The 144,179-nt window shown below is 41.8% G+C and overlaps 1 protein-coding gene and 3 long non-coding RNA genes across 5 annotated transcripts; 1 reads left to right on the forward strand and 3 right to left on the reverse strand.

Annotated features, from left to right (window-relative positions):
* Positions 1 to 1,583: 1,583 nt before the first annotated feature.
* Positions 1,584 to 102,101, reverse strand: LOC116316372 (NACHT, LRR and PYD domains-containing protein 12-like; the record flags this gene model as incomplete). The annotated part of the gene is made up of 8 exons (XM_039603833.1): positions 1,584 to 2,111; positions 16,497 to 17,009; positions 19,621 to 19,807; positions 25,437 to 25,610; positions 28,159 to 28,332; positions 30,957 to 31,130; positions 96,751 to 96,924; positions 101,062 to 102,101. Coding segments are annotated over 8 exons (2,964 nt in total), but the record flags the coding sequence as incomplete, so codon positions are not given.
* On the forward strand, positions 84,915 to 87,040 carry LOC120437882. 2 transcript variants are annotated; one of them, XR_005611470.1, is made up of 5 exons: positions 84,915 to 85,228; positions 85,318 to 85,433; positions 85,813 to 86,279; positions 86,376 to 86,465; positions 86,851 to 87,040. It is a non-coding gene; the product is annotated as an uncharacterized LOC120437882 (long non-coding RNA). The 2 variants fall into 2 exon arrangements; XR_005611469.1 differs by having other exon boundaries at positions 85,344 to 85,433.
* A 761-nt stretch (positions 102,102 to 102,862) lies between the features above and the next one.
* LOC116309267 lies at positions 102,863 to 105,944 on the reverse strand. The gene is made up of 4 exons (XR_005611472.1): positions 105,890 to 105,944; positions 105,686 to 105,805; positions 103,002 to 103,237; positions 102,863 to 102,897 (listed from the first exon to the last, which is right to left on the reverse strand). It is a non-coding gene; the product is annotated as an uncharacterized LOC116309267 (long non-coding RNA).
* A 17,034-nt stretch (positions 105,945 to 122,978) lies between these two features.
* LOC120437884 lies at positions 122,979 to 129,427 on the reverse strand. The gene is made up of 4 exons (XR_005611473.1): positions 129,357 to 129,427; positions 127,557 to 127,589; positions 123,408 to 123,567; positions 122,979 to 123,190 (listed from the first exon to the last, which is right to left on the reverse strand). It is a non-coding gene; the product is annotated as an uncharacterized LOC120437884 (long non-coding RNA).
* Positions 129,428 to 144,179: the final 14,752 nt, after the last annotated feature.

The following is a 144,179-nucleotide window of genomic DNA, read 5'->3' on the forward strand; positions in this document are numbered from 1 at the left end:
CTTAATTAAGTGTCTCCCTCAAAATGATCCTCTGCGATCACCAGGGCTATATCTGAGGCCACAAAATCTCAGCGGGCCTCCCCCCCCCCAGTTTAATACCCAGGAAACATCTTTCCCGGGGGTGGAATCCTTCGGTTCCGTGACTTTTAGACACTTATAATCTCTTTATTCCTTAATCACAACTCAGTCTCTTTTCTCTCCATTTCCTTAAAACAACGTCTCTAGTTACTTTTAGCTCAGTACTGCTTCTTCCGAGCTGACAGTGAATGCAACACTACTCTTAAGTTTCACTTTTCGTTGCAAACAAAGATTTTCATTTCAAACAAAACTCAAAACAGAGATCAACAGATGACCACTTGACTACCTGTTTTAGAATTATAATCCACTACAGCACAATTTCTATTTAAGAGGTTTGTGCCTTACCTTTTTTGTGGGCCCAATAGTCAAGCCATCACCGTGACGTCTGCCGTTCGATCACCTGATCTGGCCTCGATCTCCGCCGACAACAAACACCTGTACTTCTTTCTGGACACTGGACACTCTCACCAGTGAAGCTTAAAACCCTCTTGGATAGAACATCAACTCTAAACAAGCACAGATATGCAATATGTATAAACTGATCATAACTACACCTGTAAATAGAAAGGTCGCCTGGTTTTTGGTTCCTCTGGTGCTGCGGTAGACGACTCGTTTCCTACTGACTCGGGCTTTGGGTCGACAAGATTTATTCTAATTACCCCTGTTGGATCTGTTCCTGACATATCTACCCCGATTACCAGGTAGAACACGCCTCCCGGACTATTTGTCCTAGGCAGAGTGTTCCAGGGACCCAGGGAGAGGGTGATGGGATTCTGAGAAGCTGAAAAATCCCTCTGAATTGCTATCCCTTGTAATCCCTCAGGCACTTGTGGCTGCCACCCTACTCCGGTCCATCCTACCACATTCCCCCAACCAGGAATGCACCACTGCCCTGCAGTATAAGACCCCAGCACAGCGTGACTGCCCCGGCTGGAGTGAGGGCTCCCTCCCCGTGTGCATATGTCAGGGTGGCTACAAATCCACACATCATATCCCCTCCAGCTGCTGTTTGCCCCTTCGCAATCAATCACTTCACACAAATCAAACGTGTATGCACTTGTGGACCCTTTAACGTAGTCCAACTCTAGCCCCTTATATCTGCTGAGACACCCATCCTTATTACCCTTGATATCACGCTTTGTTCTCACCCTCGGCCTCGTTTCGGTGACCAACTTCTCTTGTGGTGCTGGAGAGGGCTGGCCTCCGAGTCCGGACAGTTCTCTTTGGTTTTTCTGCAAGGCATAAACGAGCAAACATATGGCCATTATTAATATCATTACAGCCATCAAACTTACAATAACAAGCAACATTCTCATTTGTGTCCTCACTTCACGAGGTTCTAATTCACGAGAAAATTCTCGGCGTGGCATTTTTCAATGTTGATTTTGTACTTTTAGCGAAAGATTTCAAAGCTTTATTTATTTGTCTCTTATCTCTTTTCCTTCATTTATTTTTTTTTGTGTTTTTCTTTTCTTTTCTTTTTTTCTAGCAGCTTTTCTGACCACTCAGCTGGTGGTTGCTCCTTTCTGCAGACGCGGTGATTTCCTCCTCGGCGCCTCTTCTTTCTTCGACCTTCTGGGTAGACTACCGGTCGGCCCGTTGCACAGGGGAGAGGATTTATTCTGCCTCTTGGATTCGTTACCCCCCGTGTTCGGTGGAGCCGGGTCCTCGTCCACTAGCCTCTCGTCCGCTGCCGCACACTGCGTCCAATGGAACCAGGTGTCGCCTTTCCCTTTCAGCTGGACTGCTGTAGCCGTCCGGGCGGTCACCTCGTACGGACCGGTCCACCGGGGTTCCTTCCACTTGCGCTTGATGACCTTTAGCCACACCGCCTTGGCGTCGGGGACCTCTCCTTTCTCTCCGGGCTTCTCACACGTCACCTGTTTTGTGAAACTGGACACAAGAGCTTTCAACTCGTTAAAATATTCAGCATGAGACCTGTTCCTTTTCTGGGGCTGCTCCGCCGAGGCCACTGTCCAGGGTGCTGGAAACTGTCTCCCGGTCAGCAGCTCGTACGGGGTAAAGCCTGTTGACTGATTCACAGAACATCGTATGGTCATCAAAGCAATGGGGAGTGCAGCAACCCAATTTAACCCTGTTTGAGCGCATATCTTAGCTAGTTTATTTTTTAAGTTCAGATTCATTCTTTCTACTTTTCCTTGTGACTGGGGATGATACACTGTCCCAAATTTGTGCGGCACTCCCAACATTCTCTCTACCTCTTGCAGATCTTGGTTTTTAAAGTGTGTGCCATTATCTGATCTAATCCTTTGGGGGAACCCGTGTCGCGGAATGTAATGATTGATCAAACACTTTATTACACTTTTCGCGTCTTCCTTTCAAGTTGCCCAAGCCTCTGGCCAGCCTGTCAGGGCATCAACACACACCAACAAATACCTCACACCACCTGGGCCTGTCTCAATCATGTCAGTGAAATCAATGACAATCTCCTCTCCCGGTCTCTCGGGCATCAAAAACTTACCCGGCTCTGGTTTCACTGCTGGTTTGGGATTGTGTGCTCCACAGATTAAACATGTCATGCCCAAGAATGCAGTCATCCAGTTTAAGCTGTACCCAAATCAATTTAAACATCATATCATCAGATCATCAGCGCTTTCATCAAAAAACCTTTTTCACTTCACACCCTGCGTTCACGCACACACTTCAACAACATAATCCTCACACATCACCTTTATCAGTCATCCTTATATCGTCCAATCCTTTGTAAAACAACGGTTAAAAACTCCTTTGTGCGCTCACAACAGCAGCCACTTCATTTACATATACTGGTTGTCTAAAAATAACTCACAGAACTGCAGTATCCTGTCACTCAGTCAGACTCACACACCACACTATTTTACATAGACGTCATATAAATACAACTGCACAGATATTAGGCCTCTGAGTTCCTATCAAATTTTGACAAATTTAACATAACGGTCCAACCGATAAAGTCCCAGACTTTTTTGCGACCAATTTTAGCCAGTATCCCGTCCCTGACGGTGGCCCGATTGCTAATGCCCTAACTGAATTTATCGTAGCCAAAAAAGCGCAAATAGGGGACTCGAAGCCCTAGCAATTTTGAAGGTTCCCAAGTTCTTCCCGGCTGTCGACCGTACTATCCCTATTCGCCGATAGGTCAAGGGTCAGCGTCCTGCCCAGGAGCAACCGTTACCAAGGAGAAAAATGCGCTTCTTAAGGGTCCCAGACTCCTCGTCCTAACATTTTAGTCAAAGTTCTGAAAACACTACATAAAATCACAAGTAATCTTATTAATGTCCAAGCCCAGCTTTATACTCAATCAAAACTGCATAATCACACACAGACCAATTACCTATCATACTATATTCACTTAGCAGTCCAACTGCTTTCTCTTTTCATTCCTTTATTCTCTTTAACTCAGTACTGTCACTTATAAACTTCCATTTCATTATCATTACTTCAACCGGTAAACCTCATGAAGACTTCACCAAAACCAAAACAGACATTCACCAAAATGAAAACAGACATTCATCAGTAATTCCAGTGAGTAGACTTTAATTTTGTCATATCCAATTTGACACCTTTCGGAAATTCAGTTCAACAGGTAGTGTCTTACCTCTTTGATTCGCCGGCGAATGTCTCCTCACTTTCACCACTGATTACCGTCTGTCCGCTTGACCACCTCGGACCCTGTCCACCGCCTCCAACTGGTCTTCTCCTCCTCCAATCCTGGACGAGCCCCCAGAAATGTTAAGATTCAAAACTTGGAGAAAGGAGTACGGAGGTATCTCAATAGCAATAACAACACTGGTCCAGTAGGTAGGATCAAAGCGAAGATTTATTTGACAATACGCGCGGAGCCCAACACTGTGCAGATTCAGTGTTGAACTGAACTTACAATAATCAGACAAAGGTTTTATAGGGGTAAGACAACAAAGCCCCCTCTTTTGCAAAGCAGACACAATACAGCAGGCATGTCCAAAGTCCGGCCCGCGGGCCAATTGCGGCCCGCAGTCCAGTTTTAATTGGCCCGCAAGTAATTTTATAAATAGAATAGAAAATGGCCCGCACGTCAACTTTTGCTTGAGTTTATTGCACTTCTTAGTTTTAACACCAGGGGGAGCTGCTGTTGATCAAGGCAGTTGCTCTACCAAAAAGGACAATCACAGAAGAAATTTACCCCCAAGTTACCAAACATGGCAGAACCAAAGAAGCGAAAGGTCGAAAGTGAGTGCAGAAAATTTCAGACACGGTGGGAGAGTGAATATTTCTTCAAAGAATTCAAGGGGACGTGTGTCTGTTTGATCTGCACTGAAACTGTGGCAGTTATGAAAGAGTATAATGTACGACGTCATTATGAAACCAAACATCAGGCCTATGCATCCTACACTGGTGCTGAGCGAGAGCAGAAAGTAAAGCAAAGGGTAGCTCTCCTGCAGGGTCAGCAACAGTATTTTTTTCGTGCTCAAATTGTCCAGGAAAAGGCTCCAATAGCAGCTATGAGGTCGCCCAACTCATCACAAGACATGGCAAGCCTTTTTCAGATGGAGACCTCATAAAACGCTGCCTCGTTAAAGTCACCGAAATAATGTGCCCGGAAAAAGTGCAGGACTTCAACAACGTCAGCATGTCCAGAAATCCAGTTGTACGACGCATTGAAGACTGTCAGCCAACATTAAACTGCAACTGTCTGATAAAGCTGTGCTTTTGATTTTTACTCCATCGCATGCGATCCGAGCACCGTTGCCACAGACACTGCACAGCTGCTAATTGTTTTGCGGGGAGTGGACGAAAGCACGAGCGCTTTAGGTGAGTAAAAATATATTCCACAGTACCCGTGTGTTAATGTGCAGGTACACATGCTTCAAATATCAACAATCAATCAATTCTGTCACTACCCTGCTTTTGCGCACCACTTTCTTATATGCGTTTTTCTTGTTAACACACAGAGTACACACCGCTGTGCACAGCGCACGCACACGCAAAGTCAGCTGATCTCCTCTGATGCAGATCTGCTCCTTGATCAAGTGACATTTGTCTGGATTTTTGGCACGAGTGGCGTCGGATCAGCACCGCGGCTGGATGGCCCGATTTACATACCCAGCGCAGCTGATACTCACCAGAATAATTTACTAAAATTATATGGACTCCTGTTATTAAGTCCAGTTCAGTCTGTTAATGTTGATAATCATTTCAAACGAACGTTAATAGATGTTTTGCTAAGCCTAATAACGTAAATAACAAACTTGAAATGTACCCGTCCTATTTTCCCCTTTGTTTTTTTTTTCTCTGTGCTGTAAATCTTCTAAGAAGAAATCTGAGGCTGCTGTTCTGAGAATGAGCTACCAAAGCTTTTTCTGAATAAATCAATAAAGATCCATTTATGGAAAGCTGTGATGAAGGCAGTTTTGTCTTTAATTATATTCAACAATATAACACATTTAACCACTTTTAAGTGATTTTTAATACAGTAAAGTTAAGGTTATATACGTAATTTCTAGTAAGTGGCCCAGCCCCTCCTATATTTTTATGTATGTGGCCCTCAGCGAAAAAAGTTTGGACACCCCTGCAATACAGCCTACGTCAACCTAAACCACAAAATGTTCCGTTAACTTTAACATAGTTTAAAGAACATCACGGCTCGTCTCCATCCAGGTGTCGTACCACGAACTCGTTCTTATCTCCCGGAACATCTGGTGCACTTCCTGTAACAAACTGACAATACGCCGGCACAATTTGCAATTGTAGCAAAACACATCTTTAACTTTTATCTGCTAACTGAATCTACCAATGTGTATGTACGTGTATGTGTGGGTGTGTGTGTGTGTGCTAAACTTCGTGTCATGACCTCTCCTGTGCCCCGGCTCACCTCACACCTCTCATCCCCAGATACAAAGCCTGCGCACATACACAGCTGAAACTATAGGTGTTATTTCTAGACTAAATGTCACCCTCAAATGGTATTATTCAAACATTATGAGACGGTTCCAATCTTAAAACTTAGAACTTCAAACTTAACCCAAAAAGAATGTAAGGAAATAAAGGATAATAAAAATAACTCGATACATCTGTCATGTAAGCATGTGTGTTGCAATTCCTTTCACAGCTCCCATCATCCTCACCGTGTATTGGCTGATCATAACGCCTGCCAAGAGTTTCTGACCCTCACATGACCAGGAGCCACAGCTCTTTAAGAAGCTCAAATGTGATTGTGTATAAAAGATTAAAATCATAACAAAGGGGTTTTTCCCCCGATTGGCCAATATGTTTGCTCATATCAATTTACAGTTTAACAGTTGAAAATTGCAATGATCAGTATACTCTTTGGAAACTACAGATTACATAATGACAAGGGCATTTTGTCTGACCCCACAACACCTGAAGAGAAAAGAAAGGCTCCAAAAGCTCAAATCTACAAAGGATTCATGAAGTTTCATCCAACAATAACATGTTTGCCTTCCACAGTGTGCTGTTAGACACCACTGTACCTCTGCCATTTCAAAAAGAGCAGCTTGGGAACATTTTGGCTCCAAACACTTTGTGTTTAAGTTCCTAATCTTTGTTTTCTTTGTGAACAACATCTGGAGCTTTTTGACTCATAGAAACATCATTTTGTTCTTTAGATGACAGCAGATTGGGACTGAATAATCAATCACTATCAAACCAATAAAGATGCTGATTTTACAGGAACTTTGTTGGAGAAGCTGTAAAGACATGAAACTGGTGGAGATCCCAAACCAGTTGATAGTGCTGATTATTCCAAATAAAGCTGTTTTCCATTTGAGATGAAATGACTTTCTGTCCTGATATATAATAAAGATGTTAGTTGTTTTGAGCCCTGTATTAAAAGTAGGTCCAGTTTAAAGTCAGCTTGAGTTTGATGTCTTTATGTCAAAGCTGCTCATGATGTTGAGCTGCTGATGGAATAAAAACAGGTAAAAATCTGCCTCAATATAAAAGCATGTAGTCCAGACTTAAATGTAGCCTATTGTTAGCTGAGGTCCACACACAGTGTTTGACAGTGTAAACTGTGTGAAAGGGCTGCTGGTGGAGCTCACTAGGATGAGCAAGTGACCATGTGCCACCAGGTGGAGAGCAGCTGGCCTGGCTTTGATTCTGACCACGCCCCTTTCTCTCTCCCTCTGCTTTGCTGTCACTTATCTTCACTGCTCTGTCCAATAAAGCTGAAAAAGGCCCCAAATCAAAGAAATCTGCTGCAGCCTCTGAAATGTCTTCTGTTTCCTTCCCGACGGCTTTTTCACCGTCAGCCCATCAGACAGTCCAGCAGCATTTATGATGATGTCATGATGTTGAAGAGACTGCTATGGTGGCCTCCCATGACCCCCAGCCTCATCTACACTGAGATGCAGACATTTGAAAAGCAGACAACTGAATAATAGTCCAACACAACAGTCTGTGTACAGACACACACTGAGCTTTCATAGAGTCAAAGGAGTCAATCAAACACAGCTAGTTGAGTCATTTCTTGTGTGAGTCTAAAGTGAATCTAGTATTTGAAAGTCCACTTCCTGTATTTGTTGTTGAAGACTTCTTCAGCTTCTTCTCAAGGACATCAGCTGCTTGTTTGGCAGCAGAGGCAGTTAAGAAGCTTCCTGAAAAACACTGAACAGTGAGTTCACTGTGGCATATGACAAATTCAGCTTTCTATGTGCAAATGTGTCTGTGTCAACCTTTCAAATGCTGTTGAATCCAAAACATCAGCGGCTCCTTGGCTGCTCACTTCATGCACTTCTGTCTTTGTGACAGTCCAATGACATCACAGCTGTTTCCACCCCAGTGTCTCAGGACTGGACACCTTTAAACATGTGGAGGATCAAACAGCCGTCCAGCTAAACATACATGAAACTATCAAAGCTGACAATCATTCCAATAACATCTAATGGTACATATATATAGACACAGGACTACAAGGAAATGGCTCTCAGCATCTGGCTGTGGGAACAAATGAGTCCCTGTTTGTCTTCAAATTGTGTGCATGTTTTAGACGTGTGTCACATGCAGAAACACAAAAATCCCACAATGACACAAAGATGTGTTTGACACAACTGTGCAGCTGTAAGTTGTTTCTAATGATTCATTGAAGCTCTTCTAACATTCTGGAGACAATCAGTCCATGAATCTGTTCAACACCACAACAATTTGACTTCAATGTGAACGTTTGCCATTAAATAACCTTCTTCATCCAGCTGACAAGCATCCTTCATTCTATGATATGAACAGTTCCTCCTGTTGATGACAAACCTCTGACATGATCTGCTTGAGGAGCTTTTTCATGTGAAGCTCTCTGAGCTCAGGGCTAAGTTGCTGTGTTTCATCTTTAAGAGCTGCTGCCTCCTCGCCGGACTTGTTCTTCTTCTCCTAATGACACCATTTCTGCTTCAGATCTTTCACTGGGCCTAAAAACAGATGAAGAGTAGATCTACTGCTGTTCACTGTTTGTGTCAATATGGAGAAATATGAAAGACAAACACAGCACATACAGAGAAATGTAGACAGAATGTGCAGCCAGTGCAGTAAATGGTCTAAATATCAGCTCTTTAGAAAATGATCCTGATGAACATGAAACTAACATCCAATGAGAAACACAGCTTCCTTGTTTCATGTCCAATAACAATAAATGAAGAGCTAATAAAGAGCTATTCTATTGTAAAATGCTGAGATGATTATTAGACAGAAGCCAGCGGCTCACCAAAAGCCTGCATTGCAAATCTATATGAAAGTAATCTATGCTCATATATGGCAAAATCCTTTAAGTGTCACTGTGTTTTTCATCTGTGCTCTTGTTGGTTGGACAAGTTTGTAAATGACAAAGAGCTCAGTGGACTTTGCATCCATCAAATCCTGTTAGATGTTTGTTTTTCCTTCACAGCTTTGTGATGAAGGCTAAAGAACAGAGATATGAACTATTGCCAATATGAATCCTGATGCATGACGTGGGCACAGACCCACCAAAGCAACACTCAGCTCACCTCATTCCAGGCGCTTGTCTGCTGGAGACCATGAGCCTTGTTAGTCACACATTAGCACCGTGGTAGAAACAGCCTCCATCATTTCATTAGATCTGAATTTGGACTGTTTCCTCTGGATGAGAACCAAGTCTGTCAAATCTATTGATCCAACACAAACTATCAAACACATTGGCTCACAGTCAGATTGGCTTTGTATGGATGGTGTAACAGGGGCTGGGAAAGGATGCTGAAAGCTGAATATAATACAGAACAATAACAGGACATATAATCATGTAGAAACATGATCTTCAACAGGCACACTTCTATTATTCATGATCACAAAGAACTTGTGCAGCCCTGATATCAGCCCTAATATATGAGTGTGTTTGCCCAAAGATTGAAACAGCATCAACATGACAGCTGTAAGAAATCTTCTCTCAGCCTTGTTTGGCAGAAGATCCCTGCAACAAAGATTGTAGCTGAAAGATGACGTGTGTAAAGTTTGTCTTTGGGAGGGTTGAGGCTGTTTTAGACCTTTGATAGTTTCCAATCCAGTTCTGAAAGACAGAAATAAAAACAACATCATTAAGATCAGATCATGGAGCTGTTTCCTGCCTTGTTTCTAGCTTCACATTACAAGACTTTACTACAATAAAGATGCTAACATGTATCTGTAGGAACAACATCATTGAATCTAGAACAACTGGAGCCAAACCAGTGGCTCTGCTGGGATCACTGGTGAGCCAACACTTCCTTGTTGATGCAGATTTCAGGGCTTCCTGTTGCTCCTCCGTTATAACTGTTCTCTCTTCTCAACACATGATGACACAAAGGAATCAGCAGTGACGAAGATGATGCTGAAGAGAAGCACACATTTCACACATATAACAGAGCAGTCCAGTTACACACACCTCTGCTTGACATTAGGCCTCAAACAAAGACACAAAACACTAACTTGACTCTAAATAGAAGAAACTGGCAGCTTTTTCTGTTCTGTGCTTATTTATATTTGACACACATGCTTCTCTTTGTGCAAACACACATCGCACTATAAGGGTAACCTAGCACACAATGATTGGACAGCACAGTGATGATGCTGGGAGATCCTATACTGAAGCAACACACAAACACTGAGAACTTTAAACATTGATTATATTGAGATAAGCAGCCGACCCAGTCTAGATAAAGGCGAGCAGCTGGGACCGCTGCTGCACCAAAAACAGGTTTCAGTGTTTCCATGTGTGTGTGTGATGTCTTTACTTATACTGGTCAATAGACTTTAGTCAACACATTATTGAAAGGTGTTACACATGAAATAAAAACAGTGTTTCATCTTTATTCCTCTGAAGCAGCTGCATTATAACCAATCTGCTCCTTTGTGGCCTTTAAAACAGCTTAAATAACTGTTGTTATATTTGTTTCTGCTCCTCTTGGACAGACGACTCTTGAAAAGACATTTTTGAATTTCAATGTGACTTTAACTGGATAAATATGGGATATATAAACGTCCCTCTGCAACAAACTGATTCCAGCTTCTACCTCATGATAGGAATGTTTTTGTGGCTCAAGATGACCTGATATCTTTCATGATGGAGACATTTGACACATGTTTCACATATTATAGACCAACAAGTTATTCATAGCAGTTTAAATACGGGAGTCACTTTTGGGCCCAGCAGATAAAACAGAGCCAATATTTCCTTCTTTATTTAAGTGACGTGTGTCACAGATGTGACCTAGTAAAGTGTAGCTGAACATTAGTAACGTTATTAACACTCTCAGCTGGTCCTTGTTCCAGACCTGAAGATCCTCTTCTTTCATTCAGCAGCAGCTTCAGGTCTCTGATGGTCCAGGCTTGTTGTTGGGAAACAGCCCTGCTGGGATGATGGTGTCCTCACAGAAACAGTCAGTGATGCTGTTGATCTCCATCACAGAGCACGTCCCAGTCTGCAGTCTCAGTCCTGCAGGGCCTCGCTGGCTTCCTGACTCCACCCAGTCAACAACAGGAAGTGTTTGAAGTGCAGGAACAAACTGAGGCTGTGGTCAAACAGGAGTTTTTATCTCCTGGCTCTGACTCTCACTGCGGCCCCGCTGCTGTGTCAACATGTGTTTGTGCTAAACAATGATGGAAAGTGTTATAAATGACTTGTTGGCCTCTGATCTGTCACAAACAGCTGAAACGTGTCTCTCACGAGTCACATGAAGGTTTCTGACAGAAAGGACAAAAAGTAGCTGCAGTCAGTTTGTGTCATTTTTATATTTATTCATCTGGGAGAAAAATCTGAGGGACATTAAAATGTGTTTTCAACAGAGACAAGAACATAAATATAACAGAACAGGTAAATGAACATATTTCAAGTAAACAGCTGGACTGATCAGGTCCAAACACAGAGTGATCAACAAACAGCTGTCATATCTTTATATATAAGCTCTTTATAAATCCTGTTCACTGCAGTCTGTTTACTAATAATGTCAAACTGTTAGAAACACAGAAACATCAGAATCGTCTTTGTTGACATAAACCTGTCTGGGATCCTTTGTTGTTCTTTTGATGCAGAGTTACATTATAAATATAAAGAGTTATTTCAGAGTCTCATCAGTTTTCCTGCATGTCTTTATTGAACACATCAGCAGGGCTGAAGCTCTCATGTTAAACACACACTGATCTATGGACACGTTCATGTGTTTCTAACAGCATCATAACCAGGCTGTTATCAGCTGCACTAACATGATGTCACACACACTGAATGTAACAGTGACAGTTTACATCATCACACAATCAGCTGTGATTGTTTCACTGTCATCAAACTAGTCAACAGGAAGTAGAATCAATAGAAACCAATCATTTACTGACAGCATGTCTGATGGAAATAAGTGCAGATTATGTATGAAGTCTAACTGCACACAGTAACTGTGTTACAATAAGGACTTAACAGCGCCCTCTGCTGGAGTGTTTCAGTACTGCGTTAACTAGAATACACCACCTCCTCCTCCTCCTCACACCACCTGCTACAGCTCTACTCTTCTATGACTACAGTCATCCACAGCACTGATGTGAGGTCACATGGTTCATATGTAAGGAGCACAGAGACGTCCTAGCAGCTGACCTCAGGTCAGTTTAATGACTGTGAGCAGCAGCTGTGTTATTGTCACTGTGACAGGGAGACACTCTCAGACACAGCGCTCATGTCAGCTTGTTCTCATGCAGGAGGATCAGGAGCTCCATGTTTGTCTTTCTGTTTGAATCATGATGTGTTTGTGCCATCAGAGTCTGTCATGAGTACTCAGGGTTTCACAGCAGCTCTTCTGGATGCTGACGAGGACTCCAACCTCATGTTTCACACCTCTGAGCTTCTGATGTCTGTGAACACTCGTGTTTCTTCTCTGGGCTCATCTGGACAAAAACACCTTTCTGTGTTTGGCTCCAGCCTCATTGTGACTGACAGGAAGTGTGTTATCCATGAGCTGCACTTCTTTGTTTCCTGCTGTGTTTCCTGTCTGTGGACAAACACGAGTGTTTCAGCTGAGGACTTGGTTCCTTCCACCTGTCCATACAGGACATCACGCTGTCTTTTCTCTTTAAATGCAGCTCCAGGTCCTTCCACGTGCTGCTCTGTATTTGTGCAGTTTGTAGTGTGTCCTGGGAAACGTAGCACACATGGTGTTCTTCTGGTGTTTCCTCCTTTCACTGAGTGTGAAACACTGACGCTGTGCTGTTGTTCACAGAGGGGAGCTGATTCTAGCTGCAGCTGGACTCTGTCATCTAACTGAATGTGTTGGTGCTGATCACGGGGCTCTGAGGGGGGAGCAGCAGGAGGACTCTGGATACTGACGTCAGTGTATCTGTGGAAGCTCACACAGCGTCTCTGTCATTCAATATTGTGCTATATATTGTATCTATGCAAAGATGAACAGACTGTGTGTTCACTGGTCTCTGTGCTGCTGACTGCTTTGCTGCAGCTCTGATGTCATCATCACTCCCTCCTCCACCCTCAGCAGTCCCAGCATGCTGCTGTGGTGCACCCCACCCTCACTCTACACCTGAGCCATAGACCACACCTCCACCTCAATATACACCACAGTTTTCTCTGCTATGGAAATGAGATCAGGAGGAAATCATTATTATTATTATTTAATAAATGCTCACATTAATGTGGGCTTATTTGTTTCATATTAGAAACATTAGTTGAGTGTTTTAGTATAAAATGGTGAAAGTCCTCTTTTGCTCCTCCCTCACCTGTGGATGGACGGTGCTGTTACCGTGGTGACAGCTTGGATGTGTTTCAGTCCTGCCTGGTTATCACTGCAGGAATCTTTCACATTTATTACAGGTAATAACTCTGATTTTTGTGTATTATGAACTAAATGTATCCTGATACACACAGAGATGGATGAGCAGAGGTCACATGATGAAAGAACAAACATGGAGTCTTTGATTTATTTAGATATTTATTGATGAATGCAAACAAACCCTGACACTGAACCATCGTCCAGCTTTCACAGAACAAACCTGATCACATGACCTGCTGACCCAAACAGTGAAAAGCTCCATGGCAACAACAACAAACAGCCTCACATATGTTAACAGAGGCTGTTAGAAGCACAGAGTCTTTACAGTCTTTCTCCTGTTTGTACACAGATCTCTGCACATCTTCATCACAGTTACTCACAGACGTGCAGAGCGTGTGGATATCAAAGCTAAGTTTCCACCATGTTTGTAGTCTGTACTGGGACTCATGGAGCATCTCTCTATGAGCACTCAGTGCTTTAAACAGTGAGTCCCAGTTTAACCAGCAGCCTTCACACCACACATCACACAGACATGGAAACTTCAAACCCTCAGACTGAAGTCACTGGCAGTCTCTGGCACCAGCGACTGCGCTAACAAACACACAGCAAACAGTGAAGGTTTGGTAGAGAAAGCTGGTTGGGTAATACCAAGTATGCTGCGAAGGAGGCGGGGTTACATTACTAGATGATTAAACATGAAACTATTTTGCTGATAATAATTGAAACGATTAAAGAAAATCAAGATAATTCATAATTTTATGAACTGGAATGATGAAATTATATTGGCTGGATCTGATTATTGAGGGGTCATGACCCCCGTAACCCCCCCTGAAATGACGCCTGGTCCTGAGGTCAAATCCACCATCTTTGTTTCAGTGCTTCATGTTCTCCCGTGTTTGTGTGCGTCCTCTCCGGTACTCCGGCTTCCTCCCACAGTCCAAACACATGCAGTTAGTGGGGTCAGGTTAACTGTGAGTGGTTGTGTCTCTCTGTGTTATTCCACCTTAATAAATGACTTCCTGTTAGCATTAAGTGCTTCTGTAGGACTGATGTCATTTTCATGGTTGGATCATTTAAATGAAGCTGGACTCAGTAAATAAGTTGATTGATCATTAATGAATAAAACTGGTCAAATCCATCACGTGGACACATGTGATTGTGTAGTATTGATCCCAATGCTGGTATTAGTGCTGGATCAATAACACTGGATGGATGCGTTCAGCATGGAGCCCCTGAGCTGTGTTACAGACAAACATGAAACTGACAGGTCTGTGTCATTCACAGTCTGTAACACTTCTAAACAACAGAGGCTGACCCAAGTGCCTCAGAGCCAGGCACGCCACATCACAGCTCTCTAAAGAAGTTTCAAAATAAGAGCTGAAAGCTGTGTTTGCTTGTGTTAGCTTATTATTGTGGAGACTAACATTCAGTGATCATGTGTTCAGACTCATAATGATTACTCTCAGAAATCCTGATCTTTGTATTTACTGTGTGTTGGATCAATAACTGAGATTCATCGTATCACACAGCTGTGCTGCTGCTGCTGCTGGTGATGTCAGCACATCTGGAACAATACGAGGTATCTGCTACCAGACTGAGCAGGACGTGAGACCTGTGGACTGTTTAAAGCTGTCCCTCCACAGGTCACTCAGACCTGATCCACACCTCAGTGAGATTCTCTGACTTCCTCAGTAGAGACAGAAACCATTCAGATCTGGGACGATCAGCTGACTGATGATGTCACACAGACTGTGTTTTTCAGGAACAGTGATTCTGATGTGAGCCTGCTAGCTGACAGCAGACCTGATGAAACCACATGTTGACATCTGTGAGGACAGACTGGACTCTTTGACTGCACCTTGGTTCTCCTCAGAGGTCTGTACAGGAGCATGTCCACCCCACTGAAGATCTCAGTCACTGTGAAACATAGAAACCTGCTTGTGTGGCCTCTGCCTCACATGTAGATGCAGCTACAGGTTTCTCTGTCAGTCAGACTGAAACAGTGTCCTGATGCTGCATCATTCAGCTCTGTGCCCCAGTCAGCATCACTGTGTCTACCAGTGTCAGTGTTTCTTTTCCTGTAACACTCAGCACAGGCTCAGCTGGTATCCAGTGTTGGACTTTCAGCTGCTGTGATAGATCCTCTAACATAGATCAGCTCTGCTACATGTTGTTAGATCAGTGCAGCTGCCTGTCATGTCCTGATGTTTCTCTGGGTCAGCAGCTTCTCCATCAGAGGTTCACATGGAGCTGATCCAGTATCTCCAGTAACTGTGTTCTGTGCCTCACTGGTTCATCCTTCTGTCTGTGTGACGTCAGTCAGATGTTAAACTCTGTAATCTTCACTGTGTCACAGAGTTCAGTGAGTCCCGTTATTCACAGGATCAATCAGATCATCAGAGAACAGCTGATCAGCAATCAGTGGTGCCAACAGCGCCTCCTGTGGTGAGAGGATGCAATAATGCAATGTAGCATTTTACACTGAACACTTCCAGTCATGGAAACTGTCTGTTGGATCTGTGTGACGTTGCTTTCTTGTGTTGCTTTCTTGGTTAGAGTTCCTCACAAATGTCCAGATTATTCTTCTAATGAGGCGTCGACCATGTTTTCAGTTCTTTGGAAGAAACATCGCCTTTGCCATCCTTACTTTTCTTTGACTTCTTCAAATGCAGCTGAACTCCAGCTGGTATTTGATTGGACTCTGCAGCTGTTTCTGGTCATCAGTTCATTCCTGCAAACCTCTGAACCTGAACAACAATGATGCTGCATTGCTGGCTGATCCCAAAAGGTTGATTCTGTTCATCTGGACGTTTTCAGAAACGTTTGCTCACTGATCAGGTGACTTCTTCAGTCTCAGCTGACTGCAGCTTTACAACCTTACAAACAGCACATTTGCACAATGACTGAAACCAGCAGCACCTGATATATATGATACTAATATAATATATATACATATATAATCCATACTAATGATGAAGGAACTGAGCTCACAGTGTTCATTCAGTGAACTACTCAGTTTATTTTGGGCCTCAGAAATGCTCACTCTGTTTGTACATCACTGTCAGCAATAGACTCATTCTGCTGTGTGGACAGGAACACATGTGACATCACTTCCTGTTAGTCAGAGTGTTTCTCTAACAGGAGACACTCTTTACACTCCACTCAGCACAGGGACACTGAGGAACCAGGAGACCAGAACCTAAACCCAGGATAAAGAGTTTGAGTGAATGTGGTGTTGAAGGTGTGGAGGTGGATCAGAGTGTCAGAGGAGACTCTGTAGAAGGACAGAGTGCCAGCAGGACAGTCCACATACACTGCTGCTCTGTTAGAGACAGAGGAGGAAGAGGAGGAGGAGGAGGAGGAGATGGATGTTTCTCTGTTATTGTGCCAGACACAAACAGGACCATCATCAGAGCAGCTCAGACTCCAGGACTGATCATTCCATCCAAACCCACAGTCATAACTGTCTCCTTTCCTTCTGATGCTTCTGTAACTCACTGATATATAAACGTCTCCTCTCCACTCAACCTCCCAGTAACAGCGACCAGTCAGACCATTTCTACACAGCAGCTGATAACAAACATCAAATCTGTCTGGATGATCAGGATATGACTGAACCTCCTCCACATGTGTCACCTTCCTGTTGTTGTCAGACAGTTGGAGCTTTGTGTTCACTGTGTTTGTGTCGATTGTGAGTTGACAGGAATCTGATGGAGAGAACAAACACAATCCAGCTGCAGTTATTGATCCATCATCTGTTCATTGATTGACACTTTGATGATGACTCCTGACATGATGAAGATGGTTGAATGTGTGCTGCTTTGTTTCCATGAATCCCATTAAAAACACACTTACACTTCCTCAGACCTGGTCTCAACCATCGGACTCCAGCAGGCTCCACCCTGAAAGGAGGAGGGGTCAGAGCAGTCAGCATGCACACATGGACATTACATGGCTCTCATACACACACTGTTACACACTGAGCTCAAAGCTCGGCTCCACTGTTTGATTCAAAGAAATCTACATTTATTTATCAGCACATTTAAAAACAGCTTGAGCCAAAGTGCTGCACAGAGTAGAGATAAAATAGGAAACATACACAGTAATTACTATAAAGACTCGTCAGAATTGAAAGCTACAGAGTACAAATGTGTTTCCAACCGGGTTTTAAAAATGTTGAGTGTTGGTGACGACCTGATGTGAAGGGCGACTGTTCCAGAGTTTGGCTGCAGCCATCGATAAAGCTCACCTCTGTTTTTACGTCTAGTTCTGGTCAGAAGCTGCTTATCTGCAGACCTGAGGGCTCTGCTTGGATTATTTTAGTTAAAGAGAGATAAGATGGAGCTAATCCATTCAGAGATTTAAAGACAAACAAGATCTGGAAGTGGATTCTACGACGTACTGGTAACCAGTGGAAAAAGCTGGAAAAAGCTGGTGATGGGTCGTCTAGCACAGAGCCACCGCTGGAACATATTGGCATATGAGGTCTTACATGAGGTATACATGTGAACAAAGAGTACCAGTCTGTGTGTGTGTGTGTGTGTGTGTGTGTGTGTGTGTGTGTTCCAGATGTGACCCTGTGACCCCAAAGTTGGTGCTAAGAGTCCAGCGGTCCCCGTAACAAAGGGCTCTTATACTTAAGCAGACACAGAGTAGGTGTCCTCCTAAACCATAAATCAGTAAGAGAAGGTACGACCTCTCTCATGACCACAAGTTGTGTGTGCATGCCAGAGCACTCTGGAAGGCACACAATCTTTTTAACAATGTGAGTTTTGCTTTATAACAATGTGAGCAGCTACTGCTAACTCAGTTTAAATTAGCATTAGCTAATAACAGCAGTCTACTTAGCTTTATCCCATAAAGCTAACACACATTTGCATTATAACGATGTGAGGAGCTATGCTGCCATTAGCGGCTAATTCTAATTAGGGGTGAATAATTATTACCAGCTAATGCTAATATCGTTTTCCCTTCCCTTTTAACATTGTGTGAGGAGTTAATGCTAAGTAGACTGCCATTAGTGGCTAATGCTTATTTTAGGTGAATAGGAATTGGCAGCTAATGCTAATACCATATTTTCTTGCTTTATAACAATGTGACCAGCTAATGCTAAGTAGGTTGCCGTTATTAGCTAATACTAATTTGAGGTGAATTAGCTTTATCCGCTTATGCTAACAATGTTTTTTCTTACTTTTTAATAATATGAGTAGCTAATGTGAAAACTTTTCATTCAATTTTAATTTTTGCGATGTGAAGAGTTAATGCTAAATAGGACGCCATTTGTGGGCAATTCTAATTTTAGGTGAATAATCATTAGAAGCTAATGGCTTATATGGCCATATTTTCTTGCTTTATATCAGTACATAGCCATTATTAGCTAATGCTAATTTGAGGTGAGTTAGCATTATCTGCTACTGCTAACAATATTTTATCTTACTTTTTATTACATTTTAAAAATATCAGCAGCTAATGCTAACACTACTTTCATTTCAGTTAAGCCTATTTAACATTAATTAACTTTATTTAGCATTAAGAAGTTTATGCTAAATAGGCTAGTGGCTAATGCTAATTTTAGGTGAATAAGGATAGGCAACTAATGCTAATACCATATTCTCTTGATTTATAAAAATATGAGTAGCTAATGTTCATACTATTTTTCCTTCAATTTTAACAATGTGATGTGTGTTACCGTTATAAACTATTGCTAATTTGATATGAATTAGCATTATCAAATAATGCAAACTATTTTCCTTTGCATTATAACGATGAGAGCAGCTAATTCTAAGTATGCTGCTCAGCTAATGCTGTTTATGGGCCCTGTTAGAATCAATATTTCATTCTCATTCTGTTGTTTGAGAACAATAACAGAAAAATGTGCACTTGAGAACGAATTTATTGTCAATTCAGCTGTGAATGTAGAGTTTTAGTAGAGTCATTATTTAAGCTTCCATTTCCAAATGTTAGCTGCTCCTGTCTGCCTCTTTGTCACACACACAGACTGAAATGATTCACAGAATTGTTTCATCCTTCTGTCACTGTGACTGTGGACATACAGCATGGGAAACATACAGATGGCTGACACTTTATTAGGTACACAGTGGCATCTATCTCAGGTAGACCTGAGACCTAAATGTCCCTGCAAACAGACTCCTTGGAGACCTACATAAATATCCATGTACTATCCAGCTAGTGTGTCTGTCCCTGAAAATATTTCTGCATGTGTGATTGTTCATGTGTCATCTGCAGGAAACAAACAGGAAGTACACATGAAATGATTCCAGCTCTTCCTCCTCTATCAGACCTTCTCTTCATACCTGAGAGTGTCCAGTCTCCAGCCTGGATCCTTCAGTCCAGCCGACAGCAGCTTCATTCCTGAGTCTCCTGGATGATTGTAGCTCAGGTCCAGCTCTCTCAGATGGGAGGGGTTGGAGCTCAGAGCTGAGGCCAGAGAAGTACAGCCTTCCTCTGTGATCAGACAGCCTGACAGACTGCAGACACACAAAAGACACACTGTGCACGCTCACAGAACAAGGAGGCCTTTAAACATCATTTCACTAAATGGATGGACTGAGCTCAGCCTACAGATGAACTGGTGCTAGAGATCATAAAGAACATCAATCAGTCAAATTCAACACTTTAGATGGAAATATGAGATTAATGCTGCAGACAATCATGAACCTGCTGAATTCATGAACATCAAGAATTCAGCGAGTGGTAAAATAAAGATTTGACCTCAGTGTTTCTGTCTATTCCTAACATATTCCTAACATGTAGTGATGGGTCCAGCAACACTGACGCACCGACGCATGTATCAAGCTCACAGAGCGAAGCCTGTATCGGTGCGTGCGTCGCTTTAAGAAAAAGTCACGTGATCGATACAGCTACTGTATCGCTCATTGTCAACGCGCCAAACTGTGTTTAAAAGGTACTGCATCTGCCAACGGAATGAGGCCACCAAAAAACCCCACAAAATTACTCTCGCAAAGATAAAAAAAATATATATATATATATATATATACAAACAAAATGGAGCCCGAAAGAAAAACAAATGTTTCTGCTGTGTGGGATCATTTTGATCTTTTAACTGCAAATAGTTCGTCTGTCTTTGTTTCAGTGTAATCTATCAGAATAGGAAAAACAGAAATGTGACTTTCAGAGTAAATTATTTATTTCATTTTATCAGGTTAAATGTCGCAACTGTTCTGCGGAGCTTCCTTACACAAACAAAAGCACCTCCTCAGTGTTTAGGCATTACAGAGCCAAACATGAAATGAGGAGACAAACACACCGAGAATGAACACAGGTCGGCCTATATTGACACTGAACAGCTTTATCATCATTTTATATATATATATATATGTGTGTGTGTGTGTTTTATTATTTTCAAATCAAGCATCTAGGAAGACTGTTCTGGCAGTCCTGAATTTTATTATAAAGGACTGCCAACTCCTTAGTATTGTGGAGAGAAACATTCCAAGATCAGAGGATCCTTTAACGTACTGGGGGAATAGGAAGACATCTTATCAGAACCTTTTCCACCTGGCTTTACAGTTTTTGTGTACCCCAGCTTCATCTGTGCCTGTGAGTTTTCCAAAGCTGGGGAAATGGTGTCAAAAACCCCCCAAAAAACAACGCAGTAGACTGAATGCAAAAACATTGGATAAACGTATTTTTTGAATAGAAATTTATAATAAAGTCTGAGTCAATTACATTTAAATTGACTCAGATGACTAAAGATTTCTACAATATTTGCAATTTAAAACATATAAAATGATTCCATGGAAAGTACAATACCTTACAGTGTATACACGTATAAAAGTATAATATAACTAGGTCATTGAATCAGTGTCTGTTGTGAGTCTCAAGTAAGTTGCCTGCAATGATATTTAAGGTCCAGCAGGTGTCAGTATGGAGCAAAACAGCAACACTGTGTCGACACAGTATCAATACAGTTTGGGGAATGTGCTGAAACGCTTCACAAGGCCTCATCTACCCATCACTACTAACATGATAGCTGCACTTTAGAGCTCTAAAACTGGAACTGACACATATTTAAACTCTACATGTTACTCAGTACATTCAGTTCTGACACTCGCCCACAGTCCAACAAAGGAAACATGGAGATCACATCAGTTTGTCACCAAAGTCTAATTATTAGTGCAACTTAACCTGTTATTATCTCGTTAACTCATTAACTGATTAACACCAACAATTATTTTATCGCACATTAACACAGTTTTTAAAATCATGATTATTGTGAAAGTGCTCACTGGCTCTGATTGTAAAAGCCAAGGGTCACAGGAGGGATGTTGACCAGTGCTGGCTTGAAATGGGTGTCATTATGCGTCTCAGCCAATGAGAGCATTGAGGGTGGGCCTAATACTACTGCAGCGCTCACATGACCCAGGACAGAAAGAAAGGGGCGGGGACAGAAACATGGAGACAGGTACAGATCTTTAACATGGACATTTTAAACTGTTCCAGGAGGCAGTGTTGATACAACTAAAGTTACCTGGAAGCAAAGTTGAGTTTTTTTATCACAGGAGTACTTCATGTCTGAAGTATCACTTAAATGCATTACACGCTGTTGATGGCAGCAAATAAACCACCCAAACAAACAGAGGTGGGAGGCTTGGGCAGACTACGGTCGTGTTCAAATTCATGGGCTGCATCCTCCTGAGGCCGCACTTGTAGACCGATTACGTCACAGCGACGCGTCGAAGGCTGTCCAAATTCGTAGACTCCTCCGAATGCAGCCGACAAATGCGTCCTCCTTTTCCCCGAATTTGAAGGATGGGTCGGGTGTGTCCTTCGTGGCCCACCATATCCCAGAATTCATAGCGCGGCCCAGCCAATCTCCAGTTTCCAGCAATGGCGGCCGCTACTAAGTTTTAAAATTACTCTTATTAATCTTTCTGGGTCACAAAATAAACTTTTAACATATTTTCAGGTGAGAATGTAGCTGTGTAAACTTCAAATATCTGCTCGGTTTATCAAGATATCGCATATTTGCAAAAGTGCTTCAACGTTGTCGGAGACGTCTGTTACCCACTAGCTCGATAGCCAGCCGAGAGCTCGAGGGTGACTGAAGCCGCCGAAAACGGCACAACTCCCGGCACATCATTTTCAGATCACCGCGGACTTTCGCGACTCAGGTTAAACGTAGTATATAAGTCACTGAGACAACCTAAAAATGTTATTGTTGGGCTTTTTTCAGTGTTTTATTTGTTCGTGAGTAAATCGGTTTGGCTGAGATTAAAGTTATTAGATTAGATTAGACAAAATAAAACTTTATTAATCCCCCGGGTGGGTTCCTCCTTGGTTTTCACACAGCTGAATAAACGTCAAACAGAAAACCGATTAAACAGAAGTGTGAGACGGTCGAGAATTTACGCCAGTGTCCTGTTATATTTTAGATAGCAAGGAGCAGACCGCTGAGTTTATTAAACTCCACCGAGACAGCGGTGACGTGAATCAGAAGGCTAGACCGTCCAATTTCACAGCCGTTTACTTCCGGCCTACCCGATCTTCTGAGGACCCGGCCCACGTAGACCGCGAAGGCCGGGTCCTGAGGAGGATGCAGCCCATGAATTTCGACACGACCTACGTTTGATCAGCTTGTGGGAGGAGTCTAGATAAACCAAAGAAAGACAAGCTAACAAACGCCACAGTGAAGTGAGTAGCTACAAACTGCAGGCCGATTAGTGTTGTTGAAGAAGTTGGTCTGAGGAACGTTCTTAGGATCAACAAATGACGGCATGTATGAGCCTCAAGATGCAGCATCACAAGAAGAATACATGAGCTGTAGAAAAAGGAGAGACTACGAAAGCCACGGCGCTACAACGTGCACCAGCTGTTGGTCTCTCTGGAGACTACTGGATGTGGCTGGGTAGCCATGGTTACCTGGGAGTTACAGAAACGTGCAGAACATGTGATTCATGTTGCACAGCAGTGGGACATTTGAAATAAAGTCAGAACACTCAGTACAGATAGTGCATCAAATATGATGCCGCTGCCAGACGTCTGCCTTTGAACACGTCCCTGCATCACGCACAACACCAAGGTTGCCATGGCAATCACAGCTAACAGGGACAAAGTGCACAGCTGGAACCCTGCAGGTATATTTAACATGATGTATTTCTCAGTGTCCTGTCTGTGTGTGAGAGACAATCAGCCTCTGTATGTGTGTGTAAATACAGCATGAATATGTAGAGGACATGTTTGTGTATATAAGTAAATGAATGCTCTACGTCATTTGAATCTTTGATTCTTGTTTCTGTTGCAGGTCTGTGACTGAACTTCTGGGAGGAGAAAAGTTGGTTTCATGCTCTGTGATTCTGTGTTTTGTCATCTCTCTCAGATGATGGAGAGCTCAGATGATGACCCCGCCTACGTGGTCAAATTCAAGTCTACATTCAGATCAGACCTGGAGACACGCAAGCAAAATGCCAACATTGTATATGTGAAAACTGCTGCTGCACTGGAGCCAGATTCAAGGAGCTCAAGTGTTTGGGCTGATGGAGATGATGATGAGGAATCCAGGAGCAGTGGGTGGATGACAGCATCAGCATGAAGGATCAGTGTGAGAACACAGCATCATCCACAAAGGAAACCAGTCTGAGTGTCTGACGCTCTTGTTAGAAAGACGCAGTCCCAGCAGTTAGCTTGTCTGCTAGTTAGCTGAGAGCTAACTCACTTGTACATTGAATACCAAACTGTGTAAACCAGGGGTGTCAAACATATGGCCCGTGGGCCAAATCCAGCCCTTGAGATAACTTCATATGTCAAATATTGATGAATTTTCAGGCTTGCTGATAATCAATGTGAGCACGGCTGAGATTTTATTCTGATGAGCAAACCATGTGGCCAAACACTTTAAGAGACAGACTGGGATCATACCATTATGTGAAAGAAGACGGAAATGTCCCATAGACAGCAAGGGTAGTGGTAGAGACCAGGTACACAGAGAAACAGGGAGCTGTATTGAAATGCAAGCGTGTCAGGAAAGAGTGAAAAGGCAAAATGAGCAGCATCTGGCTGCATTTCAGTGATATTGGAGACCACAAAGCTGAGTGTAAAATTTATATAGGAGATATACAGGAGACGCTGAGAGTAGAACTGATAAAATTAGGAGCTGGCTAAAGTGATACCCATTTTTATTTCCACCCATTTTCCATTGTGGAGGACAAAAGGTTTCAAACTCGTCCAGGCCTTAAACCTCACGTGTGTTCTTCCTAACAGCAGTAAATGGATAAAAATAAGGCTTTTATGAAAACACTGAATAAAAATTGCTGCCTTTAAAAAGACTAAATGTACAGTTCAGTATTGAATACTACATAAAATAAACTATATATAAAGTGTGTCTGAATGGCAGAGATGCAGAAATATGTGCATATAGCACAGAGCCACGGCTCAGTGTCTGAATGAGTCTCACAGACCTGAATGTGCTGTTGAAGCCTTTTATAATTATAACGTAATGCTTTACTCGTTTGATCTGCTCCTTACCACAAGCGACCAGACGTAGAAGGTTTTGGACTTTTAACTATATTTTCTTAAGTTTTACAACTTTTCTTACTGTTAAAAAGCTCGTTATGGCCATTCATACTATACAAAGTAATTAGACATGTGTGGTATCTACAGAAATGTCAGAATCTCAGCTAAAAGTTCACAAAACCATCTCAACAACCACCAAACAGCTAAAACAGCAGGTGAACAGATTACACAAACAAGATGTAAACACAAATCCCCCTGATCATCTGTTTTTTTTAAACATGAAGCGTAGTTTTGGACGTTCATTTACTGCTGGTTCGGTGAATTTTGGTTGGACAGAGATGAAACCTGCAGTCTCAGAATCTGTGAGAAGTCTGCTTTCAGCACAAAACAGCATTGTTGTGTTGTGTGCTGTGGATTCACCTCTGCAAACTCATCACTGTTTTACCATCATGTTTCTACTTAGACAATAACAAAGGAAGCAGTTCCCAGGAACTACTTCCTGTCTTGTTAACATAAGAGTATGTTGCCCTTCAAAACACCTCCACTTCTCCTCTTTTTAGAGGACTGCCTTATTATTAATCTGCTAATTCTGTCAGTTGATGAAAGAAAAATGCTTGATCTCACCTGAGAGTTTCCAGTTTCCAGTGTGGACTCTTCAGTCCTTCAGACAGAAGCTTCACACCTGAATCATTCAGATTATTGTTACTCAGGTCCAGCTGTCTCAGATTAGAGGTCTGAGAGCTGAGAGCTGAGGCCAGAGCTTCACAGCTTCTCTCTGACAGCTCACAGTGACTCAGTCTGAAAAATAACAGATAAACAATTACAAAAATAAAACACTTATGTTGAAGTGTAATGAGATACTATTATATTTAGCAATATTTAATCTTGTTTTTGTCAAGAAACTGAGCACTTATGCAGAGAAACATGTGGAGAGAATCAGAGGAGAAGAAGTGAAGAGAGAACAGCAGTAAAACAACCACTTAGATCATTTATTTCTACTTACATTTCTTTCTGGGAAAAATGGGGATTACTTTGAAAACAGGAACTATTTTCCCCAAAATCAGCCCTGGATTAGCAAATCACTCAAACATCTTCTCAGTCAGAAGAAACTGTCTTGTTATGAGGGAGAGAAGAAAAAGATCGAGGCACAAAAACTTGTCGAAAGAGAGATAAAGCAGCTAAAATCAGGTCTAAAAGTAAAGCAGAGGATGAGCTGAATAAAGGACACTCGAGGCTGGCTTGGAAAGGAATGAAGTCCATGGTGGGGATGCAGAACAAGGACCAAAGATGAATGTGATGCTGTATCAGCAGAAGACTTGGACTCATTTAATTCCAGCTTTGATATCATTGATTTCAATGAAGAGCTTTGTGATTTTAGGAAAGGGCTGGTAGCTCTGTGAAGGTTCGCAGTCATCTAAAGAGCTTAGAAAAAAAGGCATCTGGACTTCTTTAAGTTTCTTGAAGATGTTTCACCTCTCATCCAAGAAGCTTCTTTATTTCTAGGGTCAAATGGTGGAGTGTCCCAGATTTAAGCCCTGTGGGAGAGTCCGCCAAGGGGGTCATGAACCCCCCTGCTGATACTCTACCATATCACACGAGCCAAGGTGTGAAAATGGGTGTAGGTCACAATCAGCCAAGGTTTTGGGTGAGCTCATTGTGAAACCTAGCCCCACCCTATGATGTGATTTCTTGAGGTTAACCTCTGTACAAACAGACTTCAGCCATATGAGTGAATGAGAGCACACACAGGACACTCTGATGTCTGAATGTGTGTGATTCAGTGAAAATTGTACTGGATATACTGTGACTGACAGGGTTTAAAGAGAAAGGTGTTTGGATTAACCCTTTAAGATCTACCATAGAACCAAGTCCGCCAAAGCTTATATTATATTTTTACATGCTGTAGTGCCATTTTTGGGAGCATTTCAAGTTGATATACATCAATACAACCATTATAGCCCAAATGTTAATAATATGTATGCATTAAGTCCATAGTAACTACATAAACTGCAAAAAAGTGCAATAAACTACAAAAAAATTGAAAATCGTTTTTGTTTTTTGTTTTTACATATATTTCTAGTTAGAGAAATTTAAGCGGCAAAGCGCCAAAGATGTGAGTACAAGAAAATAATTATTATAATATGATGTGCGAAATTTGTTTAGATCAGATGAATAGGAAAGGATTTGTCTGTGTTTTAGTTTAGCTTAGCTGTAGGCCTGAGAGTGTTTGTAATTGTTTAGAGAGAAAGGAATTTATGGTCTGCTGTCATAAAAGGAGACAGGAAGCTACAGTTGGGGGTTGCTGATGCTGATGCTTGTACCTTTAATAAAAACTCATAATTGCCATAACTTAGAAGTAGGTTTGCAGGAGACTCTCCACCTGATCTGTAAATGTAAGACAACATGATGTAATATGTTAACTCTGCTTCTATGTTGTGTAGAAGAATTTGGTGCAGCTTTGGTGAGGAGATTACTTTTATGACCCCCAGGAAGTCACATACACAGAAACACTGCTTTGACTGTTACGACACACCCACACCTACATGCACACTCACTCACGTGCACACACATACACACAGGTACACGCACACAGTCACTCATGTGCACTCACATACACACAGGTAGGCGCACACACAGGCATGCACAGGCTCGCGTGCTCGTGCATACACACACAGACACAGAGTTTGCAGCACACCATGGGGGTTTTATAATGGGGTCACTTCTATAAAGCTGGCTGTAACTAACAAAGGAGTGAAGATCTGCAGAGGGACACGGGCCTGGCAAGTCTCCCCTTCTAGAAGATGCTTAAATGAAGATGAATAAAGATGAATAAAGGTTTTGTGAAATGACTACTGAGTTCCGGTGCCGTCTCTGGATGCCCGAGGAATCAAAAGAACCAGTGTGATACTGATTTTGCAACAAAGATTATTATGTTTTTGTTGCTGCAAGTGCTTTTTATGCAATTTTTGCAAAGCTATATGTGGAAGGAAAACGTGACCTCGGGCAAGCTGATGGCATAAGATGTAAGTACAACTCCTCCGGTTTCATATGCAAAAAAAAAACATGCATAATAATGCAAAATGGAGCGTGCCTGCTCCGACCGGTTGTAAAGGGTTAAAACGGATTATGCTAAAGTGAACGTGCTAGTGAAATCTGAACTGACTGAAATGTGAAGTGAAGATTATTCATTATTTACTGAGTCAGACTCAGAGGATCAGGGATCAGAAGTTCTACAAAAAGCCGAACCAGACTTCCTGTATAGACGTTTGTGGGCCTACTGATCCACAGTGTCAGCACAACTTTCACATCATATTCAACTCAGCACAGATAAAACATGGTGACTGACCTCAGAGTTTCAAGTCCACATCCCGGACTCTCCAGGAAACCACACAGATGCTTCACTCCTGAATCTTGTAGCTTGTTCCAGCTCAGGTCCAGCTCTCTCAGATGGGAGGGGTTGGACTTCAGCGCTGCTGCCAGATAATCACAGCTGATCTCTGACAAATCACAGTCCATCAATCTGTGTAAAGAATGAAAGATGTAAGTTTATTAGACAAAGTGTGAGCTTGAAATCATTCAGTGTTTCATCATCTGTTCAGAGCTGAAGAAGGTTCAGAATGTAGAAGTTTAGAAAATGGAAACTCCAAACAGTTGAAGCCAACAGGAAGCAGCTTCAAACAAACACAACAATAGAAAAAACTCTGAATGTTTCACATTAAAGTCGTACATTTATCATAAAAACATGAAAAGTTATCACTTTTTACTGTGTGAAATTAAAAACAAAAAACTGAAGAAGAAACATCAGAGTCTAAAACAAAACAAACTCCCAGTTCAGGAGGTCACAGTGAGACTGTGGTGAAGGCTCTACACTAAAGCTTCACAAAAAAGCTGAAGTTTGAAGCTGAAACTGTAAAGCTGTGAGTGAATGAGCTCCAGCGTCTGTCACGTTAGAGGAAACTTTCTTATTTCCACACTGATGAAAGCATCAAGCTTTGATTTCCTGCTGCTTTTACTGAGTCACACTGAAACTGTGCTGAGCCACAGCTGAACCAGCATCCCTGTACAGCAGACACTTACAGTGCTTGGCTGCGTCCATTGAACCCTCTGCACAGAGGTTCAGTTTCCTCTTCTGGTCCCAAAGTACGTAACAACAAGGTTTCAAACAGCTTCGTTCCAGCAGCATCAGCCACAGAAATGCAGAGAAAATTCTTTGGATCTCTTGGTTGTGTTGTATGATGCTGTGTTTGCATATCTGGTGTCTGTATTGCTTTGTGAGGATGGATCATCTACTGCAGCCCCAGATAAACAGAGCTGGAGCTGAACCTGGTAGCTTCACTTAGAAGACACTTGTGACGGGAACGTGTGAGACGTTTTGTGCAGACAAGTGTTGATTTTGAGTCTGGGACGAGGTCTCCACAGTCTTTGTGGAGATCCACATTCTGCATACTGCCTGTGAGAAGCTGGAGACATTTCTCCTCCTGAGCAGCTGCTTGTGGTGGTATTAGCTTCATGTGTGCGTGTTAGCATTAAGCCTCGGTCACACTCTGCTGTGGACACGGTCACAGCTGGACGCGTGATGGACAAGTCTTCCTTCCTGTTAAACTTCTTTGAGGTGAGCTTGAAGCTGCTGCTTGGGGGCGCATGCACAGCTGGTTATTGTACTGGAAATGTTCTGCAGACGAGTCCACGCGCTCACAACAAAGCTCAGTGTGGACGACGCTGTGCACGCTCCAATGCTGATTGGTTAGAAAGTGGGCGGGAACAGGAAGAGAGTGACAGCAGCATTCAGCACAAACATGGAGGATCAAAGAAGAAGAGCATGAGAAGCTCAGATGGAGGCTGCAGTGGACACTTTTCATTGTTTTAACACTCGCTTTCACTTCAGCTTCACCAACAACAGCACAAGCAGAGCAGCCCACTGACTGCATGGCTGTGACAGCGCCCCCTGGTGACTGTAAACCACTACAACATGTAGACGGCCGTCTGCTGCTCATTTCTTTGCCACCATCACAGGAGCTCTTTATCCTGTTCTACACTCTCATTGGTTCTTCGTGTGCTTATTTTTTAGAACAGTAGTCATTGTGATTGTTCAAAGAAGACAATCAGCTGTGACTAAATGTAGCTCCTACAGCAGTGATGGTAATAAATACTGAAGCAAATCCAGTATCAAAGCTCAGGAATCAGCAGCTCCCACCTCGTTTTCTTTGAACAACTATTTTTAGCTGCTGTGTTTTTGTGTTTCTGCAGACCTCAGACATCCTGATGCTCTGGAGAACTGAAGCTCTAAAGGGTTCAGCCTTTATCTCCAAGAAACAAAGCTGATCATGGAGACCCAGCAGGTCAGCTGATCTGTGGACAGCACCAGCATCTTTAAGTCTGAGAGGTGAGCAGTCTTTGGAAACCTTTACTGTCTGATAGTCTCAGAGCAGGATTTGGATCATTATTTGGCTTTTCTTCTATTATTATGTTTAGTTTCTGCTTCACAGATATTCTCTGAGATGTTCTCTGAAATGTTTCCCACTGTGGGACAAACTTTCACAGTTTCTTCATAAAGCAGATCTCCTGTGGAGTCCATCTGTGATAATATGTTAAACACTGAATTATGATTCATATCTGAATGTACTGACTGTCAATTATTGATGAGAACATAATCAGTAAATATAAAGATGTTTGAGTTTGGCTTTGATGAATCAGAATAAAAGTAATAAAATAATGATTTTAGAGACAGGCCTAACTCAGGCCAGCTGACAGACTGTGCACAAACAGACTTCAGCCATATGAGAGTGAGTCTGAATGAATGAGAGCACACACAGGACACTCTGATCTCTCAATGTGTGTGACTCAGTGAAAAAGAGGATTGTACCTGATATACTGTGACTGACAAACAGAGTTTAAAGAGAAAGGTGTTTGGATTAAAATGGATTATGCTAATGTGAACGTGCTAATGAAATCTGAACTGACTGAAATGTGAAGTGAAGATTATTCATTATTTACTGAGTCAGACTCAGAGGATCAGGGATCAGAAGTTCTACAAAAAGCCGAACCAGACTTCCTGTATAGACGTTTGTGGGCCTACTGATCCACAGTGTCAGCACAACTTTCACATCATATTCAACTCAGCACAACTAAAACATGGTGACTGACCTCAGAGTTTCAAATCGACATCGTGGATTCTCCAGAAGAACACACAGCTGCTTCACTCCTGAATCCTGCAGGTTGTTCCAGCTCAGGTCCAGCTCTCTCAGATGGGAGGGGTTGGACTTCAGCGCTGCTGCCAGATAATCACAGCTGATCTCTGATAAACCACAGTCCTTCAATCTGTATAAAGAATGAAAGATGTGAGTTTATTAGACAAAGTGTGAGCTTGAAATCATTCAGTGTTTCATCATTTGTTCAGAGCTGAAGAAGGTTCAGAATGTAGAAGTTTAGAAAATGGAAACTCCAAACAGCTGAAGCCAACAGGAAGCAGCTTCAAACAAACAAGAGAAAAAACTCTGAATGTTTCACATTAAAGTCGTACATTTATCATAAAAACATGAAAAAGTTTTTCCTTCCAGGAACCACATGGCTTCACTTTTAAAGGTGAAGTGTGAAAGAAATGGACATATTTGAAGTCCAACACCTTTTTCCAGTCACATTATTAAAGCAGACAAACTACAAGCTCATTTTCATTGCAACAAGTCATCTTCTGACCTGGACTAACAACACTGGTCTCTATGTGCAGCTGGCTGTGAGACCAGTGCTCAGGGAGCGTCTACAAAGTGCAACACTGAAAGAACATCACACACTCATTTGCTTCCAGCGCTTTCACACAAACATCTACTGTCATTATTGTCACCAAACTCTGTGGATCCTTTATTGCAAATTCAAATGGGATCAAATGGTCAGACAAAAGAGGGTTATGAGGAAATATGATGAAATGTTGTGTATTAGCAGCAAGTTATTGAATCATTTTCCTCAGAAACCAAACAAAATGATTGACAAACATGTTTTTACAAACTCAGTGTTGGAATTCGATCAGCAGGATAACCCTGATGTTTAAAGGCATTTTAGTCTACGTTCACACTGCAGGCGAAAGCGCATCAAATCCGACTTTTTTGACCCTATGCGACCCATATCCGATCATGGTATGACAGTGTGAAAGGCACAAATCCGATATTTTCAAATCCGACCCAGGTCACTTCCATACGTGGTACCGATACTGTTGGGTAGATAACCCGGAATGGGAGGACTGTAAGGTGTTGATTCGGGTTTGCAGCCACCACTCCCCGGAGTGTCGGCCAGAACACTACTCTAGGCCCGGATGGATATTCAGGAAGGAGACAATGAGGACACCGAGGATGGTTTAGACCAGGGGTGTCGAACTCCAGGCCTCGAGGGCCGGTGTCCTGCAGGTTTTAGATCTCACCCTGGGTCAACACACCTGAATCAAATGATTAGTTCATTACCAGGCCTCTGGAGAACTTCAAGACATTTAAATCAGCTGTGTTGGATCAAGGACACATCTAAAACCTTCAGGACACCGGCCCTCGAGGCCTGCAGTATGACACCCCTGGTTTAGACGCTTGTATTGCCTTCACACGATCAGAGGTAACAGGCTTGTCAGAGGAGCAGGTGTTACATGCAAGTTTAGGTGCGCAGGTAGGAGTATGGGGGGTGCATCGGTGTGGATATGAGCGTGTGTGTGTGTGTGTGTGTGTGTGTGTGTGTGTGTGTGTGTGTGTGTGTGTGTGTGTGTGGTCTCTGAAAGGAACAGAAAGAAAATACTACATTACTAAAGTGTTCACAACAATAACTCCAGAGTACATCAACATAAACACAGGTGGGAAATAAACTAACATCCCCTTTAATACCATAGGCCATATATTACCCACGACTCACTTATAGACCCACTGAGAGAGCTAACACGGTACACAGTTATACCCAACCACACGGCAGGAGAGTTAGCTTAGCTTAGCTTGGCTTGGCACCCGCTAACGGCACAGACAGAAACATAGTTATTTCCCCCCTAACCTCAGTTACAGTCACAAACGCATCTTATCCCCACACCCTCACACATCACAGACTTACGTTGCTCAGTAACGCACACTTCTCACGAAATGACCACTTCTCCCCCAGTAATCGGGAGCGGAAACGCTCATATATCTCACCCACGTATCTCCCTGCCCAAATCCTCTCTCATACAAAGCGGTGGGGTGACCTCTACTGGCCACTCTAAAAACTACAGGTGAACAACTGAACAGAATAAAACCGTAACTATGGGGCCTTTTGTACAGCCGCCCCCAAATGTATGAAGTACATTTGCTCACAACAAAAGGCAACTTTACTAGCAAAGTCACAGTGATTGTCCTTTGCCTTCTTCCGGGAGGGCAGGCAGTACCACCAGCCTCGCCACAGGTCGGGTGAAGGTCCTGTCTTTCACCTTGACGTCAGCAGACCTGATGTGCCCGTCGGGACTGGGGTGGACCTTGGAGATGCGACCCACGAGCCAGGAAGCGCGAGGCAGCTGAGGATCTACGATCATCACCACTGAACCTTCTGTGACGTCCGCGGGGGATGACTGCCATTTCTGCCGAAGCTGCAGGCTTGGAAGGTACAGCCGAATGAATCGAGACCAGAAGTGGTCAGCCAGCACTTGGGAGTGTTTCCACCTCCGGCGACTCAGGAGCTCTTCTTTAGGGTAAGCCACTTGAGGAAGCGCTCCGTCCGGCCGCCCCATCAGAAAGCAGTTGGGGGTCACTGGATCAGGATCACTGATGTCGGACGGGACATAACCTAGTGGTTTGGAGTTCAAGATGCCCTCCACCTCCACAAGGACCGTGTGGAGGACCTCCTCTTGTAGGGGTTGGGATCCTACTGTAGTGTAGAGCGCCGTCTTGACAGATCTAATCTCCCGCTCCCACACTCCCCCAAAATGAGGAGCCGCTGGTGGATTGAAGTGGAAGACAATCTTCTGGGGAGCCAGGAGCTTCTGCAGGTCAGAGGTCATGGCTGCAAAAGCTGCTAGGAGTTCCCTTTCTCCCCCCCGGAAGTTGGTCCCTTGGTCTGAGTACAGCTCAGCTGGGGTTCCTCTCCTGGCAACGAACCGTCAAAGTGCCATTAGGAAGGCATCTGTATCAATGGAGGTTAGGACATCAAGGTGGACCGCTCTGATAGTAAGGCACTTAAAGATGATGCCCCACTTCTTCTCCACATGGCGCCCAATTTTGACCTCAAAGGGTCCAAAACAGTCCACGCCTGCCGAATAAAAGGCAGGTTTGTAAAGGCGGAGGCGCGCAACTGGCAGGTCAGCCATCTTGGGAACAGTCGGGCGGGCTTTCCATCTGTGACACTCAAGACAGGTCCTCTGGAAACGCCTAACCGCTTCTCTGCCCCTCAGGATCCAATGAGTGCGCCGAATCTCCGCGAAGACCCTCTCTGGCCCCGGATGACGCAGACAACTGTCGACATCCTGGATGAGCAAGTGGGTGACCGGATGTGTCGGATCCAAAACTAAGGGGTGCGAGTTGGTAAAGGCAAGATCTTCAGCTCGGCGAAGACGTCCCCCTACGCGGATGACCTCATTTCCGTGGTCGAACTCAGGGGACAGCGCAAGGAGACGACTGCTGCGACAGATAGATTTCCCCTGCTTAAGGAGTCGATACTCCTCAGGAACGCTCTCCTGTTGAACTTCTCTCAGGACGTGCATCTCCGCTTGAATATAGTCCTGAGCTGATGAAGTTCCACCGCCTTTTGCCGCCCCATGCAACTGCGTAATAGCAGCCTCCAGCAGCTGCGCCCAGGTGTCATATCCGCTGAAGTTCGAGGTGGCGGGGTCAAAGGTATTAGAAATTCCACAAAAGGTCTCTTTACGCAGCTCAGATAGGCCTGGCGGCTCAGCCAGGGTGCCGCTCGGCTCTGGAGGCCACTGTTCTGGACTTAGGAGCAGGAAAGGAGGCCCTTGACTCCATCTGTTGGGTCTGGCCAGTTTCGAAAGGGTCTTCCCACGGGTTATATCATCCGCAGGGTTCTGGGCTGAATCCACATAGCGCCAGGTGTGCGACTGAGTTACTTCCTGGATTTCAGCCACACGGGTGCCGACGAAGACCTTGAAGTGGCACGACTTGGACCTCAACCAGGTGAGTACAGTTGTGGAGTCGGACCACAGCACTATTCTCTTTATGGCCAAAGTGAGCTCATTTCTAAGAAGACGGGAGAGATGCGCTCCGGAGAGGGCACCACACAGCTCGAGTCTGGGCATGGAGAGAATGCGTTTAGGGGCAACACGGGAGCGAGCCATCAGGAAGGCCAGATGTGAGCTGCCATCACCTGTCACTGTTCTCATGTAGGCCACTGCGCCATAAGCCTGCTCTGACGCATCACCGAAGATGTGAATCTCTCTCTCACTAACTGACTCCATGATGTGCTTTGGGAGATAAGGGCGAGGAAGCAGGATTTGTGCAAGGAACGGCAACTCCTCTTCCCAGGTTTCCCACTGCTGCCTAGCTTTGTTTGGAGTGGTACCTAGTGACCTGGGTGAGGTCTCTGCACCGTGAAGAACCGCAACAGAGCGCCTGCTTGGTCTGACATCAGGCTTCTCTCTGGTGATCGTTGGAGTGGGCAAACCGTCATAGCCCTGACACCAGGATTCGTACTTTAACCAGGTAGCCAGGTCGTCCAGGGTGTAAGCCTGACCAGAATGGTTGTACATGCACCGACGGAAATCAGCTCTTTGCTCTGAAGGAAGCTTACTAAGGAGTCGAGCCACATGGGAGCCACACTGGAGTTCAACCTCCCCATCAGGGCCTAAAGTCTTCAGCATGCCCACGAGCGACTGGATGTGGAGAGAGAATCGCTCGAATGCGGCTGCATCCCCTCGGCGGATGTCAGGTGAGTCCATGACAGCAGCAATTCTTCTCAGGGCAAGCTGGTGGGGCTGCCCAAGCCTGTCGTTAAGAGCATTCATGGTGTCACTGAAGGGCGTGGCAGAATGGAGGTAAGCGTCCGCTATCAACTTTGCTTCCTCCAGGTGTAGGTGATCTAACAAGACTTGGTACCTGAAGAGCTCTGAACTCTCCGGGGACAATAAGTTCTCTAGCGCCATCTTTAGACGAGCAAATTCCCCAGGATCACGGCGTGTGAGCTTAGGAATGCTCGGACGAGGCCCCCTGTAGGTCAAATATGGGGCCGCTGCTAAGCCGGGGGGTCTATACATCTGTGAGGTCAAGAAAGGAGTAGATGAGGACGAAGGTGGAGCTGGCAGTGGTTGCAATGGAGGGGTGTGTGCTCTCGGAGGCTGCGCTGGAGGGTAGGTGGTCCTTGGCTGAGGGGAAGTGAACCCTGGCTTAGATTCATGTGGGGGGATGATCTGACTCTTCTGTGCAGCCATAGACTCCCTCTTCAGATCCTGGAGCTCTTTCATCATTGTTTCGATGCGGCCCGCAACTGGACCCCGGCTGGAGACAGATTCCTCCTTGAACACAACAGGAGGAGGTGGTGGAGGCCAGTCCTCTTCCTCTTCAGCAGGGGGTGGCTGGAGATGAACAGCAGGTGCTCTGGGCGGTGGGCTGAGCTGCAGACTATCTGCACGGTCCAGCAGCTGCAGCAAACTAGCATGAAGGGCCTGGAAATCAGCCACCCCGGCCCTCATCTGGTCATGGGACTGCTGGAACAGGAACCTTTCACGTTGCATATCTTCTAACTCTGCCCTCAATGGGGTGACATGGCCGTGTGGGTGGTCATCAGAGGGGTCAGACGGAGGATGGTGGGAAGAACGGGTGTCGCCTCCTATCTTACTTTCCTCCTGGTAACCTGCAACAAGCCCGGAGAAGTCAGTCTCATAAGCTTCATAGCGGAGGGGACGACGTACATTACGCCGTGGGCGCGCACCAAGGGCTGAGAAGTTCTGAATATCATCTATCTTGTTAGGGTAGAGGCAGCTTACATCCGGCTCGAAGGACCACTAATGTTGGGTAGATAACCCGGAATGGGAGGACTGTAAGGTGTTGATTCGGGTTTGCAGCCACCACTCCCCGGAGTGTCGGCCAGAACACTACTCTAGGCCCGGATGGATATTCAGGAAGGAGAAATGAGGACACCGAGGATGGTTTAGACGCTTGTATTGCCTTCACACGATCAGAGGTAACAGGCTTGTCAGAGGAGCAGGTGTTACATGCAAGTTTAGGTGCGCAGGTAGGAGTATGGGGGGTGCATCGGTGTGGATATGAGCGCGTGTGTGTGTGTGTGTGTGTGTGTGTGTGTGGTCTCTGAAAGGAACAGAAAGAAAATACTACATTACTAAAGTGTTCACAACAATAACTCCAGAGTACATCAACATAAACACAGGTGGGAAATAAACTAACATCCCCTTTAATACCATAGGCCATATATTACCCACGACTCACTTATAGACCCACTGAGAGAGCTAACACGGTACACAGTTATACCCAACCACACGGCAGGAGAGTTAGCTTAGCTTAGCTTAGCTTGGCTTGGCACCCGCTAACGGCACAGACAGAAACATAGTTATTTCCCCCCTAACCTCAGTTACAGTCACAAACGCATCTTATCCCCACACCCTCACACATCACAGACTTACGTTGCTCAGTAACGCACACTTCTCACGAAATGACCACTTCTCCCCCAGTAATCGGGAGCAGAAACGCTCATATATCTCACCCACGTATCTCCCTGCCCAAATCCTCTCTCATACAAAGCGGTGGGGTGACCTCTACTGGCCACTCTAAAAAACTACAGGTGAACAACTGAACAGAATAAAACCGTAACTATGGGGCCTTTTGTACAGATACATATCTGCTGTTTTAGAAAGCGTCTGCTGTTTGAATGGTCATGTCGCATTAAATCCATCTTTTAGGGGCAATCGTGGCTCAAGAGTTGGCAGTTCGTCTTGTAATCTGAAGGTTGCCAGTGTCCGGCAGCCTCGCCTCTGTCAGTGCGCCCCAGGGTGGCTGTGGCTACAATGTAGCTGCCATCACCAGTGTGTGAATGTGCGTGTGAATGGGTGAATGACTGAATGTAGTGTGAAGCGCTTTGGGGTCCTTAGGGACTCAGTAAAGTGCTACACAAGTACAGGCCATTTACCATTTATGTCACTGACACAAGACAGATGCCAATCAGCGCTGGAAAAGACAAACGAGAAAGCATGGAGGCGGAAACTGGAGACGGAGTGAGTTAATGGACAGAAACTGAGGTATTGGACTTGATTAGCATATGGGGAGACAATTCTGAAGAAACTGACAGAGTGCTGCAACAACACCTACTAGCTCTGTAGCCCCATTTTTACTTCCGTAAACAAAGTGCATTGTGTGTGATGTATTCTTTTGCGCATGCGGGCTGCGAACCATTCACACTAGAGCATGTTTGCTAAAACATTTTATTTGTAGTGTGAACAACCAGACAAAAAAAAAAAAAAATTGGATTTGATGAAAAAATCTGAATTGAGCATTAATACCTGCAGTGTGAACGTAGCCTTTGTCTCGCTGTATGAGAGTCAAGTTGTTACTCAATATTTATGGAGGATGTTTTTAAATTAGGCTCAAATATGTGACAGACATTTAATCCCATTTCAGTTTGGCCTCATCCTGGGCCGGATTATCCAACACACTCTTTCTTACATTTTAGCTCTTCAAGCCAAACATAGTAAAACAAGCATAGATCTGTTTCCTGATAAAATGATGTGACAGGTAGAATAGAGTGGTGGTGTTACAGCCTTTCTCCCCTCTGCTGCCGAGGCTGTTAGTCTCTCCCAAACTCAGCTACAGGACTTCCACATGAATGAAAGCAGCAGAAATGGCTTTACAAATGAAAGAGGAAGAGGAGAAGAAGAGGAGAGGGAGGCCACCCTGACCATCACTCCAGCTGAAAACATCACACTTCCATTAAAGTTGGTGAGAAAATGTTGAGCAGGATGAGCTGCTGGCTAATCTGGAGGCTGTAGCAGCAGCTCACAGTCACAGTAGATTTCCACTCATGAAAAAGCTCTGGCTGCTTCATTTCTCATCTCATATCAGAGACTTTAAAGCTACAGTGAAGCTGGACTGTGATGCTTCCTCTCCATATTCAGCCCACTGTGCTCTGTATTGTTTTTTGAAGGTCATCTAAACAGGAATAAGCAGCTCATTTCAATATAAAAGGTTGGAACTGTAAAGAAAATAAAACAGAGCTCATAAACTGAAACTGATTTCATTTTTTCAGCTGGAACATTTTAGTTGTTCCTTTTTTAAGACTTATACATAATTATATTTCCAATAAGACATATCACCCCCCTTTTCCCTGCCAGGCACCACCACAGTTCACTTCAACAAAACTTTACTTCAGATTTGTTTTCATGTTTTGATCCAGAGATGAGAGCCGTTTCCCCCATGTCCAGTCCTTGTACTAAGCTAGGCTAAACATGTCCAGTGCCTGTCTCTGTGCAGCTTTTAATCTGATGTGAATAAGGAAGAAATGGAGGACGAAGAAAATGACTACGTCAATAAACATGCAGCTACTGTCATGATCCTGGGTCCTTTTGACCCAGCGCTTTGTTTTCTATTATTGTGATTTTGGTTCTGTTCTTCCTCTGTTTAGTGTTTTTTCTGTGCTGCCCGTGTGTTCCTGTGTCAAGTCCGCGTTTCTTAGTCTGTGTCTTTGCGTGTGTGTTTCCTGTTTTATTTTGAAGGTCGTTGTCTGATCTCAGTGTGTTCAGTTTACGCTTCCTTGTCTCGTCAGTCCCGATTTCCCCCAGCTGTGCTCTCCTTCTGTGTCTCATTTCCCTCGTTACTTCCCAGTGTATTTAAACCCGGTGTTTCTCTGAGTCAGTGTCGCGTTGTCCCTCATGCTGTGTGGATCTCCTGGTGTCTCCCTGTAAGTTTAGTTTGTTATTTCCCAGTTTAGGTTAGTTTGCTTTGTGTACTCACTTTCCTGTGCCAGCAATAAAGCTTTAGTTCTGAGTTCATCCCTTGTGTTTGAGTCCTGCATTTTGGGTCCTACTCCTGCCTGCCACACTGCACTCCTTGACAGCTACCAACCCAAATGGTGAGGTGGTGGTTAGTTATTACTGTTGTTGATGATCCCCTACATTATCCTACATTCAAATATATTCTCCAGCTACAATAGTGTTTGTGTTCCTAACAGGATTTCATGAATTCCTAATTGCCCCTTGAAAATAAATACAGTATTCTGAATCTGAAAAGATTACAGAAGACGACTCTGTTCAGTAAATATTACGCTCATGCTGTCAAGAAATACCAAAGGTAGGTAAAACTCTGGTTGTTGCAGCCATCCAGTATGACATGCTTTGTACTGTTCTGCTGCAGTTTGTGACACCTGGTTGATGAGTTGTGAAGGATGATGAAACAAACACTTCACTTAATGTTTTTCTTCCAAACTGGATGTAATTTTGGGAGTTATACTGGGAGTTTGGGATACTATTGATCTACAAGAGTAGATACACCGTAATAACATGGGAATGGTTGGTGATATTAAAGTCCTGTTTGTGGCACATTAGTATATGTGAGGGGGCAAACTCCTCAAGATGGGTGGTGACCATGGTGGCCATTTAGCAGTCGACCATCTTGGATACAGCTTTTGTTTTATCAATAGGAAGAGGGCCATGTGACACATCAAACTTATTCGTAACGTCTGCAGAAGACACATGGTTCTTTTTATTACTGCATTGTCTGCATTGTCAGTTCCTACGCCAGCTCAGCCTGTCATTTTAGAAAGCTTTTTACCCGTCTCACTAAAAGAGCTGGAAAAAATAGTTAATGCAACAAAAGCATCCTCCTGTTCACTCGCCATTTTACCCGCATCGTTATTCAAAAAGGTCTTTCACTCTATTGGTCCCTGTGTGCTCACCATAGTTAACACCTCACTGGGATCTGGTAAAGTCCCTGCTTATTTTAAAACTGCTGTTATACACCCCCTGTTAAAAAAGCCTATGCTGGACTCATCTCTCACTAGCAATTACAGACCAATCTCAAAAATACCGTTAATTGCTAAGATATTAGAGAAGGTTGTGGCTAAGCAGCTTACAACAGTTTTAGACAAACATAGTCTCTTTGACAAATTTCAGTCTGGCTTTCGTAGAGCTCATTCTACTGAAACAGCCCTTCTTAGAGTTTCCAGTGACATTCTGATGCAAAACGATGCGGGAAAGTGTTCTGTGCTCCTAATGTTGGACCTCACGTCAGCCTTTGACACTGTTGACCATTACATTTTGCTTGAAAGGCTGAAATACTGGGTTGGTGTATCTGGGTCTGCCTTAGAGTGGTTCTCCTCTTATCTCCATGAACGATACTTTTCTGTGGCGGTCTCTAAGTACAGGTCATCTTCCACGTCCCTGTCCTATGGTGTGCCACAAGGTTCTGTGTTGGGGCCCTTATTGTTTTTAATATATCTACTTCCTCTTCAGCATGTTTTGAGCCCCTTTGAGGACATTCACTACCACTGCTATGCAGACGACATCCAGCTATATATGTCTTTTAAACCTGAAGATGTTTCTAAGCTGCAGATTCTAAATGTGTGCTTAGAAACCATCAAAGGTTGGATGGCTGACAACTTTCTCCAACTTAATGAAGAAAAGACTGAAGTCCTTGTATGTGCTCCAGACAGACACCTAACATAATGAATGCTCTTGGTCCTCTTTCAACATTTGTGAAATCGTCTATCAGGAACCTAGGGGTAACCTTTGATTCTGCTCTTACCCTGGATATCCACGTCAAATCTCTGGTTCGGTCCTGTTTCTATCATTTAAGAAACATTTCTAAACTGAGCCCTATAGTATCTCATACTGAACTGGAGATTGTTATTCATGCATTCATTTCATCACGATTGGACTACTGTAATTCACTGTTTACATGTCTAAACAAAAACTCCCTGGAGCGTCTGCAGATTTTCCAAAATGCTGCAGCAAGGCTTCTGACAAGAACATCTAAGTACTCTCATGTGACACCGTTGTTTATACAGCTGCACTGGCTCCCCGTTGAATTCAGAGTCCATTTCAAGATACTGGTTCTGACATTTAAAGCTCTTCAAGGACAAGCACCAGCCTACATCATTGAACTTTTACAGCCCTATGTCCCTAGTAGGTCCCTGAGGTCTTGTGATCAGGGCCTACTTGTTATTCAGCATACTAGGCTGAAAACCAAGGGTGATAGAGCTTTTGCCACTGTGGCCGCCAGACTGTGGAACTCTCTTCCTCAGAACTTAAGATCTGCAGACTCATTGATTACTTTTAAAAAACAGCTAAAAACACATCTTTTTAGAATTGCATTTTGTTAACTTTGGACAGTTTTTTTTTATACCTTGTGAAGCACTTTGTGATCTTTTATCTAGAAATGTGCTATATAAATAAAATTTTACCTTTACCTTACCTTACAGTTCCCAAACATTTTTAGAAGATAAACAAGGAATTGTTTGCATTGTGCATGTTGCTAAGCATCTTCTTGTGACCTTTGTCATTTTGTGTGATTGCTCTTGCTGACCCTACATACTAGGAGAGAGGGTGAGACTAGTTTTCTTTCTCTAGAGCAGGGGTCTCAAACTCAAATGAGCCGCGGGCCACTTCTGGCACCGTCATCTCATTGGAGGCCACTTTAGTGTCCAAGTAGTACAAACACGAAAACCCCCACTAATATTTCCTAAATGTGGTGTTTTGTTTGTTTACTTTAATTCCAAATATTGCATAACAAGACAAAACTGCAAACAAGAACGTATTTTTTTTCCTCACTCTTAACTACCTGAAGCCATTCATTGAACTACCAAATAAACAGCTCTTTCTGGCCAGACACGTGGCAGCACTTTTGCTATAATTTTGTTTGTATTTAACAAAATAAAAATGCAGGCATAAGCGTACACATTAGTTTTTGACTGCAGGTTAAAAACTGTTTTCTTTCCAAATAAATCTCTCACTGAACTAACACAGCCAATCCCTCAACATGTTTTTACTCTCTTGTTACCTCGGCCAGGTCCGCGGCTCCGAACCGTGGTAAGGAGACCTCTGGAAAATACTTTGGGTTCCGTGTCGGGCTCGTAGCCGGGAACTAGCTTTACTGTCTGGGTCAACTTTGCTAGCGAGAGACAGAGAGAGGCGTTGAAAGGTTGCTCCAGCAGAACTTTATTGTTTAGGAGGAAAACACGAACACAGCGTACAGTTGAGTCTTAATAGCTTACTGGGCTCGTCAGGCACTCTTTTGGGCTGCAGTGTTTATTATTATGTGTGCCTATGCCAAGAGGCACACATATTACTATTCCTCGGATTTATTATTCTTATTATGTGTGCCTATGCCAAGAGGCACACATATTACTATTCGTCGGATTTATTATTATGTGTGCCTATGCCAAGAGGCACACATATTACTATTCGTCGGATTTATTATTATTATGTGTGCCTATGCCAGGAGGCACACATATTACTATTCCTCGGATTTATTCTTCTTCTTATTATTATTTTCCTTTTTCCGCCTGAAATTTTGCAGCGTATCTCGCCCCGCAGTTTTGAGACAAGCTTCATATATGTTACCTCATTTTGTGCGGCTGGATCTGGAATGGTGTGCTATGACTTTTGGTGTTTATGACTTTTATAGTTTTTTTAATATTAATATTTTAGTGAAAATTTTCCCGCGCTCCTCTGCCAAACAGTTTTGACAATAGGGTTACATATGTTACATCATTTTGTGCGGCTGAAGCTGGACTAGTATGGTGTGACTTTTGGTGTTTATGACTTTTATAGTTTTTGAAATATTTAGATTTTAGTGCAAATTTAGGCCAATTCATCTTTTGGCGCCAAATAAACAGACTTCATTTGTGGTGTGTTGGCGCCATCTTTTGGTCCCATTGAAACAAATTTCAAACTTCATTTGTGGTGTGTTGGCTCTCTCTAGTGGTATGCCGGGAGTGGTACAGCCTGTCTACCCTTATTTGGATACCGTAATGATGACAATATCAATGGCGCGCACAGCCTCGCTGCTTTCAGGAACCATTGGAGGTTTTAAGGTTGCGCGAACCATTGAATAGTTACGGTAAACACAATGGCTTCTATGCTTGGTGGAAAACTCCATATCCCACAATTCATAGCACACCTCTGCCGAGTTAAACAATGGCGGCCACCACTTCGTTTCATATGTCTTTTATTAGTGTTTCTAGGTCACAAAATAAACTTTTAAGATATTTTCAGGCGAGAATGTAGGTGTGTAAACTTCAAATATCTGCTTGTTTTATCAAGACATCCCATATTAGCGACAATGCTCTGACGACATCGGTCCTGCCTGACAGCTAGCCGGCTACCTAGCTAGCTGCCGCACTTGGCTGCAAATGGACAGCGAGGGGACACTCTCTCTTTCGTTTCACCTCCCTGGTCTCTCGCAAATGCTCGCACAGAATCGGAGTTACAGCTGGATGTGGAAAAAATAACTGAGTTGTTTGGTGGTGCTATAACGCGGAGCTACAACAGAGGGCAGCTATCCACCGGTGTATGACAGAAAGGACATGCCGCGAATGAGACATATGAGGCGGGGCAGGCGACCACCGATCGCTCGACACAGGTCTGTGTTTTAGCTGGACTTATTTTTCGTTCATATGGGCCGATGATGCTGGTCGATGTGGAAAAAATAACCGAGTTGTTTGGTGGTGGCTAGCCGGAGCTACAACAGAGGGCAGCTATCCACCGGTGTGTGACAGAAAGGACATGCCGCGAACGAGACATACGAGGCCGGGCAGGCGACCGGTGGTTGCTAACGCGGTGGTCAATCGTGGATCAGGGAAAGCGAAGGCAGGAGCGTGAGGTGAACTGAATTTCAGGTAAGAAGTTATGACCTGCACTCTATTTGGGTCAGATATAAACCGAGTTTAGGTGTAGTTTATTTAGCAGCAGTTCTCTTATGTGTTGCTGATAGCCGGCTAGCTAGCTAGCGCCGCTAGCATAGTTAGCTAGTGCCGCTAGCGACCCTTCGTGAAAAAGCACCCAGGCTTGGCTTATATTGAGGCGGGTGAAACTCGTGTCAGCACCGGTCGCTCGCCTACAGTATGTGTTTTAGCTGGACTTAGTTTTCGTTTATATGGGCTGATGATGCTGGAAACCCAAGGCAGGAGCGTGAGGTGAACTGAATTTCAGGTAAGAAGTTATGAACTGCACTCTATTTGGGTCAGATATAAACCGAGTTTAGGTGTAATTTATTTTCGTTGACCTTTACAATCGTACTGCCACGGGAGTTTATATACAGCTGTGTGCGCACTAAGTTACTGACGTTGGACTTTATTTTATTCATTAGGGTTAGTTCATAGAGTTGCCGTGCCGCACAAACGGAATCGTCCCACATTCAGAGAAAACATTATGATTTATTCTGTCGTTACGAAAGCCTCCCTGTCATTCTCTCGCGTGTTGAAACGTCAATCATGAAACTGATCAATGATCGGCTGTTCGCTCTTATTTATCGCGCTAAACAACAGCAGCACGTTTAAGCTTGATCAGCTGTTGTTAGAATTCTTTTGATTTTAATTTCTAGTATCAGCTGATGTTTGCTGGAGCATGAAGATGAAATCAGGAGATGTCCTTACTGAATCATCAGAGCTGAACTGGTGATGGAGAAACAGGTTTACACTTTAGGTGACATGAATGAGTTGAAGGAAGTTATGAGTTGTTTTTGTGTAGCTGACAGCTGGTAACTGTGCAGGGGCGGATCTAGCAAAGCTTTTGCGGGGGGGCAGCTAGGGCATTAACAGAGAAAGGTGGACACAAAGATATACTTTTCTTTCTTACTCTCATATAAAATATTTAGCTTTTATTAAATAGTTATCTGAATCTCACAACCAAAGTTTGTATAATAATACACAAGATTGGCTGTAGACCATTGTTCATAATTCAGAACACTGTGTAAAAATAACAAAAACAAAAAGTGAATGCATGTGTGAAAAGTGGTCCATAATGTAATGCTTCAAAGCGTGTTCATGCAAACATTGTCGGGTCTGCCGTGGTACAATGGGACTTCTGCTCATGAACCTGTGTGCACAGCGTCTGCAAATCGGCGCTGTACAAAGTAACTTCATCTTTACACAAAACTGTAAGCTGTCATCTGTGAGCGTGAGCGGTGTTTGTTTTACCATAGTTCATGGTGGAGAATGGCTGCTCTTCTGAGTTTTGCTCTCTGTAGCCGTATGAATGGCAACTACAGTGATTAGCAGCGGCATAGGCACACATAAAAAATTCTTCTGAAATTTTCGCTTTCTAGTTATTATTATGTGTGCCTATGCCAAGAGGCACACATATTACTATTCCTCGGATTTATTATTATTATTATTATTATTCTCCAGTTTCCGCCTGAAATTTCGCAGCGAAACTCGCCCCGCAGTTTTCAGACAAGCTTCATATATGTTGCCTCATTTTGTGCGGCTGGATCTGGAATGGTGTGCTATGACTTTTGGTGTTTATGACTATTATAGTTTTTGAAATATTAATATTTTAGTGAAAATTTTCCCGCGCTCCTCTGCCAAACAGTTTTGACAATAGGGTTACATATGTTAGATCATTTTGTGCGGCTGGAGCTGGACTATTATGTTATGACTTTTGGTGTTCATGACTTTTATAGTTTTTTAAATATTAATATTTTAGTGCAAATTTAGAAAGATTCTACTTTTGGCGCCATAGAAACACACTTCATTTATGGTGTCTTGGCTCTCTCTAGTGGTATACCCGGAGTAGTACAGGCGAAAAGATCTATCCTTGGCCCAAAACTCCATATCCCACAATTCATAGCACGCCTCTACAGAGGCCTCTACCGAGTCAAACAATGGCGGCCACCACTTCGTTTTCTATGTCTTTTATTCGTGTTTCTAGGTCACAAACTAAACTTTTAAGACATTTTCAGGCGAGAATATAGGTGTGTAAACTTCAAATATCTGCTCGTTTTATCAAGACATCCCATATTAGCAAGAGTTGTCTTATGTGTTGCTGATAGCCAGCCGGCTAGCTAGCGCCGTTAGCATAGCTAGCTAGCGCTGCTAGCGACCCTCAAAGCACCCAGGCTGGGCTTATAGTGACGCGGCTAAAATTTGTTGCAACACCCGATCGATCGCCAAGTCTGTGTTTTAGCTGGACTCATTTCTCGCTTATATGGGCCGATGATGCTGGTCGATGTGGAAAAAATAACTGAGTTGTTTGGTGGTGGAGCTAGCCGGAGCTACAACAGAGGGCAGCTATCCACCGTGTGTGACAGAAAGGACATGCCGCGAACCACACATAGGAGGTGGGGCAGGCCACCGCCCGATCGACCGGTGGTTGCTAACCTGGAGGTCAATCGTGGATCAGGGAAAGCGAAGGTGGTTGCTAACCTGGAGGTCAATCGTGGATCAGGGAAAGCGAAGGCAGGAGCTGAGGGTGAACTGAATTTCAGGTAAGAAGTTATGAACTGCACTCTATTTGGGTCAGATATAAACAGAGTTTAGGTGTAGTTTATTTTCGTTGTGCTGACCTTTTACAATCGTACTGCATGCTAGCTAGCACGACAGCTGTGTGCGCGTGTAAGTTACTGATGTTGAACTTTATTATATTCATAAGGGTTGGTTCGTCAGAGTTGCCGCACAAACGGAATCGTCCCCACATTCAGAGAAAACATTACGATTTATTCTGTCGTTACGAAGCCTCCCCTGTCATTCTCTCGCCAGTTGCAACTTCACTCATGAAACTGATCAACGATCGGCTTTTCGCTCTTGTTTATCGCGCTAAAGAACAGCAGCACGTTTAAGCTTGATCAGCTGTTGTTAGAATTAATTTGATTTTAATTTCTAGTATCAGCTGATGATTTCTGGAGCCACAGCTGAAAAAATGGCTGTTCCAAACAAGATGTCCTTACTGAATCATCAGAGCTGAACTGGTGATGGAGAAACAGGTTTACCCTTTAGGTGACATGAATGAGTTGAAGGGAAGTTATGAACCGTTTCTGAGAGACAAATACAGGGAGTGCAGAATTATTAGGCAAGTTGTATTTTTGAGGAATAATTTTATTATTGAACAACAACCATGTTCTCAATGAACCCAAAAAACTCATTAATATCAAAGCTGAATGTTTTTGGAAGTAGTTTTTAGTTTGTTTTTAGTTTTAGCTATTTTAGGGGATATCTGTGTGTGCAAGTGACTATTACTGTGCATAATTATTAGGCAGCTTAACAAAAACAAATATATACCCATTTCAATTATTTATTTTACCAGTGAAACCAATATAACATCTCCACATTCACAAATATACATTTCTGACATTCAAAACAAAGCAAAAACAAATCAGCGACCAATATAGCCACCTTTCTTTGGAAGGACACTCAAAAGCCTGCCATCCATGGATTCTGTCAGTGTTTTGATCTGTTCACCATCAACATTGCGTGCAGCAGCAACCACAGCCTCCCAGACACTGTTCAGAGAGGTGTACTGTTTTCCCTCCTTGTAAATCTCACATTTGATGATGGACCACAGGTTCTCAATGGGGTTCAGATAAGATAAGATAAGATAAGATGGCCTTTATTAGTCCCACAGGTGGGAAATTTGTTTTGTTACAGCAAAAGTGGAAAGTTATGTAGCAGAAAGTAGAAAACACTGGAATGCAATAAAATAAAATACTATATACAATAGAATAAAATAGAATAAAATACTATATACAATAGAATAAAATAGAATAGAATAATATATACAATAGAATAAAATAGAATAGAATAATATATACAATAGAGTAAAATAGAAATACAACTACTATATACAACTGAGTAGGAAAATACAAAAACACAACTTCGTCAGGAGAAGACTTGCATGTATAGCAGTCTTATTGCACATGTGTGGGTTTGTGTGTTTCATCAGCTGCAAAAGTCTTTATTGTAGAGTCTGACAGCAGTGGGGAGGAAAGACCTGCGAAATCTATCCGTCCCACACCGTGGGTGCCGCAGTCTCCCACTGAAGGAGCTGCTCAGTGCTGTCACAGTCTCATGCATGGGGTGGGAGATGTTGTCCATCAGGGATGACAGCTTAGCCACCATTCTCCTGTCACTCACAGGAGGTGAACAAGGAGGCCATGTCATTAGTTTTTCTTCTTTTATACCCTTTCTTGCCAGCCACGCTGTGGAGTACTTGGACGCGTGTGATGGAGCATTGTCCTGCATGAAAATCATGTTTTTCTTGCAGGATGCAGACTTCTTCCTGTACCACTGCTTGAAGAAGGTGTCTTCCAGAAACTGGCAGTAGGACTGGGAGTTGAGCTTGACTCCATCCTCAACCCGAAAAGGCCCCACAAGCTCATCTTTGATGATACCAGCCCAAACCAGTACTCCACCTCCACCTTGCTGGCGTCTGAGTGGGACTGGAGCTCTCTGCCCTTTACCAATCCAGCCACGGGCCCATCCATCTGGCCCATCAAGACTCACTCTCATTTCATCAGTCCATAAAACCTTAGAAAAATCAGTCTTGAGATATTTCTTGGCCCAGTCTTGACGTTTCAGCTTGTGTGTCTTGTTCAGTGGTGGTCGTCTTTCAGCCTTTCTTACCTTGGCCATGTCTCTGAGTATTGCACACCTTGTGCTTTTGGGCACTCCAGTGATGTTGCAGCTCTGAAATATGGCCAAACTGGTGGCAAGTGGCATCTTGGCAGCTGCACGCTTGACTTTTCTCAGTTCATGGGCAGTTATTTTGCGCCTTGGTTTTTCCACACGCTTCTTGCGACCCTGTTGACTATTTTGAATGAAACGCTTGATTGTTCGATGATCACGCTTCAGAAGCTTTGCAATTTTAAGACTGCTGCATCCCTCTGCAAGATATCTCACTATTTTTGTCTTTTCTGAGCCTGTCAAGTCCTTCTTTTGACCCATTTTGCCAAAGGAAAGGAGGTTGCCTAATAATTATGCACACCTGATATAGGGTGTTGATGTCATTAGACCACACCCTTCTCATTACAGAGATGCACATCACCTAATATGCTTAATTGGTAGTAGGCTTTCGAGCCTATACAGCTTGGAGTAAGACAACATGCATGAAGAGAATGATGTGGACAAAATACTCATTTGCCTAATAATTCTGCACTCCTGTAAACACCAAGCTCCTTTTTTTGTGTAGCTGACAGCTGGTAACTGTGCAGGGGCGGATCTAGCAAAGCTTTTGCCAGGGGCCAGGTAGGGCATTAACAGAGAAAGGTGGACATAAAGATATACTTTTCTTTCTTACTCTCATATAAAATATTTAGCTTTTATTAAATAGTTATCTGAATCTTACAACCAAAGTTTGTATAATAATACACAAGATTGGCTGTAGACCATTGTTCATCATTCAGAACACTGTGTAAAAATAACAAAAAACAAAAAGTGAATGCGAAAGTGCATAAATATTTAGTTTATGTGTTTGAGGTGTGTGTCGGGGCGTGGTCTGCAGTGCCGCTGCAGGGGAGGTGGACCCACGGGTGTAAAGTCTGTGCTCTCTTGGCTGTTCTTTGGGTGTGTGTTGGGCTATGAGTTGAAAAGCTACAGCTGCCTGTGTGGGTACACCAACCATGTGTGAAAAGTCGTCCATAACGTAATGCTTCAAAGCATGTTCATGCAAACATTGTCGGGTCTGCCGTGGTACAATGAGACTTCTGCTCATGAACCTGTGTGCACAGCGTCTGCAAATCGGCGCTGTACGAAGTAACTTCATCTTTACACAAAACTGTAAGCTGTCATCTGTGAAGCGTGAGCGGTGTTTGTTTTACCATAGTTCATGGTGGAGAATGGCTGCTCTTCTGAGTTTTGCTCTCTGTAGCCGTATGAATGGCAAACTACAGTGATTAGCAGCGGCATAGGCACACATAAAATTTCTTCTGGAATTTTCGCTTTCTAGTTGTGTGGATGCTTTATGCATCCACACTATTGAGTTCCTGTTTCTCTTTATTCTTTATACTTTATTATTCTAGTTGCCACTTTTTGTACGTTTTTTGGCACTTAACTACTTTAACAATTTTCAGCCGATTTTCACCGCTCAAATTTTAAACTATTCTGCTATTTCTGCTAATGATGGCTATGACTTTTGGTATTTTATGCTATTATACTTTTTAAAATATTAAGCTTTTTTCTTTAATTTGTCCCATTGAAATGAATGGGAAACTTCCACAATTCTGCTAAAACTTGCTTGTTTTTGAAACTTAACTACATTCTCATACTTTCGCCTAGAACAACCATTCAAACTTTAAAATGTTCACAAATTATTGGGCTATTCATTAATGATTCAGCTTTTTCATATCTGTTACCGTTTTCATCTTATCCTCTTTAAGTTTTGAGTTTCATTTTGTGATTTTTCAGAAAATACATGCGTTGTTATGGTTGCTATGCACTTGGCTTCCAGTGTGCCACTGTAGGTTTCGCAGTCTTCTCTTCATGTCCGAACAACTTCTTGCTACTTGCTCAATTTTCACTCAACTTCCACAAATTATACATCAAAACGTAGGCATTTTTGCTGGCTTTCAGAAAATGTCACCATCATTGTTGTGAGATTCATAGAATTTTGGCAAATCTCCTCAGACCAACACAAAGTCTGAAAACTCTCCATAGAAAGTCAATGGAGAGTTTGTTCAAAATCATCGCTTGATTTCTGTAATGACAGGCATATTCGAATCGTCATATCTCCTTAACGAAGCGGGTTAAACATGAGGCTTGTCCCCGTATATCTTCAGACACTCCTGACGCTCACAATTCAAGAATTTTTTTCTCACCTATTACCGTTCTGAAATGAGTTAGACTTGTTTGAGGGTAGGAAATTCGTCCTTCGCTCAAATTTCTTCAGATTTCAAACTCTGGAAATGAACCACTTTTTTCTCTCGTCATATCTTTTTTTTTTGGATTTCCACAGAGACCTGAAAATTTCCATGACTGTTCACCAAAGCCTGCTGTCTCTTACGGTGAAAGAATGATATCGATACTCCAAATAGATTTAGAGTTAGAAAGCGTTGTTTGAGGGCAAGTCAAGGCAGTTTTCGCTTGCCTCTACTCAGTTATGGTGCATTACAAGTCAAATATCTTTAATAATTCATATTTTAATGATAAATTGTAAACACTTTAAGATTCCCCCATCTCTTCTGAACAAAACGGTGTAAGAATGACCGTTCTAGCCCCTACGGTTAGGAAATTATAGCCATTTGTTTGAGGGGAATCCTCACTATGAGAAATAAACTGCAAAAATCCTTTCTGTCTCTATGCTGGGTGTGTAAAAGCCTGCACTTGGTGCACCAGTTTTGGCGGGAAAAAGTACACAGCCTCTCTGATTGGTGGATTCAAATTCAGCAGCTCCAGGCTGCTTGACTGACCTAGGGACATACAGGAAACACAGTATGCACAGCCACTGTTTGTTCACTTGCTGCTGCTGCTGCTGTGTGTGTGTGTGTGTGTGTGTGTGTGTGTGTGTGTGTGTGTGTGTGTGTGTGTGTGTGAGACCCTTTTTATGGCAGCATGTCATTGTAGGATTCAAACTGATTATATTTAGACTGGTTGACTCGATTACATCCTGTGTGTGTCTCTCTCTGTGCATTTGTGTTTCCATTTGTGTCCATAATTGTAATTGTGTGTATCTGCTGGCTGTTATTTCTTTCTTTTCTTTTTTGTCAATTTTTACCTTTCAACAAGCACATTTGAGCAACCCTTACCATCAGCATTTTTTCAGCTGTCCATTTTGCTTTTTCAATTTTTCTATTTAAGTTATTACTATTCTGTTAAATCATACTATTTCTGCTATTTTATAAGATTTATGCTAATTATAGTATTTCTGCTTAATAATAGTATTTCTGCTGAATTATAGGATTTCTACCAAATCATAGTATTTCTGCTACTTTTTGGTATTGGTGATAAATACAGTATTTCTGCTAAAACATAGAATTTCTGCTATTTTATAGGATTTGTGCTAAATGTAGTATTTCTGCCAAATACTATGATTTCTTCCAAATCATAGTATTTCTGCTAAATTATTATGTTTCTCTTAAGTCACAATGTTTTTGCTAAGATGTGATGCTACTGCTCCATGTCTGAAATACATTACAGAAAGCCCATGTCTCTGTCGGTGTGAGCAAGGGATGCAGCTGCACTGACAGGGACAACTACATAGCCTGATGAAGCAGACAGAAGTGACAGCTCTGATTGGTGGATTCAAATTGAGCAGATCCAGGCTTTTTGACTCTCATAGATACAGCTGAAAATATAAAGCTGAAAAAAAAAAAAACCCCTGAAAAAGCCGATGTCAGTGTTTGAAGTTTTTAACTTCTAATAACTTTACAGAAGTGTGTGTGTGTGTGTGTCTTTGTCTGTGCTTGTGTGACTCAATTTTTATTCGTTGGTGACCAGCATCCATTAGTGTATTCAACTTGACCAGATTCAGACTGATTGACTGGCATAGAAACACACAGGACACGTTTGTTTGTCCCTGTGTGCCCTTGTGTGTGTATGTTTGTATGTATGTCTGTGTTTATGCTTGCATCCATGTTTTTGCACATTGTTTTCTGAATATGGGTTATTTATCACTGTGTGTGTTTGTCCCTATTTGTAAACATTGCTAGGCATCTCATTTTTGCCTTAGCTTTGTGTATCTGCTGGCAGTTCCTCTGTAACATTTCTAATGTTTCTGAGAAGTTTTCACAGTTGAACAACAACTAATTTTTGAGGAAACTTCAGCTTTTTGAAGCTGGCTGTTTTGCATTTCCAATATTTCCGCTAAAGTATTACTTTTCTGCTAAATTATTACTTTTCTGCTAAATTATACTATTTCAGCTCCTATGTTGCATTTCTACTATGTGTTACTATTATACTACTGTATATTAAGTTATACTCTTACACCATTTCTTCCTGGTTTTTAGGTTTGCGCTACATATTAACATTTCTGCTGTATTACAACACTTCTGCAATGTTGTACTACTTCTTCCAAGTTACTATGTTTCTGCTGAGTTACAATATTTCTGTAACTAAAATAAATTTTAGCAGGCCTCAACCCGCCATGCATGTTAACCAGGTAAAATAAATATTTATGTAGATATTTTGCAAATATTTATTATTCATTTTTAGGAGCATAGTGCTTTTTTCCAAATTCAGGTGAAGGCCCTTTATGCGCTGAAAGCCCAAAGGTGATATAAGGATCAGTTTTGTTTGATACATGGACAATTCAAGTTCAGCTTTTCAATTCATTTAAGAGAGACCTTCAACTGGATGTTTTTACTTTTTGTTATTTTTAAGATGTGTCCATTACATAAATAAAATTTCATTTACTTTGTAGCATTTCATGGATTTCATAAGCAACACAGTATAGTTGTTTATACAGAGCATAAAGGTAAAAACAATGTGTGAAGTGTTATCTTCATTTCAGATGTCAAAAAGTATTTGTGGCTCCCAGTGTTTTCTTTTTCGTGCAAATCGGGTCCAAATGGCTCTTTGGGTCTTAAATGTTGCTGACCCCTGGTTTAGATGGTTGTCTTTAAAACCTTCACTGAAGAGTCTTGTTGGAGAAAGCCACACCTTTACCTCACTGCAGCAGGGGTGAACAAGTGGGTGCAAGTCTATTTAGGTTAGAATCCATATGATTATAACCAATATGTATTAGAATAAAATAAATAAATGTGCAATGAACATGTCAGGAGTCACTGTTGAAAACCCTCATGGCAGTGGGGTTAAAGTACCTCCTGAACCTCTGATTCCTGCAGTGCAGCGAGGCGAGCCTCTGCAGCTCCTACTGTCCTGTGAGGATGCTTAGGTGAACACCAACACCAGCCCCTTGGTTTTGTTGTTCAGGAGAAGACTGTTCTTATTACTCCAGCCAGTTAAATAAATATATCATAATACAGTACATTTTAACATAATGACCTTATATTTATTCATGACTTTTAACCATAATTTCAAATTAAAATAATCATGTTTGAAATATTTATTCAACTTATAGAATTAAATCTCTGCTAGTTGTTTTCTGTTCCAAAAATATCTAGTTTAATACTATTTAAATTTACATATATTTTTGTAATTACACAAAATTGGCATTTTCAATGCCAATGCCATTACACAAAATTGGCATGGCGGAGTTTCCCACTACCCGTGAATGCCTCTTATTTTACGTCTCTGGCTGACTCCTGAATCTCCTCCCACTCTCTGCTTGATCCCTGCCGGTAAGCGCTGCTTCTCTGTCTCTTTTTCTGAAATAAAATGTCTATAAGCTGTTTGAGTGATTTACCGAGTTGTTGTTAGTGACTTATAGAGCCAGTCAAGTATAAGTCATATTAAAGTAACACAATGGCTGCTTTGTTAGTGAAACGTTGTAATTTTAGTATTTAAAAGGAGTGTTTGGTAAGCTAGCCCTAACAACCAAGTGCTAACGCCTAGCCTAGCTCCTATAGGCCCAGTGCAAAATGTATTTGGTTCATTTGATTGTTTAATACAGTTATTGTGTTGTATTTGGTTCATTCGGTGTGTTAGTGTTTCTGAGTCTTTTAGGGAAGCTGAAGTTAGTTCTCCTCTTCACAAATCAGTCAGTTAAAACGGCCTCATTCTATAGGTTGTAAGGTAATAAGCCGCCATCTTAGAACCACTGATAAGCTGCTGAAGCAGCAGGGTCGGTAACTTCAAAGGAGCCATTTTACCGCCTCTGACAGAAGGCCGGGAGAAAAAGAGTCACGTGCCTGTGCCGGTGTGTCTGTGTTGTGGGTTAATTAACAGAAGGGAGAGAGAGAGAGTGAGGATAAAACACATAATATAAGAATAATAACATTTCTTAACAAGAAGAAGTTTTTTTAAATTAATCAATTTTAGTTTTTAGTTAAATTTTAAGAACTGTTTAACAAACACTAGTTTGTGCAGACTGGTTTTCTTTTTAAGTAAAACCTACACCTGCAGCTCTGTTTAATTTTTCACAAAGTGAGAAGTTAATAAAATATAAAAAAGGCCACCTTCAAATAAATAAAATGCTGCAGTGCGCCATTAATATTATTAATATGATATGTACATATTTAAAACAACAGCATATTAAATGATACTAAATGATACTGTGTGCAGGTGATAATATTTTTAGGAAGCAGAATTTGAATGCAGACCAACTGAAATGTTGAAGCCTACAAATATATCATCCAAGCTTTCATTTATGATTGTTCATGCTTTTAAATTAAACTTTATCAATTTGATAAAGTGTGCAGTGCTAGGTGTAGCAAATCATTGCTTATTAAATCTGTGTTATCTAATAGCACCAAACTAATAGAGCTATCACATAACTGAGAAACTTGTGTGGCTTATTACAAATGGATGAAACCACATTTTACCTTAATGAAGACAGTAATCTTTAATAAGGTGTAGAAAAAAAGAGGTGAGTTGTTTGTTGCTGTGGTAAACAAAGAAGTGTACTGAATCTTTTGGACTACACAGATTGATGTAGTATTGATTGTGATGCTGATCTGAGTTGTCTCATTCTGTATTTTTGTGCTTTGTCTTTTGTTACACAGAGTGAACGAGATCTTTGGTTTTGCCTTTGCTGGTAAGTAAACAGTGATTGTAACTGAAGCAGTATGAACCTGGCATTGCGTAGCACATTTGGCAACTTAAATACAGTTTGACCTTTTGTGATATGTTTCCATTTACTGATTGGCAAACACACAGGATTTGTGACCTGTAGCAGCAAAGCCCCCACACAGGACCCTCTGACTCTCCCTGAAAATGTCCCTGAAGTTTAATAGCCCATTTATGTATGATTTAAATTTCTTATGGCTTATCAAATCTAAACATAACTAAATGTCAGATGTCTTTATACAGTTGTTCATTTTCTCCTTATGTTTGTGGATTTAAGTAGCAGACAAAACAATTAAAGTGTTTTAGGGGAGTCAGTATAAGTGGTTGCTCAAACACTTAAGAGCTGCACAGGTATTGATTTATATTGTCTCTCAAATTCTGATGTATTACATTAAAGTCAGAACATTGTAGAAGTATTTTGCCTGACTCGGTATAAGTAATAGCTTTAACAGTAATAAAAACGAAGAGAACCAGAGGTGTGAGTGGACATTGTTAGGTACATTACAGCCAGTGTGTCTAATTAGTTTATTACTTATTTAGTGAATATAATGTGTTTTAAAATTAGATAGAAAAGTTGCCAAAAGGTACACTGCAAAAATTCATAAATATTCCTAGCAACGGGTACAATGAAATGACTTTTTAGTGTAATATTTTAAGACATTTAATTTTAATTACAAAACATGGTGCACCTCTGCTATTGTAACATGTTAATATTTAAATGTATTTTAAGATTTACATATTCATGTCAGACATGATGAGGTTTTCTGTTGCTTCTGATTTATATAATTACTTTGTAGCTAACATTTTTAAAAGTTTGGGTTTTTCACACTTTATTAGCACTGACCTGTTGTAGAAAATGTTGGAGCCACAAGGCTTCTGTGTAGGAAATATTTGGTATATCCTGCACTTGTGCCAATTGATGGCTATTCTTTGCATTTCTGTAGTAATGAATGCTTTTATTACACATGCCATGTGAGACGCTGCAGTTCATTTATCTCCTCTTTACACTACAGTAAGCTCATAAAGCCTTAAAGTAATTGAGGATTTTACTAGTTAATTTGTGTCACAGTAAATTGGATTGTGTGTGAAGAGGCTCCACAGTCTGAATCATCAAACAGTGATCTGATGAATTGTTTCCTTTCTCTAGACTGCTGATCTGATCGTCTCAAGTCTGGTAAGTAAAGGTTTGTCTGATGTGCAGTGCTGGGAAATGTTTCTCATTATATGAGATTCAGTTTAGTGCTGTGAGTCAGCACAGCTCTTGGCAATTATCAAATAATAGAAAAGTCTATGAAAATATTTCCAGACTTACAAATCTCTCTTATCATCATACTACATTTTTAATTAGGCCCTAATATCGGCCATGCTAAGTTTATTGTAGATTTAGCGGGTGTGTATTAAACATGCCCCATATTTGACTGAAATATGTAGAAACTGCTGTATAGGAGTCATCTGTCTCCAAATTTTCATTTTGCCAAAAGTCATACTGAGTAAATTATTTTTACTTTTATGTTAACGGCTCCCAGACATTATGATATAGTGTTGTACCAGGTAAGTACACACAGAATCGGGAATTTGAGACCTTTGGGCATTTAGGAACATGTGAGTTGAGTGCATGTGAAGTGTTTAAACCAGGTGGTCTGAAACTGTCTGCTCTGACTTCATTGTGTGGGTTTAGCTTGACCATATAATGTTTACAGTAAGTTACTGTAGCACCACATCTTGGTTTACAGACTCTGTTTGTTTTTATTGTGTTAATAGAATGCAAAATGTCCTTAGAAATGTTCCACCACCATATGTTAAACATTTTCATTCAGTTGAATCTAATAATGTACTGTACAACTCTTCAGGGTGTAATGATATATATGTTCTGTATTTTTCGGACTGTAAGGCGCACTAAATTCTAAGGCACATTAAGTCAAACAAAACAGATAAGTCAAACTTTATTCAACTCATTTACAATAACTCTCAAAATTGTTCAGTTGTAAGACATAAAATACAGAACAATTCACTCACTTTTCAGGATTTGTGTATTGATGAATGTGGATTGATCAGTTTGAAATCTGCTTCATAAGCATGGCTCTCAACAGGTGCCAGGCCCTTATATACACACACACCATATTATGTTGAAGCACAGTACGAATTACTCTACGAGGGTGCTGACTATGGTAGCCATGCTCCAACAATACATCAAGTGGTGCTGCTTTGTAGCTTACCAAAGTCATACTAAAACATTTGACAGATGCCATGAGTGCCGTGTACCACATAGAATTGGTTTGAAATCAGTAAACACAACCATACATAAGGTGCACTGTCTATTTTTGAGAAAATTAAAGGCTTTTAAATGTGCCTTATAGTCTGAAAAATACAGTAAAGCCAGCTTTATTGGAAGTGTGTCTAATTCCACTTTCTTTCTGTCTTACAGGTGACCTGCTGCAGAAAACCCTCTCCTCTATCATTAACAAGCAATTCAGTCTGTCCTATCACTCTCCCTCTCCCTGCTCCATCTTTTTGACAAGCCATTCTATCTTCTATCATTTCTCCGCCATGAGCTCTATCTAAGTTGACAAGCTTGAACCTGAGTTGAAACGCAATCCTGTGACTTGAAATCAAGTTTTACCAGAATCTAAGTTTTTGGAATTGAAGTTACCAGAACTTCGTCAATCTGTTTTCAGAATTCTGAGAGATCTCCGCTCTCACTGCTCCATCTTTCCTGTCGTTAAACTCTCTCACATCCAGTCATTTTGCTGGAAATTACAAGTAAAAGTTGAATATACAGTAATAGAATTACAGTATAGTAGAACTCACTGTAGAAACTACTTACAGAGCCCTACATTTGTCATTTTAATTTTTACATTACACTTTGGAATAAACACTGATAGTTTGGCTTACGGGTGCTGTTACTTTGATAAATTATATAAAATACACACCTTTTTCAAGGTTTATTTGTAATAAGATAATCTGGTTATTTTGTAATACATACATTCAGACTTATATTCACATAAACAATAAATTGGATCCAAATATATTTTTCAAGTCTGTTTCATTGGCTATAACATTTGACTACAAGTTTATACTATTATTATTTAAGGACAAACCCTTTTTGTCACTCAGTGTAAGTATTCGGTTACAGTTGTCATCTAGAGGCTGCCCTGAGAACCCAGACTTCCTGTTTCCTGACTGCTGCAGAACATCCAGCTGAAGAATCCCCATAGCCTGTCATCTGATCACCACACCATCACAGCTCCTTATATTTGCTTTAAATTTTAAATATCTGAAAGATTTACACAAAGTCTACTTAAAAGCTAAGAGTTTAATTATAGCCTGTTGATTGTTGAGATTTATTCTGCATATTACTTTACAGAAGTATAGACCAATTTGTTATCCAGTCTGGTTAAAAAAATAGAAGTAATAATATACAGTTTTTGAAAAAGGTACAATAAAACAGACCAAAGTGTTTTCAAAGAACTTTAAATAAGTTAAACTAAATATTGAGTTTGTATTTAAGTGAGCCTTTTACATCAATTCTGATAAAGCTCTGATTTAAGAGAAAGTTGAGGAATCAGTTTTTCAGTGTTTACAGGTTGAGTTTTGTTTACATTTGTGTATAAATATAAGGTCCAGTTTGTACTTGCACAAAATGCCAAGAAAAGGTCAAAGGTCGCAGTCCCAGAAGCTTAGATGGCAAAAGCAGAAAGAACAGGTAAATGTTTCTCAGAGCGGTGAGGAGGTAAAGGTGTCTGTTACAAGTATTCCCAGTCCAGAAGTGCAGAGCAGCGTTCAGACAGCCGCAGTGTCTTATGCAGATGTGGTAAAGAGAGGTGTTCCCTCAGCATGTGTGCCAGATGCTAAAGTACAGCAGGTAATCCAGACTGAACCCCAGGTAACTGTGCAAACGCAGCATGATGGAGAAGCTCCAGGACCGTCTCATGTACAGGTTACAAACAGTGAAAGTCGTCCACGAGTGAGTAGCATCTGTGCGTCCCGAAGCCAGGCTTCTGCTAAGTATGGAAAGTACAGGAATCAGCAATGCATGGCGAACAGTTTGGTTTTCCTGTCATTCTTACACGAGGATGAATTCATTACCAGAGCAGATCTAAACCGTGTTGGACAAAGGCCATGCCGTGTATTCAGATGCCAGAAAGAGGTTTGTGAACAGCGTGTTTCTAGCCTGTGATGAGCTTCCCACAGTGGTCACCAGCCGCAGACACGAGTATCAAGTGGACATGTCTCAGTTTGCTCATTATGGCACATTTGATGGTACAAATCATCTTCCGAGCCTGAACAGGGACTACAGTGTTTGGCTTCAGCGGTTCGCTATGCTTTGCTAGTCATGGAGGAACCGTCATTGCAGTTTGCAGGCTGACTTCAGGTGAATACGCATATTTTGACCCTCACCCACGTAAGTCTACAGGAATGCCATTGTCGCTAGCTGTAAGTGGTGGAACTGCAGTTATGTTAAAATTCACACGTCTTAACGACATGATTGACAGGATCAAACGCTTGTACCGAATGTTTAGCATCGCGCCATCCTGCACTTATGAGCTACAGCCTGTCGAGTTTCACAGTGAAAACCCTGCTGACCAAAGAGATGCTGATGAAAACAGACAAACAGCTACAACTGTTCCAGCACCAGCTTTAAATGAACCTGAATTTGAAACCCCAAAATCCACTGAGCAGACACAGAAAACTGTGACCGACACTTTAGCCACTGAAGTGATGTCATCCAGAGTGGATTATTCAAATGAGCCAGCTGCTGAGCTGAACAATCGTCCTTATGATTATTTAGAAATAGAAACCCCTGCATCTTCTGTAAGAGACACTCAGGTAACAAAAGAATCTGTTCCTCAGAATGATTTAAACACTGCCTCCTGTTTGACTGAGACAACAGAGGAACTCTCACATAAACTGTTGAAGCTTAATAAACAGCAAAGGAGAAAGATTAGGAGACGATTATTGGTCCAAGAAAATCTTCCACAGAGAAAGGAAAATCAGAAAAAGAAAGAAAGACAGACGTACACTTTTGATGAAAGCTTTAAGGCAAAGAAAAAAGATTCTAGTAGAAAGTCTCATGATTCTGATCACAGTAAGAAAAAGAGTGTGTACAAAAATAATCTGTATAAACTCAATGCTACATATAGAGAGAAACAGAGAGAACATTTTAGAAAAATCTATAGAGATAGTGCTAAAATTAGAGAGAGAAAAAGAGAACGTGTCATAAGGATGTATAAAGAAGATTCGTTATTCCGAGAAAAGCAGAAGGAGCGTATAACAAGAACATATAGAGAATCTCCCATTTTCCGAGAAAAGCAGAAGGAACGTATGAGAAAAACATATAAAGAATCTTATAGACAATCTCCTATGTTCAAAGAACAGCAGAAGGAACGTATAAGAAGAATATACAGAACTTGTGCTGGATTCAGAGAGAAACATAAAGCTTACATGAGGTCATATGTATATAATCTATATAAAGAAAGTGAAGAATTTAAACAGAAAAACGATCTTACATGATTAAACGTTATGGAGAAGAGAGACAATTTCAGCAGAAACACAAGGACAATATGAGAGAACGAATGAGAGTAAAATATTGAACGGTTTTTCTTTTAGACAGATGCATAATATCAGATGTGCAATGAACATAAAAAGAAAATATCGTCAGATGCATCGACCAGCTGAAAGTTTACAGTGTCAGTCAGATAACACTTTAATGAATGAGGCCATATCTCGTTTCAGATCAAACATTAAATCAGCACCATCTTATGTTTGTACTGTTTGTCTAAAAGCTTCTTTTCCTAATCAGGTGAAAATCTGCAAAAGAAACAATTACTCAAAACACGAAACTGTAGCTCAGCAGTGTCTAACTGGTAAATTTGTTCATATGTGTGATGAAGCATGTAATGATCACTGCAGCTTTCCTGATGAGAGAAAAAAGGAGTATATCTGTCACACGTGTCACAGTTCCCTCAAAAGTGGACGCATGCCCAGGCTTGCTGCTGTCAATGGTTTAGAACTGCAGGATATTCCAGCTGAACTGTGTGATCTCAACATTCTGGAGAGACATCTGATTGCCAAATGCATACCATTTGCAAAGATTATTCCTCTTCCAAAGGGCAGACAAAGACTCATACGTGGTAATGTGGTGTGTGTACCATCTGAAGTCCAACAAACAGTTGATTCTTTACCTCGGCTCAGAAACCAATCACAGATAATGAGGATCAAGCTAAAAAGACGACTGTGCTACAAAGGCCATCAGCTGTTCCAGACTGTCACCTGGTCTAAACTGATCCAAGCCCTGCGTAAACTGAAACAAATTCATCCACAGTACACAGATATTGTTATCAGAGATGATGCATTGCTTTGTGATCCTACGTTGCCTGATGATGACAGCAGTGATGAAGCCAGCATGGGAAGTGATGATTATGATGAAGCAGATTTAATGGAAATTGACAACTATGAAAAAGATGCCCTTTTGTGCGAAAGTGAGTCTGAAAGTGAACAAGCTATTAATATGCAATCCTGTGATGAACAACCAGAGGAACAAAATCTAGAGGAACCAGAAAGTGATTTGAACAATGGAGGTTTTGCTCTAGAAAGTTGTCTGCAGCCTGTAGACATTTCAGAAGAGATTCTCTGTTTCACTGATAACACATATTGTGTGGCTCCTGCAGAAAGAAACAATCCTGTTAGCTTCTTCAGAACTCCTCATTTGGAAGCCATGGCATTTCCTGTGCAGTTTCCTACTGGTCAGAATACACTGGATGAAAAGAGACGTCTTAAACTCACACCAAGTGCTTACTTCAAGTCAAGGCTTTTCAACATTGATGCAAGATTTGCTAAAGACACAAATTACCTGTTTTTTCTCACAGTTTGTCACTGAAATACACTTGGCTAATTCCAGCATGACAATACAGTTAAGGAAAGGTAAAACTATGACGAAAAGATGGACGCAAAATCACATCAGGAATGTTACAAAGTAAGACAGAAGTAGAAAAGCTGGTAAGAAATAAAGATGCAATCAGATTTATGCAGCCACTCAGAGGAACTCCAGCTTACTGGCAGAAAACTACCAGAGATTTATTCAGTATGGTCCGTCAAATAGGAACACCTCAGTTCTTTGTCACTTTCTCTGCTGCTGAGATGAGATGGCCTGAAGTGATTCAAGCAATAAAGAGACAGCAAGGTGAAGAGGTTGATTTTGAAGCCCTGGACTGGTCAGAAAAGTGTGAAATTCTAAGATCAAATCCAGTAACCACCATGCGAATGTTTGATAAACGTGTTGAGGCTTTGTTCAGAGATTTGCTTTTTCTCCTGCACACCCCTTGGTGAAATCATTGATTACTTTTACAGAGTTGAGTTCCAGCACAGAGGTAGTCCTCATATACACATGTTGCTGTGGATTAGAGAAAAGGTAGAAGTAGATGTGGATGATGACCAAACTGTCTGTGACTTTGTGGACAGATACATCTCAGCTCAACTCCCTGATCCAGAAAAACAGCCTGAACTGCACAAAAAAGTCGCTGAACTACAAAAGCACAGCAAAAACCACACAAAGACATGCTTTAAGAGTGTGAACTCTGGTTGTAGATTTGGGTTTCCAAAACCACCATCCACAAGAACAATGATTGTGAGACAGGATGAGGATTCAGACACTGAAGCTGCAAAAGCAAAACTCAGACCTTTGATGAACCTGCTGAAGGAACCTGAAGCTGCTTCTCTCACCATAGAGCAGATTCTGTCACGATGCAACTTGACAATGAATGAGTATGAGCAATGCCTCCAAGACATAAACAAGAAAACAGCGCTGATTCTGAAACGTGACCCAAAGGACTGTTGGATCAACAATTACAACTCAGACCTGCTTGAAGCCTGGAACTCTAATTTAGATGTCTCGTTAATATTGAATGCCTATTCATGTATAGAATATCTCTGTAAATATATAACGAAGAAAGAATCTGGCCTCTCTGAATACCTGAAGACAGTTATTGATAACTCTGATAAGAACACGGTCAATGAATGTGATGAAATGAGAGCTGTGATGCAGGCTTATTCAAAAAGAGAGAAATCAGTGCACAGGAGTGTGTGACTCGAGTCTGTGGCCTAAAATGAAAAAATGTTCCCGCAGTGTTGTATTTGTACCAACAGATGATAACCCAGTAAAATGAGTCGCCCGATGAGCTACCTGGAATCCACAACACATGACAGTTGTAATATTTGGATGACAAGTTTGAGTGATAAATACAAATGCAGACCTGAGACACCAGAATATGAGGAAATGTCACTGGCTGATTTTGCTGCCTTGTGCCGGTTGGTGAGTGGTCCAAATGAAGGAAAAGATGTGCTTCCTCTTCTAAATCAGCTTGGATTTGTACAAAGGCGAAAGAATGATAAACCAGCTATAATCAGGTATTACCACTGTTCACAGGAAAAAGACCCTGAGCAATATTATGGACGACTGTTGAGACTTTACCTTCCACACAGATCAGAGCAGGAACTGAAACCACAAGGGTTCCAAACCTATCAGTCCTTCTACAACTCAGGTTTTGTACGACTTCCATGTTCAGACCACAGTGAGTCTGTGAAAAGGGTTGTGAAGAGAAATAAAGACAAGTATGAGAAGAACTCTGAGGATATTGAGAGTGCACTGGAAGAGTTTGAACAAAATAGGGATGTTGTGATTGATGAATGGTGTAATCTGGCTCCTGAATCTGAAGTTGTGAGGCTGCAATGTGATGAGAATCTTCCTGAGAGACATTCTGATGATGAGAACGAACAGGAGAATGTTCCCGACTACAGTCGTCAGTCTGATGCTGTAACAGAGATCAGAGCCGTCAGAGAGAACAACCTGCAGTAGATCCCGCTGTGGTACGTGTAATGTATCAGAATCTGAACCAGAAGCAGGCCTGCGTGTTCTATGCTATAAGAGACTGGTGTATTCAGCGAGTTTGTGGTTTGAACCCAGATCCATTTTTCTTCTTCTATATCAACGGTGGTGCAGGAACTGGAAAGTCACATCTGATTAAATGTATTCACTCTGAAGCATCAAAGATCCTGAGCAGACTGCCTGCTAATGCAGAAGAAGCTGACATATCAAATCCAACTGTTTTACTGACGCCATTTACCGGGACAGCAGCTTTTTCTATCAATGGCTCTACGTTACATTCTCTACTGAAACTACCCAGGAGTCTGAAACCACCCATTCAAGGACTTGGTAACCAACTAGATGAAGTCAGATGTGAGCTTATAAATGCTGAAATTATTGTTGTTGATGAGATTTCAATGGGTTCAAAACCCTTTTGCTTATGTGGATGCAAGACTGAAACAAATCAAAGGCACTCAGAGACCTTTTGGTGGAATGTCAGTTTTAGCTGTTGGAGATTTTTACCAGCTGCCACCAGTGCGACAGTCTAAACCTCTCTGTGTTTATGATCCAGAACAGATTGACCTATGGCAGGAACATTTTCAGATGATCACTCTAACCGAGATCATGCGTCAGAAAGATGATGTGGCCTTTGCAGAGATGTTGAACAGGATTAGAATCAAAGAAAAGACAGATGAGCTTTCTCAGTGCGACAGAGATTTGTTGTCACAGGCTGTGACTGCACCAGAAGAATGTCCAATCGAGGTCTTACACATTTATGCCACCAACAAGAATGTGGAATCCCACAACACAGATACGCTCAAGAAGCTTCATTCAAACATTATAATCATCAATGCAGACGATTTCCAGAAGGATAAATGTACAGGCAGAATGGCACGAAGAGACAAACCATTTACAGGTGGGCGAAATGATTTACCCGACACCCTGAATGTTGCTGAAGGAGCTCGAGTGATGCTTACCAGAAACTTGGACACACTAAACGGTTTGGTCAATGGTGCTTTTGGTATACTGATAAAGGTGGTGAGATCTGAAAATGATGGACAAATAATTAAACTGGGGCTCAGAATGGACAACCGGCAGCCTATGAGACACAACCGCAGTGCTAATGCAGCATCTGATGACCTGGTTTATATTGAGAGAGCAGAGGAGAGTCTGAAGTTTAAAGGAGCGACGCGCAGACAGTTTCCTGTAAAGCTCGCATTCGCCTGCACAATTCACAAAACTCAGGGTCTTACAACACAGACAGCTGTAGTTTCAATGAAGAACATTTTTGAACCAGGTATGGCTTATGTTGCTCTCAGCAGGGTGACGCCTCTCAGTGGACTCTATTTACAGGACTTGGATGAGAAAAAGATTTACGCCAATCCCGAGGTAACTGCAGCGCCCAAACCATGAGACAAGCCAGCGTTGAGGAAATGATGCCTCTTCTTCAGGTCAGAGAAACAGCCAGCAGACCTGACACTCTTACACTGATCCATCACAATACGGAGGGTTTGCCATCTCACATCAGTGACATCAAGAGTCATCATGAAATGTGTTTAGCAGATGTTTTGTGTCTCACTGAGTCTCACCTCCAAGGCTCCTTTGTTGCAGACAGTCTTCATTTGGACGGCTACACCATGTTCAAACGCAACAGACATGTGTCCTACACAAACTTTCCTCACATGGCCAGCAGAAGTGGTGGTGGAGTTGTTGTGTATTTGAGGAATCATTTTCAGGTTCAGGTAAAACAGTATCTGCATAATGTCACTGATCTTGAGTTCTTAGTGTTAAAGGTTCAGGCTCCATTCCCTGCGCTCATTGCTGTTGTGTACAGACCTCCAGACTACAGTTTGACACCATTCATGCAAAACCTGGTAAGTCTTTTAGATTCACTTGAAATAATGGACTGTCACCCAATAATTGTGTGTGGAGATTTTAATGAGAACCAGTTACAGAGTGGAAGAAAACAGATTCTGGAGCAGTTTCAGTCTAGAGGGTATTCACAGCTGATCACTTCTGCCACTACAGACAAGAACACCCTGCTTGACCTCATTTTTATTTCTCAGCCACAGCACAGTCTCCATTCAGGTGTCCTGAGGACATATTACAGTTACCACAACCCTGTGTTTTGTGTCCTGTCCTCCAGCCAATCATGAAGTCGTCTGGTGAGTTTTGAAACAATTACAGATCATGTTTGTTACAGAGTTTACTGATTGTAGAGTTTTAAAAAGATTTTTCATTGAAAATCTTATTTCTTCATATTGTCTTCCCTACTTTGTCTGTAAGAAGACCCTTTCTTATTGCAATGTTATTAATCATTTCACCAAATCATGGCTGTACTTCATGCAGAGCAGGGAGATCTGCTTTCTGTTATCATGCACCTCAGATCTGAAATATGCTGCAAAAAGTATTAAACAGACATAATTTATTTTTATTCTCATGTTTTAAATGACTAAATCTACTAATGCATTTTTTCATGGATGTTAATTGTCATCTCCTTTGTTGATACTTTTTTACTCTGATGTATGTATCTCAACAAACGAGAGCTTCCCCTCAAAGGGCTTTCAAATATGAAATAGTAAATAAATAAATCCCAGATAAATGCAGGTATTTATTATGGGTCACATGAATAATAACAGAAAATTATATTTTCTTGATTATAGTAGATTTTGTAGAATCAAACGTTTTGGGAATGAATGAGTTTTTGCTTATCATGTTTTACAGGTAAAAAATGTTAAAAGTTTAAAACTATCTTTAGGCTACCAGAGATGTCTATAATGATTCATTATGTAGAGAAAACATTTTACAGCTTACAGAATATGTATAAAAACTGATTTAGAAGTACATGGAAAGTTTCTGCATCCATTTTCTGACTTGGCCTTTATCCGGGTGGGTTTGGGTTTGGGTGGATAAAGGCCAAGTCAGAATTCTCTGAGCAGCTGGAAAAAGCTGCTAATAAACAAAGACATCAGAAAGCGGGGCTTTAGCTGTAGCCCCGCTTTCTGACGCACTAATTAGATTTAGTAACTGACACCCCATACCAGCATTACATAGACACTTGGGGCTGAGATGGGTGGGTGGGGAGGGTGGGTGGTGTTAAAAGCACTTTATGTTTTGTAGATGCATTTTTTCAGACAGGGCACACACAGTTCTGTTTCCTTTGTGGGAAAACCTTCAAACTTCACCATCCTCAGCTGAAACAACAACATCTTAACACCATCTTCATGAACTGCTGAGCCAAACCTGATCCATCAGTGCTGGACTGCACAGATAACTACATGCCACAAGGAGACTGCTGTGTTATGAACTGCCATACCAGTGTGTCTTCAATGGAGAAGATGACACACCCATCACCTGACCTCCTGCCTGATCTGGAGACCATCACCATGCTGCCACACTACACACCTCTGAGACCATCAATGATGACTCATACTGAGGAAACTGTATTTCCTGTCAGAGATGCTCAGTGATCCTCAGAGCAGAGAGAGGTATGATTCTTTATCTTTGATTAAAAAAAATGTCATTGCTTTTAATTCATTTAATTAATTTAAATCCTGTTTATTGCATAAAGAATTCCACACTCAAATGATTATACTTGTTGACACTTTTTGAGTTTTAATTCACATTATGGATTACAAATCTATGCTTTTTCTACTCTGTCTCTCTGTGCAGGTATTGCTGTCTTCTGAGTTCTTCAGTGTCCCAACTGAGACATTCAAACCTCATTGCAGAGCTCATGTCTTTCCTCACCATCATGTGAGTGTGAGATTGCTCTGGATTCTGGTTATGTGGCCTGCAGCACCTATAAGGTATTTCAACATTGTCCATTTTATAACTTATTTCTAGTTTTTAGGCCTTAACACAAATAAAATGTTCCTTTTTCTGTATTTTTTAGAACAAGCTCGTACAGTGTGCCTGCATTCCAGCTTCTTAGACTCTACGCAAGTGGACAGAGTATCAGTGTTTGGCCACTCTTACAGACACCGACTTCTGTCAACTGACTGCTACTGATCAGGCACCTCACTCCAGGAAGACAGAGGGCTGCAAGCCTGTCATCGTTTCCAGTGTGGCTTTGAATTCTTGGGGTAGTATCAGATTTTTCCCACAAATATTCAAAGGTAAAACTTATTTTAAGCTTAGTTATTAAATCAAAAGTCTTCCTTGTGTTAATTTTTTTATTATTATTATTTTATTTTATTTATTTTATTTATTTATTTTAGATTTATATGCAGTGATCGGATGTGGTGGAGCTTTGTTAACTGTGTGTAAAACATCTGTTTGTGATGATATTTACAATGAGGCTTTAAGGTGACAGTTTCCATGTAATTTCAGTCCTTTTACTAAGCAAAAACATGTTTGCAATTAACATATTTTTTTCAGTTTTGTCTTTTGGATTTAACATTCCTCTGTGACAGCAAATACTAAACTGGTCCAAGTAACCAGCATATCATTGGTTAAAGGCAAAAAGGACCACATGTCACACTAGCAATGAATTTTTGACTGTGTTTGTGTCACCAGATTTAACAAACAATATCAGACATATGAAACTGAACTCTGGATTAATGTCTAGATGTTTTTTGTGTTTTTTTTTTATTGTTGAAAAATTATTTTGTAGGACAAACCCAATCTATTTACCCAAACAATGTAACTTGTTTGGGTAAATAGTGGATTAATATATCTAAGTCTATAAGTATAGCAAGCTGAATTCATACAAACACACAGCTCTAAATCTTGAATTGTAGGATGTACAAAAATGATCATGTCATTATTATGGACATTTAAATAACTATATCTATTGCACTATTAGACATATTCTTTATAGAAATTACACAATCTTAAAATGTGAAAAAAGAAAATGTTTAAGAGAATAAATAATGTGTGTTTGTATGAATCCTGCCTTAGTATGGGGTGTCAGTAACTACATTAGTATAGACTAGGTCTAACAGTGGTTTTCGACATCTGCTCTAATATATATAGATAATGGGTCAGACATATAAAGTCATTTTGAAAAGTTCATAAAGGTCACATCAATTTATATATGTTCCTCTTTTATATTTTATATCAGGTCACACAGCTGACTTTTGTTTTGATCAGAGTAGAACCATAACATTCATGCTAATGGTTCTACTGTTTACAGTTACTTTATGATGGATTTCATCCTGGTCACAGCACTATGTGAAAAGCTGTTAGAGGTAAAGTTAACCCAATTAATACCTCATCATAAGTCACTCTTTAACGCAAAGCAGTGATTATTTTCACTGTAATTTATTCCACAATAATGTTCTTTATTTGATCCCTGTTTCTTTAAATATGCACATCGATTGTTCAGCTGTGTGACTCTCTACACCTCAAATATATCAAAATGTGGACTTCATTTCGACAGTATTTTGTAGATTGGTACCATATTTATCATAAAAATCAGGAAACTGTAAACTAACTGAAAAAATGAAGCTTATGAAAATTTTAACGTGGCATTGGAACATGTTGTTTATCCTTGCCAAATGGTATTTACACAAAGCTCCAAATCAGAGCATATATTTTTCTCTCTCACTTGCTGTTTATATATGTGTATATTTTTGCAGTTAATAGCCTATCATGTGTCTGCGCATCTTAGGGCCATAAACATAAACATGGCAAACAAGGATATGTTCACAATTCCAACAGATGCTTCAGTTGTTTGTATAGATGTTAGATTCATTTGATTTGCATTTTCTATTAATATTTTTCTGTTTGTCCCAAATGGGATTTTTATTTCTGTATGCCATTATTGTAATCATTGGAAACAACTGAGTAAATATTTTGTATCATATGTTTCTAAATATATTTGAATGTTCTACTTTTCTACTACTGGTTTTCTACTTTCTAAACTTTCTGTCACTCTTTGGCATTTCAATAACATTATTTTTGGGTGTTTTTATCTCTGACCGCAGCATCTTGTGCATTTATTACCTAAATGTTGTTTGTGTGGGTTTTGTTTTGTGTTGGGGTTTTTTTTTGTTTGTTTTGTTTGTTTTTGTTTTTGTTTTTTTTGCCATTTTTAGATTTCACCAGCTGTGTAAACTCTGTTATTTTCCCTTGGTTTTGTTCCACATCAGTTTATCTGCTGGCTGATTTTCTTCCTTTTCTAATGTTTCTGGTAATTTTAACAGATAAACAAGTAACTTTGAGGTTACTTTAGCCTTTTCAGCTGTTATCTGTTGACAGTTTTGCCTAATTATTACATTTCTGCAAAATTATAGCAGTTCTGGTAACTTGTAATATTTCTGCCAAGTTTTTAATTTTCTACTAAATTATATTATTTTTGCTAGGTTACACTACTTTTATTTATTATGTGATGTTATGTTAAGTTATGTTATTCTAAATTATTTCATTTCTGCTAAGTTGTAGCTTCTGGTAAACTACAACATTTCTGCTGAATTGTTATGTTTCTTCTAAGTTATTGCATTTCTGCTAAGTTATTACATTTTTGTTAACTTGATGTTGTTCTGCAACGTAATTAAAATTCAACAACTTGTTAATCACTGACTTTGATTTCTTCAGCTATTTTCAACTATTTTCACCAGACAGCTTCAGCTTTAAAGCATCCACACTGCATTTTCGCAGGAAATGCAAATTTTTCTAGTTATTATTATTATTCTCCAGTTTCCGCCTGAAATTTTGCAGCGAATCTCGCCCCGCAGTTTTGAGACAAGCTTCATATATGTTACCTCATTTTGTGCGGCTGGATCAGGAATGGTGTGCTATGACTTTTGGTGTTTATGACTATTATAGTTTTTTAAATATTAATATTTTAGTGAAAATTTTCCCGCGCTCCTCTGCCAAACAGTTTTGACAATAGGGTTACATATGTTAGATCATTTTGTGCGGCTGGAGCTGGACTAGTATGGTATACACTTTTGGTGTTCATGACTTTTATAGTTTAAATATTAATATTTTAGTGCAAATTTAGAAAGATTCTTCTTTTGGCGCCATAGAAACAGACTTCATTTGTGGTGTGTTGGCTCCATCTTTTGGTCCCACTGAAACAAATTTCAGACTTCATTTGTGGTGTGTTGGCTCTCTCTAGTGGTATGTCCGGAGTGGTACGGCCTGTCTACCCTTATTTGGGTAGCAATGACGACACTAAGCAATGACGACACTATCAACGGCGCTGCCTCTTCGCCCTCCTCCGCTTTGAAATTGACCGTGAACGTGCTTTTCTGAGACAGCGTCGCTATCTCTTCGGTGGTAACGCGTCTTTCCCCCCCTCCTCCGCTTTGGAATTGAACTTACAGGGATTTTCTGAAGTGTTTACTAAGACACCTGTAAGCTTTTACAAGGTAAGTGTATCTCTCTCCTCTGGTTTGAAATGTAGGTTTGAAAGAGATTTTTCGTGTGTTTCTGGGTTAGCTCTTTGTCTGGATTTCGCACTGTGCTAAAGCTAGCTAGCGGATATTGAGCATAGCTAAGCCTCTTTGGCCCTCGCTTGACATTGACTTTGAAAGGAATTTTCTATGTTTGGACGCTAATATGTACAAAATGACTGTGGTTAGACGCTGATCGGCTAATTTAAGCGTATTCATGTCCCTCTGCTTTGAAATGTAGGTTTGAAAGAGATTTTTTCGTGTGTTTCTGGGTTAGCTCTTTGTCTGGATTTCGCACTGTGCTAAAGCTAGCTAGCGGATATTGAGCATAGCTAAGCCTCTTTGGCCCTCGCTTGACATTGACTTTGAAAGGAATTTTCTATGTTTGGACGCTAATATGTACAAAATGACTGTGGTTAGACGCTGATCGGCTAATTTAAGCGTATTCTGCGTCCCTCTGCTTTGAAATGTAGGTTTGAAAGAGATTTTTTCGTGTGTTTCTGGGTTAGCTCTTTGTCTGGATTTCGGCACTGTGCTAAAGCTAGCTAGCGGATATTGAGCATAGCTAAGCCTCTTGGCCCTCGCTTGACATTGACTTTGAAAGGAATTTTCTATGTTTGGACGCTAATATGTACAAAATGACTGTGGTTAGACGCTGATCGGCTAATTTAAGCGCATTCTGCGTCCCTCTGCTTTGAAATGTAGGTTTGAAAGAGATTTTTTCGTGTGTTTCTGGGTGAGCTCTTTGTCTGGATTTCGCACTGTGCTAAAGCTAGCTAGCGGATATTGAGCATAGCTAAGCCTCTTTGGCCCTCGCTTGACATTGACTTTGAAAGGAATTTTCTATGTTTGGACGCTAATATGTACAAAATGACTGTGGTTAGACGCTGATCGGCTAATTTAAGCGTATCTGCGTCCCTCTGCTTTGAAATGTAGGTTTGAAAGAGATTTTTCGTGTGTTTCTGGGTGAGCTCTTTGTCTGGATTTCGGCACTGTGCTAAAGCTAGCTAGCGGATATTGAGCATAGCTAAGCCTCTTTGGCCCTCGTTTGAAATTGACTTTGAAAGGAATTTTCTATGTTTTGACGCTGATATGGTCGGCTGCATCCTTCGGAGGACCCGCCTTCGCGGTTCACGTGGGGCGGTCCTTCGACAGCCTTTGTCGCCTGGCTGTGACGTAATTGGCCTTCAAACGCGGCCTCTGGAGGATGCAGCCGACGCTTTGGGACACAGCTTTCGACTGTATTCCAGCGGTATCGCTTTGTAATTAAAACTTTTAACAGGCTACTGTCGCGTCCGAATCAATAGCTTCGTTGTACCCTCGCTTTCACACCTCTTTTTCTGTCTTCATAAGGCATTAACTACAGCAGTCTTTAATACCTCAACTCTTGCTTCAGCCAAGGTAAGTGTCCCCTTATATTTTCTATGTGTGTTCAGGTGATATCTAGAAAATAGAGCTGTTGTTTGTAATTAAAACTTTTAAGATTAGATGGTACAGTGTTTTTACTCTCTTCCAAACAGTAAAGTTCCTCTTTGTCTCTCAGTAGGAAATCTAAACCAGACAGTACAAGGCTACATTTCAGCGTTACAAGCCAATCAGTTTGCTAATTGTTCTGTGAGATTTGTTTGCAAAGTTTAAGGTGTTAAAAGCAGGAGCTGGCATTCTGCCAGAGCCTCAGCAACAAGACCGCCTCCCAGCAACGAGACTGCCTGTCAGCCTTGCAAGGTACCCAATTTTCCAATTACTCTATAACAAAACTGTTGTGGGCAACAAGACTGTCTCCTATGTTTGCAAGCCAATCACTTTGTTCTTGTAAGATTTGTTTGAAAAGTTTGAGGTGGTAACTGTGAGCTGTGAACATCCGGGTTTGCTTGCTGCTGGCATTCGACCAGCGTCTCAGCAACAACACTGCCTCCCAGCTTTGCAAGGTAATTACTTTCCCAATTACTGTACACCAAAATGGACTAACTGTCGTGGTCAACAAATCTGCCTCCCAACTTTCAAGGTAATCACTTTCCCAATTACAATATACAAACTGTTATGGAACTTTACTTAACAAAGCCTTAAGACCGGGTAGTGACACTATCAATATGTCTATTTAAAGAAAAGAGATTTTTTTTTTTTGTTTTTTGTTTTTGTTTTTTTTTTTGTTCTTGTAGTCATCTTGTCTATCAATGTATCAGAGGGTTAAAATAACAAATTGCTTGAAATGCCAATAATTAATATTCTGTTTTTATGCTGACATTCTACCAGATGCCGAGAAAAAATAAAAGATCCCAGGCACAAAAGAAGCGCTGGAAACCACTTGACTTGGTCGATCCTGCTGTCCCAATGCTCACTGGCCACAACCAAGATGAGGCAGTCAGTCGTTTTCCATCTGACCAGGTAATGAGGATATGGTAGTGATCACGGACAGTCGAACAGTTTTCGAAACACATTTGAGACAATTAAGAACACTTACCCATACAGTTTAGGATTTTTTTTGTTATAATGTCACACACGTGGCATAACAGTGCATGGTATGCAGAACATTTAAATGAAATGAATGTGTCAGGTCACTTAATGTCTTCTATACCCTTTTTCCTGGGTTAGCAGACGGCACCAGCCAGGTTATCTTTGGAAACACAGGATAGACCCACCTCCTTATGTTCCCCAGGTCCCAAGGTAAATATCAAAAATATTCCTTTATTAAGAAATTACAAGGTATGCCCACCCATAGGGCTGCTCGATTATGGCAAAAATAATAATCACGATTATTTTCACTGAAATCTAGATCTCCAGTATTTGACAATATTTATTTAACAATAACAATGTATTGAATAATGGCTTTAAAGATTGTCATAAAATAGTGTGCAAATACTGATAACAGTGTAAATGTTTACAATATAAAAATAAATGAAAATGTAAACATGTATGTTTAGTGAACTTTACAGTGTTGTCTCCGGGTGCAGGTACGACATTGTAGCAAACTTTACACACTATGTCTACTTGATCCACGCCTGACTTCATGAACCCATAATGTTTCCACACCACTGAAAGTTTTTTTTTTTTTTTTTTTTTTTTTTCTCTTTTCAACCAACGGCAGTCACTCTCCTCTCCAAATAACTTCTGCTTAGCTTTCCAAGCTTCCTCTGTTAGCTCCTCTTAATTGTTGTGATGCGTGTTCGAAACGCAGAGAGGTGTGCTCGATTTGCCACATGGAGCAGCTGCGAGAAAAAGCACCAGGGAGGTGCTAATAATCGACTCATTCTCTCGACTCCTTTTCAATGATCGCTTGAAAGCCCAGATCGTAATTTTGATTAAAAGTAGATTCATTGAGCAGCCCTACCACCCATGTGTATAACCTGTGTGTATATATCTGATCTTTGGTGTCTATAACCACAGTTAATATGTAGTCTTTCACTTAAAGCATGTTTGCTAACTCAATTTTGTCTAATTTCTATCCAAAACAAAGGAAAATATGACAAAGGGTGTTTTTGTTTTTTTTTTTGTTTGTTTGTTTTTTTCATAGCTCTGAACAGGTAATTCTGATGTGGTAGTGAGCACATACAATATATTTCTTATAACACTTACCCATACAGTTGACCATTTCTATCTTGTAATGTTACCCAACTGGCATAACAGTTCATGCCATGCATTGCATTGTAAAGTGAAATTAAAGTGTCAGGTCACTTAATGTCTTAACATTATATTCTTTTTTTTGCCTGGGTTAGCAGACAGCACCAGCCAGCTTGTCCTTGGAAACGGAGAATAGACCCACCTCCTTATGTCCTCCAGGCAGCAAGGTAAATTTAAAACAGTATTCCTCCATTAAGGATTTATAGTGGACAGTTACATTACCATTAAATGTTAAAGACATATGGTTACATGTTTGCCTTATGTAAACAGTAAGAATTTTGTTGTCTCGCTTCTGTTAGTTTTGTTTAAAGTTTTTAAAGTTACACTCACTTTCAAATTTCTTAGTAGTTATGCAAACAGCTGGAATTTTTTTTTATCGCTTTGTAAGTTTAGTAACCGCTACTGTTTCATGTTTTCTTTAAAGTATCCAGTGTTACACTCTATTTCAAATCTGTTAGTAGGTTTTCTAATTTTGATTAACTGTATTATCAGATTTCAGACACTCGTCCACCAGCAAAACGAGTCTGGGCAACCGATGATTTCCACACGGCATCAAATTCTCCACCTAAAAGGTAACCCTAACCCTATGTATAATCACCAGGGTTGATATTTAGTCTTTCACCTTAAGTGTGCTTGCTAACTCGTACTAAATATACTAAAATGTTAGACTAAACATGTACATTTGTCAATTTCTTTCATCAGACTCCTAAAATGCAGACATCTCAACAGCTGTCTGTTTAGCTGTTTCTATATCTATTGTTCTGAAAAACATTTATACCATTTTATACTTAAAGCTTCAGATAAATTGACATCCACAGTGAAAAGCAGTGCAAATAAATACAAACATTTTGTGACACTGATCTTTTCTCAAGATGAATGTCAGTGTGTTCTGTTTCAATCACATTTAACCTGTAACTGAATTTTGTGTCATTTCTTTACAAAACGTAACACAACTATGAAACGTGTTTTATGGCACATGTACAGAACCATCTGGTTTAATCTGAAATCAGTGATTGAATTACATCTAATTTAAGAGCATCTGAAATCCTCTTACGAATAATACGTAAACAGGATTTCCTTTCATATATTTGTATTTAGGCTGCAATTTAGTTGATGTTTGAAGGCCCGCATCAACCTAAAATAATGTGTTATACTGAAAGAAATTAACTGCTTTAAAAATATGAGGAGCAGAAGGTACAGGTATGACCTTTGTAAAAGGTCATTAAAAAAAAACTCTAAAGCAAATTACAGATATCTAAAATATTTGTCATTTTTACTTCCCACCTCTGCTCTCTCTCACTGTTCCTGTCACTGTCTTTCTGGCTTATCTGATGCTGTGTATCTTTAGATTATGCTGTAATATGATTGAGGAGTGATATAATTTGGCTTGAACATTGTTTCATTATTTTACCATAGTTAAAAAAATTTTTTTTACTTTACAAGAAAATCTAAATTTATACAACTATTGCCACTTAAAAATGTCTTACATCATTGTACCAAGAGTTACATATGTTTTTACTCAACCGTGAAATGCATATCATTAAATACTAAACAATAACATGTGTCACCTTTACCATTCCTTGATCAGCCTTTCCACAACACAAATGAACAACTACTGACAGAGGAGCTACAGAGAAACGCAGTTCAGCACTTCTGGTGTGTCAGTGCAACTCATTGTCAAAGTGATGAAAGGTACACAGAATTCTCTCGAAATCATCAGTGCACATGTAATGCCCTCACATTCCTGGCCTACCTTAATGAGGAACACCAGTTCAACACAGCCCGACTTGATAAGGTGCTTGAACAGGGAGATGCACTCTACTGTTGGATTAAAACAAATCTTCAGCAGGAGAGGCGTTATACACAAAATCATCTGACCATGGAGGACCTGCCCAAAGAAGTTCATGCTGACATAAATGTCTACAGTGTGAAAATGGACAACATAAGGTACGGATACCTGAAAGCAGAGGACAAAACTTATCAAAGAAAAGGATGGTGGTTGCCTCTTGCTAGTCGCCTTGTATGTCTGTCAACAGATGTGAACTATGCTTTGCTCATGGTTTCGCCTCAGTGCATTGCAGTTTTCCGTGACAAATCTGGGAGGTATGGATTATTTGATTCACATTCAAGAAGTGCAGCAGGTTTACCCCAGCCAAATGGAACAGCAGTCATGCTCACTTTCACTCATGTGAATGACCTGATCACCCACCTGCATAACCTTTTCCAAAATCAAGGCAGGTATGCAAGATATGAGTTTGTGCCTGTTTCTTTCAAAAGAGTCAGCACTCACAACGAACAGCCTGCACAGTCAACTCAAGCAACACCAGGAGCAACAGCTACATCACCACAAAATGATGAACCACAAATCACAAATCCCACTGTGCAAGTGCCTCAACCAGAATCAGCCCAAACCTACATGACAATGTTAGAAAGTGCTTTAAACCCACAACAAGACAAAATGGCTTCAAATCAAATTTGTGAACATCAACTTGAAACATCTGTTGATCCAACAAGCAACATCCAAACAGAACAACAAGAAAATCTTGAACTCAATAATGAAAGAGATAAAGTCCTAGATAAACCCCCCCAAAAAGCAAGAAATGTATGCAGATTAAATAAACGACGGCGTGGGAAAGCTATTCGTCAAGCTCAAAGTCACAAGCAGCATCTAAAAGCTAAAGAAAAATCTTCATCTGAAGACTTGGCAAAGAAGATAAACAAAAAAAGACACGAAAAGCAACGATATGCCTGCTTTCCTGAATTTCGAATGAAAAATTACAGGCTGTGAAAACTCAATATGCTCAAAACTGTCATCGCCAGAAACAAAAACTGTTGTCAGCCAAAGGTTATTATGCAAATCCTCATATTCAAGAGAAGATAAAAGCCCACAAAGTGAAGAGATACCAAAATGATCCTCATTTTCAACAAAAAAAGAGAGACTACATTATCAGAAGATATACCACAGATGCCAGCTTTCGAACCAGACAGAAACAATATGAACAACAGACAGAGAACAATATGTGTTCCAAAGATACAACACGGATGCTGACTTTCAAAGCAGACAGAAGCAATATCTGGTCCAAAGGTACAACACGGATGCTGACTTTCAAAGCAGACTGACTTTCAAAGCAGAGCAATATCTGGTCCAAAGGTACAACACGGATGCTGACTTTCAAAGCAGACAGAAGCAATATCTGGTCCAAAGGTACAACACGGATGCTGACTTTCAAAGCAGACAGAAAAAATACATAAGAACAAAATATGCATCGGATCCAAACTACAGGCACAAACAAAAAAAATCAATTCATGCCAGGTATCATAATGACTCACAATTCAGACTGCACCATATACAGCGCTGTGCAGAGTACCAGAGACACAAAATGGCTACCACTGCATCTTTCGCCATTTATAAAAAGTTGTGTGCGCAGAGAATAAAGAAGAAATACAGACGACTAGTAACACAATTCCAGCAGGGTCCACAGTCTGAAGCACAGCCCCAGCTTGTAGTAGTGAATAGTGTGATGCAAGCAGCCACATTAGCTTTCCGTGAAACAATTAAGTTAGGACCCACCCATGTCTGTACAGTGTGCCACAGAACTCTGTTTCCTAATCAAGTTAAACACTGCAAAAGATCAAAGTATGTTAAAAATAGTCACATTGTTGACACTTGCTTGACAGGAAAATTTGTCCATGTTTGTGATGGGGAATGCTCAGCTAATTGTACTTTCCCAAAACACAGAATGGAGGAGTGGATTTGCTACAACTGTGACAGCCACCTACAACGAGGAAAGATCCTTCCATCGCAGTGGCAAACAATTTAGCACTAGCACCCATTCCAATTGAACTGAGTCAATTAAATGTACTAGAACGACAACTGATTGCTAAAATTCTCCCGCTTGCCAAAATCATTGCATTACCAAAAGGACAGCAAAGAGCCGTACACATGGGGCTGTTGTTTGTGTACCGTCGGATGTGGAAACCACAGTAAACTGTCTTCCCAGACCTAGCAATGAAGCCCAGCTCCTGCAGGTACAACTGAAAAGACACATCAGATTCAAAGGATACCAACACTTCTACACTGTGAACATGAAGAATGTGTTAGCAGGATTATCAAAGCTAAAAGAGATGCATTCAGAATACAAAGATGTATCTATTGATGATGACGCTACTTTTGCTGATCCCACAAATAATCAGATAATCGAGACGGAACATGACACTGCTGATGCAGATATTCAAGATGCACTGCCCAGAAACTTCGACAACCAAATTGTACCAGAAAGAAGAACCACTGAGGATACAACAGCTGGAATACTTGAGCCATGTCATGATGTAAACGAACTATTGGAGCCTGAACAGTCAAATGGAGAGCCCTTACAAGATACGGAGAAAGAAAAGGAAGAACTTCGCCTGGTCTTGTTCTAGACACCTGTATGCAACCACCAGATATAGCACAGGACATTTTATCATATGGTGAAGGAATATTTAGCATTGCACCCGCCCAAGGAAATAGACCTGTTGGCTTCTTCTCTGTTCCTAAACTTGAAGCCATGGCCTTTCCTGTGCAGTTCCCAACTGGACAGAACACATTAGATGAAGCCAGACAAGTCAAACTGTCCCCAAGCATGTATTTTAATACACGGCTGTTCTCTGCAGATACACGCTTTGCAACTGACCAAAGCTACCTATTCTTTGCACAGTTTGTAACAGAAACACACATGGTTACAAACAGCATGTCCATCCAATTGCGCAAAGGTAAGGCAATCACCAAGGATGGACGAGAATTTGTAACAGAATGCTTCAAAATAAAGACGAAGTGGAGAGACTGATAAATAACAAAGATGCAACACGCTTCATGAAACCTCTGAGAGGTACTCCAGCCTATTGGGAGAAGGCACTGAAAGATCTGCATGCTATGGTCAGACAGTTAGGAAAGCCGACTTTTTCCTGACATTTTCAGCTGCTGAAATGAGATGGCCTGAGGTTGTTGAGGTCATAAAAACTCAACAAGGTGAACAAGTGGATTTTTCACAACTTGACTGGAACACAAAGTGTGAAATTCTCCAAGCAACCCTGTGACTGTGATGCGATTGTTTGAAAAAGAGTCGATGCACTAATGACAACACTGATCCTGTCCCCAGCACAGCCCATCGGTGAAGTAGAAGATTACTTTTATCGAGTGGAGTTTCAGGCCAGAGGTAGCCCTCATATCCATTTACTGGTTTGGGTCAAAGATGCACCTAAATTTGGAAGCGACCTTGAAGACCACGTGTACAAATTTATTGACAAGTACATAACATGTAAGATGCCTGACCAAAATGCCGATCCTGAACTTCACAAAATTGTGTCTGAGGTTCAAGTCCACAGCAGAAATCACTCCAGATCCTGCAAAAAGGTAATGTGTCATGTAGGTTTGGGTTCCCCAAACTACCGGTAGACCAAACAATGATCACTTTCCCAAGCCCAGATGATGACGATGATCACAATGATAAGCAGCATAGCACAAGTAAGGAGAAAGGCACAAATGAAAAACAAAAGCAAAAAACAGACGAATGGCGCCGCAAAAAAAACAGAAAGAGGCCAAAGAAAAACTCCAGCCATTGAGAGATTTGCTCTGTGACCCAAATTCCTCGTTTGAGGACTTGTCTGAGCTGCTTCACAAATGCAGATTAACTTATGAACAATACTTGGATTGTGTCTTCAATTTAAGCAATGGCCATGTCATCCTCTTAAAGCGTGAACCTAATGACTGCTGGGTGAATGCATACAATGCAGATCTGCTGAGAGCCTGAATGCCAACATGGACATCCAATATGTCATTGATGACTACAGCTGCCTGATGTACATGATGTCTTATGTCTCTAAACCCGAATTTGAGATGACACAATTTCTTAATGGAGTCATCCAGGAGGTCAAAAGTCCAATGTCAATGAAAGAGATGAAATGAAACAGATAATGCAGGCATATGCTAAACACAGAGAAGTCAGTGCCCAAGAATCCGTGGCAAGGACATGCAGCCTGCCACTAAAAAAAAAGTGTTCACGCAGTGTGGTGTTCATACAGACTGATGATGATGCCCTGAAAATGAGTCTCCGATGAGCAGGTTGCAGAGCATGGCACCAGATGATGAAAATGTGTGGATGTCTGGATTGCCAGAAAATATGCAAACAGACCCAGAACGCCTGAGTTTGAAAGAATGTGTTTGGCTGAATTTGCTTCAGAGTACAGGATTCTCTACAGCCACAAACAGAGTCAAAAATGCCATCCTCTTTTGAATAACATGGGTTATATTCAAAAGAGAACAAGAGGGAAACCTGCAATAATCAGATATCCTCGCTTCTCAGAAAAGAAACAACCAGAGAAGTTTTATAGCAGACTACTAAAACTTTATTTTCCACATCGATCAAATGATGACCTTAAAACACAGAACACCCCACATCCGAACAGTTCTACAAAAGTGGACGAAAACATGGTTTTGCAGTACGGCCAATTGTTACCTTTAACAAAAAGCGTTATGAAAGCCATGGCAAAACAATGGAAAGGGCATTGGAACAGATTGAACAACAAGGCCCACTTATCAATGCATGGAACACCTTTGCACCTGAGGTTGAAGTAGATCGCTTAGAGTGTGTGGCCCAACGACAATCCAGACATGACACTGACGAAAATGAAATGGACATTGTTCCAGACTACTGTCAGTGGTAGCAGCAGTGGAGCCATGCCAGCAATCATAGCACCAAAGCTGAGCCCAGACTTTGTCAGAAAAATGTACCAAAGTCTGAATGAAACCCAAGCATCCATATTCTACGCAGTGCGTGAGTGGTGTTTCAAACTTGTGTGGGGTCACTGTCCTGAGCAGTTCTTTTATTTTGTCTCTGGAGGAGCTGGCTGTGGAAAATCACATGTTATCAAGTGCATATATGAGGAGGCAACAAAGATTTTGCACCAACTCCCCAGATTCCGTGACCAAGCAGACATGTCCTACCCTGCAGTCCTGCTGGCTGCATTTACTGGCACTGCAGCTTTTAACATATCTGGGAAAACACTGCACTCTCTGCTAAAGCTGCCAAAATCTTTAAAACCGCCGTATCAGGGACTGGGGAATGCACTGGATGAAGTGAGAGCTTCACTTTCAAATGCAGAGATTCTGGTCATTGATGAGATATCTATGGTTTCTAAAGACCTTTTTGCCTACATCCACTGGAGACTTCAGCAGATCAAAGGAAACAAGAAGCCTTTTGGTGGGATGTCTATCCTTGCAGTAGGAGACTTTACCAGCTGCCACCCCTTGAAAAAGCCAAACCACTCTGTGTGTACGAGGACAATGTCCTTGATCTCTGGAAAGACTATTTCCACATGGTCAACCTGACAGAAATCATGCGACAGAAAGATGATCATTCTTTTGCTGAAGTTCTGAACAGGATAAGAGTAAAGCAAAAAACAGATTCTCTTGAAGCCAATGATAAAGCCTTGCTCACACAGGCTATCCATGACATAAAAGACTGTCCATCTAATGTATTACACATTTATGCTACAAACAAAGAGGTGGACAAACACAATTCAGCAACTGTAACTGCTCTTCATTCTGATATCATAAATATTCAGGCCAAGACTACAGAAAAGACCCACGAACGGGTGAGATGGTCCTGCTGGCAGATATGATGAAAGGCAACAAAAGAGATTTACCTGATAACATACAAGCTGCACCTGGAGTGCGTGTTATGATTATTAGAAATTTGGATGTTGAAGATGGGCTTGTTAATGGGACATTTGGAACAATCACGAACATTGTGACAACCACACAGGATGGACCAAAAACTGTGAATCTCATTGGACTTATGCTGGACAATCAAAATTCTGGGCAAAATTTCTCAGAAAAATACAAGGATCCTCAGACAACCTGGTATATATTGAGAAATGTGAAGAATCTACAAGTAAAAAAGGAGTTCTTCGCAGGCAATTTCCAATGAAGTTGGCCTTTGCATGTACAGCTCACAAAGTACAAGGCATGACAATGGAGTCAGCAGTAGTATGTTTGAAGCGTGTTTTTGAACCTGAATGGCCTATGTTGCACTCAGCCGCACAACCTCACTTAAAGGACTCTACATCACAGACTTTGATGAAAGGAAAATCTATGCTGATCCTGCCATCACAGATGCACTCAAAAATATGAGACATGCATCATTTGAGAATGCAAGACCACTGTTGCAATTCTTAAAATCAGTTGTTCCCACAGTCCCCACGTTGACAATTATCCATCACAATGCACAAGGTCTCCCAACTCACATGGAGGACATGAGATGCCACCATGAACTCAGCCTTGCTGATGTTTTATGCATAACAGAAACTCACTTGTCTGGATCATCAGTTTCTCCCCGCCCAGCTCGAACAGTACAACATGGCCACACGCAACAGACACGCCTCTTACACAAACCATACAGACATGGCAAAGGTAAATGGCGGTGGAGTTGCAATGTACTACAAAACAGTTCTTACAGCAGAGTCTCGAAAATACCTGCAAAATGTGACTGACCTTGAATTTGTTGTTATCAAGGTTGAATCGCCAGTCACAGCTTTGATAGCAACTGTATACAGGCCACCAAATTACAGCCACGTGAGGTTTTTACCACAAATGCAATGTCTTTTGGACTCATTGAAATGATGAATTGCCAACCAATTATTGTTTGTGGAGACTTCAATGAGGACCTTATGAGCAGAGGAAAAAACCCATCCAAGAACTGTTTCAGTCAAGAGGATATGCACAACTTATTACTGCTGCAACTACCGAAAACACACATTGATTGATCACCTTTACATATCACAGCCATACGCCTGCCTCCAATCAGGTGTTCTGAATACATATCACAGTTATCACAACCCCATTTATTGTGTAATTCACTAACACAAAATGACTGCAAGGTTGTGAGGGATATGGACTTGCCAAGTGATCTTAGTGTCTTTGCAACTGAGCACACTCTACCACCAACAAGGACAGCTCACCAGTGGGAGCTGATACATAAGACTGCTCTCATCCATTGAAGAGCTGACCAGAAACGTGAACAGAGAGACTGCAACTGCACCTGATGGGATCCCTGCCATAACAGGTAATTGTATTTTTTTTTTCTTACTTTATATTGTAACATTTGATATTGATATTGTTTGAAACAAACTATAATCTCATCCATTAATTAAGTCATCCATTCATTCATAACTCCTCAGATGTGTTCTGTCCAGTGAAGGCAGTAGAGAAGCCCTACACTGATCTTGAAACTGTGCCACGCTAGTAGAGACCGCTACAAGGATGGGCAGGTATAGTGAAATTAAATGCACCTTTTGGTTCAACAGGTTTATATATACAGTCAAGTGATCAAAAGACACCAGTATTAAACCCATTTAAACCAACTACATGCTTGGATTGGAACTGTATACAGGCCACCAAATTACAGCCACGTGTGGTTCTTACCTTAAATAGCAACTTACCCCATCCAAAGACACCAGTATTAAGCAAATTTCTTTTTTTACTACCTTTTTAATATAGTTTTGGGTCATTTAGTTCTAAAGTTAGATTTGTTTTTCCAATTATTTTTTAGAACTTCATTACTTGCCATTTCGCTAACTGAAGAGCTGCGCTTTGTGATGTCTCTTGTTTTATTGTTTTAAATTGTGTTTTCCTTTTATCTGTTTCTAGCTGTTTTCGCAAAGTCAGCCAACCACTTGCTTCCAAATGACCCTTATCCAGAAGTATCCGTGAGTGCCTCATCAACAGAAACTAAAGTGGAGACCTACCTCTCAGAGAAAAACGCACACATAAGAAAAGCCGACCCACTTCAGTACTGGGAAGAACATCCTAATCTGTTTCCCTCTATGGCTGCTGTTGTGATCCCAGTGTGCCCCCTGTAGCTCTGTGGACAGTTTTGGATTTGTTTACATCTCACCCAACCGCTCACGGCAGATGGCTGCACCTCTCTAAGCCTGGTTCTGCCGGAGGTTTCTTCCTGTTAAAAGGGAGTTTTTCTGAACACACTCTACCACCAACAAGGACAGCTCACCAGTGGGAACTGATAGATAAGACTGCTGATGTGCTCTCATCCATTGAAGAGCTGACCAGAAACGTGAACAGAAAGACTGCACCTGATGGGATCCCTGCCATAACAGGTCATTTGTATTTTTTTGTTTCTTACTTTATATTCTTTGAAACAAACTATAATCTCATCCATTCATTAAGTCATCCATTCATTCATAACTCCTCAGATGTGTTCTGTCCAGTGAAGGCAGTGGAGAAGCCCTACACTGATCTTGAAACTGTGCCACGCTAGTAGAGACCGCTACAAGGATGGGCAGGTATAGTGAAATTAAATGCACCTTTTGGTTCAACAGGTTTATATATACAGTCAAGTGATCAAAAGACACCAGTATTAAACCCATTTAAACCAACTACATGCTTGGATTGGAACTGTATACAGGCCACCAAATTACAGCCACGTGTGGTTTTTACCTCGCATGGCGACTTACCTCATCAGAAGACACCAGTATTAAGCCAATTTCTTTTTTTTTTTTTTACTTCATTTTTAATTTAGTTTTGGGTCATTTAGTTCTAAAGTTAGATTTGTTTTCCCAATTATTTTTAGAACTTCATTACTTGCCAGTTTGTTAACTGAAGAGCTGCGCTTTGTGATGTCTCTTGTTTTATTGTTTTAAATTGTGTTTTCCTTTTATCTGTTTCTAGCTGTTTTCGCAAAGTCAGCCAACCACTTGCTTCCAAATGACCCTTATCCAGAAGTATCCGTGAGTGCCTCATCAACAGAAACTAAAGTGGAGACCTACCTCTCAGAGAAAAACGCACACATAAGAAAAGCCGACCCACTTCAGTACTGGGAAGAACATCCTAATCTGTTTCCTCTATGGCTGCTGTTGCGATCCCAGTGTGCCCCTGTAGCTCTGTGGACAGTTTTGGATTTGTTTACATCTCACCCCAACCGGTCGCAGCAGATGGCCGCCTCCCCCTGAGCCTGGTTCTGCCGGAGGTTTCTTCCTGTCAAAGGGAGTTTTTCCTTCCCACTGTCGCCAAAGTGCTTGCTCATAGGGGGTCATATGATTGTTGGGTTTATCTATATACATTAATGCTTGTATGCTTTTCATTTATACTTTTGCCTTACTCTTCAGTTCATAATATAAAGTTACTTGAATGGTTTCCTTTTCCTTTTCCTTTTTTTTTATATTGCTTTGCTATTTACCACAATCTAAATATCATGTTTAAATGTCATACATTATTGTAAATGGTATCTGTACAAAATATTGTTTGAATAACATGATACATTTATTAGTCCCACAACGGAAATTTCATAATTTGCATGTGGTATTTTCCCCTTTGACATTAAAATACCTTTGAAATACAAATTGAATACCGCTTAATGGACATCTTTTTTTCTACCACTTTAAACGACTCAAAACTGTAAAATCTAAATTGTAACTTCTCTTGAACACCTGACACTGAAGCATAATTTATTTTCTTTTATATCTATTAACTTATTTTGTAATCATGTAACTGGAGCATCTTTCTCTCATCTCTGTATGCCGCATGTAACAGAGATCACAATACAGCTTACTTTGCTTTAAGTTGAAAATCAGCTGTATTCCATTTCCTCCTTCTTGTGGTATAAAAAGCAAACTATGCTCATGTTGCATCTTGCTCTCTAGTGTTATAAATGGCAACCGCACTAATTGAACCACATTAAAGGCAAACTACACTCATTGGCAGTAGCATAGGCACACATAAAATTTCTTCTGAAATTTTCGCTTTCTAGTTCTTCTTATTATTATTATTATTATTTTCCTTTTTCCGCCTGAAATTTTGCAGCGTATCTCGACCAAGTAGTTTTGAGACAAGCTTCATATATGTTACCTCATTTTGTGCGGCTGGATCTGGAATGGTGTGCTATGACTTTTGGTGTTTATGAGTATTATAGTTTTTTAAATATTAATATTTTTCTGAAAATTTTCCCGCGCTCCTCTGCCAAACAGTTTTGACAATAGGGTTACATATGTTACATCATTTTGTGCGGCTCGAGCTGGACTAGTATGGTGTGACTTTTGGTGTTTATGACTTTTATAGTTTTTGAAATATTTAGATTTTAGTGCAAATTTGGGCCAATTTCTAGGCTCCTGAGAAAGAAATGACTTTTGGCCCCATAGAAAGAGACGTCATTTGTGGTGTCTTGGCTCTCTCTAGTGGTATACCGGGAGTAGTACAGCCGAAAAGATTTATCCTTGTGTTGAAAACTCCATATCCCACAATTCATAGCACGCCTCTACAGAGTGAACAATGGCGGCCACCACTTCGTTTTATATGTCTTTTTTTCGTGTTTCTAGGTCACAAAATAAGCTTTTAAGATATTTTCAGGCGAGAATGTAGGTGTGTAAACTTCAAATATCTGCTTGTTTTATCAAGACATCTCATATTTAGCGACAGTGCTCTGACTATGTCGGTCCTGCCTGACAGCTAGCCGGCTACCTAGCTAGCTGCCGCGCTTTGCTGCAAATGGATAGCGAGGGACTCTCTCTGTCGTTTCACCTCCCGGTCTCTCGCAAATGCTCGCATAGAATCGGAGTTACAGCTGGATGTGGAAAAAATAACTGAGTTGTTTGGTGGTGCTATAACGCGGAGCTACAACAGTGGGCAGCTATCCACCGTGTATGACAGAAAGGACATGCCGCGAATGAGACATACGAGGCAGGCGACGGTGTTTGCTAACGCGGAGGTCAATCGTGGATCAGGGAAAGCGAAGGCAGGAGCGTGAGGTGAACTGAATTTGAGGTAAGTTATGACCTGCACTCTATTTGGGTCAGATATAAACCGAGTTTAGGTGTAGTTTATTTAGCAACAGTTCTCTTACGTGTTGCTGATAGTCGGCTTAGCTAGCTAGCGCTGCTAGCTTAGCTAGCTAGCGCCGCTAGTGACCCTTCGTGAAAAACCACCCAGGCTTGGCTGATAGTGAGGTAGCTAAAATTTGTTTCATCGCCCGATCGCTCGGCAAGGGTCTGTGTCTTAGCTGGACTTATTTTTCATTTATATGGGCCGATGATGCTGGTTGATGTGGAAAAAATAACTGAGTTGTTTGGTGGTGGAGCTACAACAGAGGGCAGCTATCCACCGTGTGTGACAGAAAGGACATGCCGCCAACGAGACATACGAGGCCGGGCAGGCGATTGCTAACGCGGTGGTCAATCATGGATCAGGGAAGCGAAGGCAGGAGCGTGAGGTGAACTGAATTTCAGGTAAGAAGTTATGACCTGCACTCTATTTCGGTCAGATATAAACCGAGTTTAGGTGTAGTTTATTTTCGTTGTGCTGACTTTTTCAATCACTTACAATAACTCGTACTGCGTTCTAGCTAGCACGACGGACTTTCTATACAGCTGTGTGCGCATGTTGAACTTTATGACAGCCTCCCCTGTCATTCTCTCGCCTGTTGAAACTTCAGTCATGAAACTGATCAATGATCGGCTTTTCTCTCTTGTTTGTTTATCGCGCAAAAAACAACAGCAGCACGTTTAAGCTTGATCAGCTGTTGTTAGAATTCATTTGCTTTTAATTTCTAGTATCAGCTGATGTTTGCTGGAGCTACAGCTGTAAAACGGCAGATGTCCTTACTGAATCATCAGAGCTGAACTGGTGATGGAGAAACAGGTTTACTCTTTAGGTGACATGAATAAGTTGAAGGAAGTTATGAACTATTTTGACAGACAAATACAGGGAGTGCAGAATTATTAGGCAAGTTGTATTTTTGAGGAATAATTTTATTATTGAACAACAACCATGTTCTCAATGAACCCAAAAACTCATTAATATCAAAGCTGAAAGTTTTTGGAAGTAGTTTTAGTTTTAGCTATTTTAGGGGATATCTGTGTGTGCAGGTGACTATTACTGTGCATAATTATTAGGCAACTTAACAAAAACAAATATATACCCATTTCAATTATTTATTTTACCAGTGAAACCAATATAACATCTCCACATTCACAAATATACATTTCTGACATTCAAAAACAAACCAAAACAAATCAGCGACCAATATAGCCACCTTTCTTTGCAAGGACACTCAAAAGCCTGCCATCCATGGATTCTGTCAGTGTTTTGATCTGTTCACCATCAACATTGCGTGCAGCAGCAACCACAGCCTCCCAGACACTGTTCAGAGAGGTGTACTGTTTTCCCTCCTTGTAAATCTCACATTTGATGATGGACCACAGGTTCTCAATGGGGTTCAGATCAGGTGAACAAGGAGGCCATGTCATTAGTTTTTCTTCTTTTATACCCTTTCTTGCCAGCCACGCTGTGGAGTACTTGGACGTGTGTGATGGAGCATTGTCCTGCATGAAAATCATGTTTTTCTTGAAGGATGCAGACTTCTTCCTGTACCACTGCTTGAAGAAGGTGTCTTCCAGAAACTGGCAGTAGGACTGGGAGTTGAGCTTGACTCCATCCTCAACCCGAAAAGGCCCCACAAGCTCATCTTTGATGATACCAGCCCAAACCAGTACTCCACCTCCACCTTGCTGGCGTCTGAGTGGGACTGGAGCTCTCTGCCCTTTACCAATCCAGCCACGGGCCCATCCATCTGGCCCATCAAGACTCACTCTCATTTCATCAGTCCATAAAACCTTAGAAAAATCAGTCTTGAGATATTTCTTGGCCCAGTCTTGACGTTTCAGCTTGTGTGTCTTGTTCAGTGGTGGTCGTCTTTCAGCCTTTCTTACCTTGGCCACGTCTCTGAGTATTGCACACCTTGTGCTTTTGGGCACTCCAGTGATGTTGCAGCTCTGAAATATGGCCAAACTGGTGGCAAGTGGCATCTTGGCAGCTGCACGCTTGACTTTTCTCAGTTCATGGGCAGTTATTTTGCGCCTTGGTTTTTCCACACGCTTCTTGCGACCCTGTTGACTATTTTGAATGAAACGCTTGATTGTTCGATGATCACGCTTCAGAAGCTTTGCAATTTTAAGACTGCTGCATCCCTCTGCAAGATATCTCACTATTTTTGACTTTTCTGAGCCTGTCAAGTCCTTCTTTTGACCCATTTTGCCAAAGGAAAGGAAGTTGCCTAATAATTATGCACACCTGATATAGGGTGTTGATGTCATTAGACCACACCCTTCTCATTACAGAGATGCACATCACCTAATATGCTTAATTGGTAGTAGGCCTTCGAGCCTATACAGCTTGCAGTAAGACAACATGCATGAAGAGGATGATGTGGACAAAATACTCATTTGCCTAATAATTCTGCACTCCTGTATAAAATATTTAGCTTTTATTAAATAGTTATCTGAATCTTACAACCACAGTTTGTATAATAATACACAAGATTGGCTGTAGACCATTGTTCATCATTCAGAACACTGTGTAAAAATAACAAAAACAAAAAGTGAATGCACAGCCGGCTGTGTGGGTAAACCAACCATGTGTGAAAAGTGGTCCATAACGTAATGCTTCAAAGCGTGTTCATGCAAACATTGTCGGGTCTGCCGTGGTACAATGGGACTTCTGCTCATGAACCTGTGTGCACAGCGTCTGCAAATCGGCGCTGTACAAAGTAACTTCATCTTTACACAAAACTGTAAGCTGTCATCTGTGAAGCGTGAGCGGTGTTTGTTTTTACCATAGTTCATGGTGGAGAATGGCTGCTCTTCTGAGTTTTGCTCTCTGTAGCCGTATGAATGGCAAACTACAGTGATTAGCAGCGGCATAGGCACACATAAAATTTCTTCTGAAATTTTCGCTTTCTAGTTATTATTATTATTCTTCAGTTTCCGCCTGAAATTTTGCAGCGAAACTCGCCCCGCAGTTTTGAGACAAGCTTCATATATGTTACCTCATTTTGTGCGGCTGGATCTGGAATGGTGTGCTATGACTTTTGGTGTTTATGATTATTATAGTTTTTTAAATATTAATATTTTAGTGAAAATTTTCCCGCGCTCCTCTGCCAAACAGTTTTGACAATAGGGTTACATATGTTAGATCATTTTGTGCGGCTGGAGCTGGACTAGTATGGTATACACTTTTGGTGTTTATGACTTTTATAGTTTTTGAAATATTTAGATTTTAGTGCAAATTTAGGCCAATTTCCATAGAAACAGACTTTATTTGTGGTGGGTTGGCTCTCTCTAGTGGTATACCGGGAGTAGTACGGCTGAAAATCTGTATGCTTGTTTTTACACTCAATATCCCATAATGCATAGCACGCCTCTGCCGAGTTCAACAATGGCGGACACCTCTTCGTTTTAAACGTCTTTTATTCGTGTTTCTAGGTCACAAAATGAACGTTTAACATATTTTCAGGCGAGAATGTAGGTGTGTAAACTTCAAATATTTGCTCGTTTTGTCAAAACATCCCATATTATATCTGACGATGTTGCCGGCTAACTAGCTAGCGTGGCTAGCGCCGCTAGCTAGCGCCCCTAGCGACCCTACGAGCACCCGTGCTTGCCTTCAGTGAGACTGCTGACCATCACCCGGTCGCTCGCCAACAGTCTTTGTCTTAGTTGGACTTATTTTTTCGTTTATATGGGCCGATGATGCTGGTCGATGTGGAAAAAATAACTGAGTTGTTTGGTCTTGGCTAACGCGGCTACAACCGAGAGCAGCTATCTACCGGTGTGTGTCAGAAAAACATGCGGGAACGAGACATACGAGGGGCGAGGGGACCGCTGATCGACCGGTGGTAGATCGTGGATCAGGGAAACCTAAGGCAGGAGCGTGAGGTGCACTGAATTTCAGGTAAGAAGTTATGAATTGCACAGGACTTTCTATAGAGCTGTGTGTGCGCTAAGTTACTGACGTTGAACTTTATTTTATTCATAAGGGTTAGTCCGTAACGGAATCGTCCCACATTCACAGAAAATATTACGATTTATTCTGTCATTATGAAGCCTCCCCTGTCATTCTCTGGCCTGTTGCAACTTCAATCGTGAAACTGATCAACGATCGGCTTTTCGCTCTTGTTTATCGCGCTAAACAACAGCAGCACGTTTAAGCTTGATCAGCTGTTGTTAGAATTCATTTGATTTTAATTTCGCGGCTGGTCCAAACCAGGAGATGTCCTTACTGAATCATCAGAGCTGAACTGGTGATGGAGAAACAGGTTTACCCTTGGGCCGATGATGCTGGTCGATGTGGAAAAAATAACTGAGTTGTTTGGTGGTGGAGCTACAACAGAGGGCAGCTATCCACCGGTGTGTGACAGAAAGGACATGCCGCGAATGAGACATATAAGGCGGTGAGGCTACCGCCGATCGACCGGTGTTTGCTAACGCGGAGGTCAATCGTGGATCAGGAAAAGCGAAGGCAGGAGCGTGAGGTGAACTGAATTTCAGGTAAGAAGTTATGACCTGCACTCTATTTGGGTCAGATATAAACCGAGTTTAGGTGTAGTTTATTTTCGTTGTGCTGACTTCTTCAATCACTTACAATAACTCGTACTGTGTGCTAGCACGACGGAGTTTCTATACAGCTGTGTGCGCGCTAAGTTAGCGATGTTACCGATGTTGAACTTTATGACAGCCTCCCCTGTCATTCTCTCGCCTGTTGAAACTTCAGTCATGAAACTGATCAATGATCGGCTTTTCTCTCTTGTTTGTTTATCGCGCTAAATAACAGCAGCACGTTTAAGCTTGATCACCTGTTGTTAGAATTCATTTGCTTTTAATTTCTAGTATCAGCTGATGTTTGCTGCAGCCACAGCTGTAAAAACGGCTGTTCCAAACCAGATGTCCTTACTGAATCATCAGAGCTGAACTGGTGATGGAGAAACAGGTTTACACTTTAGGTGACATGAATGAGTTGAAGGAAGTTATGAGTTGTTTTGTGTAGCTGACAGCTGGTAACTGTGCAGGGGCGGATCTAGCAAAGCTTTTGCGGGGGGCAGCTAGGGCATTAACAGAGAAAGGTGGACACAAAGATATACTTTTCTTTCTTACTCTCATATAAAATATTTAGCTTTTATTAAATAGTTATCTGAATCTCACAACCAAAGTTTGTATAATAATACACAAGATTGGCTGTAGACCATTGTTCATAATTCAGAACACTGTGTAAAAATAACAAAAACAAAAGTGAATGCACAGCCGGCTGTGTGGGTAAACCAACCATGTGTGAAAAGTGGTCCATAACGTAATGCTTCAAAGCGTGTTCATGCAAACATTGTCGGGTCGGCCGTGGTACAATGGGACTTCTGCTCATGAACCTGTGTGCACAGCGCCTGCAAATCGGCGCTGTACGGTAACTTCATCTTTACACAAAACTGTAAGCTGTCATCTGTGAAGCGTGAGCGGTGTTTGTTTTTACCATAGTTCATGGTGGAGAATGGCTGCTCTTCTGAGTTTTGCTCTCTGTAGCCGTATGAATGGCAAACTACAGTGATTACTAGCGGCATAGGCACACATAAAATTTCTTCTGAAATTTTCGCTTTCTAGTTATATTTACATGCTTCCAGCTCCCGTTTCTGCTCGGTAGCACCTCCTACTTTCCCCCTTTTTCTCCCTCCCTCACACTCACAGACACACAGCGGGAGGGGCGGTCCCACACGTTCTGCCTGCAGCAAGGACTACACTGCCCATGAGGCTACATTCCTAAAGGGCCATGCCTGCAACACTCTGCTGTCGTATTAAATTATTTTTCGTATAATAATAATTAAAAAAAAAAAAATCTTCATATCAATATGTGGGCCGCGAGTAGAGATGACGTGGGCCGCAAATGGCCCGCGAGTTTGAGACCCCTGGTGTACACTGTCCCTCCTGCCTCTGCCTTTGTACTGCTGCCTTTTGAACCTTTGTTTTTGAGTTGATGCCTGTGAGATGATTAGTGATGTAGGTTACAAATAAGTCTTATATTGATTTGAATTGAATTCGTTGCGCTATGCTGCTTTGTTCACTGTGGCTTTGTGGGCTAATGTTTGTTATGTTTTGTAGGAAAACCAGCCTACAAAATGCAGGAATGCGATCCAGACTGGGCACCCTCTATCAACCTGGGTGAGGCCGAGTTTAAAGCTGCTACCACAGCCAGATTTGATCGGTTAAGAGAGAGAGAGCGATATCAAAACAGCCACGAAACGACCCGCATATATGTGCCCAAGTGTTGTATTGAAGCAATCAAGTGATGAATAACTGTTTTCTAGTATGTTGTTTTGCAATGTTGTTTTTATTTTTTTGCATTGTTGATTTGTTTTTTACCGAAGCAGCTAATAAAGCACAATGGAATACAATTTTGCCTCTTTCTTGTAGGATTCTATAATAGAATGAAACAATAATGCCAGTTACAAATAAAGACAATAAATTGACTGACTTACGAAACACTCATTTTATTTCTATTAGATCTGAAAATGTTGTGTAATACTACAACCTGACATGACAAATAGATGCGTTTGCCTGTACAGGACATAAAGGGAAAATAACAACAGCTGTGAGATGGAATAGTCCAAATCACCAAAGTAAACTGGACCTGGGCTTGTTGCAGGGATCTGAAGTTAATAAACATTTTGTGAGTGTATGCACTCACACTTAGGACCATATAATAATAAATATGTGTGCGATGAAAGTTGGGCAGCACGCTAACATCCTTACTCCACTCTGTATGCTCGTAAAGGTCTGACCCTTTCACTCCTTTGATTTTTTCCTTGTCCTTTTTTTTGCCTTTTCGTCACGTCTGTCTTTGTACGGACCTGCTGTGTTCTCCGTGGTTTTGTACATAACTGTTTTTGGGGCAAATAAAATGCAAGTAGGGATTAAAACCATAGAATTAATGATTACCGGTGCTGGAAATGCTAGCGCTTGAGCCAGTGTCTTGATGTTGTTGCCACGGGTACCCACAAAGCAATGCGTGAAAGTCACGTGGTCTGTCAATCTCTATGGATAAGTTTTTTTGTTTGTTTAAATCACCTCATTGCCTAGTGAGTTGTTTCCGTAACGGTTTTCAGTTGTAGTAATAAACCTTTTGTTTTTCTTTTTTATCTGACCCTCCTGTGTCTGGGCTCATTCATGTTACCTCCCCTGTCACCTAGCAGAGCCGGGGCGTAACATGTTTCTCAGGTTAGGGTTAATCTATTCATTCTACAACTGTTTGGGCCTGTGTTAGGCTGCTCTGTGTTCCTCTGCTTTAACACACACCTGACCACAGCAGCTGTGTGGGTCGTCTCTGTAGCAGCCATATCAGCTTCTGATACCATGAACATCATCACAGCTCCTAACTTCACCTTTGTTAGCTTTGCAATAATTCATGTCTTTCTTTTCTCTCTCTCTGTTTCCACACAATCTCAAAGTCTCTGCAGCCTGTTTTTATCTGCTATCATTAGATCTTCAACAGCCTCATTCACATCCCTCACACACTCTACAGCCTCATCAGTACTGACTTCATCTTCACTGACTGATGGAGCACAATATGAACCTGTGGAGGCTGAAACACTGTCCTGTCAAACATCTCCCCATCACCACTCCACTTCTGTCAGCCTGTAAATGAACCCTGCTCAAGTCTGTCACTTCTGTTTGGAGCCAAAAGGAAAAACTGTCATTCAGTCATTTGGAAAGACAACATTTCTGAAAGCACTCAAATAACGGCTGCAGTCAGTGAACTCACCTCAGAGTCTCCAGTCGACAGTTTGGACTCTCCAGTCCAGCACACAGAAGCTTCACTGCTGAATCCTGCAGGTCGTTCCAACTCATGTCCAGCTCTGTCAGATGGGAGGGGTTGGACTTCAGAGCTGAGGCCACAACTTCACAGTCAGTCTCTGAGAGTCCACACCGAGTCAGTCTGTGATTATAGAAAATATAAAATGTGTTATTATAAAAGTAGAAAATTTGCATTATAAACACAGACTGAATGTATATGAAGACAAAACAGAGTGAGGTCATAATCTGATGAACATCTGCTCTTCACATCTGTGCTTCAGCTCCTCTTATTGTGTTTGACATGGCACAATGATTCAGTCTCTCTCAGACCTGCAGACTTTTAATGAGAATCTTTGTTTGGCTTTAATCTGCAGATGAAGGAGGAAGATGGTGTCACATTTAGGCTTCCATAATGTCCACAGTCTGTCACTGAGATCTGATCCAGAGTCAGAGTGAAGACACACATTTGGACTGTTTCCTGTTTTGACTCCAGAACATTTTGAATGAGTTCAGCTCAGTGAAGAGTTGCAGCTGGAAAGATGATCTCTGTTTGCTACCTGCTGCTGTCAGGTACGACTGTTCACGTCCACACGCAGGAAAAACCTGCTGACTGTTACCAAACGGAGCAGAAATCTCATCACTGGATAATAATGATGAATGAACTCAGAGCTGCTGATATCAGATCTGATTTCAGGGGAACTAAACACAGAAATGATTCGCTCATTTTAGCTTTCTGAGCCATTATCTGCTGGTGTGTCGCTAGTTGCCAGAAAATGATTTGTATTCCTGTTCAGGGCTTCAGTGTTTATGAGTCCAGATCAGGGGTGGGCAATCTCAGGCCCCGAGGGCCGGTGTCCCTGCAGGTTTTAGATGTGTCCTCGAACCATCACAGCTGATTTAAATGGCTAAATTAGCTGCTCAACATGTCCTGAAGTTCTCCAGAGGCCTGGTAACGAACTAATCATGTGATTCAGGTGTGTTGACCCAAGGTGAGATCTAAAACCTGCAGGGACACCGGCCCTCGTGGACTGAGATTGCCCACCCCTGGTCCAGATCCAGGTGACAGCAAATCAAAATGATGTTACCTGTCTGTGTCCAGCAGCAGCCTGTATTCACTTTGAATATTGTTATAAACTGACATGGATCAGTTTGTCTTTGATTGGTTTGTAAATGTCACTGTTTCCATTGGACCTGAGTGACGGTACAAAGACAGAGAGGGAGAGAAAGGAGAGAGAGGATGGAGACAGCAAAGAGAGAGCAAACACAAAGAGGTGAGAGTGGACAGGTGACCAAGGTCAGCAACCAATCAGAGAGCTTCTGTTTGACCCACATTCACTGTTGATGACTGCACATACAGTAACCAAGCAGTGTGTTACTCTGATATCAAATATGGATCCTGCTCTTATAATAATGATCATCAGATGATATTATTGTGTTATTTTGTAGCTGAATACGATGTTTGTGTGATTATCAGTGAAAGAAGCAGTGAGGAGGATGGAGAGAGAGAGAGGACAGAGGGTGAAGTTAGAAACACTAAAAGGATTTTTCATGGATTTCATGGATGATTTGAGTGATTTCCAGCAGGACACTTAAACATGTCAGTGGACATCCTAAAGAACATATTCACAGATATGAAACGTGTCATTGAACAGGATTAATATCAGTGGAAACATGGTGGAAACAGCTGTGACTGCATGGATGTGACACACTTCAAATCTGTTCTCCACTCTTGGATTTGGGATCCATGGAGCTGCTGCTGAGTCTGTACAATAAAGGATGGTGTGGAAGGTTGCAGCATACGGACACAAACACTTTGTGGTTACAACATAAACCTCCCACCGTCTACAAAGCACTCATGACATCATGATGTTTCGCGAGCGGTGCCAGGAAGTGCTCGGGGATGTAAACAGCAGCAAAAACACAGCAGTGAATTCCATCAGCAGAAAATAGGGACGACATTTCAGCAGCAACAACTAAACACTGAACAATCAGCTCTGTGATTAATGAGGACATGAAGTCAGACATTCATCATTAGGAGCAGCAGCAGGAATGAGAGTGAATCCATGAGCTGCTGTGACATCAGCGTTAGCTCACAGAGTTGACACATGTTCAGTCCAGATGTGTCTTCTCACTCAGTTTGTCCCACTGTTGGCAGTAAGAGAGCACAGCTGGTTCACCTCTGAGCCCTCACTCTGAACCACAGCACTGTCACTCATCAGTACACCACACTTTAATCACACTAAACCAGAGTCTTCCTCAGCACCTTCATCCTCACTCACCATGTTTATGCCACTAAACTCTGTGTCTGTAGTCAGAGAAGAAGCTCAGACGGTGGATATTTGTCTCTGTTTGTAACATCAGAGTTCACTTCACTACAAAGAAGCTCTTCATAGATTCTTATTTCTGTCTCTCTAACAGGAGCGTCTGAATGACCAACAACAACAGCAGCAGATTTAAAATACTGCCCCCTGATGACACAACACAGGTACTACATGTAGATGTGAGTCTACAACACACAGCATACAACTACCAATGCAGGATCATGCTAAGTGCACACACACATTTACTGATCAACACAAAATATCATTTTATCTGAGAAAAAATAATGAGAGTCGTTTAGTACTGTGGGTGGATGTAGCTCAGGTGGCAGAGCAGATCAGCCACTAACTAGAAGGTCGGTGGTTTGCTCCCAGGCTGCTCCAGTCTGCATGCCAAATATCCTTGGGCAAGATAATAACCCCATCTTGCACTCCGATGCATCAATCTGAGTGTGAATGTGTATGAATGGTAGACTACTTAGCACTAGGGCTGCCACAAACGATTATTTTGAAAGTCAACTAGTCACCGATTATTTTTGTGATTAGTCGACTAATCAGATCATGCATCCATTGGACGTAAAACATACAGTTTATTGCACCAGCATGTGTCTGCTCTTATATAACTATCATTATTTTACACCTTTAAGTGTTTAAGGTGCTAACTAAAAATGAAGACAAGATGATAGTTTATTAAATTTTAATGAAATCTGCAGATTGAAGTTTAATAAACTCCTTGCTATCTAAAATATAACAGGACACCGGAGTATATTCTCGAGCAGTTCACAATTCTGATAATCAGCTGTCTGCTTGACATTTATTCAGCTGTGTAAAAACTATAACTTTAATCTCAGCCAAACCGATTTACTCAGGAACAAATAAAATACTAAAAAAAGCCAAACAATAACATTTTTAAGTTATCTAAGTGACTTATGTATGTTTAACCTGAGTAGTGAAAGATGGCGGTGGGTTTAAAAATGATTTGCCGGGAGTCCGGTGTTCTCACGGGCTCTAGTGACCTTGAACCCCGGCTAGCTATTGAGCTGGTGGGTAACAGATGTCTCCGAAAACGTTGGAGCGCTTTTGAAAATATGTGGTGTCTTGATAAACTGAGCAGATATTTGAGGTTTACACAGCTACATTCTCGCCTGAAAACAAGTTAAACATTTATTTTGTAAATGGCCTGTATTTGTATAGCCTTACTAGCCCCAAAGCGCTTTACACATCCAGTCATCCACCCATTCACACACTGGTGATGGCAAGCTACATTGTAGCCACAGCCACCCTGGGGCGCACTGACAGAGGTGAGGCTGCCGAACACTGGCACCACCGGGCCCTCTGACCACCACGAGTAGGCAACGGGTGAAGTGTCTTGCCCAAGGACACAACAACCGAGACTGTGCAAGCTGGGGCTCGAACCAGCAACCTTCCAATTACAAGGCGAACTCCCAACTCTTGAGCCACGATGTGACCCAGAAAGAATAATAAGAGTGATATTAAAACTAACTAGCTGCTGCCATTGTTGGAAACTGAGCAGGGCCGCGCTATGAATTCTGGGACAGTTTCTTCTTCTTCGGGGTTTAACGGCAGCTGGCATCCTTGTACATGCAGTGCTGCCATCTTCTGTTTCAGTCCATTATTACACTCTTAAATCCTACTACTTATCCCTGCGTCTTTTGTGATCTTACAAAGCTTCAAACGACGCATCGACTATTAAATCAGTTGTCAATGATTTTAATAGTCGACATAATCGTGACCAGTCGACTAATGGTGGCAGCCCTATTTAGATCTTAAAAGCTCAGAAAAAAGTGCTTGTGTGATTGGGTGAATGAATTAGTTGTATAAAAGCACTTTGAGTGCTCAGACAGAGTAGAAAAGTGCTATATAAGAACCTATCCATTTACCATTTACCAACTAAACTACTAATGTACACTAATGATGTTAATGATCACATCTGGACTCACCGAGCCTTTCTGCAGTTCCTCACAGCTGGAATCAGTCTCAGTCGTCCCCACTCTGATGTGTTGTACTCCTGCAGGTCAAACTCATCCAGAACCTCCTCTGACATCTGCAGCATGAAGGCCAGAGCTGAGCACTGGATCATAGAAAGTTCCTTCTCTGATCTGTTCTCTGACTTCAGGAACTCTTGGATCTCCTGATGTACTGAGAGGTCGTTCATCTCCATCAGACAGTGAAAGATGTTGATGCTTCTGTCAGGAGAGATTTTATCATCATAATCATCACTGTTCATCTCCTTCAGGTTGTGGATGACTCTCTGGATGGTTTCTGGACTGATCTCTGTCTGACCCAGCAGATCTCCTAAGAGTCTCTGGTTGGACTCCAGACAGAGGCCATGAAGGAAGCGAACAAACAGGTCCAGGTGGCCATTTTTACTCTTGAGGGATTTATACATGACACTGTCATGGAAATCATCCAGAGATGGTTTATTATCGGGATTCCTTCCAGGATAATGAGAATCATAAAAATCTCCCAGGAAGTTCTTCAGCACCTCTGTCTTCCTGTTGGTGAAACAGTGGAACATGTAGACTGCAGCCAGAAACTCCTGAATGCTCAGATGAACAAAGCAGTAGACTGGTTTCTGGAAGATCACACACTCTCTTTTGAAGATCTCTGTACAAACTCCTGAGTACACCGAGGCCTCTGTCACATCCAGACCACACTGCTCCAGGTCTTCTTGGTAGAACATGATGTTTCCTTTCTCCAGATGTTCAAACGCCAGCCTCGCCAGCTTCAGAAGAACTTCCCTGTCAGCCTCCGTCAGCTCCTGTGGACTCGTCTCATGTCCCTGATGGTACTTGTTCTTCTTCCTCTTTGTCTGAACCAGCAGGAAGTGTGAGTACATGTCAGTCAGGGTCTTGGGCAGCTCTCCTCTCTGCTCTGTAGCCAACATGTGCTCCAGAACTGTAGCAGTGATCCAGCAGAAGACTGGGATACTACACATGATGTGGAGGCTCCTGGATGTCTTCATGTGGGAGATGATTCTACTGGACAGCTCTTCATCACTGAATCTCCTCCTGAAGTACTCCTCCTTCTGGGCGTCAGTGAAGCCTCGTACTTCTGTTAGCCTGTGTCGACACATGTAGGAGGGATCTGATTGGCTGCTGCAGGTCGGGAAGTTATCCAGACGAGAGCCGAGGGAAGCAGATTCCCCTGGATGAGGTTTGTCAGCAGCTGGCTGACTGAAGACTTCTGTGTGACATCAGACAGCAGCTTCCTGTTGGTGAAATCCAATGAAAGTCTGCTTTCATCCAGGCCGTCAAAGATGAACAAAAGCTGAGAGACAGCCAGCTTCTCTGCTGTGACCTTCTGTAATGTTGGATGGAAAACATGGAGCAGCTCCAGAAGACTGTACTGCTCATCTCTGATCAGGTTCAGCTCCCTGAATGAAAGCAGAACCACCACACTGACATGTTGGTTCTCCAAGCCCTCTGCCCAGTCCAGAGTGAACTTCTGCACTGAGAAGGTTTTTCCAACACCAGCCACGCCGTTGGTCAGAACCACTCTGATGGGTCTCTGTTGGTCAGGTAAGGCTTTAAAGATGTCCTGGCACCTGATTGGAGTGTCATGGAGGGCGTCCATCTTGGAAGCTGTCTCCAGCTGCCTCACCTCATGTTGGATATGAACCTCTTCACTCTGTCCTTCTGTGATGTAGAGCTCAGTGTAGATCCTGTTGAGGAGGGTTCTACTTCCTGTTTCATCACTTCCTTCATTCACACGTTCACATCTCCTCCTCAGACTGATCTTATGTTCATCTAAAACCTCCTGCAGACCAACATCTGCTGAAAGAAAGAAAAACAGAAAGAAAACTCTTCAATGTCTGAACAACAACAAGAAGTCCAGTTTTCAGAAACGAGTCCATCAGCAGACAGATGTTCAGTCTTACTTTGTACACAGCTGCTCTGACTGGCTGTCTGCAGTCCAGCTCTGCTTCTGGATCTTTCTCCACACTGGGGACAGGAGGAGTCTCCTGATGAAGCAGACTGGTCCCAGTATGAGCAGATGCACTGTCTGCAGAACCAGTGCCCACAGCTGGTAGAGACTGGATCCTTCAGGACGTCCTGACACAAAGCACAGCAGGACAGCTGCTCCTCCTCACTAACACCACTCCTCTTCCTCGCTCTGTGAATACATTTATTTATTACTAAAATCATTTACTGACTGTTTCAATAATATCAAAATGTAAAAGATTGTGACCATCAGAACTTCTGTGGAGATACTTTGCTATTTGAAGGCAGCGTTCAGTCTGGAAACAAAGTGATGCTTCATTGATTTCATCAACACTAATGAGCTGCTTTTCCTGTCTGCCTGCCTCATTAAACTCTCAGTGATCTGCCTGCAGTTTGTTATGAATACACACTTCCTGCAAAGACTTCACAGTAAAAGCCTTCCATCAGAGGGTGCTGCTTACATCCTGAATGTTTTCCAGTCAGTGTGCAGATTAGCTTGGTTTAGTTCATTTTCATTACTTTACAGAAGTAACTGATTAGTTACAGAAACATATCCAAGATGAGCAGGTTCCCCTCCAGCATAAACTCTAAGCAGCTAAAACAAAAGTGTCCCAGCTGTCAGTCAGACTGTACTCGGTGCCACATTACAGATGTGGTTTCTGACAGCTGTTCCAGCTGCAGGATCAAACACATACAAGTCCATATGTCTTTGCTGGTTCTTTATTATTGAACAACACAAGATGTAGTTCTTGTCCCAGCTGAGCATCTGTTAAGCAGTCTTTAGCATTAGCATTGTTAGCATATCTGCAACAGAAACATGGTCTTTTTTTTTTTGTCTTTTTTTTCTAACTTTTGAGAGGAGCCGATGAGGGAGCGAGAGGAGAGGAGAAGATTGGTGTTCCCACTCTTAGTTATTACAATCAACCCACCGTTGACTCTGTCACAGTCAGGGGGTCATGCAGTGGGCCAGCCCACCCCCACTCAGTCTGAGGGGAACCCACACTGTACATTGGTCCTAATGTCAAATCAAACAACAACTACAAGGAAGGAGGAGAGGTAAGAAGGACTAAGGAACAGAAACAACGGGAACGCTAACAAATCACCTTCTGTTCATCTCTGGGTTCTCCTGGTGACTCTATGTCCACACTGGATCCAGCAGTTCCTTTTTATATATTTATTCATTATTTATTTATGTGTGTGATTCTTCTATTCTCATTGTCTTTATCACATCAGTATTTTCAGACTTCCTCTCCCTGCCTATATAAACATGGACCCTCCCCCGACCCCTCCTCTTTAATAATACAAATCAAAGGAATAAATGGCTTTTATATAGAGATATATAACTGTGTGTCATGTTTGCCTTTATTTATGCAGATCCACTCTGAGCTGAACTGGGGGATTATTCCCATCATTCTCCAATGTACAAAATATCTGTGCCAGACTTTGGTAAAGTTGGAAAAATATTCACACATTAATTTAACTCCATAATCTAAAAATAATCAGTAAAACATCATGACAACACCGCTCTCAGTAAAGGGGATGATGCACTACAACAAAGTTTCCCTCTGAGTTAAACTAATCAGTCTTTTCTCTGTGAGCAGCAGCTGTGAGATGAAGGCTCCAGGACGTCTACATACAGCTTAAATATTTCCTAAGTTCAGTCTCAGGAGTGAAGCTTCACCACAATCATGCTCACAGCTCTGGTCTCTGCTGATCAAACTACAATTAAAACTACACACTTCTAAAATGATTTTAGGAAAGTTGTTCTCACAGGACAACATGACAGATTATTGTGATTTTAACTCTTTTAGTAATTATTATTTATTAATGAGTCACGTCCAGGAAACAGATAAAAAGAAAACAAAGAAACGAGACAAAAAGATTTGACTTAACCATCCATTACAGTTTTACTCATCTATAAGATAAAAGTATGTGAAACATTGCTGACAGTATCTGCTGTGACGTCTCTGTGCAGCAACTATAAACATCTGTGACTCCTTATCGTTCACGTCGCTTTGAGTTTGTTTGTTGAATCAGAAACATTTTATTACACTGGAGGTGTTAAACGTACGCGTGCTTGTAGGTTTGGTTTGTTCCTCGCAGGCTGTTTTGGACATTAAACAGAATTCATTTGTGGTCAGAGACACTGATAACTTTGCATGTGTCTGAGACAAGACTGAATAAAAAGCTGTTAGGATTTGGCTCCCTGAGCAGTTGGGATGGACTCTGTGGGTTTAGGGGAATAAACAGATTCAGTGTCAATAAAACCAGTTTTAACAGCTCTGTAGTCTGGAGTTAGGTGCTGAGGCTAATCAGTCACCTTGCACCAGAAACAGCTCTGAGACTTGTGAGTGGGGACTACCACGTCAGCCCAGGACCCCTAATGTGGTCTGATATATGTGGAGCAGGAGGGCGAGGACAGGTGGAAGGAACCAAACTGACATCAAAGAGTTCATTATGCTTTTCTATGCAATTCTCTTGCTTTTGTGTTTTAACCCTCATCCTTCCCTGTTACTTCATCCTACTTTCTTGCATGTTAAGCACTTTGGTACACCACTGGTTTTTAAATGTGCTATATAAATAAAGTTTGTTGTTGTTGTTCATCTTACTAACAGCTCACCTCTCTGCAGCAGACACAGGCTGGGATTTGAAATAAATGAAGTGCTCTTCAGACCAGTCACTCTTTAAGGACACACAGCTGGGTTCAGGTTCATGTTTGCGTTTAGTTCCTCGTTTCTTCCTGTGAATAATGATGGAGCAGTGATGTGAGTGCTGAGCTGTGACATGGAGAAGAGTCATGGACAGTTAGAGATGGTCATCTCACCTCTGAGCTTTGGTCTGGCTCTCATGTTCCCCACACAGAGTGCTTTTAGAGGGAGGGACTCCCTCCTCTCTGTCCTCACACTGATCCATGCTGCTCAATTCACATCAGCTCACACACACTTTCTACCTTCACCTACAGAGGAAACACAAATCATTCATGTGCACATCGACTGAAATCCTCCCTTCCATCATGTGTGCTGTCCAAATATCAGCTGCTTCTTTCCTGCTTCATCTCAGTGTCAGCTGAATGCAGTCAGACAGCAGTGTGAGGCAGAGGAAGCTGCCATCAGCTGCTCTACTATCAGTCCACTAGAGGGAGCCGTGAAGCACACAGGATGCATTCATTCACTGACACACACTGATTCACTGTGACTGGAAGCTTCAGTCAGTCCAACACGTGTGAACAACATTTTAAACATTTCAGCTGATCCATGATTCAGAGAGGATCAGCAGAGTTAAAGCTTCACACTAATTATTCCTGCTGAGTTTGCTGAGAACTGCACACACACTGATTCACTGTTAATAAGAAAAATGAGAAGTGACAGTTTTTGTCTGTAAGTGTGTAAATATGGACAAAAATGACAGGAAGGTGGAGGGACAGACTTTCACAAAAAGAGTTGTTTTTATTTCCTCATGCTGGCTGGTTTTTCTTACTGTGTAGCTTTAATTTAAATGTGAGGAGATATTTAGGTGTTACTGCTCCTTGTTCAGTACTGCCTCTCCTCTAAAAAAGCTGCAGGCGGCAGAGTTGAAGATGGTCAGATTTTCATTAGGAGAGACACAGTTAGAAATGAGTGTATCATAGGGACAGCTGAGGTCAAACAGCTGGACACAGAGAGACAAACATTTGTGCTTTGACTGAAACCATGTCTGTGTACAAACAGAAACCAGTAAATGTTGTTTGGTATTATTACATAGAAATACACTAAATAAAAGTAATGATCATTTTTTATATTGAAACATATTTTGAAAATTCATCAGTGTTTGATTTATTTCATGTTTATTTCTAACTGATAACTGATTTCTAATTATCTGTTCATGTTTTCACTAATTTAATATGTCTAATGAAGTCAGTCTGAATATCAAACCCAACAACCTTTGTGTTGTTGTCATAACTACTTCCTGTTGAAGCAGATCAATATTCATAACAAAGGATTTAATCAGACAGAAGCCATCAGGTTTAATTCAGTTCTTACTACATTTGTACATCCACCTGCACTGTAATAATAAAGACCCTCCAACAGCTGCTTACACTCAAACACATGTGTCAGTGTGACAGCAGGTACTGTGGACGACTGCTCAGGCTGCAGGAGAGCTGATAGAGCAGCTTCACTGGTGGCTCCTCATCTCTAACCTACAGTAAAAACATTATAACATCTTAATAACATAAGAGCTGCCCAGTCCTGTTCAACAGTAAGAATCTGCCTGTTGGCTCTCAGCTGTGGCTGAGCAGGATATCTGTGGACAACTGAGGTGTTTTAAATATACTGGAGAAACCCATTAAAATATGCTGTGACAATGTTAAACACTTATTCTGGACTACAGCAATAGTTTTATATGATTCAAAGTTCCTCTCTTTCATTGGCCCCACAGAACAAAGATCCCAGCAGGGGAAACACTCCACTCATCCCTGAACCTGAATCAGGTCTTTCTCCAGATACCAACATGACAACATGTTCAGTAGCTCTCTGTTCACTCTGTGGAGTGACCATTGAACCCCCCGGCTTGCTATCGAGCGGGTGGGTAACAGACGTCTCCGAAAACGTCGGCACACTTTTGCAAATATGCAATGTCTTGATAAACCAAGCAGCTATTTGTAATTTACACAGCTATTTTGTGGCCTGAAAATATGTTAAAAGATTATTTTGTTACCCAGAAAGATTAATAAGAGTAATTTTAAAACTTAGTAGCGGCCGCCATTGTTGGCAGCTGAAATTTGGCTGGGACGCGCTATGAATTCTGGGATATGGTGGGCCACGAAGGACACACCCGATCCATCCTTCAAATTTGGGGAAATGAAGGACGCATTTGTCGGCCGCATTTGAAGGAGTCGACGATTTGGGACAGCCTTCGTCGCCTGGCTGTGACGTAATCGGCCTTCAAATGCGACCTCCGGAGGATGCAGCCGACGTTTTGGGACACAGCTAGTGTGTGTGTTTGTATTTCCGGTCTCTCCATTAAAGTCAGTGTGTAATGTTTTCCTGGCTAACATCAGCTGTGTGCAGCTTAGTTCAGCACAAATCTGACGCTCCATAGTTCACGGTAACGGACTCACAGCTGGACCAACGAGGCCGAGTGTGTCCACCACAAAAAACCGCCCCTCCGACAGCCAAACCCATCTATTCTCTGATTGGATTGTTACATTTGTGATTGACATGGCATTGACCAATCAGATGAAAGGAAGAAAAATAGGGTCAAAATTCGTACTTGCAGGGTTTTTTTTGGCTAAGTCCACACACAAATCTTTTTTACGCACACACAAATCTTTTTTACACATACAAATCTTTTTTTACACACACACAAATTCTTTTTACACATACAAATCCTGATTTACATGTACAAAACTGATTTACAAGTACAAAATATTTATGACCACATTTTGAGCCCATACGGATGAGCTTTCCAAAGTTCTACAAGTGCCTCCATCGCTTGTGTCCAGATCACACATTGCACAGCCGTGCTGCTCCGTCTTTTTCATCGAAGTTTATGTGTTTGCGCGTGCGCAGTGTGAGAAGCTGCGGTGACACCCTCACGACAGTCGCGAGGATTTCAAACAGGTTTGAAATCCTCACGAACAAGCGATTGATGATCGGGAGCTGGCCGTGAGGTGTTAATCGCTTCTCTTTACCCCACGTATACTATACGATGCACGATGAAGGCCAAAATCAGGCCAATCACCAAAACGGTCACACGACTGAAAAATCGGCTCAAAATGGGCCAAAAATCCACTGGTGTCAAGCCAGCCTCCAATTAGAGCATTGCAGTCAAGCCAGCCTCCACTTTGTTTTACGTTCCCTGTGTATTCAAAGTATTATAGCAAAAGACGTGGAAACCTGATTTCAAAATAAAAGATCCTGAATCATGACTTCTAAAAAAGAAAGCCAACTTCCAGTAAATTAAGAGCACATTCACAAATATCAATTAGTCTTGTTTGCACACTCTAATGCTGGATACAAATGACATACCCTAGTATTCTAGTAGCAACATGTCAATATTAAAGCCATCTCCTTTTGGATTTCAAAGTAAAAGCCCTCTGAATGTTTATTTTTGAACTACTTTTTCAATTAATTCAGAATGCAAATTTCACGTTTCCACAGACTAGTTGCACTCTATATTGGCAGTATACAACCCCATAGTGATACCATGTCAATATCAATCATTCTTATTTTTCCTTTGAAAATAATGTCCCTTTCAAATTGACCATATATCGGTGTGCGTTTTCAATGACTTCAGAAAGCTATAAAATGGAAAACTGCTGTTTCCACAGAATAATTACTATCTATACTGACAGTATTCCATCCCACAGTGATACCAGGTTAATCTCAAGTCATTATGATTTTGCCTTTCAAAATAAGAGCCCTTTCAAATTGCACACATGGGAAAGACATGCTCCTATAAAAAAAGTCAAAAGGCTTTTACTCTGAAATGCAAAACGAGATTGATTTAAGATCGAGATGTTACCACTGTAGAGGTTGTGTATGGTTTGCATGAACTCCAATTACTTAGTGGAAACAGTAATTGTCCTGTTAACAGCATCCACGTTTAATTATTAAAAGTACCAAATAAACAATTATAATTACGATATTGACGTGATAAAACTGTGGGGTTGTATACTGTCAATGTAGAGTGAAATGATCTTGTGGGAACAGCAACTTTGCTTTTAATGGGATTCTGAAGTCAGTGAAAGAGTGGGTCATACGTGGGCAATTTCAACGGGCCATTACTTTGAAAGGCAAAATCAAGGCGACTTGAAATTGACTTGATATCCCCATGATAGTGTACACTGTCGATCTTGAGTGAAATTATCCCGTGGAAACAGCAATTTTCATTTTTAAAACATTCTGAAATAATTGAAAGAGTATATCACATATGGGCAAATTCGACGGGCCATTAATTTGAAAGGCAAAATCAGACCAACTTGAAATTTACAAGGTTTTACTGTCGGGTTGGATACTGTTGATCAAAAGTGGAATCACCCTGTGGAAACATGAACTTTTCATTTAAGAGCATTTTGAAACTGTTAAATGAGTAAGTCATATGTGGGCAGTTTCAATGGGCCATTACTTTGAAAGGCAAAATCAGAATGACTTGAAATTGATATGGTAACATTGCAAGGTTGGATACTATTGATCTAAAGTAGAATGACCCTGTGGCAACAGAAATTTTCCTTTTTAGAGCATTCTGAAACTGCTGAAAGTTAGGTAAATTATGGGCATTTTCAACAGGCCATTATTTTGGAAGGCAAAATCAGAATGACGTGAAATTGTCATGGTAACATGGCGAGGTTGGATACTTTTGATCTAATGTGGATTCATCCTGTGGAAACAGCAATTTTCCATTTTTAGAGCATTTTGAAATCGTTAAGAGTAGGTCATATCTTGACAATTTGAAAAGGCTTTTATTTTGGAAGGCAAAAATCAGACTGATTTGATATTGATATTGTATCACTGTGGGGTTGTATACTGTTGATCTAAAGTAGAATTGCTCTGTGGAAACAGAAAATTTCCATTTTAGAGCATTTTGAATTCGCTCCAAGAGTAGGTTGTATATGTCATGGTTCTGGGTCGGTGACCCAGTGTTTTTGATTTTGTACTCTTATTTTTGATATTATGAATTATGACAGTTTGTTTTGGTTTCCCAAGTGTTCATTCTGTGCTCCCTCTGTTTTCCGTCGTCCCTGCCTGTGTATCCCCTCTAGTGTGGTCAGGTCCCTGTGTTAAGCCCGCGTCTCGGAGTCTGTGTCCTTGCGTGTGTGTGTTTCCTGTTTTATATTGAAGGTCCGTGTCTTATGTGAATGTGTCCTGCTTTGCTTCCTTGTCTCGTCAGTCCTAATTTCGCCCAGCTGTGCCCTCCTCGTTACTTCCCAGTGTATTTAAACCGTGTGTTTCTCTGAGTCAGTGTCGCGTCGTCCCTCAAGCTGTGTGTTTCCTCGTGTGTCTCCCCGTCAAGTGTAAGTTTATATTTCCCAGTTTAGTTTTGTATGCTTTCACCTGCCAGCAAATAAAGCTGAGTTTTGAGTTCATCCTTCGAGTCTGAGTGTCTGCACCTTGGGTCCTACTCCGGCCTGCCACACAGCGTTTCATGACAGAACGACGCGACCACAAAATGGACCCAGCGGACTCAGGTTTTGCCACGAAGGAGGAAATGCTCAAGCAGTTGAAGGATTTCTGCCGAAGCGTAATCCATGCTGCAGACAATCACAAGAGACTTATTCAGGTAGTGTTTTTTGATCACTTTTTGTCATCTACAACTTTGACCGTCAGTTTTATGGACATAAAAACGTTAAAACAAATAATCACAGGTCTGAGAGCGAGACTCTGCTTCGAAATGTTTGATATGGGCAGTCCAGGGAAAGAAGATTCAGCTGCCCTGCTGGAGGCCCTCGCCTCTTGGTATTCGCGGCACCAGCGACCTTTTCCATCATTATTTGTTGCCAAATCACTTGATCCGCCTTTAAAGACGAAACTGCACCCTCACCATCCTCAACCCATCACACCTCCACCTTCATCTGTGGTATCAGTCTTAGCTGCCCAGCCTCCCGAAGCTCTCTTAGCTGCCCAGCCTCCCGAAGCTCTCTTAGCTGCCCAGCCTCCCGAAGCTCTCTTAGCTGCCCAGCCTCCCGAAGCTCTCTTAGCTGCCCAGCCTCCCGAAGCTCTCTTAGCTGCCCAGCCTCCTGTGTCGCCGCTAGCTACATTTTCACCTCAGCTATCACTCCAGCCATTAACTCAGTCTGCTATTCAGCCTCCTACATTGCCATTAGCCCAGTCCGCTAATCAGTGCTCGGTTCAACCTTTGGTTCGGCCACTTGTTCAGTCCATCGCTCATATGCCTATTCAGTTCCGAGCTCTGTCTCCTGCATCGCTACCAGTTCAGTTCCCCGTAGCACTTCGGCCTCCCTCAGTTCGGTCTGCCACTCAGTTGCCCTTAGCCCCATCATCCACGCTACCACCTGCTTCTCTTCCATCACAATCATCATTACACTCAGCCATCCAGGCTACCACTCAGTCAGTCATTCACTCTATAGCCCTGCCATTAATGCACTCTGTAGCTGAGCCATTAGCCGCCCGGACCGCAGCCAATTCAGCCACCCTTCCACCCGTTACACCTCCACCACAACCGTCACTGCAGTCCCCGGTTCGGTTTCCTGCAGCTCCAGTGTCCCCAGTGCCGTCTCCCTTAGCACGGTCATCCACTCAACCACCAGCTCCTCTTTCCCTCCAACCGTCACAACTACCTCTAGTTCAGTCTCCTGTGCCGTCATCAACTCCACCACCTACTCCACTCTCACCACCACCGTTACTACAGACATCAGTTCAGTCCCCTGTGCAGTCATCTACTTCACCACCATTAGTAGCTCAGCCCGCACCTGAACCATTAGCCCAGCCCCCTGTAGCAGTTCAGTCTTCTGGTCGGCTTAACATTCAGCCAGGGGTCCCAATACCCTCTGGCTCTACATCAGCTCCCGCTGGAAGCTCGGATGAGTCCATCCAGCACTCCGCGGCTCCCACGCCGCCACCTGCCATCTCCGCTGGAGGGTCCGAGGGGCCCGTCCAGCCTCCTGTCTCCGCTGGAGGGTCCGAGGGGCCCGTCCAGCCTCCTGTCTCCGCTGGAGGGTCCGAGGGGCCCGTCCAGCCATCTGTCTCCGCTGGAGGGTCCGAGGGGCCCGTCCAGCCATCCTCAGCCTCCATGTCTGCAGCAGCCTCCGAGTCTTCATCCTTATCAGCTGCATCACCCACGCCGTCGCCTGCAGCGCCACCGTCTCCGGCTTCCATGCCGTCGCCTGCAGCGCCATTCTCATCTGGTCCAGCCTTCGAGCCTTCAGCCTCATCTTCGCCTGGTCCAGCCTTCGAGCCTTCAGCCTCGCCGCCCACGCCTGGTCCAGCCTTCGAGCCTTCAGCCTCGCCGCCCACGCCTGGTCCAGCCTCTGCTTCGGCTTCAACGTCGCCTGGTCCTGTGGGTGCCACGCCACCGTCTGGTCCAGCTCCGTCACCTGTGGCTGCCACGCCCCCGTCTGTTCCTGCCTCGTCAGCTGGAGGGCCCGAGGAGCCCGTCCAGCCGCCTGCTGCAGCCTCACCTGCATCGGCTTCAGCTTCGCCTGGCGCAGCCTCTGCATCAGCCTCACCTGCATCGGCTTCAGCTTCGCCTGGCGCAGCCTCTATCTTGCCTGGAGCTGCGGGGGCCTCGCCATTCTCAGGTCCCCAACTGCCGCCTCGGCGTCGCCGGCCGCTTTCCAGGCCTCTGAGTCGGCATCATGGCCGTCGAGGCCGGCCCCCTGAACTGTTTGCCCGTCGCCGTCCGCACGGCCGGCCCCCTGAACTGCTTCCACGTCGCCGCTGTTGCCGTCCGCACGGTCGGCCCCCTGAGCTGCTTCTACGTCATCGCGGCCGTTGCTTTCCGCACGGCTGGCCTCCTGACCGGCTCTGTCGCCTGTGCCACCCACCTGGTCGGCCCCCCGACCGTTTGACTTATGAACTTTTGTGCCGGCGACCTCAGGGTCGGCCCCCTGAACTGTTTTTCTGTTGCCGCCGTTGCCGTCCGCACGGTCGGGCCCCTGACTTCCTGCTGAACTGTTTTTTGTGCGCCAGTGTTTTTTGTGCGCGTGTCGTTTTTGGGCTCCTGTTTTGTTTCGCTTCGGGCCCTCCTTCCTGGGCCCCCACCGCCCGCCCTGGTCGGGTTGTTTTCTGTTTTTGGTCGTTTTTGTTTTCTTGTGTTGGGCTGTCTGGGGCCAGCCCTTGTGGGGGGGTACTGTCATGGTTCTGGGTCGGTGACCCAGTGTTTTTGATTTTGTACTCTTATTTTTGATATTATGAATTATGACAGTTTGTTTTGGTTTCCCAAGTGTTCATTCTGTGCTCCCTGTTTTCCGTCGTCCCTGCCTGTGTATCCCCTCTAGTGTGGTCAGGTCCCTGTGTTAAGCCCGCGTCTCGGAGTCTGTGTCCTTGCGTGTGTGTGTTTCCTGTTTTATATTGAAGGTCCGTGTCTTATGTGAATGTGTCCTGCTTTGCTTCCTTGTCTCGTCAGTCCTAATTTCGCCCAGCTGTGCCCTCCTCGTTACTTCCCAGTGTATTTAAACCCTGTGTTTCTCTGAGTCAGTGTCGCGTCGTCCCTCAAGCTGTGTGTTTCCTCGTGTGCCTCCCCGTCAAGTGTAAGTTTATATTTCCCAGTTTAGTTTTGTATGCTTTCCCCTGCCAGCAAATAAAGCTGAGTTTTGAGTTCATCCTTCGAGTCTGAGTGTCTGCACCTTGGGTCCTACTCCGGCCTGCCACACAGCGTTTCATGACAGTATATGGTCAATTTGAAAAGTCTTTTATTTTGGAAGGCAAAATCAGACTGATTTGATATGGTATCACTGTGGGGTTGGATACTGTTGATCTAAAGTGGAATTACCCTGTGGAAACAGCAATTTTCATTTTTAGAGCATTTTAAAATGGCTGGCTTGACTGCAAGTCACGAATTGAAGGCTGGCTTGACACAAGTAAAAATCGCACAGTGTAAGCCACAGCATTAGACCAGCATAAGTGAACTGAACTTTTGTGTGTTTTGTAAGACTTCTTCCTGCTGGGGCGGAGCCAACAGTGTGTGGCGCAGTACAGACCGCCATGTTGAATATGTCTAACACACATCAATACTAAATATTCATTTATAAACTACGCTCTGCGTCTCCTGCTGCCCCTGTGAATATAAACACCCGGAGCTCAGAGGCTCTCCGGCTGAGCTCAGGACTCATACAGCGTGTTTATTCTGACTCCCGGAGTCTGATCACACACAGAGAAAATGGAGGACACACTCTGCCTCGTTAGAAAACATCACACACTTTAATTAAAAAAACAAAACAAAACAAAAAAAAACAGTTTGTTGTGTGAAGAAATCAAACATGAGCTGAACAAACAGTAAAGTTCCTAAAGACAAACTGTTAAAGGAGGAAACAAAGCAAACTTACAGTTCCTTCACACACCAACAACAAACAAGTTCCACTCCACGAAGTTCAGGAAGTGAAACTTTGAGAGGGAAGGAAACACCCAGAGATGCGTTTGAGGACACTCAGGAGCATGAAACACTCTGTTGCGTTCAGGTGCACCTCAGAAACTCCCTCATCTCTGACAGGCGGTGGTTGATTCCTGCAGCGTTTGAATATGTCAGCACTAAACTGATGTTTGTTCAAAGCTCATTTCAACCTGTTGAAGTCATGAATGAAAGTGCAGACTGAGAGTGGATCACATGATGTTTAAGGTGTGTCATGTGAAATGTTCAGTATTGTCACACATGTCTAGATTGTCCCTGATATAACTGCTCAAACACTGATGATTATATTTGAAGAATAATTACTGATGGCAGCAAAGTTTGAATGGAGCTCTCTGTCTGTGTTGATTTGTCGCCCTCTGGAGGTCAAAACACAAACTGCATGTCACTGTAACCACCACAGTGACAGGAAGTGTTTTTAAATGACTGAAACACTGAAATGATGCTAACGGCTGTCGTTAGGCTCACTGATAGCAGTGCTGATGTGTTCATGTCAAACACTGGCTCAGGTCAGACTCCTTCATCCTTCTCCAGCATGAGGCCGCCCTCAGACCCACAGGAGCTCTGACTTTTGACCTCCTGACCCTAACCATTTTAGTCTCTTTGCATCTTTAAATGCAAATCCATCCAAACTGTATCAGAGCAAAAGAAGCTGGAAGTTGTTCTATGAATGATGTTCATAGCAGAGTTTCTGTTTCCAGCTCAGATGTGTTAAACGCTGCTGCTGTGCTACGTTTGTCATTTCCTGCTTTCACTACCATCCATGTCAAAGTGCTGAAGTCATCTGATCACTTTAATGCAGTAAAACAGGAGCAGACGTCACTGATCACATGATTCTGAGGGATGTTTCCAGCACCTCACTGAATCTGAGCCATGAAGATTTAAGGCGGCTCTGAAGGCAAAGCAGGTCTGAGCCTGTGTTAGCAAGCTGTACCTAATAAAGTGACAGTAAGGACTTAGTCAGTAATGATCAGAGCCAGCAGGGGGCAGCACAGAGAGGTGAGGCACTGTCAGAGAAGCAGGCTGACATCAGACTGGTTATATTTCGTCATCTATACCTGAAATAATCATCAAACATACAGCAGAGCAGAAACATGTGGAAACATCTGGAGCTCAGCCTCAGTTTGATCCCTCAGAGGTTTACCTCAGTCCTGCTCCTCTGCTTCCTGTTTACAGCGCACACATCATGCTGTGTACTGAGAGTCATGTGGTCAAAGCGAGGCCCTGGTACTCTGACAGAGAGCTAGCACAGTTATCCTAATGTGTGACATCACTTCTAACCAGGGAGCATTCAGCTTTCACAGCAGCCAACATCCTGTCACACTGAGCATGTGCAAACACAGCAGCCAACATCTTGTCACACTGAGCATGTGCAAACACAGCTTTGTGTTCTGGCTGTTTCCTTTTCTTTTGTGTGTGTTTATTTTATCTGAAAACAGGAAAAACTTAAAATGTCAAAAATCTGCTTTTCAGAATATAAATATCATTAAGTAACTTTAGCAAACTTCCACTGGACTCTTTACATTTAATGTTATAAAAAATATATTTAATTTTTTTAATAATCTTAAAATGTTAGTCTGACAAATGTGCAGCAATTTAATTAATTTATTCTCTTTAGCTGATAGTTTGTGGGGCCCAGTTAGACTGTATAACTGCATCTCTACCAGTTTTTCCTGCACTCCAGCCTCCTCTGTGCCATGTGAAGGGATTTTCCTTAAGGCGGGAGAAATAATCTCCACAAAAAGGAACAGGTTCAGCCATCGCACAGTGGAACAAATTCTCTTCTTCAATAAAAATGAAAAGGGTTACATTAGATGCATCATGTTTTTAATTTGCAAGTTCATAAGCATTTTTCCTTTCCATTTTTAAATCAATTTTACCCCCAGGTCAATAATATGTATAGGAAGATTTCCCTAATATAATGTTATTTATAAATATACCCGTCTAGCGATTAATTGCATAAGTGCATGGAGGCAAGACCTCACAGCAGAAGCATACTCCAATATCAGACAGAATTCCACTCAGTGGAGTTGGCAGTCATTATGAAGCAGTTGGTTTTATTTTGTGGATTCAAGCTGCTCTTCATATTTTTGGCCATCAGATGTCACCAGAGAGGACGGTGTTGAAAAGCTTCGAGTAATGAACCGTTTTTCAATACAAGCTTCAGTGCTTCAGAAAACTTCATTTGGCCATCACTAGGCAAAACGGTTAAATTAAAGAGTTTTATCTGAACTAAAAGACACGGAGAAGCCGCTATCACCATTTAAAGACACAAAACAAAACTCTAGCATTGTTCAGTAAACTGAAAAATAAGTAAAAAGGAGCGCGGAGTCAAGGAGGCCATTTACATGAAAAGGGAAAGCCCATGAATCGAGGAGGGGGCCTAAGGGTACATCTTTCGCCATCTTACAATGCTGTGATTGCAGCCATTCCCCAACTCTCTGTGAATGGTACTCATGGCCATTGATCAGTGGTCTTTAATCAGTGGGTTTTGGTCAGTGGTTGTTGATCAATGGTCATGAGAATTTGCATAATTATGATTAAGGAACTGACCTCCCAGCCCATTGTTCCTTCAGTGGGCTGGTTTCAGTCATTATTAGTGTGAATGCTTGAAAAGCATTCACAATATTGTTGTTGTAATCTTTATTATTATTAGTGTGAATACTTGAAAAGCATTCACAGTATTGTTGTTGTAATCTTTATTAGTGTGAATGCTTGAAAAGAATATAAATTTTTAATATTCATTCAGAGGTCTTCTGACTCTAAATTTTTTTCTTTTGTCATTACTCATCTTTTTCTAATTTACAATTTAAACATTTTCAGCTCTTTTCCATCTTCTTCAGTGTAGATGTCAGCTTTTAGCAGTTCAGCACTTTTGTTTTCAGGTTAAAATTCCTGTATTTTTCATCTCATTCAAGATTTTTAACTTAAAATTCAGCAATTAATTCATTTCAGTGCATACATTCAGATTCAAGCATTCACACGGCAGTTTCTTCAGAAAATGCACTTTCTAGTTAGTGTGAATGCTTGTAAAAGCATTCACAGTATTGTTGTTGTAATTAGTGTGAATGCTTGTAAAAGCATTCACAGTATTGTTGTTTTATTCTTTATTAGTGTGAATGCTTGAAAAGCATTCACACTAATAAAGCTGCCCCTCCGACAGCCAAACCCATCTGTTCTCTAATTGATTGTTACATTTGTGATTGACATGACATTGACCAATCAGATGAAAGGAAGAAAAATAGGGTCAAAATTCATACTTGTAACTTGCAGAGTTTCATACGTTTTTTTTTTTTTGTTTGTTTGTTTTTTTGGCTAAGTCCACACACAAATCTTTTTTACGCACACACAAATTCTTTTTACACATACAAATCTTTTTTACAAACACACAAATTCTTTTTACACATACAAATCCTGATTTACAAGTACAAAATATTTATGACCACAATTGACTATGTGCACGAGAAAATGCTAACTTCCTGGTTTGAGGCCGGATGTGGGGTTGTACATTTCCGGTAGCTTTACTTTGCGGTAAATCGCTACTGCGAAGATATACTCCAAAATCATGTCCAAAACTCGTAAACGGAAAGATTGCGTTAAGTTCCAAAGAGCAGAAGGTGGGAACACTCACCACTGTTGTGTCACAAAAAATCTAATGATAGATTTTGACGTTTAACCACTTAAGCCCCACACCCTGATACGCCGGGGGCAAAAAGGAGGAGATCACGTTTAATCAGTTATAACGCGGGTTGAGAAATATAAGTCCAGACATGTGTGGTATCCACAGAAACCTCAGAATCTCAGCTAAAATGGTAAATGGCCTGTATTTATATAGCGCCTTAATAGTCCCTAAGGACCCCAAAGCGCTTTACATATCCAGTCATCCACCCATTCACACACACATTCACACACTGGTGATGGCAAGCTACGTTGTAGCCACAGCCACCCTGGGGCGCACTGACAGAGGCGAGCTAAAATGTCATATAAACCATTTCTACAACCACCAAACACACCGAAAATAAGCCGCAATTAAACGAGCAGTTACGTAAATGCGCAGAAGTCCGCTAAACAAACAAAACCGAACCAGAAATTCTTCAGACTTCATGTAACCGGTTAAAGATAGGCTGGTTAGCTCCCAGAGCTATCACTGACTCCACACACCAAGTTTCACCACGATCACACCAACATTCACTGAATTAGCTGCAAAAGAAGACCACAAAAACATACAGCGGCGCAAATGCGCTAAGACAGAAATTGGCTTACCGTCCCGATTTCCTCCATTATTTTCGCCGGTAGCCGGTAACCACGTGATTGACGTTTAAAGAGTTTAGATCGATCGGTTGTTTGCTTCACTCAACACAAGCAGAACTGCATCACTGCAGCATAAGACACATCGTCCACATTCAGAAGCACATCTCTGTATAGTGACTGGTCTTATTCTTTAAACAGGCAAATGTTCAGCATTCAAACTACAGATTAACAACAGTCACAGATGTTTCCCGTTATGTCCACACCTACACAGCATGTTAACAAACCGTGAAAAAAGCCACACAAAAAATGAACGATTGCTGGTGAGGGTTTCTATACATTAGTATGTATGAAGGGTATGTTGTGACTTACCTTCAAAATTACAGTGGTCCCTCGTTATAACATGGTTCACCTTTCACCTCGCTGTTTTGCGGATTTTTTAGTGCAAGTTTTCATGCTTATTTTTACGTCACATTGTGTCTTGCGTCCTGATCGCTGCACACGATCTCCTCCGTGACGTCTCTCCTGTACAGTACAGAATCGCTGCATCGATTGCTAGCAGTGTGACTCTGAAGTGCAGTACTGGATGTCCACGATGTCCACGCATCAAAAAATAAAATTGGCTACTTGATTTCACCTATCGCTGGTTATTTTTAGAACATAACACCCGCAATAAACGAGGGACAGCTGAGAAATATAACATTTGAATCCCTTTTATCTTTTGCTCTGAGGCGTGGGGGAAAAATATCGACAAGTCCATGAACATCATTTACAGATATATTGCGTAAATGCCCAAGACATCTATAGAAATGTAAATCGCCGCTTGATTCATTCATTTGCTTAACTTGTTTTGGACCGTAAACAAGGCGCGAATAGGACACCGGAAACAAAGTTCCACACAGGAGTTTTTGCACCGGAAGTAGCATATGCTAACGTGCACATAGTCAATTTGTGCCCATAGGTCAGATGCCAGTTCACCTCTTTCTGTGTATGTCATCATTTGCTGATACTCACTGACACAAAAAAGTACCTACTTGTACGGTGATGAGTCTAGTGTATTCATGTTCATGCTCACAGATGTCATTTTAGCTTGCTGTTCAAAGTGACGCTCAAATTTTCAAGCACCCCTTGAATGCCTCGTCTTTTTTTAACCCATCACTAGCCAACTCTTCTCATTCCGCTTTGCTCTCTGCTGTGGTAAGTACAATACACTGAGTGCTACACTGTGGTTTTTTTGTGATGGTAAAAATACATTTTTGACATTTAAACTCACATGGCAAGTGCTTTTAAAGTTCAACAGAGTTCAAAGAATAAAGAAAGAGATAAAAAGAACGACCTTTGCTATTATTTATAAAGCTTTATGAGGTTTTACTATTAGCAACAATGCTAACGCTAGCAACAATGCTAACGCTAGCCTTAGCAGTTGTTAACTGTCTAGAAGAGTATTTCTGTGCTATTCATGTGATAGTCATTGGCAGTCAGTGAGACAAAAGTAACAAATGAGCTTTGTTATTGCCAGTGTGGCTCAGTTTTAACAGTAAGAGGGCTAGCGCTAGCAGCAATGCTAATGCTAGTACCAATGCTAACGCTAGCAACAATGCTAACACTAGCAACAATGCTAACGCTAGCCTTAGCAGTTGTTAACTGTCTAGAAGACTATTTCTGTGCTATTCATGTGAAAGTCATTGGCAGTCAGTGAGACAAAAGTAACAAATGAGCTTTGTTATTGGCAGTGTGGCTCAGTTTTAACAGTAAGAGGGCTAGCGCTAGCAGCAATGCTAATGCTAGTACCAATGCTAACGCTAGCTGCAGTGTTAACTCTAGCAGCAATGCTAAGGCTAGCAGAAGTCTAACGCTAGCCTTCCATAACGGGAAATCCTTCAGTTAATTTTTGGAATTATAAAATGGCTGCTGTGTCAGTTGGTGTGCTATATTACTCTATGATTAACCTGCTGACTGTAAGTTCAATGTATCATGCCGAGTGAGCTTTGTATTTCTGTTAGTCTGATAATATTGTACAGAAAACTTACATATTATTTCTCTTACACTTTCAGGAACCTGACTGATATCAGTGCTTTGCCTGGTAGGTGTGCACACACTTTAAGAGAAGTCAACCAAAATAAAAACATAATCTGACTAATGTAAACGGTAAAGTGAGGGTTCAAACTGTGTTAGGCCCCTTAAACACAATTTTATAATAAATACACAATTGTGCAGCTTAACAATTGGGCTAAAAAAAAAAATTTGTATATGTTTGTAGTCTCACCCCAGCCAACATTTATATGTGGGGCCCATATGGTTTGGAAATGGGCTGAAAAATGGGCCCCATATAGGATTGTCCGCGGGTTCCGTAATGGCCCCATATTAAATGCCCATATAGGTGTTATATTGGTAAAATCTGGGAACTAAATGGGCCCCAACTGGGCAAAGTACACAGAAACCCACCTGGGCCCCATCTTTCAAGTTTTGTGGGTACCATGTGGGTACCACAAAGGCTAAAAAGTGGGTTTTAAGTGGGATTGTCCATGGGTTCCATAATGGCCCCATTTTATAAGCCCATCTCGGTGTTATATTGGTAAAATCTGGGAACTAAATGGGCCCCAACTGGGCAAAGTACACAGAAACCCACCCAGGCCCCATCTTTCAAGTTTTTGTGGGTACCATGTGGGTACCACAAAGGCTAAAAAGTGGGTTTTAAGTGGGATTGTCCGCGGGTTCCATAATGGCCCCATTTTATAAGCCCATCTCGGTATTATATTGGTAAAATCTGGGAACTAAATGGGCCCCAACTGGGCAAAGTACACAGAAACCCACCCGGCCCCACCTTTCAAGTTTTTTGTGGGTACCATGTGGTTACCACATAGGCTAAAAAGTGGGTTTTAAGTGGGATTGTCCATGGGTTCCATAATGGCCCCATTTTAAAAGCCCATCTCGGTGTTATATTGGTAAAATCTGGGAACTAAATGGGCCCCAACTAGGCAAAGTGCACAGAAACCCACCCGGGCCCCACCTTTCAAGTTTTTTTGTGGGTACCATGTGGTTACCACATAGGCTAAAAAGTGGGTTTTAAGTGGGATTGTCCGCGGGTTCCATAATGGCCCCATTTTAAAAGCCCATCTCGGTGTTATATTGGTAAAATCTGGGAACTAAATGGGCCCCAACTAGGCAAAGTACACAGAAACCCACCTGGGCCCCATCTTTCAAGTTCTTAGTGGGTACAACATGAGGAAAACACGAGCTAAAAAGTTGGAATGGCATTATCAGTGGGTTCTGTAGTTGCATCTTACTTCTAGTTTGAATTGGCTAATTTCTGGCACTGAGTGGGCCCCATGTAGTAAAACAGTCACAAAATCAATTTTTCAGACAGCTAATACGGGTTCTGTGACACAAAGACACCAAATATATTAAAGCTGACCACAAACAAAAACTAGTTTGTAAATAAAACCATTTCAAAAATCACGAGGGTACACAAAACAATATTTTTCACATTTATTTTGTCCAACAACTGTGATTTTACGTAACTGTATTCCAAAGTGCGTAAACTTTTAAAAAACTAGAAATGTCAAACTACATCAAAATTCCTTATATATTCGAACTGTTGCAACAGTGAGAAAAAGTCAGATGGAAAACTCAAAAGCTTATCTTGAATCAGCAGGGTTTCTTTTTTTGTTTTTTTACAGAGCCGTAAGTCTATTTTGTACCCTTGCAGCCCTCGGTCCTCCTCTGTCTTTAGCTCCAGTGAACCACTTGGAGAGAGCCTTCTCTGCTTCTTGCAAGTTGACTTTTGATGTTAAATAATTCTTCTTCAGTGCCTCTGCAAATGAAGAAGAAAAATGGGCAAGCCAAAGTAAAGTTAATCTTAGCTTACTTAATTTGGTGATGATTTGCAAAGAACAATGTTTATTTCACTTTATTGCCTCAAAAAATATATATATAAATTGCATGATAACCAATCTCAGTTACACTTTCAAACACTTTATTAAAAAGTTTAGTTTTCTAAAGTTCAAATGTCTCAAGTGAAACTAACTTACCATACACAACATTAAAAAGACGTAAATCTCTGAACTTTTTTTTCCCATGTCGGCCAAGCATACTGTACTCCACAGCCAGCTCAGGTCATATGAGGAATTTCATCATCCTTCTTGTGGCATCGTCTACACTTGTTCCGCCTGTATCTGCTACCATGGCAACCTGAGGGGAACATACAAAAGGACAGATTAGATAATGGCATCTGGTTAGGATGCCTCCCTGGTGAGTGTTTTGGGCATGTCCCACCAGGAAGAGACCCAGAACACCCAGGACATGCTGGAGGGACAATGTTTTTCGGCTGGCCTGGGACTGCCTTGGGCCAAGTGCCTGGAGAGAGCGAAGTCTGGGCCTCTCTACTTAGTACCGGATTGGGTTGAGGGGCAGCAGCCTAAGCTTAAGATAATGGACCGGAATGGAGGATAAATGGACGCTTTACATATTACTTAATGTTTACTGTGTGGTGATAAAAAAATATGGTAGTAAACACAAGCTAAACTAAAAAATTAATTGCGGTTCCTTAACCCTTTATCCCCAATAATGTTACGCAGGATAACCGGAATTATATATTGTTTTAGCTGTAAAAGTGTCATAAAATCAGCTGTGACTGTGTGTGCTTTTGTCCCTTTTTTCAGTATTACTACTACTTTACACATCTGGTAGGTTTTTTCCTCTACTGTATACTATATGAATGTAATCAAGGATTAATAACAGAAAAAGAAATTGAAATTTTGCCATTTTTGCTGAAAGCAATCAAAATGTACATGAATAAAATATTTAAATTAGTCAATTCAAATTAATAACTCTAAAACACTGAACAAAATCAAGTATTTGACCCTGTGGTTTATTTTTGGACATCTCTTTTCTTCTAAAAGTCCAGGCGTGTTGGGCCCCTGGTAGAGCTCAGGCTTGACGAGACAGGTTTGGAAAAACCTGTCGCTGGTGACTTTTTGGGGTCTGAGGGTTAAAATAAATAGGAATTGGCCAAAATTTGTATAAACTATCATAGCAGAACAAAAGTTAAAAAAAAAACTTTATCTGTTATCAGAATCAAATATTTGATTAGAATAAAAAAAATTTAACTTTCTGGAAGATTTCTTGTTACATCTGTCATAAAAGTAACAACATCTCAGAAAAGAAACATGATAGCAACAGAAAAATATGATAGCAGTGTGATGTGATGGTCCCTGGCCAGATTTATACACATAAGCCCTGTGACACAAAAACCACTGAACTCTGACACGCACAAACTGTTTTCCTTCTTGGTAATGAAGAAAAATGCTGGTCTGGTATGTAAAAGGGAATTTATTCTTCCAGGACCTGAAGCTCTGTAATGCAGCCCTCCAACAGCCAAACCTATCTGTTGTCTGATTGTCTTGATGCATGCTCAATCATCCAGGTAAGTAAATCTCCAAAAGTTGATTCTGTTCATCTGGATGTAGCGCTTTCAGCATTTTCTCCCACTGAAAACGCTACGTCCAGATGAAGAGAATCAACTTCTGGAGATGTTCTCTGATTGGATTGTTTAATTGGTGATTGACATGAAATTGACCAATCAGCTGAAAGGAAGAAAAATAGGGTCAAAATTTGGATGTGTAAGTATAAATCCACACACAGCCAGGAAAGCCGAGCGCAGAGTTGTTTGTAGCACCAATTCAGCCAGAGTGGAGCCAGATGGATTTTCCATCCATCCACACTGTAAAGTCTATAGACCAGCAAGTGATAAATTAACAGTGTTGTTGGTATTTTCTAAAACAGTTGTATGCAATAGGAATTGCTGTTTATAGTCCTCCTGTATATCTGCATGTTGCCTCCCAATTAAAACCTGTGATAATGGAGATTCAAATTCATGTCATAGCTATACCAACAGTTATCAAGTATCTGGATCGACCTTTACTGATGTGCTTAAAGGAAAATTGTTATTTCCATGTATTTTCCTGTTCTGCCTTCAATTTTGAGGACTTCCCCCCACATTTCTAGTTGTGACAGTACACTACAACAAAAAAATCTGCTGTGATTTACATTTGTTGAATGAGCAATTTTGTAAAATAGTCTATTTTTGTATGCACAGTTTACAAATCTGTCCTGTACAGCATGGACTGATTGCATGCTAAAAAGTTGTTGCTTAAAAATAAAACAATACATTTTTAATTAATAACATCAGCAGAAAGCCTTGTTATTAATTAGATGTACAATTTCTATAGAATACGAAACAACTCAGTTCATTTTTGATCATATCAATACCAGCATATTACACAACTAGTGATGGGATTTCCGGCTCTTTTTCTTAGAGCCGAGCTGAAAGAGCCGGTTCTCTAAAAAGAGCCGGCTCTTTGGGCTCCCAACCGGCTCTTCAGGTTGTTTTGTTGCTTTAATTAATTTATTATTAACAACAATATAAAATTATGCACAAAAGGAATTACTCATGTAAAAAAAGAAACGTGGTTGTATTTATATATGTTTATATATAAATATATACGGTGGCCCCTAGAGACAAAACACGTACAAACCCTAAAACACATTTCTAGCATTAACTGAACTTCCAAAACACATTTCTAGCATTAACTGAACTTCCAAAACAGAGCTACCTAGATCTAGCTATCCTAGATCACTTAAATTACACAATTGAAAGCATATGTGTATTGTTTGTGTATTTATACACAAGCACTCATATATATTCAAATAATTCCAAAAACTGTTCATTTACCTGTTACTACCACACACCAAATCCAGTCGTTGGTACTTCCTGGCTTGTGTAGCCACTAGGTAACAAAAGCTCAACACTGTGCCTAGCATCCTGGAGCACTTCTGTTGTGTTTTGTAAGTGCTTCCGAGTTTGTACGTGCTATGGAGTTTTTACGTGTTTTGGAATTTTTTTACATGTTTTGGGGTTTGTACGTGCTTTGTCTCTAGCGGGCACCGTAAATATACTTTCATATAATACAAAAAACAAGTATTTACATTTCAACTTTTAACTATTTAAATTTTCAGCTTTTTCCTTTTAAACAAATTTAAAGTGAAACAACACAAAACACTGCAAACCACAACACAAATATAAATTAAAATATGAAAACAAAAAGAAGATGCACATTCTCTGTCATATGGGCCTGCATGAATAAACTTTCTGAATCCTTTATCATCCGCAATTGAAAGTAGTTGTGGATGATTACTATACCTTTCTAATGTGACGTTGTTGTCCCTGGCTCTCTTTCTCTCTCTCTCCCTCCTGCTCTGTTACTGTGCTACTACGAGTGTAACTACCGCCCCTCCCCCTCTTCCCAGCACAAAGCACAAGGCTCGCGTGCGGAGTGAAGCGGAAAAAAAAACCACGCTCGCGTTGTTCACTTCAAAGAGTCGGCTCTAAGAGCCGTTTCGTTTCGACCAACACATCACCAACAACCATGATGAAAAACGCTCATCTGCTTCCATCACGATCAGCTGATTAACATTGAGCTGCTGCAGTCAACACCATCAAACTAACTTAGTGTTTAATGTTATGTTACTTAATGCTTTTATTTTTAAATCTTTACCAGAGCTTAAAGACTGTAGATGTTCACACCTGGTGTTAGAAAACCGAGCTCACAGCAGTATTTTTTTTTTTATAACAGGAAATTTAAATTTTTATTGGTTACCGTGTTTATTACCACTTTTATCAGTAATGTACTTCCTATAAAATATAGATTTGATAAGTTACCGGTTTATTGAAATCAGCTAGTGAACACATCGATCACTTTATTGAACTACACGCCTTGCACTCTTGTGAGCTCTGGTTACTAGCAGCAGGTGTGAATATTTGTAGTCCAAAACGCAGATAAAGATTAGAATAACAAGGCAATGTAAAATCAGTTTAATGCAGTTTGCAGTAGCAGCTCAGATGGAAATCAGCCAATTGTGAGGAGAGCAGAGGACCAAAACTGTCAGAGTTGTGGGACAAGTGAAGAGAACACTGTTGGCATTATTGTTAGCATAAAAGATGGAAATTTAAATAAATGTTAAATTTTAAAATTGATCATTGCCTCCTGTGCCCTTTTTACTGAATACCAGTAAAAAAAAATGAAGTAATGCACCTCCTTTCAAGGATGCCCCAAAGACCATCACTTTTCAAAATAATAATAATAATAATAAGTAATACAAATAATATGAAAGTTACTTACATGTTAAAGATGGTGCTTGTGATCTTGAAGAATCTAAACGTGATAAGGAAATGAAAGAAAGTGCATGAGAAAAAAAATACAAACATTTTCGTTTTTTCCCAGGATAATTCAATATAAAAGATTCTCTTACTAATGCACAAAATGAACAGTGTAATTAAAAGTTTGAAAGGCACTGCATGTGTTTATATGGTAAACTGACTAATTCAAGCAGCAAACACTAGCAGTGCAAAATGTATCTAACTAGCTGACAGACTTTAAAGTCACAGGAAGATATATCAAAATGGTGACTTATGCCAGAACAAATGTCTTGACAGACATAATTCCTAAATTCCTTTAAGTAAAAATTGGTGACATAGTAATAAGTGGTCCCTAGTGGTTTACAAATTATTACATGGCTTGTTAATTTTTATTAAATTATTAAGAAGCCAGATGATTTCAAAACATTTACAAATTACTATAAAGCACTATCCAAACTTCAAAACAAGTGGCAAAATCTCCAAATTAAAAGTACTATGAAAACTATAAAAATTTGATTATACTTAAAAATATGCAAAAACTAATTTAGTGGAATTTTACCTGCTCAAGAATACATTAAACATGCACTATTTAATTGAAAAGAACAAAATTTGTGTACTTTTAGAAAGAATTATTAAATATTTGGGGATACTAGCCATAAAGAGGGTCTCGTACATTTACGGGCATCTAATTCCTGGATTTAATGGTTTAAAAGTTTAATAGGTCTTTGAACTTGATAATAAAATTGAGTCCATTATTAGCAAAAAGAATTTTAAAAAGAGCAAAAAATGCTTAATATATAATAATTGTTTTAAACTTAAGCTTTGTAAGTGTAGCAGATTTCATTATGTCTGTAATTTTTATTTAGCCCCACAGTAGTAAAAGCCATAAATGGGAGTTAGATTTATTACCAGTATTTTTACACAGCATTCAGCTATAGTAACATGTTCTGCATTTTCCTACTTCACCATCTGATCTGAACAGCTGCACTCTCTTAATTAATTAATAACCTAACATTTCTCAGTAACCAATAACTAGATGGAACAGCACAGTATCTAAGAGATCAGACAGTGTTTGAGCTAAAGAAGCTGTGTGTTTCTTAAGGGGCTTTTTGCACACTGATCCACCACGTTTTCCTATAGTACAATGCATATCTGGTAACATTACCGTAAACGTGACCAGTAGGTTCACGTTCAGATCAGAAAACTGTTTCAGCTGCAGGCATCTACTCCTGTAATTTAAACAATAACCTCATACACCTCATGTTTTACACCCCTATAAGGTGGGCTTGCTACACTGCACATGAATATTACGTGACATGGTATGACTAGCTCATGTTCAAACATTTAAGATACTGTTCAGCCATTTTGTTTACTGGGTAGTGCATAATGGGCGAGTTAGCTGAGCAGGAATCCACTAAAGCCCCAAAAATAATATATATTTTTTAATTAATTACAAAACCTTTTAGGAAAACCTAAGAAACAGTTGCAGAAGCACAGAAAAAAAAACTGCCGTGTCGTTATAATATGTAAATTCAAAAACTGTATAGAGAGAATGGCGCAATAAAAACAGAATAAGATAAGATGAATTTTTCGAGTAGAATATAGGCAGTAAGAGTTTTGTAATTAACTTTAAATTATGTTTGCCAAAGACAATGCAGTAAATTAACCCAGTTCTACCTGCTAGCTAAAGATGTTATGCTTCTCCCCTATTACCGTTTAGGACGACTGTAGAAAGTTACTAAAATAACCATTGATGAAAACTTAGAAAACTTTAAGTATTTACCTTTGTCATAGTTTTCGATTCTTTGGTATCCTTTTGTCCTCCACGTTCTCAAACACCAGGGAGAGAAAAGGCGCAACAGATGAAAGACCGCGAAGACTAGACGCTAGGCGGTGCAATCTGCTCCTCCCTCTTTTTAAACGAGCCAATAGGAGCTGCTCACATTAAAAACAACTTTATTTAAAAAGTCATTTTACACCTGATACAAAAATTTTAAAAGTCAAACAATGCACAACTTTAAAAGAACAATTTTATTTATTTAAGCATAGGGATGGTTAATTTGTTTGAAAAATTAATACATAATATTTATCAAATAATTGTCACCCAAATCAACATCATAATAAAAATAGAATTAATAAAATATATAATAATGATAAGAATAATAATAACAGTTTACCTAAAAGCTCTTCTAACATTAGACTGCTTTTGAAAAGTTTCAATAGTGTCAATACACCATAAGGACAAGGGAGTTTCACAGTTGAAGTGTGACTGCTTGAAAGACCCCATTCCCTCTCCTTTCCAATAGTTCAAAGAAAATATAAATTATTTCTGGTTATATAATCTGAGGTCACAAGTTTGAAGAGTAACATTTTAACAGATCGGTAATATACTTCAGGAGCTTTACTGGATCTGATTAACCAAAACTTCCAACTTCCATGTAGCTAACTGTCTTTTCTCTAATACAGTAGAGTGTCTCTGATCTACTAAAAATCCTCAATTGCATGTTTGCTCAAGTAAATAGTCTTAATTGTTTGAACAACCAGTAATCCTTAATTTGCAAATGCCAAATCTGGATTTTGTCTGTGTAATTCACTTTTATCTTAGGTTTTTTATTTGTATTTTTTGCTTTTCTTTTTTTCTACTCTTGTGTCCGTTTTAATCACTTATTATTGCTGCTGTGACAAGTGAATTTACCTATGAAGAATCATGAAGTCCTTATTTTATCTTATCTGAGCCTCACCATGCAGAGCGCTGAAAGTTCAAATTAAGTACTTAAAATGAAATCTAAAATTAAAAAGTAACCAGTTTCAAACCAGTTCTTTGGAATAGTGTGCAGAGTGTTTTGAGTAACATTCAATGTTCAAAAACATCAAAGTTCCTATAGTCTCACTTGACAGCTGGGTTGTAGTGTCTGATAACACATAACATCTTGAGGTCTCAACGTGGACTTTAAGTACATTCACTAGCCAAGGCTAAATACTGAGAGGGTCAAAAATGAAGGGTAAAGAACATCTGACTGTACGTAAGGATAGCAAAAGTGATAGACTGAGGTTGTGCCAAATATGTTAAAGTTAGGGTGATTCGTTAGAGAATGGTACCCCATGGGTGCCGTCTGCAGGTTATAAAAGACAGTTATGTTCATACTTTCTTTTGAGATTCTTTTACAATTTGACTTTCAGAACTCCCTGGGTTGTGTGCAATCTGTGATGGGCTTGTTTGGAATAAATCCTCCTTTATTCAAATAACACTTTCTCAGGCTCTTCACAGAAGAAGAATCCTCACATAAGCATGTGCTACTATTTTGAACCAATGTACACATTTACCATCACTGACCCAACTAGGACCTACATTGGATGCCCACCAATATGGATTTAATGTTAGAAACCCATGTGGGTCCCATATATACTAAACAATCTTGAGCCCATGTAAAATATATGCCCATATTAACTTAACATAACCCATTTGGGGCCCACATAGACATGTTTTCAGGGTCTGACTTGCATTTGCCCACGTGTGACACATATAGTTTGACCAGGTGGGCCCCACCTATGTCATCAGTACCAAAAAATATATACTGATTACCTCACTTTGCCCCACCTGGGGCACACAGCAAATGCTTTTCTTTAAATGACTGTGTTTGCCCATGTCTAACCCAAGTGAAAAACCCAAGTGGGTCCTACGTGTGTTTCCCATTTTGAACCAAATGAAGTGTTTCCCATGTTTGACCCAGCCAGGACCTACTATATGTTTCCACTTGGTTTTGCCCATATGGCTTTCATGTGAGAAACCCAAGTGGGTCCCATATATACTAAACAATCTTGAGCCCACGTAAAATATATGCCCATATTAACTTAACATAACCCATATGGGGCCCACATAGACATGTTTTCAGGGTCTGACTTGCATTTGCCCATGTGCGACCCATATAGTTTGACCAGGTGGGCCCCACGTGTGTCATCAGTGCTAAAAAATATATTGACTACCTCACCTTTGCCCCACCTGGGGCCCACATAGACATGTTTTCAGGGTCTGACTTGCATTTGCCCATGTGTGACCCATATAGTTTGACCAGGTGGGCCCCACCTGTGTTTTCAGTGCTAAAAAATATATTGATTACCTCACTTTTCCCCATATGGGGCACACAACAGCAGCTTTTCTTTAAAAGACTATGTTAGCACATGTCTAACCCATGTGGAAAACCCAAGTGGGTCCTACATGTCTTTCCCATTTTGGACCAAGTGAAGTGTTTCCCATGTTTGACCCAGCCAGGACCTACTATATGTTTCCACTTGGTTTTGCCAATATGGCTTTAATGTGAGAAACCCAAGTGGGTCCCATATATACTAAACAATCTTGAGCCCACATAAAATATATGCCCATATTAACTTAACATAACCCACCTGGGGCCCACATAGACATGCTTTCAGGGTCTGACTTGCATTTGCCCATGTGCGACCCATATAGTTTGACCAGGTGGGCCCCACGTGTGTCATCAGTACTAAAAAATATATTGATTACCTCACTTTGCCCCACCTGGGGCCCACATAGACATGTTTTCAGAGTCTGACTTGCATTTGCCCATGTGCGACCCATATAGTTTGACCAAGTGGGCCCCACCTGCGTCATCAGTACTAAAAAATATATTGATTATCTCACTTTGCCCCACCTGGGGCCCACATAGACATGTTTTCAGGGTCTGACTTGCATTTGCCCATGTGTGACCCATATAGTTTGACCAGGTGGTCCCCACCTGTGTCATCGATACTAAAACATATATTGATTACCTCACTTTGCCCCACCTGGGGCCCACAACAAAAGCCTATCCTTAAATGACTGTGTTTGCCCATGTCTATCCCAGGTGGAAAACCCAAGTGGGTCCTACATGTGTTTCCCATTTTGGACCAAGTTAAGTGTTTCCCATGTTTGACCCAGCTAGGACCTACTAAAATTGCCCACTTGGGATTGCCCATACGGGTTTAATGTGAAGAACCCAAGTAGGCCCCATACAAAAAGCCCAGTTTGAGCCCATGCCCACATGCTACCCATCCAGCCCGAGCAAAAACCAGGTGGGGCCCATATATACATGTTGGCTGGGGAGCTGGAAGATTTCTGAAAGTCACCAAAAACAACAAAAGTGGGACTTCCTGCTCCTCACAGAGGACTTCCTGCTTCTCACAGAGGACTTCCTGCTTCTCACAGAGGACTTCCTGCCAGTTCAGACAGAAAAAATAACCAAAGTATGAACAGCATTTCTTCATTCACATGACCTTTAACCTCTGACCGCTGACGCTGGCTGAGCTTTTCTGCTTCCTTTTCCATCTATTTCAAATTAAAGGCCCTCCTGATAGCTGCTGGACAGTTTTGTATTAACAAGGCTTTTATTGTGAAACACTGATTTGTCCTTAAGAATATGTGTGGCTCTGACAAACGCTCCGTTCTTTGCTGTGAGAGACGGAGTTTAGCTTCCTGTGAGGACAGGAAGTGATGTGAAGGCTTATGTGAAACTATGAGGAAGCTGAACTCTGTGGCAGTCTGCCGTGATGTTTGGCTGCACACACTAAACTGAGCTGAAAGAGAGTGTGTGTGTTTTAGTATGCAATAAGAAGTGAACCACACACACACAGCAGCTGCTTTCAGCACACACACTCACTTTGTTCACATGAGGACAAAAACTTGATTTCACTGAGCTTGTGTGACAGGAGAGTGTGAGTTTAAAGCTCTGCACAGATGAATCACACGAGCTGGGCAGGTTTCTGTGGAGCTTCACCTGAGACACGAGGAGGGAGGAGACAAGGACATGAGGAGGCGAAGGAGACCCGATGACAAAGCGCTCAGAGTAACGTCTCTGACTGGAGGCGGCTTCATGGTGTGATGGTGGATAAAAGGCTGAAACATGGTGAAGGTGGTGTTTGACTGCAGGCTGGAAGCATCACACTTCATGACAGCGCTCGTCTCCCTGCTGCAACACGTCTGACTCTTCTTCTGTGTTTCCAGATTAGAGAGCAACAGGCATGAAGTCATCACCTGTGTGGCCTCGTTTACTAATGTTTGTATGAAAAAGTTCAAACTTCTCGGAGACGTCACACAAAATGACCATCAGATTTATTGCACGAGACTATTTTGTTGTCACCACTGTGCGTATGTTGGAACAGCACAAACACAGTGGTGTGTATGTTGGAAACACTGGGAGCTCAGCGTCTGCTCTTCTTCTGCTCCATCTTTGCCTTATTTTACACACGACTCCATCAGGTTACAGCTGAACGATGAACGCACTGTTTCCTGCCACAGGCCATCAGGCTGCAGGTCAGTCAGCGTTCTGATGGCGCCGATCTTTCCACCAATGACATCTGTCGTCACAGTCACATGACTTCTCCTTGTATGAATTAATCTTTTCTATCTGCATTTTATTTATTTCACACAAACTGTTGTTGTAATGTCAGCAAATGTCCACTAGATGTCAGCAGTCATCAGTGGACATCAGCCTTCATGCTGTGAATACACAAACATACATGTGCACTTAAATGAGCTCACATTATTGATCTGGACTGATGGATCACCTTTGTTTTTATACGTCAGTGTTACCATGGAAACGACACTGACACACTATCTAAACACACAGTGGATTTATTTGACTTCAGTCTTGATTCTGCATGGAAACAACAACCTGACATCTTTGATCATCAGTTTCAGAGGGTCACCTGTAACCATGGTTACTGACCTGCAGCCTCACCAAACCCACGAGGACGAAGCAGCTGTGAGCAGCGTCACTGCTGAGAACACAAACATGTGCAGGAAAGCTTCTCTGCCTGTTTACAGCTTCTGTAGGTGTTTGCATGAGAAAGATGGAATCATGTGTCCATGCACAGCTACACGTGTCTGTTTCTACACGTGTGCATCATGTCACACTCTTCTGATGCTGGAAGCAAAATGAAAACAGCATTTTCTTCATCATTTCCTGATTCATGTGCATGAGAAGAAAAAGCAGTGACTCCAGTGTGTTTATAGGTGTTGACAGATTCATGTTTAAGCTTTGCCTCAGACTTCAGTGTGCAGGAAAAGGACATGAAAATGAGTGAAAGGAGCATTTTGATGTAAAATATTTGATAGATGAAGTTTGACAGCAGGTTGACCAGGGTGGGCTCAGGGGGGGTTTCATGGGGTCACAGAACCAAAACAAGAGGCAATATTGAACTGTTTCATCTATGAAGTGAATTTATTTGAAGCACAAACAAACTGAACGAACATTTAACAATCAAAGTGAAGATTTCACATCCTGCACACGTGCACATCTTTAAAAAGCACTGACTGACATCACTGTAGACTGAAACGTCTGCATGCATGAGTCCATAGTTACAGAGAAGTCCACCCAAGGAGGACTTTCCTACCAGCTGGGCTGGAAGCTGCGCCTCCTGTCCCCCGTTCATGTGGTGGGAATGTCCTCACACTGGGGGGGTTGTCCTCGCTCCTGCTGATGTCTGAAAAGTAGGGATGGGTATTGATAAGATTTTAACGATTCCGATTCCATTTCGATTCTGTTTAACGATTCGATTCTTTATCGATTCTCTTATCGATTCTTATTTTTAAAAAGGAGAACACTCAGGTCGATTAGCTTAGAATTTTGTTTTATATCTTCTCTTTGAACAAGATAGAAATTTAGGAGTAACATGGCCTTACAAACCCAACAGTGAGATCTTAAGAGATCCACAGCCTATGGCTCTTCAGTGGGGTGTCACAGGGTCCCCAGGGAAAATTGTAAATGTAAAATAATAAAATAAATATTCTTCTGTAGCAATAACAAAGTATAACATAAATTATTCTGTAGCAATTACACAAGAATATCCAGTAATGTCCCTGCCTACAATTAAACACATTCACTTACCATCTGCTGTGGCAAACGGGTGCAAGGCTTTTACCACAAACTTAGTCACTGCTCGGTGACATTCGGGCCTGAAAAGAGACGCTACCGGTAGACTGCAGCGACAACTGCCAGCGAGCGCCAGCCAGACTCTGTCTGTCTCTCTCATCATGGTCACCTAAATGCACAATGGCAGGTTTTGTAATAAAGCAGATCTCGCTAACATAATATGCACTGTTAGTTGATTAGTTACCTGCCGCATTAACGGGAGATGACGTGCAAACGTTACCGCTGCTGCTGCTGGGTTGAGATTCACGAGTCCGGAGCGGAATTAAAGACATTCATTTAAGTTCATCGCGTGTTTTGTGAGCAAATGCTTTTGAAAGCATTAATGAAATATCTACTTTGCAAGTATTGCAAGTTGCTCTGTTGTCATCCGTTCTGGTAAAGTATAACCAAACTTTTAAGCGTTTGAGCCGCTTAGGCGCCGTGTTTCCTGCCAGGTACGCTCCGACGCTCCGCAACGTGGTGACGTCATTCGGGGCGACTGGAATCGATAAGGGAATCGTTTGCAAAAATGGCAAACGATTCCAAGGAATTGAAACAGTGGGAACCGGTTCTCAACAAGAACCGGTTTTCGATACCCATCCCTACTGAAAAGAGACGAATGTGGAGGAAACACGAGGCTGTAACTGAGAACTACAGTAACTTATTACTTTATCTTTTCATTGTTATTCATGAGTGTCCCTCACAGCCCGTGTCCTCCTCCTCCTCCTCTCTGTAGTTCCCTCACGCTCTCCATCTTCATCTTTGCTAACAGGGAACAAACGTCTGTGTTTCTTTCATGTCAGCTGATGTTGTTCCAGCTGTGACGCTGAAAGCTGAGCTCCTGTCTCATTATGATCGACAGCTTCATGTTTCATGGTTAAAGTAAAAGGATGAAGTCTGTCCCTGAGCCTGTGCGGACTGGATTTGTTCAATGTTAAAGTCATAACGCTGGATTTCACTGTGACGTCACCAAACCGCACCGCTTACCTTCGTCTCGTCACGTGTTTTCACGTCAGTCGGCTTTAACGATGCGCTCGTGCTCTTTTTTCTCCTTTCTTCTTGTTCCGAAACCCGCGGGCTGCGAGAGCGAGTGTGCAGCGCACTAAAGAGTCCGTGTTGAACACAAACTAGAACACTAGTTCCAGTTTCCGCGCCAGCGTAAGAAACTGTGCACGTTAGCATATGCTACCTCCGGTGTGGAAACTCCTGTGTGGAGCTTTGTTTCCGGTGTCCTATTCGCGCCTTGTTTACGGTCCAAAACAAGTTAAGCAAATGAATGAATCAAGCGGCGATTTACATTTCTATAGATGTCTTGGGCATTTACCCAATATATCTGTAAATGATGTTCATCGACTTGTCGATATTTTTCCCCCGTGCCTCAGAGCAAAAGAGAAAAGGGATTCAAATTTTATATTTCTCAGCTGTCCCTCGTTTATCGCGGGTGTTATGTTCTAAAAATAACCAGTGATAGGTGAAATCAAGTAGCCAATTTTATTTTTTGACGGTGCAAAACGTTTCGTGGACATACAGTACTGCACTTTAGAGTCACACTGCTAGCGATCGATGCAGCGATTTTGTACTGTACAGGAGAGACGTCACGGAGGAGATCGTCTACAGCGATCAGGACGCAGGACACAATGTGACGTAAAAATAAGCATGCAAACTTGCACTAAAAAATCCCCGAAACAGCGAGGTGAAAGGTGAACCGCGTTATAGCGAGGGACCACTGTAATTTTGAAGGTAAGTCACAACATACCCTTCATACATACTAATGTATAGAAACCCTTACCAGCAATCGTTCATTTTTTGTGTGGCTTTTTTTCACGGTTTGTTAACATGCTGTGTAGGTGTGTACTTAACTAGCTGATATCGACATAATGGGGAAACATCTGGTTTGACTATTCTTCATCTGTAGTTTGAATGCTGAACATTTGCCTGTTTAAATCATAAGACCAGTCACTATACAGAGATGTGCTTCTGAATGTGGACGATGTGTCTTCTGATTCTGTAATGCAGTTCTGCTTGTGCTGAATGATGTAAACAACTGATCGATCTAAACTCTTTAAACGTCAAAATTGATCATTAGATTTTTATGACACAACAGTGGTGAGTGTTCCCACCTTCTGCTCTTTGTAACTTAACGCAATCTTTCCGTTTTCGAGTTTTGGACATGATTTTGGAGTATATCTTCGCAGTAGCGATTGACCGCAAAGTAAAGCTACCGGAAATGTACAAACCCACATCCGGTCTCAAACCAGGAAGTTAGCATTTTCTCGTGCACAGGGTCAATTAATTCATCATCGCATCTTCAGCCTTCGCGGGACTTTGAGCGTCACTGTGAGCCGCGGTGGAGACAGACGCTTCTCGTCCGCCGCACAGGTTTTCTTACGCTTCTACACTCCGCTTTACGGCAGTGCCTTTTCTCCTGCGCTGATCACAAACATGGACCTTCTCTACATGGGTGCCAACTTTCATTACTTTTCACTCATATTATACAGTATATACCCTGTAGCAGCGGTGCCCACGGACCGGTTTAATGTCAGACAGTATTTCCACGGACCGGCCTTTAAGGTGTCGCGGATAAATACAACAAAATAAAATGATACGACCGAGACAAAAACTGGTAAAGTTTTTAAATATAATAATAAACACGAATTCACTGCGTAATTGTGTAACTTTATTAACCTCCTGAAATGCGCCAACAACATTGAGAGTAACATCCTCTCTGGCCCTTAATGCTCTATTTCTTTCAAAATAAGACACAACTACAACACGAGAAAAGACCCAGTGAAACTGAGTTAACAATATAAACCCTGAAAACCATAAATTTCACACCCAAGCCTCAACTCTCGCGGCCCGGTACCAAACGACTCACGGACTGGTACTGGTCCATGGCCCGGAGGTTGGGGACCGCTGCCCCAGAGTTCATGAGGAGGATGCAGAACAGAAGGATCCTAATGTTTTGATAACATGAAAAATGTGTAGTTTGTTCAAATACAACAATTTTTTTTTTAACAATTTTAGACAATAATTTAAAGACAAAAATATCTAATCATTTTTTTTCTTGCTGTATTTACTCGACATATAATGGAAAGCACTGACCTGGGTTCAAGTCTGACCTACAGCCCTGTGATGCATGTCTTCCCTTCTCCCTCTTTCCTTACTATCGAGAGAGCTGGACCTGTATAGAAACAAGCTGAAGGATCCAGATGTGAAGCAGCTGTCTGATCTTGAGAATAGTCCAAACTGCAGACTGGAGGCTCTGAGGTCAGTAGAGTGATGGAGTGAGTGGGTGGTGCTGTCAGCAGTATTGTACTAAACACAGTCAGTATGAAACAAAGATCCAGTGTTTCCTGTAAAGCTGCAGCTTCTCTGTGAAGCTGTGAGAGGAGAATGGTGACAGGCTTCAGGATTGGACACAAACACTTCCTGTTTCTGACCTTTATGGTCACCATAGTAACGGCTGACACGCTCTGATCAAACGCTGTCAACAGCCAATCAGCTCTCTGAACAAAGCAGCCACAGACCAATGACTGCATTCATTTCCAGGTTTAAAGCAGTGAAGAACACAGTCTGTAGGTGAGGAAGAATTTAGTGAGAGCAGATGTTTGGATGGAATTCCTCCAGTTAACAGCTGGAAGCGTCCATCTGGATTGTTGGGCTTGTTGTTGGGGTTCCTACAGAGCTCAGAGTGGACACACCAAGGTTCTTCTAATGAATGAAAATCCAAACTCAAACTAGGAGTCAAAAACATTTTCATCAACTTCAATAAAAATCCAAAGATTAGAAAAAGTGAAGCAACAATGAGTCCTAGTACAGTCCCAGCACTGAAGTCCCTGCTGCTCTTTATACTGGATGTGCTGCATCACTGACTGACAGCTGATGAAGAGTCTCTGGAAACACTGGTTTATCTCCTCTGCTCTTCCTCCTTCTCTCTGCAGGTGGAGGTGATGATGGTAAACAGGACGGTGTGTGTGCTGAGAGAGGAGGAGCTGTGTCCTGATGATCCAGAGAGGTTGAAGCAGCAGCAGCTTGTGTGTAGAGACGCTCTGACTGGGCCATGTTACTGGGAGGTGGAGAGGAGAGCTTCATCCAGCAGTGACTGACAGAGAATGTGATGATTTTGTGGATAATTAAAGTCAGTCATATATCCACAAACACAACAAGCTGAAAGTCAGTGATGCTGCTCGGTTTGCAGTCCTGAATATGACGGCACAAGCAGGATTCACTGCACTGTTAATGTTAGCTATGTTATATTGCTGCCTCTGTTCGGTGGTGTCGAGCCAAACGGACTTTAACGTGTGTTTGAACGAGCTGACGGTTTGATTGATTGATTGATTGAATGATTGAATCTTTATTTTGAACATGTTGAAAAAGTACAACAAAATAGAATTAAAAGAGACAAATGAACAAAGCAAAACAAAAGGAAAACGAGCAACCACAACTCCAAATAACTTTCATGTTCAAAAAGGAGCAGGAAGAAGCATAAGCTTATTTAATCCCACCCCTTTTCCACTATCTAGTATCAATAGACTACAGAAATACCTCCTTGCAATTACATTATATGTCATGTGTATTTTTTTTTTTTTTTCATATATACATATATGTTTCTATCTATCCATACATACGTATATACACATACGCACATATACACATTTTCAATAACCCCATTAACACCTCAAGGATACACAACCTACAAATATATATATATATACCCATACCAATATACCCGTGCACCCGCACACACATGAAAATATTAGACAATGTGGCACCCCTGTGAGGGAATGACCACATTAATATTATTTTGTGCAAAATACTCATGTAACGGGACATTTTTCATTACTATATGTATTTATTTTCAGTTTCTTTGAAAGGATGAAAAATCCATGTAGCAGGAATTCATTTTATGTTAGAAAGCAGTGAGGGCGGAACTTTGGTGGTTGCTCCGGGGTTTCGGGGTGCAGTAAGTGGAGCCCACCCTCCGCTGCTTCCTCAGACACGTTCTGGAGGAAAGCAGAGACGCATCGTGTCTTCCTTACTCCGCTCTTCACCTGCTTTTACAGGTCGGTAAATGGCGCTCGCACCGGAAACTTTGTTTATTGTTACCATGGTTACCCACGTTAACGCGAATGAGAGAGTTAAGGCGGTCCGCCCGAGTTATTTATATGTAAACACGGGAGAAACCAGAGGAGTGTCCCGTGCGGCCGCATCGCGAGCCCGCTCGTTAAGTAGAGCACTCGTGAAGCAGAGTCAGTACGCCTCTATGCTCTGTGCAAACGTGTTGTAATGTTGCGATCAAACCAGTTCTGTGAGATGTGAATGTTAATAGTTATGTTAAAGTGACTGAGTAGATTAGCTAGTGTAACACAAGCACTCTGAGCAACTCTGTGTAGCTAACAGAGGCATTCACAGTTAATTAAATAAGCTGGGTTTCATGATACACTAAATAGTGATTTTGCCAGTAAATTACTGAAGGAAACGAATGTGATGTATTTACTGATGCTGTTGTTGAATATAACTGTTTAGCCAGTAAGACACTGTAGAAGACAATGTGATGTGTTTATTGATATGGTAAAGGAAGGTAACTGTTATGTAAAGAAGTGTGAATTTGAGAAACTGAACCAGTTAATGAGAGTAAATTTCACTGAGGTTGTGAAATCAGTAAATGTAATCGATGTGAATGAGGAACCAGCTGACTAGTATATTGAAAGCTCATGTTTAGTGTTATATAGCATTTATTTGTGTGAAATAAATCAGACTCAGACACGTTCTGGAGGAAAGCAGAGACGCATCGTGTCTTCCTTACTCCGCTCTTCACCTGCTTTTACAGGTAACATATTTGTCATCGTGGTCTTCATCTTTGGGACCCGTAACAAATCTTGGGGGCTCGTCCGGGATCGGCGCCACCTGGCGGTTGGGGCTGATCCATAAATGACATCTGGGACCAGGACGAGAGCTGATGCAGGCTGAGCGAGCTGAGAGTTGGAGCCGAGACTGATCCATCGTCGTGCTGAGTGGCCCATTGAGAGGGACAGCAAGGAGTTGCAGCCATGGCCGAGGGCGGGAGGAAGAGCCTAGTGTGGGACATTAGGAGAAGCCTACTCACCCTGTCGGCGGGAGAACTCTACAAGGTCGCTAAGAAGGTGGGTCCAGCCGACCCGGGTCAGCCAGAGCTCGACGTGACAGACCAGGAGGGCTGCTTTGACCACATCAGTTCTTTCATGTACAGTAAGCCATTGCTTGAGGCAGAAGATGGTGGGATGGTGGACTTGCTAATGTTAAAGGACTTCATTGATGATGTGATTGAAAATCGACAAGTATGTGATGATAGTGAGGACGTAGATTCACCTGTTACACAGACATTTACACAAACTGTGCAACCAGCTCGCCCCTCAAGTGGCATGGGTGATAGTCCTACACAGCCTGTTCCGGTGACCACGATAGCTAACATGGTTAACCGGCCGCCAGTTGCAGGTACCACTAGTCCGACTGGCCTAGCCAGCTCTATCTCTGATATCACTAACGCTGAGCTGCAGGAGATGTTAAATAGCTATGAGGCGCTTGGTAAAAAACTGAGACAAAGTGTAATGGTCCCCACTGAACAGTCACCTCGACAGCCAGCGGGTTTGCTAGTTCAAGCTAACCTAACACAGAACGACCCACTTCAACCCAACCCACCCGGGCAGCCAAGGGCCCAGCCCACTCGTGAGGGGATGATCTCTCTGAGAGACCTCTCTTATCTCCAGAGAAGAGAATTTAGAGTACAAGGGGGTCAAGTTGGTGACAATTCATCCGACATTAGCTACAACAACATTTGCAAACAGATGGATGAGGGGATTAGAGAAGCCTTCCCTGAGGCAGAGATAGTTCGTGGAGTGCTCAGGATAATAAAGCCTGGAACTTTTAAAGATATGCTAATCAATAAAGACGATTTGACTGTACTTGAACTGAAGGGGTTCCTCCAGGCCCACCTGAGAGAGAAAAATAGTACAGAACTCTTTCAGGAATTAATGTGTGCCAGACAAGACGAGAGTGAGACACCACAGCAGTTTCTCTACCGGGTGATAGGGTTGAAGCAGCGGGTCCTCTTCACATCCAAAATGTCTGATGCAGGCATAAAGTACAGTGCACCTACAGTGACATTAGGCGAGAGTTAAAACCTCTGTTGTCAAGCGGAGAGGTGAGTGATGAAACAATCTTGCGCCACATAATGAGAATCACTAGTGAGGAAAGTGAGAGGCAAAAGAGAATAGGCTCGTCCCGTCGACAGAATACAACTAGCGCACATAGTGCTCAGTCTGAGCTCAACACCATCCGGGAATGTAGTAAGCAAGACCGCCAATTGACACGACCAAGACTGACCCGATTAAAGAACTCACAGCTAAAGTTAATGAGCTCGCTGGGCTGGTGGAGGCGATGAGACAACAGACTTTAGCACGAACCTCAGACCTAGCGAACCCATACTCACAAAACAGGTCAAGAAACAGAAAAGACAAAACCTTTGGGTGTCCAAACTGTGTTGAACAGAACCGTCCAGATTGTTGCCATTGCTTCATCTGTGGGGAAGAGGGTCACAGGGCGGTTGGCTGCTTAAAAAAATCTAAGAACCAGGGAAACGTGAATCGGTCTCTGCAGCGGGGCGCCCAGTGACCGAGTCCAAAAGAGAGCCCCACAGTGAGCGCTTAAGGGAGGTGAGGACCCAACCTAGCCTTAACAGTAGCAAACCCAGTCCCCCCTCACCAGTCACATCAGAAGTAGTTAACGGGCAGCAGGGTGAGGCACTCGCTACGTCTGGTGTTATGGCACCCCACACTAAACGTGGGGCAGTTGCTAAGCTAATCGGTAAGAAAGCTCTCATACAGTGTAATTTAAATGGCTTAGCAGTGAAAGCACTACTTGACACTGGTGCTCAAGTTAGCATCATAAGTCGAGATTGGAAAGACAGATATTTGCCTGACTTGGTCATGCGAACTCTGTCAGAGATCATCGAGGAAATTGATGAGTTGAAAGTGTGCGCAGTCAATGGGGAAACCATACCATTTGATGGCTGGGTACCCATCATGATCAACTTACCAGGGGGTGAAGACCCCAGCCTCTCCGTCAGTACTCCGGTCCTCGTCAGTACCTTGCCCATGGACAAACCATTGATCGGTTTCAATGTCTTGGAACAGATCATTGAGGGACAACCAGAGCGGTTGATACCTACGCTTGTTACCTTGCTGTGTAATGCCATCTGTCTTCCCCCTGAGAAAGCTGAGGTGGTCGTAAGCTTCATCCAGACAGTAGAGCCAAACATGACGCAAGGGCGCTTGAGAACAGGTGAAAGGGATGTGATTATCCCTGCTGGACAGGTCACCTGGGTAAAGTGCCGGGTTCCATCAACCATGAATCCACCTGATTGTTTGGTGCTGTTTGAGGCTGATGAGGGTAACCAGGCCCTAGAGCAGTTGGATGTCTGGACGGGGTTAGTGGAAATACAGAATCCAGCTAAGCCGTACGTCGCCATTGCTCTGAGTAACGACACCAAACATGATATCACCTTGACGAGGAAGACGGCCCTGGGCACCTTACAGCCGGTTGAACGTATTGTGGAGGCCGAAGCCCCGAACGAGTCCCGACCTACCGTAACAGTTCGTGAGGTAACGGTGGAGCCAGCTGAACCTCTCCCAACGTCGTGGCATCCGCCAGTGAACCTTGAACAT

Source organism: Oreochromis aureus, linkage group 3 (assembly GCF_013358895.1).
Source record: "Oreochromis aureus strain Israel breed Guangdong linkage group 3, ZZ_aureus, whole genome shotgun sequence".
NCBI classification, from domain to species: Eukaryota; Metazoa; Chordata; class Actinopteri; order Cichliformes; family Cichlidae; genus Oreochromis; species Oreochromis aureus.